The sequence below is a fragment of the Mytilus galloprovincialis genome, chromosome 6, assembly GCF_965363235.1.
Source record: "Mytilus galloprovincialis chromosome 6, xbMytGall1.hap1.1, whole genome shotgun sequence".
NCBI lineage: Eukaryota > Metazoa > Mollusca > Bivalvia > Mytilida > Mytilidae > Mytilus > Mytilus galloprovincialis.
This window is the reverse complement of record NC_134843.1, coordinates 48,070,689-48,192,584: the sequence shown is the minus strand read 5'-3', so window position 1 is coordinate 48,192,584 and position 121,896 is coordinate 48,070,689. Positions and strand designations below refer to the sequence as shown.

At 32.1% G+C, this 121,896-nt stretch overlaps 2 protein-coding genes across 6 annotated transcripts; one reads left to right on the top strand and one right to left on the bottom strand.

Annotated features, from left to right (window-relative positions):
• The first annotated feature begins 932 nt into the window (after window positions 1–932).
• LOC143079743 (M-phase phosphoprotein 6-like) lies at window positions 933–19,492 on the top strand. Its single transcript, XM_076255299.1, has 5 exons — window positions 933–1,067; window positions 11,726–11,838; window positions 12,775–12,865; window positions 16,663–16,757; window positions 17,318–19,492. The coding sequence occupies exons 1-5, from the start codon at window positions 1,011–1,013 to the stop codon at window positions 17,454–17,456; spliced, it is 495 nt and encodes a 164-aa protein (XP_076111414.1). The 5' UTR covers window positions 933–1,010; the 3' UTR covers window positions 17,457–19,492.
• Window positions 19,493–21,630: 2,138 nt separating this feature from the next.
• Window positions 21,631–91,297, bottom strand: LOC143079742 (adenylate cyclase type 2-like). 5 transcript variants are annotated; one of them, XM_076255293.1, is made up of 23 exons: window positions 90,830–91,297; window positions 68,537–68,677; window positions 64,336–64,686; window positions 54,731–54,880; window positions 50,709–50,839; window positions 46,924–47,038; window positions 44,058–44,185; window positions 38,526–38,684; window positions 37,556–37,697; window positions 35,857–35,988; window positions 34,980–35,023; window positions 34,592–34,681; window positions 34,057–34,221; window positions 33,550–33,631; window positions 32,530–32,661; window positions 31,138–31,191; window positions 30,196–30,347; window positions 27,932–28,001; window positions 27,057–27,215; window positions 26,346–26,480; window positions 25,614–25,824; window positions 23,584–23,708; window positions 21,631–22,196 (listed from the first exon to the last, which is right to left on the bottom strand). In XM_076255293.1, exons 1-23 carry the CDS (start codon window positions 91,088–91,090, stop codon window positions 22,080–22,082), a joined length of 3,246 nt encoding a protein of 1,081 aa, XP_076111408.1. In that variant the 5' UTR covers window positions 91,091–91,297; the 3' UTR covers window positions 21,631–22,079. The 5 variants fall into 5 exon arrangements, with proteins under 5 accessions (XP_076111408.1, XP_076111409.1, XP_076111412.1 ...); XM_076255294.1 differs by lacking the exon at window positions 90,830–91,297 and adding an exon at window positions 84,845–85,138; XM_076255297.1 differs by lacking the exon at window positions 90,830–91,297 and adding an exon at window positions 84,383–84,461.
• Window positions 91,298–121,896: the final 30,599 nt, after the last annotated feature.

Genomic DNA, 121,896 nt, shown 5'->3' with positions numbered 1-121,896 from the left:
AAGGCTACTAGATTTGTCACTAACTGACACAGAAACACATCAAGCGTTAGTGACCTGATAGATCACTTAAAATGGAGAAACTTCGCACACAGAAGACTCATACCAAATTCCATCCTGAAGAACACAAATACGCCAACAATCTTTTTTCCACATACAATCACAAACTGGAACAGCCTTTCTCTGAGTATTGTGATGAGATTTTAGTAGTAGTGGTTTTAGTAATATCAGAGGATAATTTGTTCCAGTCTTTAATGGTTTGACAGAATAAAGAAAATAGAATGATCATTAAAGATGGCATACTTCGATGTTAATTTTGATTCTCTCATAGGGTCTTTGCATCGGAAATAAACACTTAGAACTATGATAAGATTTAGTCTTGGATGCATGATTCTGTTTATTACTTGTTATTTACTTTGAACTAACTGTCAGTAACTCAATGCATGTACTCTCAGATCTGTTAATTCCTGTAGTGTCCTTTTGTTATTAGGATGAATAAGTACCCGGTCACGTCCACTATATATGTGTTTTTGTTAAGTGTATTTTTTTGGTATCCATCTGATGAGTTGTGCCTTTTCAATGATTTTTATAGTACTTTCTTATGATGTTCTGTTACACCAGTGTCACAGGTTAGGGGAGGAACACCGAAAATCCCGCTAACATACTTAACTCCGCCACATTTTGTATGTATGTGTATGTCCCAAGTCAACTCAAGCGCCTGTAACTCAGTGGCTGTCGTTTATTGCTGTGACACATATTTGTTTTTCGTTTATTTTTTTGTATATTAATTTATTATCCCACGCCTCATCTTGCAACCAATTTTAATCACAACCAACAAAATAGACACTGCCTACAAAAAGACTGATATTTGCGAAACTTCACGGTGAATGGACCGAAGATTTAAGGACCGAGATAACGTCCCAGTTTCGGCCACATGTCTTCTTCAACTTCCGGTTCAAAAAGACTTGCACATCGCCACATGTGAAGCCTGAACGGGAAAAGCATAAACAGCCATGGCAGGGGGGTCAGGACAAAAGGGTAATTTGTCTAAGAATGTCTTGCAAATGAAGGTAACACAATTGTCCTTATTTTAGTACTATACTAGCATAGCAAGCATTTGTGCCGTGACACAGTTTTAAACAGGTTGCCCCCCCCCCCCTAAAAGTAAAAAAAGAAGAAAGATCGAAAAAATTATACCTCTTAAAAGAGAGATTGTCCTTGAGACAAGGGCCTATATTGCTATTGTAGAAATGAATAAAGAAAGACATATCTCTGTTAACTTATAAAGTGGAAACTTCTTTATATTTGGGACAATTTTTAACAAATGGGAGTACCAGGTTTTATGAGTCTTAAGTGTTTGCAGTTCACAGTAATAATTATATTTCTCTTATTTATAGAGTTGCAGAGTTTACATTAGCCAAGTACTAGTACTATCAAATTCTTACTACTGACTTTAGTCTTTAGTAAGTGTCCCAAATGACACTGTAAACACTTGTGTACGTTTCCTCTTTTGTAGTTTCTTCACATATGTAATGTTCACTCATGTACTTAATTGAAATTGTGGCTGCTGCTTAAAAAATTTTGACTTAATTTTGATATAGATTTATAGTGTTTTTTGCTGTATAGTGTTTTTGAATCTACCAGACTCCGGTAAATAATTTTCTAGATGGCACAATATCTCATTTCGATTGTCTCTATTAATTTCTTCTTCATCGATTCCTAATAAGGTGTCTAAATCCATGTGTATATTTCCTGTAATAAAGTAAATAGATGTTCTCATCCTCTCTCTAGCCTCCTCATAGTTAGAACAATGTAAAAGGTAGTGTTCTACAGTTTCTGGCTCTCCACAGGAACAGTTTTTGTCTGATGATGGTATAATTTTGGATTTATAATCATTTAGATCACAATAACCTGTTCTCAAACTAGAAGTAATTGAAAACGACCATTTGGATGGTAAATCTTTTGGTATTTTCTGACAGACTTTTTGATGATAGTTGTAATAATTTCTGCCACGTTGACTTGATTCCCATTGGTTCTGCCATTTTCTTAAAACACTTTCTCTTGCTGCACGTTTTATATCCTGCCTGGTTACTTCTGATGGTTCTTCTATTTTTTCAGCTTCTTTAGCTCCTTTTTTGGCCAGTGAATCAGCAATGTCATTTCCTTGGATATCAGCATGACCAGGTGTCCATTCAAAATTTAATGGAATTCCATTCATCTTTAATACTTTCATGTTTTTCTTAATTTCTCTTATGACTTTGATGTAATTCTCTGATTTCCAGTTTAAAGTTAAAATTCCAATTGAGGTCTGACTATCTGAAAAAAGTGTAATTGAGTCTGTGTTTTGTCTGTTTTCTGATATTAAAAAGTGGTCAACAACAAGTTTAATGGCGATCAGTTCTCCGAGTAGTATTGATCCTTTCTTGGATACAGCTTTACTAATTTCAATTTGTGGTTGATTATTTGATGGAAAGATGACAGCACCTGCTCCTACAGGGCCAGGACTACCAAGACAGGACCCATCAGTAAATGCTATACATGAATTTGCTGGAAGATGACTTAGTTTTTCCATTATTATGTGTTTTCCAACATTTTTTTGGTCTGTTGATCTTGATTTGGAATTTCCAAGGTTTTTCCAATAATCTGGAGGAGATTTATATCTTTGTATCCCATTAAACTGAAATTCTGCTTCTATACCATTTACATCAACACCTGTACATACCTTCATGTCTTCTGCCTGAAGAATCATTTTTCCCACTGGAGATACATATTTTTCAGGGATGTCAATTGTTTTCCAATCATCCAGGATTTGTTTTATTGGAATGGAGATATCATACGAATTAATTTTTGCAAGTGTACGAGTTGCAATTTCTTCTCTACGCAGATGTATTGGTAGGATTCCAGAAACTACTTCCAAAGTCTCTACACTTGATGTTGGGGTAACATTAAGGCATATAGCTAATCCCTTTCGTTGAATTTTGTTCAGTTTGTCTGTTATATTGGTTTCACAGGTCTGCCAAACACTACTTGCATATTCTAAGGTGGAAAGGACAATACTTTGGTAAATTTGAAGTAGAATTTTTGTAGAAATTTTTGCAACTCCTTTGATCATTCTAAGTAGGCTAATTGCTTTATGTGCCTTTTGTTCTACATTTTCGATGTGTTTGAGAAATGATAGTTTTTCATCTAACGTTACTCCTAATATTTTTGGATTACAGTTATATTTTAACAATTTACCTTCTAGTTGTAAATTCATTTTCTTTATTGGACCATTCCTTGAAAAGATACAATATTCTGTTTTCTCAATACTCAAATTAATTCTCCATTTTTTGGTCCAATCCTGGATTATGTTAAGATCCTTTTGTACCTGTTTCTCCATGTCATTCAAGTTCTTTCCATTTATCCAAACAGTACCATCATCAGCAAATTTGCACTTTTTACATGATAGGTTAGCAAAAATGTCTTTGATAAAGATATTAAAAAGAAGTGGAGCTATAACTGATCCTTTGGGAGACCTATTTTGGTTTCAAACCAGCTTCCTTTATGGTTGTTAATCACACACCTTGCTTGTCTTTCCTTTAAAAAATTGTTAATCCAATTCCAGATGTTACCTTTAACACCGTTATCATAAAGTTTTGTGAGAAGTCCTTCCCTCCAAACACTGTCGTATGCTTTTTCAAGATCAATAAAGACTGCTAATATAAATTCGTTGTTATTGAAGGCATTAAAGATGTTTTGAGTTAAACTTAACAAGGCATTTTCAGTAGAGCGATAGTGGCGAAACCCTTCTTGTTCTGGATCCAATATGGAGTTGGTCTCTATATAACCTTCTAGTCTAGATGTTACTACTCTTTCCATAACTTTACCCAGTATACTTGTGAGACTAATTGGACGATATGAAGAAGGGTTATTATATGTTGACTTTCCCATTTTCCTTATAAATTTTACATTTGCTAGTTTCCAAGGTTTTGGAAGTTTTCCTTCTTCCCAAGATTTGTTAAACACATATGACAACACACTGTATAAGCTTTCATCTGCCTTCATTAATAATTCTGAAAAAATTTGATCAGGTCCAGGTGCTGTGTCATTTTTTAAACGTTGAATGGCACCTATTAGTTCATCTGGATCTATTGGTTCATTGTATTCTTTTTCTTCTATTTCCTGGTCAAACATTTCTTCACTGATGTTCTTATACTTCTTCATGATCTCTTCATAATGGGTTTGATCAAAGCTGCTTGTTTTCAGATGATTTCCTTTAAAGTATGTTTTCTCAAGTTCTTCACTTTTCAATTGTTCATTGAACAGCACCTTTCCATCACAATCTATAAAGGGTAAAACAATATTATTTGTTGTTTTCTTTGTCATTTTTTTGAAGGCATTCCATCTGTCTTTGGCTGTACGAGCATTTGTTAATTTTTCACCTAAATGTTCCCCCCATTCTTCTTGGGCCTTTTCTGTAATCTCTTGAAACTCTGATTCAGCATTTTTCAAAATTTGAAAATTTTCCGGGGTACTTCTAGACTTAAATCGTCTTTGGGCTTGATTAAGTTTTCTTTTAAAGTCCTTAACTTCCTCATTCCACCAAACTGGATGTCTATGGGGGATCAGTTTTCTTTTAGCAATCTTAGGTATTGTATCTTCCATACATTTTTCAAATTCAATTTCAAACCGTCTATATAAGTCGTCTGTTTTTTCACGATTGACATATTCAAATGATGAAAAAATTTGCTTTGTTGTATTTTTCCATTTATTCCAATCAATTTTCTTTAAATTCCAGATTTCTTCTGTTGTTTGATTGTCCTCAATCTTTTCCTTCGATTTTACATCTAAATATACAGCAATATGGTCAGATTTAACTGATTCATGTGTCAATGTTATACAATCTTTAACTTCATTATATATGTTTTCTGAAATAATTGCTAGGTCAATTACACTTTGACTGTTTCTTCTTGTATATTGTCCATCATTTACACAAATTAAATAATTTTCTGTCATGCATTCTTCTAGTATAAGCCCATGACTACTTTCTGTCAATTATTTCATCAAAACTATCAGACCACTGCTCATATTCATAGGAGGATCCAGGAGGGGGGACTTTGTGGGAAATATTTGGTTGACTACATGGGGAATCACTGAAGCATGACTCGAACAGACACCCCCCTTTAGGTCAGTCAGGGCCTTACAAAAGGTTCTGGATATCGACTGATACTGATAGGAGTATTGCCTTTCAACTGTTGAAGGAAAGGAACACTAAATGGGAATTGCATAATAGTTGTGTGTAAAACTTTCATACCTGTCAACCAAGTAATTTTAATGGGATTGACAAATTAATTCAAATTTATATTATAAACAAAAATGCATGACTGTATCTTAAAACTAAATATCTATTTCCAAAGTTTATGAATAAAAGAATTTATCTTGCAAACATTATCCAAAAGTAAATGTTAAAAATCTTTATATTTACTATTAAACTGTCTTTATTACAATAAGCCTGAAAAATAGGGAGATTTCGTTTTTGACATCTGACGTCAGACACGCGAAGCAATGAATGTGTTTTTAATTTGATGGATGCTTGTGTGCTTTTTGGAAAGTTTGCTATAGCTTGCTATAGCTACTTTCCATAGGCGTCGGCCTGAACTTCCAGTGAGACAGACTATCGCAATGTTCTGCTCCAAGATAATGTAGACTATAGTGTTCGAATTCTGATTCTTGGATATTTTGAGTTGCTACTCTTTTGAAAAGATTACAGTTGAATAAAACAGGAATGAGTGTTAACCGACAATTCAGATGAATTTAACTTCATTTTGAAAATAAATATCACAAACACTACTTTGCGGATCGGCCATTGGCTGAAGAGAAAATCAAAAGAAATCTACGCGAGACAGCGTTTCATTCATGAATATTTCATGAATGAACATTTTCCCGCACTATTTTTTACTATGTACGATATTTACAACTGTTCATTATAGAATAAGAAAAGCCTGAGTGTATCGAAAGAGGCTGGTATGCGAGAACAAGTTGTTATTTGACCAATTTGTCGGACAATTGACAAGTAATAATGGTTTGATTTATTTTAATAATACACAGGTGATAGAATATAAAATAATCGATAATTATATGGCTTATGTCTCACGCCAAGGACGAGTAAAGGTAACTACCGGCTTTTATAGAAAAGTGCATTGTTTTTGTCAAACTGGACATCGATCTGAAAGTTTTGATGCAAAAAAATATTTGGAAACTTATAATTGCATTATTTAAATACTAGCTGTTTCACATTCCAATGTGGATATAAGGACCTTCACTCGTTCAGCATGCTCAAGTGGATCAAACTGACAACAGAAAAACATTGTCTTAATCATTTTAATGACAATGAGAATCATAGCATCTGTATAATTTCAAAGCAACCGAGTCATCATCTACTTCTTATAATATTATAGTTCAGTGTATCAAGACCGAGATCAAGCTAAAGACAAGTGCTGTAGAAATTATTAAAAAATGATTTAATAACATTTGTCCATGTACTAGCAAAATGACTTTCTTAGTGCTTAACAATGCAGTGGTGAATCCAGAACTTTTTATCCTCACACTTTATTCCTGGGGCAGTATGATTATTTTAGATTGACCTATAATTAACAATGTGTCGTCCTAACACAGAGGCAATGATTACTAGTATATCAAATAAATGGCTTAAAACAAAAATCTGAAATGTCATTGCCTCAATGGTAATTACACAGCAGCAACTAAAATATGTTACAGGGTTATAAGCACCTCAGATCAACATTGTATGAATCAAGTGTATATAAACTTTGTATTCCTGAGGTCATACTACTATTTTTATGCCCCCACCATATTGAGTTTTATCCTCGTTTTTTTCTGCAAGTATGTACGTCCCTTACTTGTACGTACGTCCATACATCCCAAAATTGATTTCCGTTCTCTTATGTTAGTTTGTCTGAACCAAATTTTATGAAACTTATACGCAATTCTTATATTAACTACAAAACACAAGTCAAGTTTGACTTTTGTTGGCGTCACATTTACCATTCTAGATGTAAAGGGGTGAAATTTACAGTATACCCTATCAAGTATATATACCCTTATATATAAGTTGGACTTGTAGCTTTCTACGGTTATACATTTATTACATGTAGGTGAACATAAAACGGTCTTTAGATTAAGAAGTTATAATAGATATATAAACTAAGAATGTGTCCATAGTACACGCATGCCCCCTCTGCACTGTCATTTTCTATGTTCATTGGACGGGAATATGGAATAAAAACTCTAATTTGGCATTAAAATTAGAAAGATTATATCATAGGGAACATCTATAATACAGGGATCTCCATGGCCTGTTTCACGATGGCGCCCCGCCATCGTTCAAATGTCTTGCGCCATCGTCAAATGACTCGCGCCATCGTTAAATTGTCTTGCGCCATCGTTAAAATGTCTTCCGCCATCGTTCAAAACTTCATCGTGTTTTGTAGCCCGACGCCATTTTTTTTTTATCAATTATAATCAAATGCATGTAATTGCATACCCCTTAGGCTTTTTATGTTATAATCCAATACAGTTCTAACGCCTGAGGGATAACCTGATTAAGATCGCTAATCACTTGTACCTGAGCTTGTACAGGTAGATGATCAACAAACCAGACAGGAGAATACTATCTGAGGATAGACGATCCATTTGTCGAATTAATCAACTAAGTTTCACCAAATGATTATGATAATTTAGATTAAATAAATAAATTAATAATCCAGTTACAAAGAAAACAGTTTAACAAGTCGAACACGTTCTTTATTTTGACTTACGCAATCAGCATCCCTCTTTTTTAAGAAGTACAAAATAAGACGCAAAACAGTAAATATTATTTCATCGCAAATAACTCGAGTACTGCTGTAACGATAATTTAGAATTACTTTAAAAGTTTAAAAGTAAAAACTTAAATATTTCCTGTAAAGAAATATCGTATCGTAATTCCGAATTCATTTCGTAAATTACAATCAAATTGATACATCTGCGTTTCCGGTTTCTATTAAGACTCGAAAAATGCATGTTGCACAGCATCAATTTTCCAGATAAAGTCATTAAAAACCTTTTCATTTGTCAACGTTTGCTTTACAAATCTCTTTAACCTTTTACATAACCCGTACGAATCGTTTTGTTGTTGCTGCAAATCAGCCATACCGGTAATGGGTTCTAAATTTGACAGTGTCCATGAAAAATAAGCTCCACATCATATGATTTTTAACCCCCATAACAATTACCAAAAATACAAGAAATCTACATGGGGACCTTCATGACAGCTTTTGGTCATTCTCGACTAAGAGGGGACCATGAAGACTTGGCATTTGAATGGTTAAAAACGGAGATAAATGAAAATATTGATACTTCTGATTCTATAATGAATATTCAAATAAATATAATTTAAATAAGCAATGAATTAGCATGTTCACTATTCCTTGTATGGAGAGATAACATATTTCCGATCGCGCTACACTGTACAGCGTAGACACGGTTTGTAATGGTGAAAGTTCCTCCATTGTTCAATTTTCATTCATGGAGATCCCTGTAATACTAAAATAACACTACTAAATTCAATCATTGTCAAATTGTACCCTATTGTAGTATTTTAAGCAGTAAGACTTTCTAAGATGAAAATACGAATACCAAAAATCTGGACTTAAAATAAGGCCTATAGGAAAATAAGAAAGTCCAATTTGGCAGCCGTCATGGGGTAAAAACGACAAATCAAAGAATTCAATTTTATATATACCCAATATAGGACAATGGTGTTGATTAATAGTTATCAAAGTTACCTGGATTATAATTTAGTACGCCAGACGCGCGTTTCGTCTACAAAAGACTCATCAGTGACGCTCAAATCAAAATATTTATAAAACCAAACAAGCACAAAGTTGAAGAGCATTAAGATTCAAAATTCCAAAAAGTTGTGCCAAATACAGCTAAGGTAATCTATTCCTGGGATAAGAAAATCCTTAGTTTGTCGAAAAATTCAAAGTTTTGTAAACAGGAAATTTATAAAAATGACTACATTATTGATATTCATGTCAACACCGAAGTGTTGACTACTGGGCTGGTGATACCCTCGGGGACGAAACGTCCACCAGCAGTGGCATCGACCCAGTGGTGTTAATAGTTATCAAAGTTACCAGGATTATAATTTAGTACGCCGGACGCGCGTTTCGTCTACAAAAGACTCATCAGTGACGCTCAAATCAAAATATTTATAAAACCAAACAAGCACAGAGTTGAAGAGCATTAAGATTCAAAATTCCAAAAAGTTGTGCCAAATACAGCTAAGGTAATCTATTCCTGGGATAAGAAAATCCTTAGTTTGTCGAAAAATTCAAAGTTTTGTAAACAGGAAATTTATAAAAATGACCACATTATTGATATTCATGTCAACACCGAAGTGTTGACTACTGGGCTGGTGATACCCTCGGGGATGAAACGTCCACCAGCAGTGGCATCGACCCAGTGGTGTTAATAGTTATCAAAGTTACCAGGATTATAATTTAGTACGCCAGACGCGCGTTTCGTCTACAAAAGACTCATCAGTGACGCTCAAATCAAAATATTTATAAAACCAAACAAGCACAAAGTTGAAGAGCATTAAGATTCAAAATTCCAAAAAGTTGTGCCAAATACAGCTAAGGTGATCTATTCCTGGGATAAGAAAATCCTTAGTTTGTCGAAAAATTCAAAGTTTTGTAAACAGGAAATTTATAAAAATGACTACATTATTGATATTCATGTCAACACCAAAGTGTTGACTACTGGGCTGGTGATACCCTCGGGGACGAAACGTCCACCAGCAGTGGCATCGACCCAGTGGTGTTAATAGTTATCAAAGTTACCAGGATTATAATTTAGTACGCCAGACGCGCGTTTCGTCTACAAAAGACTCATCAGTGACGCTCAAATCAAAATATTTATAAAACCAAACAAGCATAAAGTTGAAGAGCATTAAGATTAAAAGTTACCCCACTCCAGACCCTTTTGTTTTCCACATAATTAATATTGCCAATAATTAACAAGTTCCAGGTCGTATCCGATACCGATACCAATAGTATATTCACCTGTTTCCTATTACCTTATCTGTACTTTTCTTATGACAGGTGCACCACCAAACAGTGTATTTCGGATTTTGCTATATACACGGGTCATAATCACAGGGTTGACAGTACTAAATTCAATCATTGTCAAATTGTTCCCTTTTGTAGTTTTTTAAGCAGTAAGACCTTCTAAGATGACAATACGAATACTAAAAATCTGGACTTAAAATAGGGCGTATAGGTACAGTTTTCAATTTGTTAGCGGGCATGACATAAAACAGTGAATCAAAGTATTCAACTTTATTTATAACTAAATTAATAAATATAGGACAATGCTGTTGATTAAAAAATACTCCATTCCAGGACCTTTTTTTTTCCGAATAATTAATATTACCAATAATTGATAAGTTCCAAGTTGACCGGTTCAAACAGAAAGATTTTAAAAGCAGAGAAAACTGTGCATCTTATAATCAGCATGACTTTATCAGATGACAATCCCAATAATAGAATAAGGCTTACGCATAGTTATTTAGTACTTTAATTCAGTCATGGTCCTGCGATATCATGTGTGTGTTTTAAGTTTTAAATTGATTGGACTTCAACTTCATCAGAAAGTACCTTGACCAAAAACTTTAACCTGAATGGGACAGACAGACGAACGGATGCACAGACCAGAAAACATAATGTCCATAAATGGGGCATAAAAAGTGATTTTTGGAAATTGCTGGCGAGACAATAGTTAAGTTTGAAAAATCAAAGCTGTGATTAAATACATATTTGAAATAATACACGTCTATAACCTATTTGAAATAATACACATATACAGTTGCAAACTTTCCAGAGGTGCTATCCAGCACTTTGATTTGTAAAATTGTTTGTTTTAAGATTGTAACACAGTGATGACTGCTGTACCCATATTTTGATATTTATTATGTGTTTTGTTCACACATTGTTTTGATGAGACTGTTTTAAAAGTGAGAGGTTTAGTGCTATAAAACCAAGTTCAATCCACCATTTTCTACATTTGAAAATGCCTGTACCAAGTAAGGAATATGACAGTTGTCGTCCATCCTTTTGATGTGTTTTGTCATTTGATTTTGCCATGTGATTAGGGACTTTCCGATTGAATTTTCCTCGAAGTTCAGTATTTTTGTGATTTTACTTTTCACATTATAGATCAATAGACCTAAAACAAATAGATCTAGCAATTCTTTTATCTAGATCATGAAATTTAAAGGTTAAAATTTTAATACAATGTACATTTATTAGTCTGTATCTCAACCATAAATAATAATTTCCAGATGAGGCAGGAAATGTTTATTATTGAACAATTGAAGTTATTCCTCTGAACTGATTTTTTCTAAAATCCATTTTGAAATATTCTTTTTATTTTTGGGTGTAGGGCAGAGGTCCTATGTTTTGACTTTATTCATTTTTTAAAAGCACAATCTTGGACAAATTATACATACTGGTTAGAAAAAAGGCTTTGAGAATTTGATCAATGTAAAAAATTTCAATTCCCTTAGACCACAAGACAAGGCTAAAACATTTTAACAGTTGTCCAGCAAAAAGTTCCTTAAAATAACAAGACAATATATAAAAGATGCTGGCAAAGTTAGTTCATCAATTTATTTTTTTTCTTCCAGTTTATGCAAAGAAGTGCATTAAGAATTGAAAAAGAGAAGTCTGAAGAAGAACAGAAGAGAGTTATTGATGATGAACATTGGGTTCTTGATCTTCCAGAAACTAAACAGAAAGAGTATGTATTTAAATCTATTACACCAGTGTACACAAATTGACCATGTCATTGGAAAAATATGAGAAAACTTAAGACAACCAACAGCCTACAAAAATACAACATAGAAATCTAAAGACTTGGAAAAAAATGCTTTTCTAGATTTGTCTTAATCAGGAACGCTCAAACTGAAATATAGATAAGCCATGGAAGTATAAATTCATTGTATGTAAGAAAGATAAGAGCTAAATGACTAATAACTGATGATCAAAAAGATACCAGGCTAATATTTTTCTAGGTGAGGTTTGACAGTTTGACAATATTTGTTAAGTACATGTACATGTAGATTGCTTGTGAAAGGTCTTTGACATAAATCATTTGATATAGACCTAATTTTTATGCTCCAGTAGTCAGGCTAAGTTTAAGGATGAGATATTTTTTTCTGTATTTAAACTATAAATATGTGTTTTGGTTTTATTTGTTGGATTGTCATATTATTGATGTATACCCATAACTTTTTGTTTTAAAATGAAAGCTATAGTTTTTGGCAATATTTTATATTTTGATTTGTTGTTATCAGTCTGACATGTATCCTTTTGCTTAGACTTAAGAACTCTCATTGCAGCAGCTCCAACCCAAGGTTAGCAATATAAAAGTATGATACTGATTTTAGAGAACACTTTATGTGCTTCTGAAGTAATATGTACTTGAGATGCAAGTAAAGACTCATAGTTTGAGATAAGAAGTGTGTATTTTTCAAAATTTCTTTCAGAAAATAACTAGAGTAGATATGATAATGCAACAACTGCCTAATTGGCTAATTTATAATGACAAAAGTTTTTTTGTTGACACTTAAGTTTCCTGTCATTACCACTCATAAAAAAAGAGAGAAAGAGAAAAAAAATTATAATGTAAATGATAACATAATTAAAAGTAATAATAATATTCTTTTGTTTTAAGGAGCAAGTTTATTACAGAACCAAGTATCCTGAGAATTGAAGACCTGAAATTTGGCAGATTTTCATTCAATGGTTGTAACCCTGAAATTGAGGTATATTTAATATTCAATGACTGAATTGTTGAGTTGAGTTGTCTCCTTTTATTCATATTTCATCATGTTGACACTGGATATTATTCAGCAGGAAATCTCCCATAGGTTGTCTATACATTGATTGGAATGGAATGAAATTTGTCATATTCCCCATTTTCATTCTCAATTTTATATAATCTATAAACTGATCATGGTATATAGTGTGTCAATTTTAATTCAATGCTTTTGCTGGAGGCTTTATGAATGGATTTACTACAGTAGCATTGTATTTGCAACTGTTTTTCTCCATTCTTCATCCCCTCAGTAGACTGTTGGTAGCATGATTGTCTTGTATGCAGAATGTTTTAGGTTTTATCCTGGGCTGGGTCAAAGCAGACTTGATGTAATGTGGTATCTATTGCTAACGGAGACATTGACTGGTTAGCTTTTTAGCTCACCTGGCCTAAACGGCCATGTGAGCTTTTCTCATCACTTGGCGTCCGTCGTCGTCGACGTCGTCGTCGTCGTCGTCTGTCGTCGTTAACAATTTTTCAAACATCTTCTCCTCTGAAACTACTGAATAGATTTGAATGAAACTTAAAATGATTGTTCCTTAGATTATCCTGCACAAAGTGTGTGCTTCGATTTTTGATCCGTCAAAAAACATGGCCGCCGTTACTTAAAATAGAACATAGGGGTCAAATGCAGTTTTTGGCTTATATCTCAAAAACGGAAGCATTTAGAGCAAATCTGACATGGGGTAAAAATGTTCATTAGGTCAAGATCTATCAGCCCTGAAATTTTCAGATGAATCAAACAAACCATTGTTGGGTTGCTGCCACTTAATTGGTAATTTTAAGGAAATTTTGCAGTTTTTGGTCATTATCTTGAATATTATTATAGATAAAGATAAACTGTAAACAGCAAAAATGATCAGCAAAGTAAGATCTACAAATAAGTTAATATGACCAAAATTGTCAATTGACCCCTTAAGGGGTTATTGTCCTTTAATGACAATTTTTCACAATTTGTTCATCACATTTGCTAACTTTAAAAAATCTTCTCCTCTGAAACTTCTGAATGGATTTGGATGAAACTTAGCATGATTGTTCCTTAGATTATCCTGCACAAAGTGTGTGCTTTGATTTTTGATCCGTCAAAAAACATGGCCGCCGTTACTTAAAATAGAACATAGGGGTCAAATGCAGTTTTTGGCTTATATCTCAAAAACGAAAGCATTTAGAGCAAATCTGACACGGGGGTAAAAATGTTCATTAGGTCAAGATCTATCAGCCCTGAAATTTTCAGATGAATCAAACAAACCATTGTTGGGTTGCTGCCACTTAATTGGTAATTTTAAGGAAATTTTGCAGTTTTTGGTCATTATCTTGAATATTATTATAGATAAAGATAAACTGTAAACAGCAAAAATGATCAGCAAAGTAAGATCTACAAATAAGTTAATATGACCAAAATTGTCAATTGACCCCTTAAGGGGTTATTGTCCTTTAATGACAATTTTTCACAATTTGTTCATCACATTTGCTAACTTTAAAAAATCTTCTCCTCTGAAACTTCTGAATGGATTTGGATGAAACTTAGCATGATTGTTCCTTAGATTATCCTGCACAAAGTGTGTGCTTTGATTTTTGATCCGTCAAAAAACATGGCCGCCGTTACTTAAAATAGAACATAGGGGTCAAATGCAGTTTTTGGCTTATATCTCAAAAACGAAAGCATTTAGAGCAAATCTGACACGGGGGTAAAAATGTTCATTAGGTCAAGATCTATCAGCCCTGAAATTTTCAGATGAATCAAACAAACCATTGTTGGGTTGCTGCCACTTAATTGGTAATTTTAAGGAAATTTTGCAGTTTTTGGTCATTATCTTGAATATTATTATAGATAAAGATAAACTGTAAACAGCAAAAATGATCAGCAAAGTAAGATCTACAAATAAGTTAATATGACCAAAATTGTCAATTGACCCCTTAAGGGGTTATTGTCCTTTAATGACAATTTTTCACAATTTGTTCATCACATTTGCTAACTTTAAAAAATCTTCTCCTCTGAAACTACTGAATGGATTTGGATGAAACTTAGCATGATTGTTCCTTAGATTATCCTGCACAAAGTGTGTGCTTCGATTTTTGATCCGTCAAAAAACATGGCCGCCGTAACTTAAAATAGAACATAGGGGTCAAATGCAGTTTTTGGCTTATATCTCAAAAACGAAAGCATTTAGAGCAAATCTGACACGGGGGTAAAAATGTTCATTAGGTCAAGATCTATCAGCCCTGAAATTTTCAGATGAATCAAACAAACCATTGTTGGGTTGCTGCCACTTAATTGGTAATTTTAAGGAAATTTCGCAGTTTTTGGTCATTATCTTGAATATTATTATAGATAAAGATAAACTGTAAACAGCAAAAATGATCAGCAAAGTAAGATCTACAAATAAGTTAATATGACCAAAATTGTCAATTGACCCCTTAAGGGGTTATTGTCCTTTAATGACAATTTTTCACAATTTGTTCATCATATTTGCTAACTTTAAAAAATCTTCTCCTCTAAAACTACTAAACCAAATTCAACCAAACTTCAACTGAATGATCAGTAGGGTGTATAAAATAAAGTTTGTGCTTTATTTTTTATTTCGTCAAAAAACATGGCCGTCATGGCTAAAAATAGAACACAGGGTAAAATGCAGTTTTTGGCTTATATCTCAAAAACTCCAGCATTTAGAGCAAATAAGACAAGAAGTTAAAGTATTTATTAGGTCAAGGTCTACCTGTCCTGAAATTTTCAGCCGAATTGGGTAACTGGTTTTTCAGGTATAATGCCCCTGAATTGATGATTTTTAAGAAATTTTGCAGTTTTTGGTTATTATCTTGAATATTATTATAGATACAGATAAACTGTTAATAGCAAAAATGTTAAGCAAAGTAAGATCTACAAATAAGTCAATTTGACCAAAATTGTCAATTGACCCCTTAAGGAGTTATTGCCCTTTAAAGACTTTTTTCACAATTTGTTCATCATGTTGACTTACTTTAAAAAATCTTCTCCTTTGAAACTGCTGTATCAATTTCAGCCAAACTTAGGCTAAATGAGTTTCAGAGTATCTAGTATAAATTTTATATTTCATTTCCTTGTATGTCAGAAACATAGCTCCTATGGCTAAAATAGAACATAGGAGAAAATGATTTTTTTTTTGCTTTTGAAGAAAATAGGACGATTCAAAGAACATTTAAATAAATTGAAAAGCCAAAATAATCATTGATGAGAGATTTAACCAAAAAAATTAAGGTGAGCGATTCAGGCTCTTGAGAGCCTCTTGTTTAAGTCCAAATAATGTGTCCTAGTAGGGTGACTTGTCCTGCTGCTGATGGTACTTATTGAATTCACAAGTTAAAAATCCAGCTTAGTATATGGGTATAATACAAAGCAGGGTCCATGATATCAAGTGTTGTTCTCATATGCATTTATTTATTACCAGTGGATATTCAACTTCAATCAATTCATTCCAGTTTCCTAATAAAGAATTTTTTATTGAAAATCCATTGAGCATGGCTGCATTCAAAATTAGAAATATGCATTCCTGTTTATTGCTAGTGTAGAATTTTTGAAAAGAGAACATACTTTTCTTGGCTTTTTGGGACACACAGTATCAAACTTTGTCTAGATGCATACTTTTTATACATCTTCCAATAACACTTTTTTGCACACATCTTCTAATCAAACTTTTTTCACACAAGTAGTTTTTTGATTTTTGAATAGTGGAATTCTTAATTATTTTCCCATATTTTGTATTTTAGAAAATGATGAAAGCAGCTGCAACAGAGAAGGAGAATGCACGTTCTGAGGCTGTAGAAAAAGAACTGAGGGTTGATGATGAAGAGATGGCAGGAAGGTAAATTTGTTTTGTAATATAATATTTCTTTATTGAAGTGATATCTTTACTTTTTAACAAGGTATCAACAAACAATTTTAAATGTTATTTGCTGCTTACATACAGATAAAACATAGATGGAATATTTATCAACTTCAATATACACTTAGTGACACTGAAATTGAAAAGTTGGAAGGCTTAAACAATTACAAAGTTGTAAAGCTTTGAAAACCCAATATGCCAAATCTGCTACAGTCTAGTTACTACAAATTTGGGTAGAAAAATATTTTAATTGTTTTAAATAGACAGTTCAATTGTTTTTGTAAAAACATGTGAAGGTTTCCAGGTTTAAAACATTAACTTCTGAATATATTCAATTCAGTAAATTTCACCCTAGTGGAGAAGTTTGCTCTCTATCATGTAATCAGCGTCTGTAAATTAACAAGAAAATCTGTTTATAACCATTGTCTCATAATTACAAAATACACTGTGTTTTCAAAAAAAGAAAAATATAACACAGTTTTTATTGTTAATCTTTAAAATCAGATTACATATTTATCAAATAAATTTGTATTTTATAGATATAAGACATTATTTGGAACAATTGCAAAGAAATTTGCCAAAAAACGACAAAGATCTGCTTTAACAGAAGAAGAGGAGGCAACGACCACAGAGGTCAAACAAAGGGTCAGAGCATTCTTAAAACCAAAAGATGATTGAAGCTGTTACATGTAACTGGAAAGTGCGATACTATCAGAACATATGACTTACTAAGACAGTAAGAAAACATGACATTGTTGACGCATTTGAAGAGTACAATGGCTCTCAGTTTATTCAATACTTAGTAAGCTGAAGAGAAAAGACTGTATCGGTAGTTGTTGTCGAGCCTGCAACTTTTGTTGCAGAAAGCTCGACATAGGGATAGTGATCCGGCGGCGGCGTTAGCTCACTTCTTAAAAGCTTTATATTTTAGAAGGTGGAAGACCTGGATGCTTCATACTTTGTATATAGATGCTTCATGTTACGAAGTTTCCGTCAGTCACATGTCCAATGTCCTTGACCTCATTTTCATGGTTCAGTGACCACTTGAAAAAAAAGTTCAAATTTTTTGTAATGTTGAATTCTCTCTTATTATAAGTAATAGGATAACTATATTTGATATGTGCGTACCTTGCAAGGTCCTCGTGTCTGTCAGACAGTTTTCACTTGACCTCGACCTCATTTCATGGATCAGTGAACAAGGTTAAGTTTTGGTGGTCAAGTCCATATCTCAGATACTATAAGCAATAGTGCTAGTATATTCGGTGTATGGAAGGACTGTAAGGTGTACATGTCCAACTGGCAGGTGTCATCTGACCTTGACCTCATTTTCATGGTTCAGTGGTTATAGTTAAATTTTTGTGTTTTGGTCTGTTTTTCTCATACCATATGCAATAGGTCTACTATATTTGTTGTATGGAATGCTTGTTAAGTGTACATGTCTAGCGGGCAGATGTCATGTGACCTTGACCTCATTTTCATGGTTCAGTGGTCAAAGTTAAGTTTTTGAGTTTTGGTCTTTTTATCTAATGCTATATGCCATAGGTCAACTATATTTGGTGTATGGAAATATTTTATGATCTTTATGTCAGTCGAGCAGGATTTATTTAACCGTGACCTCATTTTCACGGTTCATTGCACAGTGTTAAGTTTTTGTGTTTTGGTCTATTTTTCTTAAACTATAAGTAATGTGTCAACTATATATGTTGTATAGAAGCATTGTTAGCTGTACCTGTCTGCCTGGCATGGTTCATCTGACCTGGACCTCTTTTTCAAGGTTCATTGGTCTTTGTTTAGTTATCTTGGTTAATGTTAAGTTTATGTGACAGTTGTAATAAAGCTTAGCTTTATACTTAGGACTATCAACATAATATCAATGATTATTATAGAAGGCGAGACATTTCAGCGTGTGCACTCTTGTTATATTATTTTAAATGTTTTACACATTTATCATTGTAATATTCAAAGGTTAAAATCAGTTATGATGTTAGTAAAAGTAAATACCCTGGTATATATAGTAATGATGAGTCATAGTCAGACAAATCTAGGAATGCTGTAAAATATGTAAACTCCAGTATTTATGAAAGATGTGGCAGAGGGGACATCAAGTTTCACCCTTGCCTTTCTGTATGTCTTATCTATCTGCCATTATGTAGAGATGTATGTATCCTTTGAATCCTCTTATTTTTCTTTTACATCAAATTACTGATTGTATTTTAAAGTTGAAAAGTTATTTATCATTGAAAATAATTTTTAATAGGTGGTTATATTAAATGAATTTTGTTATATTGTTAAATTGAATACATTTTGAACATATATTTATTGCAAGATCTATTTTATGTCAATTGTGTATGAACATATATTTTAATAGATATTTATAACCGCTATAACAAGTATTTAAGAATCTTCTATTTACAATATTTATGGAAAGATGTATTTAATTTTTTTGTAATTAAGCCTAGAATAAATGAACATTAATTCAACATATGCACTTTGTGTGTTAGTTTGGTTAAAGCAAACTTCACAGTTATTTTGTTACAGTTTTACAGAATTTGAAAATTTTGTAACTTTTTGAATACTGCATGCTTGTGTACATAATATTTTACCATGTATAGTGGATTTGGTATTGTTTATAACAAGATTTATCATAGAAATATATTACAATAGTGTAATGAAGTTGCATAACTTGCATGTTGAATAAATTATTATTGTTGAAATTTGTTTTCTTCAAGGTGACCATAGATTTTCTTAAAAAGATGAAATACTGAATTCCTTCGGCAAAGTAATGTTTTGGGTAAATATTGCATAAAAACCCATATTTCACCAGCGGCATAAATATATTATCCTAGCCACACACAGTTTTGAGCGTTCATACATTGCAGTGCAATGAGGTGAACATAGCCCTGGCTTTTTAATCCATGCCCATGTCAAGCAATTGATTAAAAATATTTACTCAGATATTCAAGTTGTAAAATGATATATATGTGTATAAGTATACTTGACAAGACAAATATTATTTTTGAAATTATATAAGTTGTGCATTGCATATGCAGCACATGGAAAATCTAATGTTAAAAAAATACCTCCCCTGCAAATGCTAACTAGATTTGTTCCAATATTTGTCCCTTGCAGCAAGAACTCCACAAGAAAATGTTCTGTTTAATATTTACTATAAAAATATATTTAATGTTATCATTCCTCTGTTAAGATCCATGTAGCAAGCAATGAGAAGTGCAGATTATAGGAGCTATGTGTAAAATTTGATAAAATTGTTGCTATGCCAATAAAATCCTTAGATACTAACTTAAAAGTATTTATATACTGACTGAAACATGCCAGTTACTTGTAAATGTGTGCAGTTAGCAGAAAAGTTCTGTCAAATAAAAGCAATCTTCACCGTTCAGTGCTCACAAACAGTTTTGAGTTAGCTCTGATATCCTATTCTATAGTTGTCCATTGTACATTTACGATACTGAAATCTATTTTAATTTTGATTCTGTAGAATTGATATTTTTTTTGGAACACTACTCTTGGGAAAAGGACATATGTTCATTTTCTTGTTAGTTTTTATGCATGAGAGTGTACCAAGAACAGTAAAGTTGGGTAGCAAGCTTGACAATAAAATCAATAATACCTTTGTCGACAATAGATGTTTTTAGCCTATCATGATGGGATGAGTGCAAAATTTTTGCTGTCCTATAATGGTATGACATCGTCTTCCAAAGAAATTTGATTCTAGACATTAACTTCAGTATAAGTGTATGGATCTTTATGAAAGTGTACTACAAGGTCCATACCACAAAAGGAACTTGTTATTGATTTTAGTAATTGTCCTAACCGTTTGGGGATTAGGGGCCAAACAAGCATTTTTCTTGTTTCAGGTCAATAACTTATGTAATTGTGTATGGATCTCTTAGAAATTGTACCACAAATTTCCATGTCTTTACGGTATTGATAGATTTTTGGGGTTATGGCCCAAATTGTTGTGGAATAAAAAGATTAAAAGAGGAAACATAACCAAAGAATAAATCATTTTCTGGTTTCCTGACAATAACTTGAGGGTAAGTATGGATCTCTATGATATTGTACAAGGTTCTGTAGCAAAAAAGGAAAGTTTAAATTGATATCTGGGGTTATGCAGCTTATACAGTTATGGCTCTTAACTGTTTAGGAATAAGAGGCCAAAAGCAATTGTTTTCTAATATTTACCGTAGTATAAATTGCTTATTTCTTGACCAATTTTAATAGGGCTTTAGTCTTTAATTCTAGGGGTTTTCTAATATGCTGAATTCCATAGTGTCTTCTGATTTTGGACTTTGAGTTTAAAGTCTTTGATATTTTAATGGTATATTTAGATTTTATACGACTGCAAAATTTTTGCGGTTGTATATTGGTATTATGTCGTCGTCAGCGTCATCCGAAGACAGTTGGTTTCCTCCAATTGCCACTATATTTATTTTCACCTAATTTAACCTAGTTATGTTGCTCATTTCATTTTGCTATTATCTCTTTGTCTAACATTTACAATTTGTGTAACATTTACAAGAATATATATCTCTGGAATGATACCAAAAAATTATCAAAAGCAAAAGCCTGAGTTTACCAATCACACCAACAGGGTAAAGTTTGTAGTAATTTAATCCTGTCAATCTTAATGTTGTGTTTAAATTTTATGCATATTTGTTTAAGCATTTTGAAGTTCAGTGTTGCAATGACAAGACAGATGGTCGCATGAGACAGTGGTATATAAGAAATAAGAAGTTCCTCCAACTTTCACATATACATATGTTCTGATTTGAAATGGCACACTCTCAGGAGTCATTGTTGGAATCAATCAAAATAAAAAATAAACGGCATCATTTTTATATTTATCATAACCATTATAATTCATATAAATTTACCAAAAATGTAATTATAAATATATGTACATTGACAAAAGACATGGGCAGTGCTAATATTTAAATACTACAATGTTGACTAAGTATTGCTCTGAGTCTCTATTGACAAAATACATCACTAGAATTAAGGTCATGATCAACTCTTATAATCTCATGAATTTCCAAACTAACAACTTATATCAATCTTTTTGCACAAATCTTACAAAGCCATGTACTTAACACTGAATAAGAAGGAAAATTCCAGTGTATTGTCACAGTATTGATGTCTCTTAACTTTTGAAATAACATTTGACATATCAACATCCCAACATTTCTTTGTATCCATTGTTTTGACTAGACTGAAGACTGGATTTAGGTTTGCATTGCATAAGATGATTTTTAGATGTCAGACTCTGACGGTAATGCATCAGGATGGGGTAACCATGTATGTGACAATTTCTCCTTTTCCTTTCAAAAGTGTCATTCCTTTTAAATGGCAATTGAATCCTGCATCTATTAAAATTTTTGCATTCTTCTCTGTAACCTGTAAGAAGAGATATAACGCATGATTAACTTGAAATTTTAGACTATATATATATTTTTTATTTTTTTCTAGTAATGACTTATTTAATAAAGGGAAAATAAATACTGTCTAATTTTTTTTTTTAAGAAAGGCTTATTGGATAAAGTCATATAAAGGTTGTAAGCACCATGCTTGTAAGACATCTCCTTTTCTACTCTCCAAAAACTGATCACATAGATTTCCAAAATACGTTCCCGGTCACATAAACAGTGCTAGGTAGTCTTTAAATTCCCCAAATTTTTCCATTATCATATACATTTAAAATTATCTGCTTGTAAAATAAAGAAAGAATTAGTCCTTCTACATCCAGAAATTGTTCTTTATTCATTTTTGAACCCTTTGATATTGAATAAAAATATTAACTAATCAAGCTCACATAACATATGCCCCACACATAAAGGGGAAAAGCTTATAGTGACCGTCTTCCATTTAAATTTATTCTGATAAAGGAATTCATTAGAGATTTTGATGAGAGGAAACCTTTATACAAATATGATAAGGATCTGATAGAAAATGATGGCCCTTACCTGGCAACAAGAGCAACAGTTACAGGATACATTTGAAGACAATTTACAGATCATTCCCAGACCAAATATTAAATCATTCCCTTTAAAGAAGCCAAGAAAACTTTGATGAAAATTTCTATGTATAATGAGTGTTGAAAAATGTCAAGCTATCGGCAAACAGGAATTGGCTATATGGCAGTTGTAAAAATTTCTTACTCACTACCACTCAACATTATCAAGGTGCAGACCAAAAATCATTCCTTTTCATAGAATGAAAAAAAAAACATTGATGAAAGTTTTCTTTCACTCATACAGATGGACTAGTTACTAGTTCTGCTTCTGCCTTGGCGAAACAGGATAACAGTAGATTGGCACTGATTTTTGAACATGTCCAAGACATTGTTGATATCAAATCTGGTAAGGATCGCATACTTGAAAGAGCACAAAATCAGACCCTTATATATCTAAGTCCCCTTCAACACATCACAAAGGGGAGGTTGAAATGAGGAAACAACCTTGAATCAAAATGATATTTTCATCATTTGAAAGTAGCTAATTGCTATCAAAAATTATTTTTGTGTGGCTCTTGCATTCTTCTTAAATTAAGCCAAAAAGGTTTAGAAAATGTTATTTTTTTAGAAAAGGATCAGGCATTTCTTCAGTAGCATGTCACTTGAATGAAGGCGTTGTGCTAATGTAGCATTAGACCATGCTGATAATTACATTTCTTATAATGTTTGATTGAAAACATTATTAATTTTATTATTTAACACTTTATTTGTAAGTTTTCATTTTTGTTAAATTTACAAGGTCAGATTAGCCAAACAAACTATAATTTTTACCTGTATCTTATCTTCTTCACTTGTGGAATCCAGCCTGCTTGCTACATTAACAGCATCTCCCCATATGTCATACAATGGCCTTTTAGCACCGATAACACCTGCTGTTACAGGACCAGTGTTGATACCTTTAAAAGACGAATATCTCTTTTCATTGAATATAACTCCTATGAAAAACAAGAGTGCACACACTGAAATGTCTCACCTTCTTTACTAATCATTGATATGATGTTGATAGTCCTAAGTATAAAGCTTTATTACAACTGTCACATAAACTTAACATTAACCAAGATAGCTAAACAAAGACCAATGAACCATAAAAATGAGGTCAAGTTAAGATGAACCATGCCAGGCAGATATGTACAGCTAACAAAGCTTCCATACAACAAATATAGTTGACCTACTACTTATAGTTTAAGAAAAATAGACCAAAACACAAAAACTTAACACTGTGCAATGAACCGTGCAATTGAGGTCATGGTCAAATAAAACCTGCAGGACTGACATATAGATCATAATATATTTCCATACACCAAATATAGTTGACCTTTGGCATATAATATTAGATAAAAAGACCAAAACTTAAAAACTTAACTTTGACCACTGAACCATGAAAATGAGGTCAAGGTCAGATGACATCTGCCCGCTAGACATGTACACCTTACAATCATTCCATACAACAAATATAGTAGACCTATTGCATAAAGTATGAGAAAAACAGACCAAAACACAAAAACTTAACTATAACCACTGAACCATGAAAATGAGGTCAAGGTCAGATGACACCTGCCAGTTGGACATGTACACCTTCCAGTCCTTCCATACACCAAATATACTAGCCCTATTGCTCATAGTATCTGAGATATGGACTTGACCACCAAAACTTAACCTTGTTCACTGATCCATGAAATGAGGTCGAGGTCAAGTGAAAACTGTCTGATGGGCATGAGAACCTTGCAAGGTACGCACATACCAAATATAGTTATCCTATTACTTATAATAAGAGAGAATTCAACATTACAAAAATTCTGAACTTTTTTTTCAAGTGGTCACTGAACCATGAAAATGAGGTCAAGGACATTGGACATGTGACTGACGGAAACTTCGTAACATGAGGCATCTATATACAAAGTATGAAGCATCCAGGTCTTTCACCTTCTAAAATATAAACCTTTTAAGAAGTTAGCTAACACCGCCGCCGTAGCCGCCGGATCACTATCCCTATGTCGAGCTTTCTGCAACAAAAGTTGCAGGCTCGACAAAAACCTTTTAGACCTACTGCAAATATATTTTACGTACATCATAACATGTAATTAAAAAATTTAAGAGTCCTACATCCTGTTAATATTTACACAAGGTCATGCTTTTCAAAGACTGTTTTTGATGTCTTATATTTACATCATTTGAAACTTTTAGTTTTTGGAATACACAGGATCTACTTAGAAGTTGAATTTAAAATATAAACTAGCTTTTAGTAAATGTGTACTCTTATGTTGGTTCGGTTTGTTAGACACTTTTTGGGCTAAATACAAATCTGATGGTCTAGGCCCTAACTAACAGATTTGTAGATTTTTTTTCTTTTGTTGCACTCACTACTGTTACACCACTCATTTCTTTACAAATTTACATATTTGAACTTTTCTATAACATGTCAATACCTATTTAGCTTTTTTTCAATGCAGTAGAACTTGATCATTTTGAAATAAATGAAAAATACACAATTTTGCTATAAAGACTACAAAGAGGTGCTTCTCCAAAAAGACAGGTGTTGTAACTACTCACCAAACACAATGATAGATGTAACTTTTCATGCACATTACTGAAAGTCTGTTTATCTTTGTTTGACTGATCATTTACAAGTTTTATAGTCTGGATGATTTAGAACTTGACATATTGACCTAGTTATTCTGGAATAAAGTATTATTCCTTTGGTCTTAAGTGGTGTTGGGTTGCTGTCTAAGTCACATATACTCCATATATTATCTTCTGTTAATACTATTATGATTAATTGTTTTACAATATGTCTGCTTTACCTGCTCTTAATTTAAACTGATATGTATTTGTTGTAATAGTCTCCAGTTCTGACATCATTTTCAATGCAAACTGCGTCATGGTTACAACATTTGACCTGTGTGACGATTCTGCATTAGAACAGAGATCTGGTTTTAATCCTGTCACAGCCATGTATGTACTTCCAATCACTTTGATTTTTTCTACTTTGGAAAACTCTGGCAAAAGTAACATCTGAAATCAAATGTTTTTTTTTCTTATTATAAAAGACTTATTTTAAACATTCATACAATGTTCAAATGATGATGAAAATTAACTATATTATAAGAAGGAAAATTGTACAGTCCATTATACGTTAATTATAATATTAATGTAATGTAAATAAATTTTTATTTTTTGTGTGTGTATTAAACTAGTTGATGTGCTGGGAACAATTTTGCAAACTAGCCCACAAGGTAACAGGACAATATGTATCCAAAAACAAGTTAAATCTTTTTTTTTTAATCTTGGTTCGACATGAGATTAGCCAATGACTGCACATATTCAATGCAAGCAAGTTTTAAACATAGACCATAAAGTTGGAAATTTTGACAGAAGGATTTTTCTCATTAATTTGGCCATGAAGACAAATGCAGAAAACAACAAAAAACAACAAATTTCAGACCTCATTTGAATCTGTAATTTTGATAAACAGACACCTTTACATTGAATGATTGATCTTTACTGAGGAAAGATTAGGTGTATTTAAAGAATACCTGATCAAACTTTGCAATAATATTATTGAGTAGTTCTATACACTGTCTAGCTGCACTTTCTTGGTAGAACTCCTTAAAATTTGGTATGGAGGCAAACATAATACAGACATTTTCATGGCTTTCACTGTATAATTCCTGAAATAAAATATAATAGTTCATTAATTGTGTGCTTGAAAAATGTTGTGTCCATTCCATATTTCTAAACTATAACTTTTTAATTTTATTAACTTTTCATACAATTTGTTTACTAAATTTGACAGGAAGAAACAAACATATTCTTTTTTACTCAAAGACCCACCCTGTAAAGTTATGTTTTCAGTTGAAAACAGTCACAGTGTCAACATTTTGTAATTTCACTGTTCAAATACAGATGCATGTTTTCTTCCAATATCTTGTGAACATCTGAATGATATTATTTGATAAAGAAAGATAAATTTTATTTTTGAATTCAATGGACCATAAAAGTGGCATTATTATACTTTCTTCTAGTAAAGCCATGTTTTTGGGGAAATAACATCATGGTTATTTCAAAATATTTCATTTTGTCTAAAACAAGGTCTTAATGTATCAAATTCTGTATTGTATAAGTCATCAATATGATTGTGTGTTCTTTATTGCTGGATGATAAGCTACTTTCTAAATGATTTTTTTTTTCAAATGCTTTTGACTAAAGAAGACAGGAGGACATTTGAAGGTGTTAAATAAAATTACCTGATCCTTAGCTTGATCAGTAAGAAAATATTCAGCTACATGTGATGGTAGAATGTTCTCCAATAACTTCATATTAAGTGAAGCAGAATTCTCTGATAACCTAGCCTCTGTTCTACACTGGTCTTTCAATAGAAAGTTAAGTCTGTTCATAAACTCTACCTACAACAAAACACCACATTATAAAAAAACAATCAATCAATAAAACAAAATATAATATAATGGAGCTGTTGACAAGTTGTGTTTGCAATAAAGCTTAAACTTAAAGGCCATCTCAAATTGCAGTGAGGTGCCAGTTTTCTTTTTGCCTTGTGTTGAAGGCCTCACTTTGAGATGAAGAACAACCCTGAAAGTGCTGTTCATTTGCTTTTGGTTTAATTATTGCTGTGCATGCACTGATTTTGTTTAATGGACAGATACCCCATGTACATGCATATCCTTTGTTTTTCTATTGTACCCAGTATATCTTGACAGAAGATTTAATTTACTTGATTTGTTAATCAATTTTAAATTTTGGTTTTGCTTGAATTTCGGAGATCATTCTTGTAACTATAAATTATCACAAATGGCATTGATTCTGTATGTGCCTGTTCCAAGTTAGTAGCTGTAATTCAGTGGTTGTGGTTTGTTCTTGTTTATCAACATTTTTTTTTTTCGTTTATTGTTTTGTATATTTATAAGGCAGTCAGTTTTTTTGTTTAAATTCTTTAAAACATTTGTCATTATTTGGTCTCTGGTGGAGATTTTTCTCATTGGCATCTTCTTATCTTTATATTTTCTTAAGGAGCTTACTGTTCTGAATTTCATGTCTTCATGGAAATTTCAGTTATTTTGGCAAAAAATCCTTAACTTAAGGTCTTAAAAATAAATACACATACCTGTCTACAGAAATATACTAAAGCCACAAACATAACTCCTGTATATACTGAACCCAATACTGATAGAGACCTACAAATAAAAAAAATCATATACTTATCCTCCATTACAAGTGTATCCTGCATGATGACAAACAACCCTGAATGTGTTTGGGCAAATGCTCTCAGAGGAAATCCAAAACTCCTGCATGATTTTTCAAAATTTTCAAAATGGCTTAAGAAACAAAGAAGAGGAGGGGAAGGACCTTTATCAGGACTCCGGGATCAGTGTTTTTAAGCTGGGGATTTGGGGATTGATCCTTTCAGGATCCGGGAAATCTTTTTTTCAAATTTCGGGATGGCGGGATTTAAATTTCTTTAAATTTGGGACCTCAGGATTTCATGTTTTTAAGTCTGGGATTTCGGGATCAGGACCCCTCCTACCCCCTCAAATAATAGTGAGAAAATAAGATAGTGAATACCATTTGCCATAATTGGTGAGGTCTGTGTGAATTTTTACTTCTAAGTAAATGGAGGGATGTAGGATTATTGTCAATGTTATGACAACCCAACAAATAAAGTTATTTGAAAAAGACTTTGCTCAATAGAAAACCTTCAACAATGAACACTTCCTATGACAAAATCAAATAAAAGACAAATAAAATAAATAATGAATATATATATATATGAATCTTTCAACCAAATCTCAATAAACATAATGCACACAGAAACAATGACAACCACTGACTAGACTCATAAACATTTACAGGCACATCATTAATAGTTTGCATAAATAAAGGGAGATAATCATGTGGAAATACAGAACTAACACTTTTAGATGTCTCTCAGTGGTGGGTTTGATGGTTACATATTTATGTATATATCAAAGATAATAACTTGAATCATAATCCATGCTATGTTCTAGTATTAACATAAGACTAGTATCTCTGATTTTTATAACTTGAGAGTTTATTTATAAATGTATCCATACCTCTTATCACACAAAAAAAAAAAGTCAATAACAATACTTACAAAGTACACTCTGTCTGAAATACTGAGTCTGTATGGAACAGGATGTCAAATACTTTAACAGCAACAGTCATTAGCAATACTTACATAGTACCTTCTGTCTGGAATACTGAGTTTGTGTGAAACAGAATGTCAAATACTATCACAGCAACAGTCATTAGCAATAATTACATAGTACCTTCTGTCTGGAATACTGAGTCTGTATGGAACAGAATGTCAAATACAATCACAGCAACTTACATAGTACCTTCTGTCTGGAATACTGAGTTTGTATGGAACAGAATGTCAAATACTATCACAGCAACAGTCATTAGCAATACTTACATAGTACCTTCTGTCTGGAATGCTGAGTTTGTATGGAACAGAATGTCAAATACTATCACAGCAACAGTCATTAGCAATACTTACAAAGTACCCAGTCTGGAATACTGAGTCTGTATGGAACAGGATGTCAAATACTTTAACAGCAACAGTCATTAGCAATACTTACATAATACCCTCTGTCTGAAATACTGAGTCTGTGTGGATCAACAGTCATTAGCAATACTTACATAGTACCTTCTGTCTGGAATACTGAGTCTGTATATAACAGAATGTCAAATACAATCACAGCAACAGTCATTAGCAATACTTACATAGTACCTTCTGTCTGGAATACTGAGTCTGTATGGAACAGAATGTCAAATACAATCACAGCAACAGTCATTAGCAATACTTACATAGTACCTTCTGTCTGGAATACTGAGTTTGTATGGAACAGAATGTCAAATACTATCACAGCAACAGTCATTAGCAATACTTACATAGTACCTTCTGTCTGGAATGCTGAGTTTGTATGGAACAGAATGTCAAATACTATCACAGCAACAGTTATTAGCACTACTTACATAGTACCCAGTCTGGAATACTGAGTCTGTATGGGACAGGATGTCAAATACTTTAACAGCAACAGTCATTAGCAATACTGACATAATACTCTCTGTCTGAAATACTGAGTCTGTGTGGATCAACAGTCATTAACAATACTTACATAATACCCTCTGTCTAAAATACTGAGTCTGTGTGGATCAACAGTCATTAGCAATACTTACATAGTACCATCTGTCTAGAATACTGAGTCTGTATGGAACAGAATGTCAAATACTTTAACAGCAACAGTCATTAGCAATACTTACATAGAACCTTCTGTCTGGAACACTGAGTCTGTATGGAACAGAATGTCAAATACAATCACAGCAACAGTCATTAGCAATACTTACATAGTACCCTCTGTCTGGAACACTGAGTCTGTATGGAACAGAATGTCAAATACTATTACAGCAACAGTCATTAACAATACTTTTACTATGTACTTGATTTGTAGAAATAACACATTGGCTGATAAACTCAGAAAACTGCATAGTACAAAATACTGAAAAAGATAAAAATGAACAACAATATTTCAAAGGATTCAATTTCTAATCTAAGTATAATTCATTACTATTTTTTGGAAGATGTGAGAAGACATGTTACAATTTTGTCATACATGTTAGATGTTTAGCTAACTATAAAACCAGGTTTTACCCATCAATTTCTCAAATTCTGACCATGCAAGACGTACCCTATAACCGGTAGGCAATGTCATTAAACAAATAAAACTTATCAATTTCTTTTGAAAATGCCTGTACAAAGTTAGGAATATGACAGTTGTTTCCATATGTTCTATTGGATGGTTGATAAAGCCAATCATTTGATTTTATCACTTTTTATGGATTTCCCAGGGGGCTTTAGAATTTACATTGGAGTTTTGTTCATACTAATCATACAGACATGGTAAATTGTAAAATGGAGAGTTGTCTCATTGGAACTCATTATCACATCTTCCTATATCTATATGGTGTGTTATTTTTGCTACTGTTTTAATACAGCGATAACCACTTTTGAGCATGACCTTTGGCATGAAATATGAACAAAATGTGTTGTTGAATAAAGCAAGGTTATTCTGAATCACAAACTTGAAATCTGAAAAACGATGTCTTTGAAAAATCTGAAAACCAGAGGTAAAATATTTGCCTCAAACAGTATAAATTGTCTTTTTCAAATTAAAAAGAAAAGTAAAAAAATATTTTATGATTTCCTGAGATATAAATAACATTGCAAATATCAAATTAAAGACTAAAAATTTTTTAATAATTGACAAGATGTAAAATAATAAAACTTACAATAGGTTTATTACAACCATCAGGCATCTTGTCTTTAGTCCTGTTACAACTGACCTGTTAAACAAAATGTGTAATATAATCATATTCATAGGTCAAATATAAAAAAATGGCTCTGAGTCTCAAATTGACAGGTTGCAATGTTTGTGAATAATTAATATAAAATTATATCAATGTAGTAACAATTACAAAAAGGTTGTAAATTTTGCTGAAAATGAACTATTTTAGTTGCCTACTGCAGTAAAATATCAAAAAATTCTTTAAACAATTCCATAACAGTCAACTTAACATATCTTCAATCTTCCTGTGCAATTTCATGGAACTGGGTGAAAAAACATATTAGGAGTGGATTACAAAAATCTTTTGAAGACTTTTCTGAAAAATTACTAAGTTTCAAAGTCTGGAAAAGTGAGGGAAAAAATCCTCAAACAATTCAATATCTAAACAACTTATCATTTGAGCAATCTGCCTGTGAAGTTTTAGGGATCAGGGTTAAAAAAAAGTAGGAGGTTTATTAACTAGATACCCTCTGATCCATAAAATGAGGTTGAGGTCAGGTGAACTTTGTCTGAGGGACATGTAGACCTTGCATGAACCCTATTTAGCACATACAGTTATCATATTAACTCATAATTAAATGAGAACTTCATATGGCAAAATAATATGATCTTTTTAGGAGTCACTGAACAAAGAAAATGAGGTCAAGTACAATGGCAGAATGTAACTTTCTATGGCAGATCCAGAAATTTTCATACAAAGGGGGCCCACAGACTGCCTAAGAGGGGACCCACTCCAGTCATGCTTCAATGATTCCCTTTAGAGTCAACCAAATTTTCCCACAAGGTGGGGGATTCAATGGGTATTATGTCTGCAGAAAAGAACTCCATGGCTATTACCTTATCTAGTTTAAATATTCAAATTGTTATGGTTAAATATAGGACCATAAGAAAATAAAATTAACTGTATCAAAAAAGTTTCAAAAAAATAAATTGCAACCAAAAAAAAGTTATGAAATAAACAGACAAATTGATGGATGAAGCAGCAACAAAAATTATGCATTTGCCATCAATATTTTTGCAGTAAACTCTTAATTTTTACAAGATCACATCTGTCCAATATACACTCAGATTCATCTGTGAAAAAGGATTTGAAGTCTTTCAAATCAATAAAACACTCAATTAAGTATGTTTTATTTCATCAAATCCAAACTTTGTCTACTAAACATTATATTTAATCTTTGATTGATAAAAGGAAATATTTAATAAAACACAACCAGCTTTAAATTGTTAAAATATCATGTTATAATCCTGCACTCAATACAACAAAAACTGATTTAAAAAATCAAGCATATTAAATTTCTACATGCATACATATAAAATTCACAGCCACACTTACCAATGGTATCAGTGAACAAATTCCAGTCAAAACAGCACACAGGCATATTGTAAAAATGTGAATAGGTGAACTCAGGAGAAAGTTTTGAGAAATTCTAGAATACCAGGTTGAAAAACTAGATTCTTCAGTGTTCTGCAAAAACAAAATGTTCAAAAGAATATGTGTTATGAAAAAGGCAAGTGACCATGCATGCATACACATTTGTTGTAAATACAATCATATGATAGTGCAAACAAAATTATTTTTGTTATATATTTGATAAAGATCAAACACTTATTTCAACTATCTTTATAAATTTTTACAGTCAAAGTTTAAATATAGAGAGCAAGAATAAGTTCATTTATTGGTATCTATATATTGTTACAGGCAAGAAACTAGCTCACCTGCATCTTCAACAAGTTTGTATTTCAGCATACAAAATGTATATGCAAAAAATAAAAAAAAAATGTTAAAAATTATCTTACAGGGCAATTGCTCCATTAACCAGTTGACTGACTGGTATTGTTGATTATTTGTGCTTAAGTTTCATCTATCTATTACAGTTTTCAAAAAAAATAAAATGTGAATGTCATTAAAGGGCATAGCTTCAATAAGTTGAAAAACAATTTTGATAATTTTGTCTTATTTATCTTGCTGATCTTTTTTGCCCAGTCTTTTAGCCAGGTGAGCTTAAATATGTAGCTATCTAAATAGATTTTTGATTTTCTTTTTACAACATCTCATATATTTTAAAATTTCAACAAAATATGTCAGTTGTCAAGCATCTGATATATTATTTTTTATTATTTTTCTGCTATATTGGAATGAGCCAAAAGAGAATTTAATTTTTAGTTTATTCTGAATTCTAAATCTTAAAAAAGTAACTACAGAAAAAATGTGAGACATCCAGCTCAGTCAGAAATTGTAGATTTAACAAGTGCATTAATATTTGTGGAAAGATTAACATGCACAGAACTGTTGAAGTGATAAATGTACATTTTAGTGTGAAATTTACAGACAATTAAGTCATGCAGTACTTACAAAATTTTCACCAAGACTTATAACAATGAGTACTGTGAATACTGTTATACCAATACCAAACATTGCATAATACTCAAATCCTCTGGAAAAGAAAGGCTTTTCTTACATAAAAGTGTATTATGGTAATGTGTTATTGACAACAAATTAAATTTTAGTGATATAATTAGTACTCTGTCTGGATGTTCCAAATTTATTGAACATCTAGCTTTATTCTACTCTGTACTATTTTGAATCTTATACAGCTTAATTGGTGTTACTCTTTATAGAGGGATAAAGGGTAAGTGTATTTAAACAAAACAAGATACTGAACATTAAACATGGATTATATGAAAAGCAATTTTATTGCTATTCTTCATTCTAAAGAAAAATGCTGATACGCTTTCAATTAATATTATCTTGCATTGAAATTTTCTTTTCTGATTTTTCCAGGAGAGGGTTGGTATATAAATGAATACAAAATAATCTGTAACTCTCTTTAATTGAAAAAAGCTACAAATGTGCACTTACCTGACAGATACAACACCATGAACAATCTGAATACCAACAAAGACACCAAACAACAATATAAGACTGACTTTAAACCATAAATCTGGCTCTTTATTGTACTCTAACTCTAGTTCTTTACTGAACCTCATCCACCAAGGGTTGTAATCTTTATTTCCTTCCCAACTACTGCAATTAAAATCAAAACTGATTTCTGTGTATTTTGAACAACAAAATACAAACAAACCTAAAATTAATTCATAATATAATATATATCTTTTAAACTCAAATATTACCAATGTCTTGCCTTGACTTAGACTTGGGTTAATCAACATATCTTTCACTTGAAATTTACTTGCAAGTAAGTTTTTTTTTTTAAATAGTATGTTTAAAGAAATCTAGCAGGCTCAAATAGTTTTAAAAAGTTATAAAGTTTATGCCTGCGGCATACTAGTTTTTATAAATCAAAGCCCCATTGGAAATATTTAGTCATAACAGTGATTCCATTGCATGAAGAGTTTATCATCATGAACTTTTATAATAATTATGGCTGCCCTACCTTTTCCTTCCAAGAAGTTTTGATTTGTTTTCTAGCTCCATGTTCACTTCTGCATGAAATTTTTTGCCCATTTGAATGATATCTATTTCACTGAAAAATTGAAAATAAAATTCAGTTTAGAGAAAAAAATATCTTATTAATAAAATAAAAAAAACAACAAAAAAACATAACTGAATTTTTGAAAACATAATTTTACATCATAAAATATTTGGTTAACACAAACAAATTTGTATTACACCTAGTTGCATAAAAAATGTTGAAAATAATTGAACCTTAAATAATAAAAAAAAAAACACCAAGTAAGTTAACATTCAGATTTATAATCTGTGTTTAAAAAAAAAAAAATTGTTCCAAAAAAGTCATCGAAATACATTTTGTACAAGATTACCTAGTTATTTTTGATGAACTGCTCTGAGCCAACTGTCCAGGACTCTGTAAACACAAATAGGGAATTATTTAGCCATTAATACATCTTACAATTGTGAAAAATGATGAATTTACAAGTCAAGGAGAAATGATATTAAGTCAATGAGACATTAAACCAGCAATACAAGGTAAATCTCCAGTCACATCCACTATACAATCTAAGACGATGTAACTGATTAGGAAACACAATTAAACCCAGTCAACGAACACATCTTGTATATATCTCTGTCCCATTTTTATATTGGAGAACATTTTTAAAAGATTTATATCTTATGATCCAAAATTAAATACTGTTATAGGTAATGTTTAAATTCATGTCTGATAAAGGTTTCTATGTTGTTAATTCTGTACCATTGAACATGTTGTTAATTCTATACCATTGAACATGTTGTTAATTCTGTACCATTGAACATGTTGTTAATTCTGTACCATTGAACATGTTGTTAATACTATACTATTGAACATGTTGTAAAGTCTGTACCATTTACAATGATGTAAAGTTTGTACCATTGAACATGTTGTTAATTCTATACCATTGGACATGTTGTAAAGTCTGTACCATTTACAATGTTGTAAAGTCTACCATTTAGACAAATTTTAAATAACTAATTGATAGACAGGGAGCATACTCCATTAATGTAGAGTAACATAATTCTGCATAGTCTCCAAATTGTCCAAACTCAGACCTTTGGTCTTTCAAATCAAACCAATGAGACAACTATACATTACTTCAAAATGACATGGATGACATGTAGAACTTTTTATAAATTTAAAAAGGATTTCAGTTTCAATGACTTCAAACTTACCAGCTGTCGTAAATTCTTTCAATAAAGACTTACCATTCTGATTGCCTTTGACACAGCTTTCCATTTAGCAAAAGGTTTCTCTACTTTCCATTGTAATTTAGAGATGAACATTGCCATTTTAACATAACTTCTGAAACTAAACTTTGGTCTATTTTTTGGTATTTCCTGAAAAAGTAAAATATAATAAGTGATCATTATAAAAGTGTGTCTATTAATAAGATGCAACTTCAGTCTATATAAACGAATAAAGACGGTGAAATAACTGATTGACATTCTCCAAAACTTGTTTTTATTTTTTACTATTGACTTCAGATTAACCTGTTATCATTTTACAGTGGAAAGGAGTAAGTTCGGTAAGGGCCATATTTGACCCCAATTATAAAGTTCATAGTTACAAAACAATGAATGTTTTAAGTTGCCTTAAGGACATGTGAGAAAGTTAAACAGAACTGTTTTTGTCAAAGTTTAATTCTAACACGTTGATTATTGCATCCCAAAAAGGTCAATATAATGATTTTGGTGAAATTTGACAAAATCAGCTGGATTTCAACCAAATTAAGGACCAGGAAACATAGAGTGCAGGCATTGACAAACTTAATATTCAAATAAGACATGTGAAATGTCTTCACAGACATTATTTTAAAAGATCTTAGTTGTCAATGTATGCGCTCTATGTTTCCTATCCAATAATCTATTGAAATTTACCCAGTTTCATTGCTTTTTTCGTGAAAAATCAATATGAGTTCAGCTTGTGACGTAAAATTTTCAACAAAATGGCTTATGTCCTATCAAGTCACTGCATTAGCTATAATTTTATTGTGATATTGGTCAATAAATCCGAATTTGAAATTTACGCTAAAAAAGGGGGCCATTTTAGGACCTTACAGAACATACTCCTTTGACCTCGGGATAACTTGCTGTTATTTACTGTTGAAAATTGACTTTGGGATAACTTGCTGTTATTTTACTGTTAAAATTTGACTTCGGGATAATTGCTGTTATTTTACTGTTGAAAATTGACTTCGGGATACCTTGCTGTTATTTTCCTGTTAAAATTTGACTTCGGGATAATTGCTGTTATTTTCCTGTTGAAATTTGACTTGGGGATAACTTGCTGTTATTTTCTTGTTGAAATTTGACTTCAGGATAACTTGCTGTTATTTTGCTGTTGTCTTATCATTCACTTATCATTTTACATGGACTTATCTCCTGTTATTTTACTGTTGAAATTTGAATATAAATCAAATTGCTGTTATTTTGATGTTGTCTAGTCACCCTATTGTTATTTTACTTTGGACTTCAGTGGTGGATCTAGGAATTTTCATAAGTGGGGCCCACTGGCTGCCTAAGAGGGGGCCCGCTCCCATCACGCTTCAGTGATTCCCTATATAATCAAACCAAATTTTGTTTTCATAAGGGGAGGCCGGGGCTCCCTGCCCCCCCCCCCCCTCCCCAAATCCGCCTCTGAACTTGCCTGCTGTTATTTTACTAAATTGTTACTCACTTGCTCTCATTTTACTGTTGTTTACTGACTTCTGACTTATCTGCTGTTAATTTACTGTTATTTTATTACTGATATCTAACTTATCTGCTTTTACTGATTCTGAATTAGTAATGTTGTTTTACTGGGTTTTTTTTATTAGTGACTCGTGGCTTACATGTTGTGATTTCATTGGGATTTTTTTTAATGATTCTCATTTATCTGTTGTTATTTTACTGACTGCTAACATACCGGCTGTTTGACAGATAAGATGAAAGTTTCTATATTTTTCTCCCTCAGATATTCATTCCTTTCCTGACCATTACCATTCTCCACCATAAACTGATGATTATCTCCTAATTGAACTAATACGTTCTTTGTTATATGTACTTTTCTGTAAATACAATAAAATGAAAGAATTATTTATTTTCAAAATTGATATCTTACTTGGTCTTTTGTCATTTCATTGGCTAAATCATTTGACAAATACATGTGGATATGTCTCTTTTCTTAGGTAGGATGGAAGTATAAGGACCAATAAAAGTTGGGTTTGTCACTGTCCCAGGAAGAGATTGTGGCTGAGGGCATAAAAATAACAAGCTTGTTCAGAGACCAAAAAAAAGTTCTTCAGAGTTAAATTTGCTTCTCTGTTATTTATGTTTGGTTGTTAACAAATTTTCTTCAAAAAGACAACTATTTGGTTTTATTTGAATTAAATGCTGAGTTATACTTACTACTTTAAAGCCTCTTTTTATATATAATAAAAGGCCTTGAAATGACAAATGTAAAACAAATCAACAAGAACCCAAAATTTATATAAGATTTAAAATAAAATTGAAAATTGAAATGGGGAATGTGTCAAAGAGACAGCAACCCGGCCAAAGAGCAGAAAACAGCCAAAGGCCATAAATGGGTCTTCAACGCAGTGAGAACCTCCCACACCCTGAGGCATGCTTCAGCTGGCCCCTGAACAAAAAATTAAACTAGTTCAGTGATAATGGACGTCATACTAAGACTCTGAAATATACACAAAAAAACTGAAATTAAAAATCATACAAGACTAACAAAGGCCAGAATATGCACTGTCTGCCCCTGGAAATAAAACTAAAAGATTTTTATAAGAATAAATAAAATGCTGTATGTATAAGTTTATTTTCAAGAAGTTCTTTTTACATTTTTCACATGTAAAATAAAGTTAAATTTAAGACAATTATATGCTTACCCCGGAATTCCACTGGCCTCCATATTGTTAGCTAAAGTGACATCATCAGACCAAACATCATATTGCCATTTATTTAATCCTATGACCCCACTGAGGACCTTACCACTGTGTACACCTATTCTCATGTCAACATCAGTCTTTGATTCATCTCTCACTTCTCTAGATATAACATAAAGTTTTCAAAGGATTACTTTTACTGAATACATCCATTTATCAATTTATTCCAACTAACTTATGGTCTTTTAACCTCAAATGTTCAATTAATTTAAACGATTATATGAACATTGATACATATATGCTAAAAAAAAAATAATTACAGAAAAAATAACCTTTGTTTAAATAAAAGCCCATTTTGCACTGATTCTAAATATTAAGTCTGTAGATCTTTCCTTTGAAAAAAGGGAAATGATCAGTTACTTCCAGTTTCAAAAAGACACTTCTTATAGCTTACTTTTCACTTATTTCAAAAACAAATGATTTTCATTTTAAATAAGGGAGATAATTTGCTATTGCCAGTCTACAAAATGTGACTTCTAGTATCATAAGAAAGTGTACATTTCATTGATTAAAAGAAGTATGGTCTCTGTGTATAGTCTCTGATATAAAGGAAATAATTGGCTAATCTCAGACTACAAAATGCCATTTCAGGTGTCGATATGATAAGTTACATAACAAAGATTTGAAATATATAGTTTCAAATATATACTGTGCCTGAAAAAGGGAGATAATGTTATACTTCCAGTCTACAAAATGCCACCGATAGGTTTCTTCTAAATATTTAAGGTACTTAACATTAAATCAGTGGAAAAATTGGTACCCCATTTCATAATCACACTTCTGGTTGATTTTTTTTTCTAGGCCATATGCCAGCCAACTTAATACAATACACCTTATAGATTTATCATGTACCTTGATGTGGTTATAGCAATTTTCAAAATCGAGAACATATATCACAATTCACAAGAAGTTATTCTACCAAACAGCTAATTTTAAATATTTAAGAAGAGAAAACTATTCCACCCAAATTTAATGGTGTTTATCAAGTTGTTACTTATCATTTGACAAAAACATTTTGTCTATAATCTTTATGGTTTCTGAGGAGTTACAATAACAACAAAGTTCTTAATTCAAAGCATAGACATAACCTTTAACCTGGTGCTCAATTTTCTGCCTACAGCCCAAGAACCTCATATAAAAATACACTAGGTCGCAATGAGATGTGCCAATACAATTAAAATTGCATACCAAATATCATGGACCTACCACTAGTAGCCCCCCTTAAACTGACCTCACCACCTTCTTTTACATGTTAATTACGCAAAAGTTTCTAAGTCCTTATGTCAAGACTAAGGAGCAGGGCCAAATAATCTCCATGGAAATAAATTGTGCCAATGCTAATACCAAGTTCTGCATTCCAAATATCATTGATCATTGTCTCACTTTTCTACTTCAACAATGTGGGACAAAAACCCTGCAATCTAGGAATATTCTGGGTTCAATTTTACAAAACATGAAGAACATGTATAATATAAAGTACCCCAAATGTTTATTCAAGAGAAAACTAGAGGCTCTAAAGAGCCTGTATCGCTCACCTTGGTCTATGTGAATATTAAACAAAGGAAGCAGATGGATTCATGACAAAATTGTGTTTTGGTGATGGTGATGTGTTTGTACATCTTACTTTACTGAACATTCTTGCTGCTTACAATTATCTCTATTTATAATGAACTTGGCCCAGTAGTTTCAGTGGAAAATGTTAGTACAAATTTACAAATTTTATGAAAATTGTTAAAAATTGACTATAAAGGACAATAACTCCTTAGGGGGTCAATTGACCATTTCGGTCATGTTGACTTATTTGTAGATCTTACTTTGCTGAACATTATTGCTGTTTACAGTTTATCTCTATCTATAATAATATTCAAGATAATAACCAAAAACAGCAAAATTTCCTTAAAATTACCAGTTCAGGGGCAGCAACCCAACAACCAGTTGTCTGATTCATCTGAAAATTTCAGGGCAGATAGATCTTGACCTGATAAACACTTGTACTGATGTCAAATTTGCTCTAAATGCTTTGGTTTTTGAGTTATAAGCCAACAACTGCATTTTACCCCTATGTTCTATTTTTAGCCATGGCGGACATCTTGGTTGGTTGGCCAGGTCACGCCACACATTTTTTAAACTAGATACCCCAAAGATTGTGGCCAAGTTTGGATTAATTTGGCCCAGTAGTTTCAGAGGAGAAGATTTTTGTAAAAGATAACTAAGATTTACGAAAAGTTGTTAAAAATTGACTATAAAGGTCAATAACTCCTAAAGGGGGCAACTGACCATTTTGGTCATGTTGACTTATTTGTAAATCTTACTTTGCTGAACATTATTGCTGTTTACAGTTTATCTCTATCTATAATAATATTCAAGATAATAACCAAAAACAGCAAAAATTCCCTAAAATTACCAATTCAGGGGCAGCAACCCAACAACGGGTTGTCGGATTCATCTGAAAATTTCAGGGCAGATAGATCTTGACCTGATAAACAATTTTACCCCCATGTCAGATTTGCTCTAAATGCTTTGGTTTTTGAGTTATAAGCCAAAAACTGCATTTTACCCCTATGTTCTATTTTTAGCCATGGCGGCCATCTTGGTTGGTTGGCCAGGTCACGCCACACATTTTTTAAACTAGATACCCCAATGATGATTGTGGCCAAGTTTACTTTAATTTGGCCCAGTAGTTTCAGAGGAGAAGATTTTTGTAAAAGTTAACGACGACGACGACGACGACGACGGACGACGGACGACGGACGCCAAGTGATGAGAAAAGCTCACTTGGTCCTTCGGGCCAGGTGAGCTAAAAAAACTTTTCACGCATATGCTAATTGTGATGATTTTCTTGTTTTTTCCGGAATTCATTATTCATTTCTATTAAAATTCATAATTCATATTCATGAATACGTAAAGTTTATTGGCAAAGAAAATGTCATTATACTTACATTAAAAACCCTACATCAGACCCTGATTGTGATTGTACAAAATATCACTTTATAACTAAATTTAGGAAGTGTTCCAGCTGCACTTTAAATAGTCTGTAATTGTCTTCTGCTGAAAACAGGAGATTACATGCTTGCTAAAGCTAGCATTTAACCGATTCTAAGCCTTATACAAATACAGCTGTTATTTAAAGACATAATCACATATTCTCTTTACCATGAAAAATTAATTTGGTTAAAATTGTTGCTTAAACATATTGGTAAGTTTGTTTTTATGACAATAAATGTTTTCATTTCAAAATATTTCATTTTTGTATTGTTCCCCCATGGATCCCTGGCACATTATGCAATATTTACAAATTGAAATTGCACAATCAGCTGATGATCAGTAAGCAGAAAAGAATCACTCATGTTCAAATAAAAGTACATCACTTCAAGTAAAAATTCATTCATTGCAACCTAACAATTAGTTTTAATAGTAATTAACAATAATAAAACATTGTCTAACATCATGTTTTAATGCTTTTTTCTCCAGCTTCAGCACTATAGTGAATGATTTAATGTTGGCAGCGCTTTTAAAAAGCAATAAACATGTAGTGTACAATTATAGCAGAGCAATATCTGTTGGGTTGTAAATGTAATGTTGAGTACATTCAGTTGCAATTTAAATACTCATATACAGGCAGCAGTCATGACTAAATCAGGCTTCTTGATATTTGATATAAGATGTTTAGAGTTCACACCAAATCAGAAACCAGAAAGATTTTTTTACTTGCCTACAAGTATTATTTTAAGAAAGTATATAAAAAATGACCCTATTTTTTTTTCAAATATAATTATTACCACATGAAATGGTATGAAATAACTCAAGACTATTCAAAAGTATATTTTGACAATAGAATATTTATTAAACCAACTTCTTTCTGATTTCCTTGTTACCTGAGTGTTTTGGTTAGAAATTAAAATTCTGTTTAAAATTTACAATTTCTTTGAAAGTAAAGAGTATCAAATTAGTCCTATCATTATTTTCCTTTTCAGACAAAATTAATCAATGTTTGTCTGGCTGTCTAAATAATTCATAAATACAGAATTACTGAAAAACTTAAAACCTAAGGACTTTTTTCTTCAAAGACTTTTTCAATATACTTTGTTCAAATTTTAGATCAAAGGGTATCAAATTTATTAGCTATCAAAATAATGAGTTATATTTCTTTATTTTCTGACACTCATTGAGCAAACAAATTTACTGTTTTTGAAAGTATATCATCTGTTTCATAATAACTCATAAAATATTATTAAATTGAATTTTCTATGAAAATTATTACTGTTGAAATAAATAACATTTAATCTCCCAATACTACATAATTGATAAGTAATTAGTTTCAATCTATAAAAGACTATAAGTGCTGATCGAACTTTAACAGAAATAATTCTGAACAGATGTTCTTTTTTCTTCTTCAGTAGTTGGACAGCAAAGAAATTGGGAATGAAGTGACAATATCTCTTTTATTTTTATTTATATACAATTTTGTTTAATTTCCTTCCTTTTTATCTAAAGGGTTTTTCAATTTCAATGATGTTCAATCAGGTTTTCATGTTTCATTATTTTGCATCTGTCAATATCTAAATAAATGAACACTCTACAAAACCGAAGGAAATTAAAGGTAATTTTGACTTCTTCATTCCGATTAAATTATAAAACATAATATCTTAAGAGTTTATATGACATTAGACGTTTATTTTTGTTGAGAAGTAGTTCAAGGATGTCAAATTAATATTTGTGAATGATGAGTCGCGACTGACTAGTGATTTTAATAGGATCTCTGATACATACCATAACATACAATCAGGCTAATTAAGGATTGTCTGGACTAATAGTAGTTCTACATAACAGAGTGTAGGGTCAAAGCTCTAAGCTTTAGTTTTAGTGATTCAGGTCAAGACCTTTAGTTTTTGAGTCCATTAGCCTTTGGAAATTTTCAGATAATTGTTTGCCATCAATATTAACACTGAATCAAAAAGAAAACTTCTATGAAAATGATGCCATGACTTTAGAAGACAAAATTTGTAGAAATTCAGAGGGAAAGCTGTGAGTAGCCTTCATGCCAACAAACGATAACCCTGTTGAATCTAGTTGTTAGACTTATTGGGAAGCAGAAACTTTTTAATAAAACACATTTAAAAATTCTTGCCTGGCAATGATATTCATTCTTGTTATATTTTCTTTCAAAACTACGGATGACGACGAATGAAGACAGATGCAAAGAGATGAGAAAAGCTCACTTGGCCCTTTGGGGCAGGTGAGCTACAAAAGTTAAGATGTCCAAATTTATGACCCTCTATTTCAGTGGTAGTACATGTAGTTGGTTTTTCTCTGCCATAGCAAGTTGTTGAATTTGGATGCATTATCATCTGCCTTTGCTACCGTGTTCTATGCCCTTAAGAAGTATCTAAAGATATACATTATCATATATATGAAAATGCCAAAATCAACACATTTCAAGCAATTATTTGCTTTTTTGCCATTGTTTATTCTTACCTTATGGCATCTATCATATCTACACCCAAACTAACACAATTCAGTGCATGGTTTGGGTTTGGTTTTGGTACTCCACATACGCATACATAGCAGTCACCAAGAATCTTTATTCTTAAGCACTGGTGTTTCTAAAGAGAAAAAAAATACAAATTTATATAACCTAAATTATCACACATATATCAGTTTGTGTAAACAAATATAAGTAGGTACAAGTGATTTATATTCTGATTGTCTTAGGAAAATATAGCATAATTTTAACCGTAAGAAGGAATTAAATAATCTAAAATAATTTGACATTTACAAAACTGATGTTTTCCTTTCAATCCTTCTAATGCAGTTAATGTCTATGACTGTAGTAGTGTGCACACTTTGAGTACATGTTTGTAAATCTCATTCTTGATTTTTTTTTATAAACATGGAGATCAATCTATATTTAAATATTGCCCTTTCATCTCAAAGTAATTAATTTATCTGCAATAGAATGTTCAATAACTTATACAGATAATTTCTTTTTTATTTGCTTATATTTGAACCAGACAGAAATTAACCATATTGTACAAGAAAAATGCTGTTAGACAATTCCATCAATACTTCTAATATCCTTGTTTTTACATTCATTTTCGAAGTGTGAAATACAAGCCAGATTTTCTATCATTCATTATACATAAGGACAAATTGCTTTCATTTCAGCAACAATGGTTTCTTATTTTTTGGTCAAATGATTTGATTCACAAGCATACCAGAAATTTCACACTATTCAGACCTTTTGCCAGTCTTTCATATGGCTGGTTTCATTGTTAAACTAACCATGAATGATTGCTGTTATCTTTTATTACTATGGATCAGAATTGTCAATACTTTGTTTGCTGTGCATTGCATCAATACAGCAATGTTCAATACATGCTGTATGATTAATATAACTGACCATCTAAGGATCACCATTTCACAATAACAACATCAGCAGATTAATCACAATGTAATTGAAATATATCTCAGTATTGACTTACAGAAAACCCAATATTTTTATCAATGAATTTCTCTTGTAAACTGTAGACCTTGAAAATTGATATATGCTCACTGTACTTAGAAAGTAAAGATGGGGATATTAACATCATACTAGATGTCACATTATCAAATTTTTCTTGGAAATAATTTGAAAGTTAACAGCAAACTAGAGGCTCTTATGTCCCTCACCTTGGTCTTTGTGCATATTAAATGAAGGACACAGATGGATTAATGACAAAATTGTGTTTTGGTGATGCTGATGTGTTTGTAGATCTTATTTTACTGAACATTCTTGCTCCTTACAATTATCTCTATCTATAATGAACTTGGCTCAGTAGTTACAGTGGAAAATATTTTGTAAAAATTTACAAAAATTTACAAAATTTATGAAAATTGTTAAATATTGACTATAAAGAGCAAATTATTAACTCCTTAAGGGGTCAATTGACCATTTTGATCACGTTTAACTTATTTGTAGGTCTTACTTTGCTGTACATTATTGCTGTTTACAGTTTATCTCTATCTATAATAATATTCAAGATAATAACCAAAAGCTGCCAAATTTTTCTTAAAATTACCAATTCAGAGGCAGCAACCCAACAACGAGTTGCCTGATTGGTCTGAAAATTTTAGGGCAGATAGATCTTGACCTAATGAACAATTTTATTATGTAAGATTTGCTCTAATTGCTTTGGTTTCAGAAATATGAGCCAAAAACTGCATTTTACCCTATGTACTATTTTTAGCCATGTCGGCCATCTTGGTTTGTGGGCGGGGTCTTCGGACACATTTTTTAAACAAGATACCCTAATGATGATTGTGGACAAGTTTGGTTAAATTTGTCTATATGTTTCAGAGGAGAAGATTTTTGTAAAAGATTACAAAAATTTACGAAAAATTGTTAAATATTGACTATAAAGGGCAATAACTCCTTATGGGGTCAACTGACCATTTTGGTAATGTTGACTTATTTCTAGCCATGGCGGCCATCTTGGTTGGTTGGGCGAGTCACCAGACAATTTTTTTTAAACTAGATACCCTAATAATGATTGTGGCCAAGTTTGGTTAAATTTGGCCCAGTAGTTTCAGTTGCTCTTTTTTGAAGGCCGTACAGTGACCTATAGTTGTTAATTTCTGAGTCATTTTGGTCTCTTGTGCAAAGTTGTCCTAATGGCCACATCTTCTTGTTTTTATAATTCAAGTAAATAAGTATACTGTATCTGTCTATTTTCAAGCTACAGGTTAGGCAAAGATAATTTAAATTTTGGCCAAAATAAGTTCTGCTGAGCAGGAGAGAAGCCATTTATAGTAACGAAATTAAAAGTTATATCAGTTATCTCCCTTTCAAAAATCAAATATGTCTTTTTTTCTAATTTTTTCATAATCTAAAATGTGAAAATAATTTTTAGAGAAGACAGGAGTTTAGATATCTCTTGAGTAATGAAGTCAGAGAGTCCAATGACAAATACACTTCCCCAATGGTTGTTGAATGGTATTGCTTAAATGAGGAACAGAGTGCATGTAATACTAACTTCCATAGCAAAATTACAAACACAAAGAACATAATGAAATTTATATAAAAACTGTTGAATTTGTAAGCAATTATTTCTTAAACTGTAAAATCAAGTAGACCTGAAAAAAAAAATGATCTCGCAGCAAAACAAATTTGTTCAAAACTTAATTCAAATTTTGGAATGTTTGGTCATCAATGCTCTTAACCATGGGCCTTTTTAATTTTTTTATTTGAACTTCAGTAATGAGTTGTTTGAAGATGAAACATGCATCAGGCATATAAAATATTAATCCTGATTTCTATGAAGAGTTTGTTAGATGAATTGTAAAGTCAAAACATATATATTACCTCTGCCAACTGGTCGAATCGTCCAAACAGTCTATTTAGAAGATCGATGAGTTCATTTGGACTCTCACATTTTGCTGACAATGGTGTAAAATTAACTATATCAGCATACAGAATACTGCAAAATAGAAATCAGAATACATTTAAAATTTAAACTTCACAAAGTATCACACAATGTCCTTAATTGTTGAAGTGTTTTGGTTTTTTTATCCCCCTTTGCTTTTAGAGTCAATGATTTCTGAATAGAAAATAAAATTATATTGTAAAAATATTGAGTAAGACATGTTGCCTTCGATGTGTTTCTCATACATTGTAGGAAACAAAAAATCTAAACCAAAGGCAATGAAGCTTAAACTCTGGGTCAGAGTAATAAATCTTTTCAGATAGACAGTTAAAGACATTTTTAGATGCATTCTAATGTTAAGTTTAAATTGCAATGACTATAGTGCTATTTGTTTCAAATGTGCATGTATAATAAAGTAATATCATGTTAATTATGTTCAAATTGTTATTATCGACTCCTAGGAGTCGATATTAAGAATTGAACGATGGACAGTCAGTGCGTGAATTTTTCTAGCTACATGATTGGAAGATATTACAAAACGTGAATAATCAAAATTTATTGATTGGTTAGGACAATCCAAACCTAGTAAATGTCCTTCAATCCCGTAGAGTATCGGTTTGACCTCTCTTTTAGCAATTAGATTTTGCCTGGTCATTAATCATGCATATTCATGATATTGGTACACAGGTAACTTTTATCTATAAATAGTCGAATCTTCTGGAGTTTCGTAAACAACAACGTTAAACGATATATATACTACTTCATAGAGTGTGACCTCACGTGTGTGGTAATATTTGTTGATTGATGCACGTGGCTATTCTTAGAGTAGTAAATGAATAAATCTACAAAGCGAGAGCACTTCCCATTTTCATCAGCTAAGAGTCGACTAGCCCTTTTTGAAAGGCTAATGCTTAAGTAACAGTCACTTCAATACTTAATTGATAGGAATAGTCGCGGTGTTTCTGTTACCCCACCCTTTTCATATAATTTAGATTTAAAAAATGAACACCTTTTCATATATTATGTAGGTAAAAAATGTAACCTTTCCTATATTGTTTCCTTTGTTTTAGTGTGTAATGTATAACAGTGGAATACCAAAGTGCAAAAAGAGACACAATTGGTTGATATGGTTGATAAAACACAGCCGGGAACACCAAGAAAGATAATAGACAAAGTTTTGTCAACTTTATTGACCTTATCATATATTTCTGATAGTTTTCCAGACCTATTCACATATTTTTAAGCCAAAAAAAGGTGACTTATTCAAGCGGTATGTCCTTTATCACCTTGTATGGGAAGTGGACCCCTAGAGAAGAAAACAGTTATCTGTCTAAAACTAACCACGTCATAAAAAGAATAAAGTACATTTAGTTGTTTCAGGGTTATGTATACAGGTATTACTGAATCAAGAATAATTCAAATTATATAGCACCTTTAGTTTAATAATGATCAATGAATAAAGTAACAAAACATTGTCCAATGAGTGATGATAATTGTGTCTCAACAGTACTTAATGGCTATATTGCTATACTGATCAATCAAGTTGCAGCTTTGTGATTAAATTGCATCATGTATAATGACCCTAAAACTTATCCTGAACAATATCACTATCATCATTATAATCAACTTTTATTTGTGCAGTTAAGTGCAATAAACTTTTATTATCAAAATCATTAATCACACAAAATAGAGTACACCCTTTCATTTGTATAGGGACGACCTTGGTCAAAAATAATCAACATTCAGTAAAGATATTTAATTATTATATGTTATATTAATCTTAGAAAACTATCTGAGGAAAAGAATGAAAATCCTCACTTGGGAAATGTCTGATATATTAGAACTGACTTGGCAGAAAGTTGATTTACGGTGAAAACTAATGTAGCATAACAAACCCTGGATAATAAGAATATACTATAAATGATCTGATAAGAACGAATTCTCATCATTATTTCAAACATTTTGGCTCTTTGAAGTTTTAACAATATTCTTAAAACCTTTGACCAATTCTGCTTAAATTAATACAAGCATGTAATGCATACAAATGTTAAAGGAGAAACACTCAATATTTTATTATGTATTTTCTGGGGAAACACTCAAATCTTATATGTATTTTCTGGAGAAACACTCAAATCTTATATTTATCATCTGGAGAAACACTCAAATCTTATATGTATTTTCTGGAGAAACACTCAAATCTTATATGTATTTTCTGGAGAAACACTCAAATCTTATATTTATCATCTGGAGAAACACTCAAATCTTATATGTATTTTCTGGAGAAACACTCAAATCTTATATGTATTTTCTGGAGAAACACTCAAATCTTATATTTATCATCTGGAGAAACACTCAAATCTTATATGTATTTTCTGGAGAAACACTCAAATCTTATATGTATTTTCTGGAGAAACACTCAAATCTTATATGTATTTTCTGGAGAAACACTCAAATCTTATATTTATCATCTGGAGAAACACTCAAATCTTATATTTATCATCTGGAGAAACACTCAAATCTTATATGTTTTTTTCTGGAGAAACACTCAAGTCCTATATGTTTTTTCTAGAGAAACACTCTTGATGAAAATCTTATATGTTTTTTTTGAAAAACACTATTTTATTAGTGATAGATTCATTCATAAAGTGTTTCTCCAAAAAATACATATAAAGTTCAAGTGTTTCTTCAGAAAATACATATAAAGTTTGAGTGTTTCAAAAAAAAATTCAAATTCATCACTACCCCAATACACAATTAACAGTTACCAAACCAAAGTAATTTTTATAATATTGGAACATTTTTGTGAAGTTTGTTAAGTATCATGATCATGTGAAAGTTTTCTTACAAGTTATTAGTTTTGATGTAGTAGAAAGCAATAAATATCAATTTTTTTAGTAGGAATTATGCCAAGTCATAACTTCCTATCATTCATGATAAAAACTTAAGTAAACAAGCCAAAAATAAGATTTTACTTTCCTTTTTAACTTTACTTATCATACTTATAATGATGAGGCCACTTTTAATATCATACATAAACTGTTTACTCAAGAGATTTGTCTCGCCTGTGTTACATTATCACATTCTTAAAAATTTATTGACATCATTGCCAGAAACATGGTGCTTTTATATATAGACTTGTTTCCACATCTCTGTGACTAGTAGATTATCATACTGATCCGTATACAAGAGGCACAAAGGAGTCTTTTCTCAATCAATGAACATGAAAAGCCTCCACAAACTTTTTGGGGTTCAATTAAACAGCATAAATAAGGTCAAAAGTAGTTTAACTAAAAACAAGCTTATATATTCATACCAAATTTAATAATATTCACTTTGAGGGCTATATGTTATATGAAAAGTGTAGTTTTCATAAAATTGTACATACTTAATGGACATTAGTTTCATAGTATACGTCTTAAAGATGATTCGGCTAGCTTTTATTCAATTACAAACCAGTTATAGTGAAGTTTTCCTTTTAAACAGACCATTGAATGATGGATAAAATGTTTGATATATTTCTGAAGTTTTTTTTTCAATATTGAGTGTGTTGTTTTATTTGCTTCTTCTTTTGATAAACTTTTTATCACAAATGATTTTTTATTTTTGTATTCAGATTTTACTTTGAATAGTTAATCATCAATCATCTTTCTTTTTTTTTCTCACCATTTCTACATGTAGGTTTAACACAGATAATAACTTCACATTCTTATCCCCTCATACATACCTAACATCCTGGTAATGCGACTCTACATATAATTCAGGATTTTTATTTGAATGGTTTAACATTTTCTCTGTTATATCCCCCTTCATTTCTTCTACCATATCTCCCGGTATACAACAATTTAACAACTCGTCCTGAAAATATAACATACCGCAACTCCTATTAAATAATGCAATAATCTTCACCCTACTAAAAAAAATCAAAAATCAAAATGTTCAATAAATATAAATATGGTCTGATAACTGAAAACTGGATAGAAAAAGGTGAACTTTTAAACTAGAATATTTACAGAGCTAACATCCCTATCACTAGGGAGACATTATAATTATAGCCTGTAATAGGTCTATCATGAAGGGAATTGATGCAAGTAACTTCCTTTAGAATATCAGTGTAGGGATGAATAGCTAGGAAGATATCTAATCTGATTTACTTCTCTTTTTGTATAGCCAATTTCAATAACAAGAGTGCACACACTAAAATGTCTCGCCTTCTTTACTAATCATTGATATTATGTTGATACTCCTAAATATAAAGCTTTATTACGACTGTCACATAAACTTAACATGAACCATGAAAATGAGGTCAAGGTCAGTTGAACCATATGCCAGGCAGACATGTACAGCTAACAATGCTTCCATACAACAAATATAGTTGACCTATTGCTTATAGTTTAAGAAAATAGACCAAAACACAAAAACTTAACACAGAGCAATGAACCGTGAAAACCAGGTCAAGGTCAAATAAAACCTGCACGACTGACATATAGATCATAAAATATTTCCATACACCAAATATAGTTGACCTATGACATATAGTATAAGATAAAAAGACCAAAACTCAAAAACTTAACTTTGACAACTGAACCATGAAAATGAGGTCAAGGTCAGATGACATCTGCCCGCTAGACATGTACACCTTACAATCATTCCATACAACAAATATAGTAAACCTATTGCATAAAGTATGAGAAAAACAGACCAAAACACAAAAACTTAACTATAACCACTGAACCATGAAAATGAGGTCAAGGTCAGATGACATCTGCCCGCTAGACATGTACACCTTACAATCATTCCATACAACATATATAGTAAAACTATTGCATAAAGTATGAGAAAAACAGACCAAAACACAAAAACTTAACTATAACCACTGAACCATGAAAATGAGGTCAAGGTCAGATAACACCTGCCAGTTGGACATGTACACCTTACAGTCCTTCCATACACCAAATATACTAGACCTATTGCTTATAGTATCTGAGATATGGACTTGACCACCAAAACTTAACCTTGTTCACTGATCCATGAAATGAGGTCGAGGTCAAGTGAAAACTGTCTGACGGGCATGAGGACCTTGCAAGGTACGCACATACTAAATATAGTTATCCTATTACTTACAGTAAGAGAGAATTTAAAATTACAAAAAATCTGAACTTTTTTTTCAAGTGGTCACTGAACCATGAAAATGAGGTCAAGGACAATGGACATGTGACTGACGGAAACTTCGTAACATGAGGCATCTATATACAATATATGAAGCATCCACGTCTTCCACTATCTAAAATATATAGCTTTTAAGAAGTGAGCTAACACCGCCGCCGCCGCCGCCGCCGGATCACTATCCCTATGTCGAGCTTTCTGCAACAAAAGTTGCAGGCTCGACAAAAATTAATAAAATTGTAAGGGTTCCGCAGAATCCAGTGTCTCGCCCACTTTTGATGTAAATTGCAGGCTCAACAAAAATGAGGGAAAAAATCAATAAAAATATTCTGCTTGATACTATCTTTTGATTGTAAGAAGCTTCTGTCCAAGTTTGGAAAAAATCCAGGGTAGCTTATGAATCTAATAAGTGTTTTAAAAACTTTAACTATATGGATGTAATGTTAACTGGAAGAAAAACTAAGTCCATTTATAAGTAAAATACAGATACACAGGTACAAAATATTCACAAAAATTCCTTCTAGATACTAGCTTTTGATCATAAACAAGCTTCTGTCCAAGTTTGGTACAAATTAAAAATAGTATAAGAAAGTTATCAAAATTTTTAAGAATTTAACCACAGAGTGAATGTGTTGTTTCCTGGCAGAAAATCTAAGTCCATTTAAAGTAAAATACGGAAAAAATAGATTATTCGTTTTACAAAATTTACTTCTGGATACTATCTAATGATCATAAACAAGCTTCTGTCCAAGTTTGGTAGAAATCCAGGATAGTTTAAGAAAGTTATTAAAATTTAAAAAACTTTAACCACAGAGTGAATGTAATATTTTCCCGCAGAAAAACTAAGTCCATTTATAAGTAAAATACAGAAAAAATGGAATTGTATTTTCACAAAATTTACTTCTCAATACTATCTTATGATCATAAACAAGCTTCTGTCCATGTTTGGTAGAAATCCAGTATGGTTTAAGAAAGTTATTAAAATTTCAAAAACTTTAACTAATGTCAAAGGCTCGACAAAAAGAATGTGTCGGAGGTCAGGAATGCCCTGACTTAAGCTTTGCAATTTTGCAAGTTAAAAAGGGGCCTAAATGAGGGGTGGAAGATACGAGAGGGGCATTCAACTCTAAAACTGTAAGTAACTCTCCGTCCTAATTTGAATTCTGTAGATCTGCATGGTTTTGGTTCTTACCATTCTGTTTGAGGTTAAAAAAACATGAAATGAGAAAAACTTTATTTAGGTGTGGAAACAAAAAAATTGAAATTTTCTGAGTTAACAAACTAGCTCACCTTGGTCTATGTGGCTATCATAAACGAAGGACACAGATTTATTCATGACAATATTGTGTTTTGGTGATGGTGATGTGTTTGTAGATCTTATTTTACTGAACATTCTTGCTGCTTACAATTATCTCTATTTATAATGAACTTGGCCCAGAAGTTAAAATATTTTGTAAAAATTTACAAATTTACAAAATTTATGAAAATTGTTAAAAATTGACTATAAAGGGCAATTACTCCTTAAGGGGTCAATTGACCATTTTGATCATGTTGACTTATTTGTAGGTCTTACTTTGTAGTACATTATTGCTATTTACAGTTTATCTCTATCTATAATAATATTCAAGATAATAACCAAAAGCTGCAAAATTTTCTTAAAATTACCAATTTAGGGGCAGCAACCTAACAACGGGTTGCCTGATTGGTCTGAAAATTTCAGGGCAGATAGACCTTGACCTAACAAACAAATGATATTGTTAGATTTGCTCTAAATGCTTTGGTTTCTGAGATATGAGCCAACAAGAATGTGTCCTCAGTACACGAATGCCCCACTCGCACTATCATTTTCTGTGTTCAGTGGACCGTGAAATTGGGGTAAAATCTCTAATTTGGCATTAAAATTAGAAAGATCATATCATAGGGAACATGTGTACCAAGTTTGAAGTCGATTGGACTTCAACTTCATCAAAAACTACCTCGACCAAAAACTTTAACCTGAAGCGGGACAGACGGACGAACGAACGAACGAACGGACGGACGGACGAACGGACGCACAGACCAGAAAACATAATGCCCCTCTACTATCGTAGGTGGGGCATAAAAACTGCATTTTACCCCTATGTTCTTTTTTTAGCCATGGTGGCCATCTTGGTTGGTTGGCTTGGTCACCGGACACATTTTTTAAACTAGATACCAAAATGATGATTGTGGCAAAGTTTAGTTAAATTTGGCCCTGTAGTTTCAGAGGAGAAGATTTTTGTAAAAGTTAATGACATGGGACGACAGACTTTGGACACCAAGTGATGAGAAAAGTTCACTTGGCCCTCTAGGCCAGCTGAACTAAAAAAGGCACAACTGTAGAGAACAGAAACCAAAATAGGACAGACAGAAAGATGAAAGGATGGGCGGTCAAGGATAACACTTAATACATGTACTAATGCCTATGGCAGGGTAATAAAAAATTGTTTATATCAATGCATTTGTTCCTATTAAGCATGAGTGTTTGCTTTGTATGAAATTTTTTCATACCAAATTTCATTTACTCACAGAATTTAATATCGCGCAGGGAAACTAATTACATACCCTTTGATTATTTTCCCATTCAAGCTTCTTCTTAACTTGGATCATACTCCTTGCTTCCAAGAAAGTGTGTCTGTGATGTAGATCAGTAAGATATTTGTGACCAATTCCCATCATATTAGCACTCAGTAGAATTACAAAGTTTGAGACAAGCTGAAATCAGTTCAATAAAAGGATAAATATTCAATTTCAATATCAAATACCAATGCAAATATTACAAAGTAACATTAAAACAGTCTTCTGAAAACTTTTTGTCAGAAGGAAATTCCTTTAATGAAGATATCATTGGGATTGTTGGTTCCTATATGACAAGCCTTGTTGTTTTATTATTCTATCTGAAAACTAAAGGCTCGAAAGAGCCTGGGTCTCTCACCTGATATTTTCATTTCCAATAGATGCATGAAATAATGCAACCGTTATACTTTTGTTTAGTTTCAGAGATATAAGCCAAAAACAGCATTTTCCCCCTAAGTTCTATTTTTAGCCATGTGTGTCATGTTGGTTGCCAGACAGACACATTTTTAAAACTAGATACCCTAATGCAGATTGTGGCCAAGTTTGGTTAAATTTATAACAGTTGTTTCAAGAGAAGACTTTTGTAAAACAAAACAGAAACTTACAAAAATATGTTAATTTTGACTTTAAAGGGCAACAACTCCTTATTGGGTCAATGTTGACTTATTTTTAGATGTAATTTGCTGAACATTATTGCTGTTTACAGTTTATCTCTATCTATAATAATATTCAAGATAATTACCAAAAACTGCAAAATTTCCTTGAAATAACTAATTCAGGGGCAGCAACCCATCAACAGCTTGTCTGAACCGTCTGAAAATTTCAGGACAGATAGAACATAACCTGATGAACACTTTTACCACACGTCAGATTTGCTCTAAATGCTAGTTTCACAGATATAAGCCAAAAACTGCATTTTACACCTATGTACTATTTTTAACCATGTCAGCCATCTTAATTGGTGGGTGGGGTCATCAGACATATTTTTTAAACTAGATACGCTAGTGATGATTTTGGCCAAGTTTGGTTAAATTTGACCTAGAAGTTTCAGGAGACGATTTTTGTAAAAGTTAACGGATGACGGACAATAAGTGATTAGAAAAACTAACTTGAACCTTTGGGCCAGGTGAGCTAAATAGTGTATACATGTGGGTAACTCGGGGGGAAAGTTTTTAAGCATTAATGTCATGCAGCAGAATGTTGTGAGTTATTTTGATTTAAAATTTAGAATTCTATAATCATGATAATTAAAGTCAGAGTATTGAGTTTATTAATTTTATGCCACATCCTTTTTTGGTTGGAAACTCATTCATGTCAAATCCCCCAAAATGTAAATTTACTATGTGTGCAGCAGTGTAGGACCACAATTTATTTCATTAATAAATCCATGTGCAGTACATTCTGCTGTTAGACTTTCTTAATTTGCATTGCAGTCTCCAAAAGCATATCATATAATAGAATTTATCTAATCAGTCTAATACATTCATTAAAATCAAATACTTAAAGCATAGCTCTTTTTCTATGCAGAGGCAGTCATCTGAGCAGGGAAAATATAGAACATATGCAAAAGAAGATGTGGTATGGTTGACAATGAGAAAACTCTTCACAACAAGAGATTAAATGACACAGAAATTAACAACTATATGTCACAGTACAACCTTCAACAATGAGCAAAGCCCAGCTATAAAAGGCCACGAAACAGCACACTTACACTAATGGGTTATGCAAAGTTCAATACATTTTCCATGAACTGGATAAAAGGTGTAAATACAACAACAAAAAATTGCAGAGAGATATTAATAATTAGTTACTGAGTAACATGTCAAAATCAATAAGGTTATAGGGTCAACTTTTCATTCAATTGCAATAAAGGGGGACAAAATTAAAAGGAAGATATCAATTTTCTTCTTTTTCTTGTAGAACAAAGATGGAGAAAATATGTACATACAAAATTACATTGCAGTGAAATATCAGTTACAGAGTGACATGTCAAAAACAATAAGGTTATAGGGTCAACTTTTCATTCAAACACAATGAAGGGAGATACAATTAAAAGGAAGATATCAATTTTCTTCTTTTTCTTGAATTATCAATAAACCAATGTGGTGCAATGCTTGTTCCAAATTTTTAAAAACCAAATGACTGTTATTTTGAAATTGTTGTCTTCTTCTTCCACATAAGTTACAATTTTAACAGTATTAATATTTGGATAAAAATAAAGGAATGTTTTCTTTGGCTTAAAAAATTTACAAGAATCAAATACTTACCATAATTCTCTAGTCTAATTTAGAAAATTATGGTAAGTATTCCATTCTAATTAGCAGCCAGTTTGGTTAAATTTTGCCAAAATAAGATGAAAATAGCTGATATATTATTGTCTTGCCAGATGAGGTAATAAGCATTGTGTACAAGTTCATAACATTTGGTTTAAGGCAAACTAAAGTTAAATAAAGAACAGAAATTGAAATGAAAAATTGCTCAATATATATCTCCATACATAAATGGACAAAACTCAAGAATGGTAACATTTATATTATCAAAAGTTTGGGAATAAAAACTAATTTTTGGGGTACATATGTATGAATGGACAGACATACAGACAAAGGTAACATTTAATGCCCCCTCGACCACATCAAAATAATCTTAAGGTAAAATATCCTGTTAGATAGGGTCTATAAATATAGCTTGTTTTTTTTTGCAAATGATTCATGAATTCATAAGATATTCTTGCAAGCAAGTTTTAATTAGTTGAATGAGATATGAGACGAAAATTCAAAATCAAAAGAATCATTTATCATTACCAGTAGTCTTATGTTAAACAAATGATTGAAAAATAAATTTACCAAAAAAAAAACCTGATGCAAAGTTGATCAAAGATTAAAATAAATCAGTTCAATACATAAATCAAAGTTAAAATAATAATGTAAATATCAACCTTGTATTTGATCTAAACTATATAACATTATTTCTCATGAATGAATGCATATAACTTACAAAAATTAGTTTGCTAGGACACCAAACAGTTTAAGAAAGATAGCATAACAATTTTTAACAACATATATTATATAACTATGTATTGTAAATCAAAATCTCTACAATTTACTTAGTACAGCAATAAAAATTTCCATAATTTACTATGTAACATATTGAAATCTCCACAATGTTCATAGCTAGGTTACAGATAAATGCTATCTGAATAAAATGATTTGCAATTTTCCAACATGTAAATCAGAAAATTTTACAAGTTTAAATTCCTTCCACAATTATTATCAGTATTAAAATGTTATTACCAGTAATTCCTCTGCCAAATAATTGCCCAGTCAAATGTCAATTCACTTTCCATTCTAGCTTGTTTATCCTGGCATTTATATATGTAGTTGTCCTTAAGGTTAAAAAGGGTTAAAACAACAAACTAGAAGCCCTCAAGAGCCTGTGTAGCTCACCTGATTCTACTTTGGTTTTAGAAATCATGTAAAAATAGATTAAAATCATAACAGATACCCAAATAATAATTGAGGACAAATTTGGTTTAACATTGGACCCATAATTTAATAAACAAGAATTTGCCCATAACACACTAATACCCCACTCGCACTACCATTTTCTATGTTCAGTGGACAGAGAAATTTAGATAAAAAAACTTATTTGGCATTTAAAATTAGAAAGATCATATCATAGAGAACATACTAATGTACTAAGTTTCATGTTGATTGGACTTCAACTTCATCAAAAACTACCTTGACCAAAAACTTTAACCTGAAGCTGGACAGACCGACAGACAAACAAACAAACAGTCGAACAGACCAGAAATCCTTAAGCCCCTCTACTATTGTAGGTGAGGCATAAGAGACGTAGGGTACAGATTAATATAAGCACTTGTTGCTTGTTTCTGAATCCTATTTGTGTATGTGTTTATAATTATACTTGAATTATTCATAATAAAATATTGTTTACACCAAATCCTGGTTAGCATCTTGAACAGTAAATGGACAACAAAGTAAAAACACTTTATCATCACCTCATAAGGAACATTTGTGCCATGTTTGGTTTAATTCCTTTTATTGCACCTAAAAAAAGCTTTGCATGTATTTTCCATATGGTCTTTAAACTAAGTCCCCCTGCAGGAGGCCATCTTGGATGATGGTTCAGCTACAAAGTAATAACACATGATCAGCACCTCATTAGGCACATTCATGCCATGTTTGGTTTCATTCTATTCAGTGATTCTCTTGATGAAAAGATATAAATGAATTTCCCATAGTATCCTATGTTAAACTTACTCCCCCTTTCTGGCAGCCATCTTTGATGACAAATCAGCTATATAGTAACATCACTTGGTCGGCACCTCAAAAGAAAGATTCATACCATGTTTGGTTTCATTCCATTCGTTGCACCTAGAAAAAGCTTTTGAATGTATTTTCCGTAGGGTCTTGAATATGTTAAACTTACTCCCCCTTGCTGGCAGCTATCTTGGATGACAAATAAGCTAGATAGTAACAACACTTGGTCGACACCTCAAAAGAAACACTCATACCATGTTTTGTATCAATCCATTAAGCGGTTTTCTAGAAGAATACATTTGTATATAATTCCTATAGGATATCCTTTGGTAAACTAAGCCTCATAAGGAACATTCATGCCATGTTTGGTTTCATTCCATCCAGTATCTCAAATAGAAGACATTTGTATGCATTTCCCATAGGCTCCTATGTTAAAGTAAAACTAGGTCCCCCACTGGCGGCTATCTTGGATGATGGATCGAATGCAAAGAAACAACACTTGGTAATGTTAGCACCTCATAAGTAACATTCATGTCGTGTTTGGTTCCATTCCATTCAGAGATTCTCAAAATATAAAAAGTTAACAACAACAGATGACAACCATGGACAACGTACAACAGACATCGGATGCCAAGTGATGAGAATAACACTAAACAGTACAGAAAAACTAAGAACAGTTACAAAAGTTAGTTGAAGACACTATGATTTCTTTATCTGTTGCTTATAGGGGCATTAGGTACAATTCAGATAAAAAAATATAAAATATGATTTTCTTTTTGTTTTCTATTCATTTATAATATTTGAATAGTGAAATAACTTTTGGCTATTGAACAATCAGTTAAATCTAATTTTGTTAAAATATAAGCTCAAACTAAACTCTGATATATTTTTGGCTTCAAAGTCAACAATTCAACCTAAATCAATTTCTATATTCATGCGACCTTCAATTTCACCCTTAGAGTACATTTTTTGAAAAGAAAAGAATGTTCATTGTTAACATTGACAAGAGAAACAATGAAGCCATCAGGAAGAACCAGTTCTTTTGTTTGATTCAGGCCACAAAAAAATAATTTTCATTTACAGGTAAAAAGGATGATTTTTGAATAACACTGGGGTTGTACAGTAAGTCATGCTAAGTATATCCTGACTTATTCCTTATTCCTGCTCAATAGGAATTTAATATAAGAGACAGAAAAAAAAATTGCTCACAACATGTTTTAAATGTTTTTTTACCAAAAAGCTCAATAAATAAACTCATCATAGATACCAGGATTAAATTTTTATATTTACGCCAGATGCACGTTTCGTCTACAGAAGACTCATCAGTGACGCTCGAATCAAAAAATGTTTAAAAGGCCAAATAAAGTACAAAGTCGAAGAGCATTGAGGACCAAAAAATTACTAAAAATTTTGTCAAATACAGCTAAGGTAATCTATTCCTGAGGTAGAAAAGCCTTAGTATTTCAAAAATTCAAAGTTTTATTTACAGTTAATTTATAATTATGAACATATCAATGATAACTCAACTCAAAAAGTTTTAATCTTATTTTCACCAAAAAGTATACAGATCATTTGAGGATAAGAAACAACTATGTTTAGTTTGATGAAATTTAGATAAATTGTTCTCAATACAGTGCGACATGTTTACAGACGGACAGGTTACAGACGCCAGACATTTATATACCATAATATTGACAGGCGTATAAAATCTGTAAGAGATTTTGAAGTTTATGAAAATGCAATGGAGAGGCTTAATTCAACTAAGTTTTTGACCATGATCACATGAATCCAGATACAAAATTTCAAAAAGCTAAAAACAAAAAAAGAGCAACAAAAAATTCGGGGCAGAGGAATGAACAAACAGATGGACAGAGGTAATTGCACTATAAACCTGTTTTAGAGCATGAGTAATGTAATTAGTCATTTGTTTGGATGCAAAAATGATGAAACTCAACAGAATCTTTAAAACTGCTTTTTCTTTCAGACTGTTGATAATATTATTTTTATTTTCATAATAGAAAGTCACTTTTTCATCCCTTTAGTCTTTGGTTGCATACCATATCACCTTACTTTAACATATCATAACATTCAAACAAACTAAGGTCTATACCAAAGGAGTTTGTAGATGTGCAGTGGCATGTTATCACAAAAGTTAGATTTATTGGAACACAAATTCATCCTTTAGTAAGTCTTATATATCTGATAGTTTTGTGCTAATTTAAGTCTTTTAAAAATGTATAGATCCTTGACAAGATTATATTGCAATTAAAACTTTAAAAGCAAAATTTATATTGAAAGCAATTATAAGCTCTTTCTACTGTAAACTAAATTAAATTAGTTGAACAATCCATTTAAACCTGAATAAATATTTAAGTCATTGTAACCAATAGTTTTAATGGAAATTTTAGAAAAAGTAATGTTTTATTTTCCTGTGAACCAACATTTAGTATTCTATTTGTTTTTGGAAATTTTATCGCAATATTTTTAGCAAACATTTTTTTCCAGCTTTTTATCCTTATAAATCGATACAATAATCCTTATCCCACTTCTTAAGTACTTCCTGGGAATGTATGGCATTTCTTAGAGATTACATAAAAATCAATTAACATCAATCACAACAATTTGTCTTGTGCAAGCAACGATCTTTGCTCACGAACAGCACGTTTCCTCATTTTCATAAATCGTTTGTATTTTCCATAAAATTCAAAAATTAACTTTTGACTTAAAAGTGCTTTAATTTGTTAAAGGGGATTATGTATTTAAACATAATTAGTCATTAAAATTCCATCCTATCAGAAGTTGAAATAAGGAGAATTTTTTTATAGACCATTTAGACATTTTAAGAGTCGAAGGACCTATGTATTTTTCAACAGGAAATTTAATATTTAATCATAAACAATCTTTATTTCTATATTTCATGCAATAGGTAAATTGTTCATGCAATTGATTTAAAACAAACAACTTGACCAGGCAGTGATTGACTTTGGATTATCCTCTAAACTTTTTGATAATTTAAGCAAAGTCTTTGAAGAAAATCTTACTTATTTAACCCTTTCTTCAATAGATTTAAGTTTCATATATTAGTCAAATTTCCTTTAACATTAATGTATGAAATATATACCACTATAAATCATGCATACATATTTCATTCTGTTACCACTTTTGATTAGATTGTGTGACCGTCTGCTGTCAATTTGGTGTTTGACAGTTGGAGCCATTGCTCAATCGCAGTCAATTTTTCCTAAATTTTTCAAACGTTTTAAGTTGAACATTTAACAAGTATTATATTAGAAAAGATTTGGACTTGTGCATCTGTTGACAATCACACCCTGCTTGGTCTACCACTGATTTTACTCAAACTACCTTTCAATGGATGTTGTTGGTTAATGTCTGTCATACTAATTTTTTATTTAAATAATTGTACTGTTTAAAATCATGCTGTTTATCGTTCTCTCATTTGATTTCACGATGGGAACTTTTAATAGCTAACTTTTCTGTATAGGTTTTCCTTGTTGTTGAAGGCAGTAAGTGGACATAGGCAAATACTACGAAATATTCAAATAACTCCTAAAATAAAGGGGTAAAAAACCTGCAAGCCCTCCTCCCCTTTTTGCACCCGCAAATGGAAAATATACAACTTCTTCTTTAAAATAGTCTTTAAAAAGGCCCTGTAAAATGTAAGATATTAGAAATGACTAGTGGGGGTGAACATTAATAATACAGCAACCATCTCATTGCATTCTTTTAGATCAAGCAGTCAAATAGACTCAATCTTGTATTTTTGATACACTAGCTTCCCTTTTATCAGAATAAAATCAGTTCCGAAAGGACAGTCATAATTTTAAAATAACCATAGGCAGATAATGGGGACCCCTTGGGGCCATGCCTCCTTTTTTTTGGAAAAGATTTGGTTGATTTTATAGGCAATCACTGAAGTATGACTTATACCCCCCATATAAAAAGTTCTGGGTCCACCACTGACAACTGCATAACATTGATTGGTTGATTGATTGATTGGAGTTGAGCACACCTGCCATGTACAGGATCTTTTTTTACTTCATCAAGGGGAGACAAACCTGTCCTGTTTTTAGAATGACATTTTCTTTTAAGTCTCTGGTACTAAAATCTTAAATGTTATGACCTCAGAAGAAGTTGATATTTATTAAGTCATCTTTATAATATTCGAAAATTAGTCTTATCAAACAATTGTAAGCACATTGCATATATAAAAATAAGATATAAACATATACAATCCTTCATGCTTGTTTACATGCTTGCAAAAACAGCTGATGAAAGGAAATGTATCCTATGCAGCATACCCCAAAACGGATTAGGCCGTTAGTTTTCTCGTTTGAATTATTTTACATTGTCTTATCGGGGCCTTTTATAGCTGACTATGCGGTATGAGCTTTGCTCATTGTTGAAGGCCATACGGTGACCTATAGTTGTTAATGTCTGTGTCATTTTGGTCTTTTGTGGATAGTTGTCTCATTGGCAATCATACCACATCTTCTTTTTTATAGATTCAGTTACCAACACATTATTGACCATTCATCAGTCAACTTTGCCTGACCTAGCTAGACTAATTTCTTGAGGAGTGGATACCACAGAGATCATTATAACAATTATGTGAGGAGTCAACTTGTCAGGATACTTTAGACAATTTCATTATGGAATTATCCTTTTCAGGTAGAATTAGTCAATAAAAATCAATCATTCTATCTTCTTTATGGTAATTGACTGTACATATAAGTGGAAGCTTTTATCTAGTATGAACTCAGTTTCATTAATGGGTGAGAAAGAGGGGTCTAACTTCAAATACCACACAAATACTGTTAATCAGTAGATTTTTGGTTATTACTCATAATATTTCTGTACTTAAATTAACTCAGATTATTGAGAGAAATATTGCAATCATTAATATCAAGTTGAATGGTATTTCTTTATAACATTTGCATTCAGTATCATACTTATAGAAAAGGAGATGTGTGGTTTTATGTTTTTTTTTGTTTTTTTTTTCTAAATTAGGAGTCAGGGGCTTGAAGTCTTAAGCTTTTGATCATCCTTTAAATGCTACCTAGTCTAGCTATCAAGTTCTTATCTTTAGTGTTACTAAAGTTTCTAAAGACCATGTATTGCTTATATGATATTATAGGGTCAGATATCAAAACTTATATGCATGAACTGACAGTATATATGATCTATACCATTTGATCGATTGATTGATTGTTGGTTTCTATACCATTTGAAGGTCACTGCACAGTCCATTCTGGAGAGGAATGAAACAAATTCAATAAATAAATGACATATTACCTCAGCAACCATATTTTCTTTTGGTGATAAAATTCCTGATGTTGTTATCTGTAATACAACGGTCATTCCACCAAAACATAACGATAACATTTTAGACATTGGTAACATCACATGACACATAAAAATCAAGAAAAATGTAACAGCCACATCATCCGTAGTCTGCCTCCGACTTGGTATGTGAAAGTAAATATTGGAAATTGCTAATAATAAAATCCAAATTACTACAGATATCCATGTTGAGAATTTTAAGTATATGGAATTTTTTATCACACACAGCAAAATGATAGCAAGAGAAACTTGTCCAACAATTAGTACTGACTGTGAAATCCTATAGTCTTGATTACTGAAACTCTGAAATTAAAAAAAATAATAATATAATGGCTATTAACCTAATTTATGTATATCAAATAATATTCTGATTTCAAATTTTCTTTTACATCTGGAATTTGAAGACTTATAATAATCCTGAAAACACAAATAAGTTTCACATTATATAAACCAAGGATGTGGTGCCTAGTTGTTATATTATAAGGAAGAAAGTGATTTTATCATTTTTTTGGGACAGACATTCACATATCATTTAGGAACAGGAAATTGGTAGATTTTTCATTCAAATTCAAAAGTTTAGTTGTTACTCAATTGGGACTGTACATCTCTGGTAGTGGACTAAAAATCTAATCAAAAGAACTAGATTATAAACTGTTGACACAGAGATATGTCTGGGATGTCAGCATAAATGTTTTAAAAATCCTAACCTGATTCACAGCATTAATTTGCTGCATTATTGCTTAATAATTCAAAGATGCAAGACCATGATCTAGTGGGCAGGACCTCAAAATGGTTAACAACCTTAGATGTACAACAGTAAAGTAACTTTATAGAAAATACAGTTGTCTAGTGTAAGTATAGTTCCAGGGTATTGGAGGTCTATTGATCTAAGTATTATGTATCACTAAAATGTCAACACTCAGAGGTTGTGAGTTTTGAACCCCACAGCTGACAAGTTTTTTTCTCCACTATAAATTAACTAAGTATTTTCAGTTTTCATTCCAAAGGTTATGGTTCTCTGCTGGCACTCCGGCTTCCTCAACTAAAACAAAATGACACCAAGAGCCAAGAGTGATAAAAGTGGTGTTGTAACTACAATCAATCAATTATTACACAATATCCCTACTTTTCAGTAATAATATACAGAGCTTTGCCTCTCTCCTTTCCATATCTATGATTTGGTTTGATATTCTATGACAAAAACTAGTTTGACTTTATTAAGTTCATTTAACTTGTTTACCTCACACGACTACTTTATACACACATGTACTGTAAAACTACCGGTATGCCAACCTACTGTACTGGAAACCATTCATAAAAACAATAGTTTATATGATGTAGACTGGTAAAACATTTTTTTATCACTTTTTTTTATCTGTTGTGTCAAATTACAGTATAAATGTAGGGGATTGTTCCATTACTATTAATGGTTATATGACCTAATTATTGATAGCCTTTATTTCAAAACTTTCAGCTGATATTGATTTAGAATTCATTTCTATTTAACTAAAATAAGTTAAATTAGTAAGAAATTTAACACTCACTATTAGTTAAAGCATTGTATAAACACATTATAATTTGAACTGGAAAGTTTGTCTCTCTCTTGAAATTCAGCATAAAGTATGTCCAGTAAATTGTAATTTTAGAAGAACAAGTCAGCCACAAAAAGTTCATTTCAATGCATTGTTCAAACATGAATATGAATAAAAATAGATGTAGGGCATACAACAAAATGCAAGCAACCCCATAACCAAAATAACATCTAGAGGAAAACATATACTCTTCAAGAATAGACAGATGTATGATGTGCCTTCAAACTAGTTAATCCCTGCTACATTCTGTATGTGCCCATCCCAAGCCAGGAGTCTGTAATTAAGTGGTTGTGGTTTGTTGCTGTGTAACATATTTGATTTTTGTTCATTATTTTGAATATTAATTAGACCGTTAGTTTTCTGGTTTGAATTGCCATATGTCATTTGTGGCCTTTTATTACTTACTATACGGTGGCTTTGTTCACTGTTGACAAGTTAAAATGTGTGTTTTTTGGTTTCGTGTGGAGAGTTGTCTCATTGGCAATCATACCAAATCTTCTTTTTATATGTACACTACATGTATATAATATGTCAAGCTATAAATAATCTAGAGTTTTGCAAATACATCATTTGTTCATTGTTGACAGAAGTACTGTAATAAATCAAATATGTTATTTAAAAAAGTGTAAAAAACTAAAAATAATAAATAAATTGAAAGTTATTAAAAGCTGCCAGGTTGCAATGACAAAATAATCAATGCACCATCATTGTCTATGTTCAGAGAACTGTGAAATTGGGATAAAAACTCTTATTTCCATCAAAATTTGAAAGATCATATATAGGGAACAAGTGTACTAAATTGCAAGTTGATTAGACTTTAACTTCTTCAAACACTACCTTGACCCAAAACCTTAACCAAAAACTTTAAAATGAAGCGTCTCAGACAGACGGACTGACAAAGAATGAACAAACAAACAGACAGACAAAGGAATGGACCCACAGACTAAAAAAAAATAATGCCCCTAAGTGGGAAACAAAACTAAGTGATAAATGAATTAAAAATTCATTGGAAAACTATAAACTTAAGGAGAAAGTGAAAAAAAGTTGAGGAGTTTGATCTTTTTTTTTATCTTTAAAACAAGAAATGGAAATCAATTTTGAAGTTCACATATCCTGAATCCTTCATCCGTTTTATTTTTTTTTTCCCCCCCAATATCCTGCCTGGACTATTGACAAACCTTCTAAATTATAAATACTTTTAAGCACAGTTTGTTTATCATATATACTATAATAGCTACTAACTTTTTACAGTTTCTACTTCCTGCTTGTAACTTGTAAACAATCATATTCAGTTGAAAAGAAATATATATCTGTCATTGTTTTTGTTGCATGTTTAAAAAATTAACATATACATGTATCATAACCTAGTCAGCTGAAGGGAAGTATGAAATTATTTTTTTTTGTGTTTTGCTTTATAAATGTTTTAAATTGTTAGATGTAATGTGGTCGGAGTGACATCAAATGATTAGACAGAGTTGACAAGATTTAATCATTGAATGTTCAATGAAATTTTGTTCTGACCAGTAAATAATAATTATTTGCTGCACAAAATGTCCAATAAACCATTTAACTTAGTGCCTTTACAATTTCTGCAAGGTTTGACAACTAGTAGTCTAGTACCATACAAGAATTGTTAATGACTAGAAAATGAGACAAGAGTAAGAAATAAGAATTTTTTAGCACACAACAATCAGACTTTATGACATTTAGAAATTTTATTTATCTAGAACTTATTATTTCAAATAAAAGCTGCCATGTATCAAAAAAATGCATTGATAATAATGTTCCAATATATTAAAGATGCTGATGAACAAAAACACAGGAAGGCATATATAAAAGTTTTGAATTGTTTTCCATATAGGCTTCTTAAGTTCTAATCCGAGCAAACAACTTTTCCCTTCAAAGTGACACCAATATTATTAATATGAACTTCCTTTTTCCACAACTATTTGTGCTTAATACCATATACAACCATATTCATATCTAATGTCAAGGGAAAAACAAAGCTTTATGTCCTTCTAAATATTTGTTTTATAAAACTGGAATTAGACATACTTTAAATGAAAAGATAACAATGCAAATTTTTCAAGTACAACCAGGGTTCGTCTTTTATCATAAAATGAAAGGGACTTATATCAAACAAAATAAAATTAAACAATCAATATTTTAAATGAATAACTCAAATTTCTAATTCACTCTTCCGTTTCTGTTGAAACTTTACAATGAAGAATATCGTCATGCTCATAACACTTGATAATTCATGCACATTTTTTTTATCAAAACCCACAGGGTAAAAGACTACAGGGTACTATCTTCTTTCTTAAGGACCCAACCTTCCATAATATAAAAGAATAGAAAAATTTATCTGATACGTTTTTTTAAAGGATTTAACTTTTTCTATGATTTCATGTTATACTCACAATTTTTCACATATTTGACCATTCAAAATACAGAGAAGATACTTAGGTTTGTACTACCATGCTAAGTCTTTGTGGATTCAGTTTTAAATAGTTGAAACTCACATCACATTTTTCAGCACAACTAACCAGCCACAAACTCACCTGTACATTGGCTATGTGGTAGATCACAGTTCCAAGTAGTATGGCTACAACTAAACCAATATATCCAACCACTAAGGGCCTCTGGATCTGTATGATATAGCTCTGGTAAATTGGCTCAATCTGTAGCACCTCAAACTTTTTCTGTAAAATCAAAGATTAAATTATCTCTAAATTAGTTACCAATGAAAACAAAATTGTGTATTTCATATAATTACAAAATCAAACTATGGGAAAAAAGGTTTCTTTATAAATTGATAGTAAAGTTTATATAGTCTTTTCCAAAGTTTTTACTTTTTATTTTGATATCATGATTTATATCATTTATCTAATGCTTAACTATTTTATCATTAAAATTTTCTTTAAATAAAACATGTGAATAGACAATAACATCTATATTTAAAAACAATGGTTGCATTCACTGAGAAAAGTTCTAAAATGAAAAAAAAATATATTTACTATACTATATATAAAAATATTAATTTTCGCGAACCATTTAGGTCACGGAAATTCCAAAATATGGCATCAGTAAGGAGAGTTGTGCAAATAATGTAAATACACAGAACCCCGTCCAAACTTTCTTTAGCTAATAGTATTCATCATTTTCTATTTTATATGTACTAACAACATTCCATTTTTCTATAATTTCGATTAAAAAATTCCAAAATCTGAGTTAAAATAGGTCGAATGCCCCAAATAAACATTTTTACCATTATAAAATGTTTAAAAAATTTCCTTCATCGAAATCACTTGAATCACATCAATTTCAGACAGTTCTCTCCAATAATTTGATCTTATCCTTTTAATTTATAAATATGATACAACAAATGTTATGGAAAATAAGTACTTAAACCAACTGCTATAATCATTATTATTCTAAATCATTAATTCACACTGCAATAAATGTTTAATAGGAACTAAATTGATATTGAAGTAAAAAGAGTACTTTTAAAAGTATCAAAATAAACACCCTACTAGCCATTTTTATCTTTATTCAATTTCAAGATATCTTATAATGTACAACATATATCTTATAATATAAATAAGATATCTGTTTTAATTTGAGGTAAATAAGTTATTTATAAAAATGAAGATGTGGTAAGATTGCAAATGAGACAACTCTTCACAAGAGACAAAATGAATAAGAAATTAACAACTAAAGGTTACTGTACAGCCTTCAACAATGAGCAAAGCCCATACCACATAGTCAGCTATAAAAAGCCTTTAAATGACAAATGTCACAAGACAATTCAAACAAAATTTCAAAGACCCCTGATTTATGTACAAAATAAGGAAACGAAAAACAAATATGTAACATTATACTGTTACATAGTAACAAATAACATGTCTACCAAAACTTTCATCACAGGATGAGAAACACTGCAGGAGGCATGAGAAAAAGGTTACCATATTCAATATAGTCAAACATTAAATAATTGATTATTCAGTTCAGCTAACAATAATTTTGCAAATTTATAGCTAAAACATAAACATCAGGACAATATGGACATCAGCTGTAAGAGTAAAACATTTTATAGAATAAAAACCCTCTACTTTTAAGAAGCAGAGTAGACTTAACATGTTATTAAACCCTAAAGCAGGCAGACTGACAGAAAGAAAGAAAGACAGACAGAGACAGAAAGACACAAAGATTGCATGAGATGAAAGAACACGGATAAACAAATATTTTTATATTGGAAGCTTGCAAAATTTCAAAGGAGTAGGCCCAGGAGGGCCCTTTTTTGGCCCCAAAATATAGCGTTTTTAAAAATTTGTTGAAAAGTAAAGTTTAAGCTTTTTGTTGAAAAGTAGAATACTTTTGCTCCATAAGTAAGGGTTGTTTTTTTACTATGCAATACACATGCATCAGATACCCATTCATGCCATATTACTGAATCTTTATAATTTTAGCATTTGTGCCAACTTTAAGACAGGTTTTTGTCTACAAGGGAAGTGGACCCATTTGTTTTCAGTCTTAATATCAAAATAAATGTTGTATTTGATGATTATACATAACATATATAAGGTTGATATTGAACATGAAAGTGGCCACTTATATTTTAGACAAAAAACATCTAAATAATGATGTTTTATGGCATATTTGATTGATTTTTCATATTTAAGCTTGAATTTGAGTGTCTATAATGACCATATCAGTTCAAATATTTTATAGAAACTAATTGAATCAACTGAAGTAGACATGTAAGTGTTTAAAAAATGCCCCAAATCTTTCATCTGAAAAATGTACTTTGAATTTTAGCCCAAAACTAGTCCTTTACAGGACCTTCTCTTTTACAAAGTTTAATATGAAATTAAAACTTATGAATCTATTAAGTTTTGAAAATCAGAGTAACTGATTATATCTACTGTGCTTTTTCAATAGGATTCATACACTTAACAGGAAATAAAAGTTGTTAAATGGACTTCCAACTAAATTTTAAAATCTTTCACCCAAAACAATTTCTCATAATAGACAGGAAAATGTTTAAAATCTATAACTTGGATTTCTGACCAAGATGTTGATATATAAATAAATATACTTATTTATTCTAAATTACACACACAAAAAAAAAAACACTTTTTGCTGCATTCATAAAGGAAATATTTTGTGAAATTGTTGTATAAAAATCATAAATTAATTAAAGGGAAAAACAAGTCTTCAATAGAAAAAAAATTCATGTTACTCTCAAGTTTAACATGTATAACTAAACTTAAATATTTAAAATTATAATTTCAATTACATATACTATAAATTTAAAGAGAGCAAATAAATCTATATATGTAAACAAATATGTATAAAAGTTTGAACAACTTACATCCTCTTTTCCATCAAGTAAATTACGATACTGTTGTCTACATCCAACCATATTGGGTATTATTGACAAACTCCTAGGTTTCAATTAGTTATGAGGAAATCATTGGCCAATGCACTATATTTATGATAGTATTTCACATGAGAATACTCCACATCAGAAATGGCAACATCAAGTATTCAGTATTGCATAATTATGAACATGTATAATTAAAAGGTTGTACAAAAAAAAACATATAAATTATTTCTTCATAGATAGACAAGTTTTAAAGTTAAGACATGATGTGGCTGTAGGGGATACATAAAACTTGTCAGATAAAAGTGGAAAGATTGGCTATGTAAGAGTAAGCACGAAAAGCCAGTAACCAAATTAATTTTTATTGCTACGAACTTGGTGTAGGTGAAAGGAGAAGCCATCTGTCATTTCAATTTTCTTTAACTCCATTCACTTAATTAATTTACTATACTTTACCCAATGTTCAGTTTAACACCATGTAGCAATAGTTGGTAATTAAAAACCAATTCCTTTATTTTTAATCAAGTCTTAAGAAAGGCGAAGATAGACTTTCTTATTTGGAAGCCAGACTATTTTTAGCTCACCTGGCCCAAAGGACCAAGTGAGCTTTTCCCATCACTTTGCGTCCGTCGTCCGTCGTCGTCCGTCGTCGTTGTTAACTTTTACAAAAATCTTCTCCTCTGAAACTACTCGGACAAATTAAACCAAACTTTGCCACAATCATCATTGGGGTATCTAGTTTAAAAAATGTGTCCGGTGACCCGGCCAACCAACCAAGATGGCCGCCATGGCTAAAAATAGAACATACGGGTAAAATGCAGTTTTTGGCTTACAACTCAAAAACCAAAGCATTTAGAGCAAATCTGACATGGGGTAAAACTGTTTATCAGGTCAAGATCTATCTGCCCTGAAATTTTCAGATGAATCGGAATTTCCATTGTTGGGTTGCTGCCCCTGAATTGGTAATTTAAAGGAAATTTTGCTGTTTTTGGTTATTATCTTGAATATTAATATAGATAGAGATAAACTGTAAACAGCAATTATGTTCAGCAAAGTAAGATTTACAAATAAGTCAACATGACCGAAATTAATCCAAACTTGGCCACAATCATCTTTGGGGTATTTAGTTTAAAAAATGTGTCCGGTGACCCGGCCATCAAATCAAGATGGCCGCCACGGCTAAAAATGGAACATAGGGGTAAAATGCAGTTTTTGGCTTATGACTCAAAAACCAAAGCATTTAGCGCAAATCTGACTGAGTAAAATTGTTCATCAGGTAAAGATCTATCTGCCCTGAAATTTTCAGTTGAATCGGACAATCCGTTGTTGGGTTGATGCCCCTGAATTGGTAATTGTAAGGAAATTTTGCTGTTTTTGGTTATTATCTTGAATGTTATTATAGATAGAGATAAACTGTAAACAGCAATAATGTTCAGCAAAGTAAGATTTACAAATAAGTCAATGTGACCGAAATGGTCAGTTGACCCATTTAGGAGTTATTGCCCTTTACTGTCAATTTTTAACCATTTTTCGTAAATCTTGGTTATCATTTACAAAAATCTTCTCCTCTGAAACTACTGGGACAAATTAATCCAAACTTGGCCACAATCATCTTTGGGGTATCTAGTTTAAAAAATGTGTCCGGTGACCTGGCTATCAAATCAAGATGGCCACCACAGCTAAAAATAGAACATAGGGGTAAAATGCAGTTGTTGGCTTATAACTCAAAAACCAAAGCATTTAGAGCAAATCTAACACGCGGTAAAATTGTTTATCAGGTCAAGATCTATCTACCCTGAAATTTTCAGATGAATCAGACAACCTGTTGTTGGGTTGCTGCCCCTGAATCGGTAATTTTAAGGAAATTTTGCTTATTTTGGTTATTATCTTGAATATTATTATAGATAGAGATAAACTGTAAACAGCAATAATGTTCAGCAAAGTAAGATTTACAAATAAGTCAAAATGACCGAAATGGTCAATTGACCCCCTAAGGAGTTATTGTCCTTTATAGTCAATTTTTAACAATTTTCATAAAATTCATAAATTTTTATTAACATTTTCCACTGAAACTACTGGGCCAAGTTCATTATAGATAGAGATAATTGTAAGCCGCAAGACTGTTCAGTAAAGTAAGATGTACAAACACATCACCATCACCAAAACACAATTTTGTCATGAATCCATCTGCTTCCTTTGTTTAATATTCACATAGACCAAGGTGAGCGACACAGGCTCTTTAGAGCCTCTAGTTTTTATTATTTTTACTTTTTATTTTTGTTTTTTTATTCTTCATTCATGCATTAACATTAGGTTGATTTCTATCTGACGCAGCCCATATTATGAAATATGAGTGTGAGTATTAAGCTCATGCAAGAACCACTTATAGAATTTACCATGGTATATTTCCATTTATCCAATTTTTTTTGTCCTTTTAAGCTCACCTGGCCCAAAGGGCCAAGTGAGCTTTTGTCATCACTTTGCGTCCGGCGCCTGTCGTCTGGCGTCGTCGTTAGCTTTTACAAAAATCTTCTCCTCTGAAACTACTGGGCCAAATTAATCCAAACTTGGCCACAATCATCATTGGGGTATCTAGTTTAAAAAATGTGTGGCGTGACCCAGTCAACAACCAATATGGCGGCCATGGCTAAAAATAGAACATAGGGGTGAAATGTAGATTTTGGCTTATATCTCTGAAACCAAAGCATTTACAGCAAATCTGACAGAGGGTAAAATTGTCTATTAGGTAAAGATCTATCTGCTCTGAAATTTTCAGACAAATCAGACAACCTGTTGTTGGGTTGCTGCCACCAAATTAGTAATTTTAAGAAAAATTTTGCAGTTTTTGGTTATTATCTTGAATATTATTATGGATGGAGATACCCTGTAAACAGCAATAATGTTCAGCAAAGTAAGATCTACAAATAAGTCAACATGACAAAAATTGTCAGTTGACCCCTTTAGGAGTTATTGCCCTTTATAGTCAATTTTTAACCATTTTTCAAAAAATTTAGTATTCTTATAAAAAAATCTTCTCCTCTGAAACTACTGGGCCAAATTTAACCAAACTTGGCCACAATCATCATTGGGGTATCAAGTTTAAAAAGTGTGTGGCTTGACCTGGCTAACCAACCAAGATGGCCGCCATGGCTAAAAATAGTACATAGGGGTGACTTGTAGATTTTGGCTTATATCTCTGAAACCAAAGCATTTAGAGCAAATCTGACAAGGGATTACATTGTTTATCAGATCGAGATCTATCTGCCCTGAAATTTTCAGACAAATAAGACAACCCCTTGTTGGTTTTCAGGTTTCTGCCCCCAAATTAGTAATTTTAAATAAAATTTTGCAGTTTTTGGTTATTATCTTGAATATTATTATAGATAAAGATAAACTGTAAACTGCAAAAATGTTCAGCAAAGAAAGATCCACAATTAAGTCAAACATGACCAAAATTTTCAAATGACCTCTTTAGGAGTTATTGCCCTTTATAGTCAATTTTTAACAATTTTCATAAATTTTTGTAATGTAGAAAATTATTTTCCATTGTAATTACTGGGCCAAGTTCATTATAGATAGAGACAATTGTAGCAACAAGAATGTTCAGTAAAGTAAGATCTACAAACACATCACCATCACCAAAACACAATTTGTCATGAATTTATTTGTCCATTGTTTAATATGCACATAGACCAAGGTGAGCGACACAGGCTCTTGAGAGCCTCTAGTTTTTTAAAGTGAAAAATTATTTGAAAATGCACCATTCTCTATGGATGAATCAAAGTCCTAAAACTTTTATTTAACTGATGTTAAAATTTCATTGTGATTTAGAATTTTTTATTTAGTATCTTAATCTTAAATGCAAAATTGGATAGTTTTATTACCGGTACATGTATTAAATAAATATATATAGCTGATATTAAACATGTCATTATATTTTGTAATTGGTCTTTTTAAGGTTGTGCTTTTTGACATTTTTTTTCTGTGACAATAAGAGCAATCAAATATGACATTAATAATGATGTGTTACATTTAACAATTATATCCAAGAGCTATATATGCCATCTCAACTATCTTTATATTTTGATTAAATATATTTGAAATGGCAGCCATCAGGCAAAATGACTGATTGACAATGTATGTATATGCCATAATAATAGTAATAGGAGACTAATTAAAAATTTGGGACAAATTAATTGATCAGAATTGGGACATATAATAACTATTGGCTATGAAAATGATTTTTGTTTGCCAGTTTTTAAAAATGTGGTTATCATAGTTGCTTCTAAAGAATAAACTGTTGACATACAGATACGCCTCACTAGTCTGCATAAAATTCAGAAAAAGACAATCTGATGGACAGCAACATTTCTAATTAATTCAAAGTAGCTGGATCAATTAATGGGTAGGGCCTCTAAATGGTTGACATACTGAGATGTCACGTAACAGACAATAATGTAACTTTATAGAAAATATTGTCTACTGTAGCAGAAAACTTAAAACATTGAAATTTGTTTATTAATTGAAAGACCCTGGAACATGGCTTAGGTGGCAGGGCCTCAAAATTGTTGTCAAACTGATATGTTTTGATAGTAAGGCCAAATAAAAATATATGTGTGGTTCCAGTAACCCTACCGTCCCTACTTTTTCGGCTTAAAATAGCCTACCCTAAAGATTTTATTGTCATTTTTCATTAAGCACTGTTAAAGTCAGAATGTTGCTCCCATAGACTCAATGTAAAAAAAAGATATAAAATAAAAAAAAAATCCCTACCTACCTACCCTAACTTTTTTTCAGATGTAACTGGAACCACACATACTTTTTTATTTGGCCTAATGCAACCTCAAACAAAACACAATGATCTATCACAAGTAGTTCCTATCAAACTAACTAAAAGCAGAAAACTTAACAGTTGTTCATGCAGTCCTTGGAGACATTGCTGGAAAAGCAATATACACGGGCAAGAAGTTACTGTCTACAAAGTAGTACTGTCAGTTTTGAGTTGTTCTCTTACTCTTTTCTGCATACTTAGATAAAGGTGTCAAAACATAATCTATTCTGCCAACTTTATACATAGGTCTCAACACTTAATTTATCTGCCAATTTTTGTAATGGCCCTAAAACTTGTTCTATTCTGGCAACTTGTATAAAGGTCCCAAATCTTTAAACTACTCTGCCAACATATATGAAATTGTTGTCTGTGAACCTGGATTCTTTCCAACAGAGAATTGCAATTCTTAGCAAACTCTGTCGATATAACAATTAATTAGACTCCCCAATGTAGTCTCAGTTTCTATTTTTTAGAAATAATAATTATAATGATACTCACGAAGGTCTATGGGCATTTTCAAAAACATTGTAGAATAGAAAAAAAATTGTAACAAAAGTCTCTTTTTTTTGTTTCAGTTTCTCCCCATAATTTTTAGCTTTTGTCAAAACCACAAAAAAGAGTGGAAAAATATAGTTGTTTAATGGTAAAAAAGAATGTCTAATTTAAGTTTCAGAATAATTTTACTTTGTTGTAAAAATTGTCTAACTGATCATTTCTGTTATTTTTTAAAATGCCCATCTATCTTTAAGGGTTTTCAAGATATTAGACAAAATTGTAAAAATATTATAAAAATTACCATTATTGAGTAAAAAGTCTGATAAGTAGTCAAATAACAATATTACTTTTAAACAGGTATGCAAAAGGGATTGTTTTTTCAATGAAATGATAAGGAAAATAGTGGTGTTGACATATTTCTATCAGCATATTAAACTAGACTAGGCAGTTTAAAAAATAAAAGAAATGATCAGTTAGACATTTTTTACAACGAAGTAAAATTATGCTGAAACTTAAATTAGACATTCATCATTTTTACTATATTACCACTAGAAACTTCCATGTGGTTTTGACAAAATAGCAGCTAACCACATTGTTTTATTGAATAACTTTCACTTTTAACTATACTATATTCTTATTTTACTTTCACTTTCATTTTCTATTTATATCTATAACGTCGTCATAACAACCTCTATTGTTCAGCGAACCACACAACCGCAAAATTTGTACTTCACTGTTTGATTTCATGTGTAAAATTGTCCTGAAGACGCCACCCTTGTTGGCGAAACATGTTGACCAGAATAAACTCATACCATGGGGCAATTGATGGGTGTTGTTGTCTTTATTGTTTTATTTTACTTATATAGTGAAAGACAACTGTGAATACCTTTTGGTATCCACCCACTATTACCCAACCGCACGATAACCACTTCAGGTGTTGATTCACCTTGTTCAAATTCAAGTTTGTAAATGAATGAAAGTTACCCCAGAATTTTGATTTATTGACCTAAAAAGAGTAAACTTTGAGAAAATGAGAGGTATAAATGGACCAAAAGGGAACTAAAACTAGAGGCTCTAAAAGCCTGTGTTGCTCACCTGTATTAACTGATGCTTTGGAAATCATGTAAAATAAGGTTAAAATCATAATTTATAGTAAAAGATCTCATAAGATACTATAATAATATCTAAGAATCTAAGATAATGGTAAAAAACTGCAAAATTTCCATAAAATTACTAACTCAGGGGCAGCAACTCAACAAGTGGTTGTCTGATTTGTCTGAAAATTTCAGGGCAGATATATCTAAATCTGATGCCACCAGTCAGATTTGCTCTAAATGCTTCAGTTTTAGAGATATTAACCAAAAACTTTTAGCCATGTCTGCCATCTTGGTTCGCGGGCATGATCATCAGACACATTTTTTAAAACTAGATACTCTTATGATGATTGTGGACAAGTTTGGGTACATTTTGTCTTAGTACTTTAAGAGGAGAAATTTTTGTAAAAGATTACAAAAATTTACGAAAAATTGGTCAAAATTGACTATAAAGGGCAATAACTCCTTAAGGGGTCAACTGACCATTTCAGTCATATTAACTTATTTGTAGATCTTACTTTGCTGAACATTATTGCTGATTACATTTTATCTCTTTCTATAATAATATTCAAGATAATAACCAAAATCTGCAAAATTTCCTTCAAATTACTTATTTCAGGGGCAGCAACCCAACAACCCGTTGTCCGACTCATTTGAAAGTTTCAGGGCAGATAGATTTTCATTAGATGAACAATTTTACTCCATGTCAGATTTGCTCTAAATGCTTTTGTTTCAGAGATATAAGACAAAATCTACATTTCACCCCTATGTTCTATTTTTAGCCATGGCGGCCATCTTGGTTGGTTGGCTGGGTCATGCCACACTTTTTTTAAACAAGATACCCCAAAGATGATTGTGGCCAAGTTTGGATTAATTTGGCTTAGTAGTTTCAGAGGAGAAGATTTTTGTAATAGATTACTAAGATTTACGAAAAATGGTTAAAAATTGACTATAAAGGGCAATAACTCCTAAGGGGTCAACTGACCATTTCGGTCATGTTGACTTATTTGTAGATCTTCCTTTGCTGAACATTATTGCTGTTTACAGTTTATCTCTATCTGTAATAATATTCAAGATAATAACCAAAAACAGCAAAGTTTCCTTAAAATTACCAATTCAGGGGCAGCAACCCAACAACTGGTTGTCCGATTCAACTGAAAATTTCAGGGCAGATAGATCTTGACCTAAAAACAATTTTACCCCGCATCAAATTTGCTCTAAATGCTTTGGTTTTTGAGTTATAAGCCAAAAACTGCATTTTACCCCTATGTTCTATTTTTAGCCATGGCAGCCATCTTGATTGGCTGGCAGGGTCAACGGACACATTTTTTAAACAACATACCCCAATAATGATTGTGGTAAAGGTTGGTTAAATCTGCCTTCTGTAGTTTCAGGAGAAGATTTTTGTAAAAGATTACAAAAATTTACGAAAAATTGTTAAAAATTGACTATAAAGGGCAATAACTCTGTAATTGACCATTTTGATTATGTTTGACTTGTTTGTAGATCTTACTTTGCTGATCATAATTGCTGTTCACAGTTTACCTCTATCTATAATAATATTCAAGATAATAAACAAAAACGGCAAAATTTCCTTAAAATTACCAATTTAGGGACAGCAACCCAACAACGAGTTCTCCGATTCATCTGAAAATTTCAGAGCAGAAAGATCTTGACCTGATTAACAATTTTACCCCTTTGGGCCAGGCAAGCTAAAAAAAATGGAAAAATTTGTCAATAATGGGCAATAACTCCTATAAGAATTTGTATAACAGTGTTGATGTATAAGGACAATTGGTATTGTTCATTATTCTAAACATTTTTGCTCCTTTCATATAATAGGCCAAATAATAATAGACAAAAACTTGAATTTTATCCCTACTATCTATTTTTAGCCATGTTGGCCATGTTTGTTGGAAGGCGGGGTTATTAGACACCATTTTTTAAACAAGATACCCCAATGATGATTGTGGCTACGTCTGGTTTTATTTGTCTCAATAGTTTCAGAGGAGAAAATTTTGTATTTAAGATTACAAAAATTTACCAAAATTGTTTAAAATTGACTATAAAGGGCAATAACTCCTTCAGGGGTCAATTGATCACTTTGACTATGCGGTCTTAATTGTTGACCATTCTTTATTGAACATTATTGCTGTTTACAGTTTATCTCTATCTTTAAATATATTCAAAAACTGTAAAAATTTCCTTAAAATTACTAGTTAAGGGGCAGCAACCCAACTACAGGTCAGGGATGGGGTCAAAATAATTTAATAGATTGAAATGTAATCGATTAAATTACAATTACTTTGCTTATAAAATGTAATCGATTACATTACAATTACACCTTATTTTAAATATAATTGATTACATTATATTATTTTTCTTTAAAGTAATCATGATTACTTGTGATTACTTATGATTACTTGTATATTGCAAAATAAAAGAATTTCTAATCACTTTTTACATTCACGAAAAAGCTAATTTTGGTGATTTTTTTTGAAGCCATAATTTATTAATCTTATTTAAAAGAATTTAGACTTGTAAGTACAGTGTAACATGTGTAATTTGATAACATAGCTATAGACAAGTGTCCTTTCTCTATGTAAAAGATATAACTTTGCTTTTTTACAAATTTTAACCAACTGCCCAATTCAACAAAAACCTGTACAAATAATGAAAAATCAATTAAGTATAGTTTTATTGTCTGTGGGGACATAATTGACGACATCCATAAATGTTTTTACAGGTGTTAATCACTACTTCCATTTTTTTAACAAACAATAGGTGAGCTTGGGTAATAAAATTTTATTGTCTTAATTGCAATATCAATAAAGTTATAAGTGATTAATTGTTATAATTTGTTTGAAAATTTTGAATACATATGTCATAATATTTATGGAAAACAAAATTTATTAAAATAATCAACTAGAGGCTCTAAAGAGCCTGTGTCGCTCACCTTGGTCTATGTGAATATTAAACAAAGGAAGAAGATGGATTCATGACAAAATTGTGTTTTGGTGATGGTGATGTGTTTGTACATCTTACTTTACTGAACATTCTTGCTGATTACAATTATCTCTATCTATAATGAACTTGGCCCAGTAGTTTCAGTGGAAAATGTTAGTTAAAATGGCCTTCTTTTACTTTAAGGGTCCCAACCCTCATAAAGCTGTACTAAACTACACATAACCCTTAACCTAACCCTAACCCATACTTAACCCTAACACTAACCCAAACCTTAAAACCTAATCCTAACATAGAACATTCCCTAGCCTAACTATAAAAATAAATGAACCCTATTCTAAAGTATATAGGGACCTTTAAAGTAAAAGAAGGCCGTTAAATTTAAAAATTTTATGAAAATTGTTAAAAATTGACTATAAAGGACAATAACTCCTTAGGGGTCAATTGACCATTTCCGTCATGTTGACTTATTTGTAAATCTTACTTTGCTTAACATTATTGATGTTTACAGTTTATCTCTATCTATAATAATATTCAAGATAATAACCAAAAACAGCAAAATTTCCTTAAAATTGCCAATTCAGGGGCAGCAACCCGTCAATGGGTTGTCAGATTCATCTGAAAATTTCAGGGCAGATAGATCTTGACCTGATAAACAATTTTACCCCAGTCAGATTTGCTCTAAAGGCTGCGGTTTCAGAGTTATAAGCCAAAATCTACATTTCACTCCTGTGTTCTATTTTTAGCCATAGTGGCCATCTTGGTTGGTTGGCCGGGTCATCGGACACAATTTTTAAACTAGATACCCCAATGATTATTGTGGCCAAGTTTGGTTTAATTTGGCTCAGTAGTTTCAGAGGAGAAGATTTTTGTAAAAGATAACTAAGATTTACGAAAAATGGTTAAAAATTGACTATAAAGGACAATAACTCCTAAAGGGATCAACAGACCATTTTGGTCTTGTTGACTTATTTGTAGATCTTACTTTGCTGAACATTTTTGCTGTTTACAGTTTATCTCTATCTATAATAATATCAAGATAATAACCAAAAACAGCAAAATTTCCTTAAAATTACCAATTCAGGGGCAGCAACCTATCAACGGGTTGTCCAATTCATCTCAAAATTTCAGGGCAGATAGATCTTGACCTGATAAACAATTTTACTTGGTCAGATTTGCGCTAAATGCTTTGGTTTTTGAGTGATAAGCCAAAAACTGCATTTTACCCCTATGTTCTATTTTTAGCCATGGCGGCCATTTTGGTTGGTTGGCCGGGTCACTAGACACAATTTTTAAACTAAATACCCCAATGATGATTGTGACCAAGTTTGGTTTAATTTGGCCAAGTAGTTTCAGAGGAGAAGATTTTTGTAAAAGATGACCAAGATTTACGAAAAATGGTTAAAAATTGACTATAAAGGGCAATAACTCCTAAAGGGGTCAACAGACCATTTTGATCCTGTTGACTTATTTGTAGATCTTACTTTACTGAACATTTTTGCTGATTCCAGTTTATCTCTATCTATGATAATATTCAAGATAATAACCAAAAACAGCAAAATTTCCTTAAAATTACCAATTCAGGGGCAGCAACCTATCAACAGGTTGTCCGATTTATCTCAAAATTTGAAGCCAGATAGATCTTGACCTGATAAACAATTTTACACCTGTCAGATTTGCTCTAAATGCTTTGGTTTTTGAGTTATAAGCCAAATACTGCATTTTACCCCTATGTTCTATTTTTAGCCATGGCGGCCATCTTGGTTGGTTGGCCGGGTCACCGGACACAATTTTTAAACTAGATACCCTAATAATGATTTTGGCCATGTTTGGTAAAATTTGCTAAAAATGAAATATGATTTTAAATTCCATTTTGAATTAAAAGGGCTCACACAGTTATGTATGTCGACCCTCAAAGTCAAATTGGAACTAAATGTTTTCTGCTTTTGGATTTCATTGTAGTTTTATAAAAATATTGGGCATACTTATATGAAATTGGAGTTAATATCAGAAGTGTTCAATCAATGAACAAAAATGCTTTCAAGACATACTCTTATATCATAAGAGCTCAATCTCACAAACACTGGAAAGAAAATTCCTTTAGTAAACTGTTAACAAAATAAAACACTTTGTTATACAAAACTAGTTATATAGATGATGCTATTTATCAAATTAAACAAAGTCCCATCATAGTGAATACTAGTTTCATGATTTTTTTTATTCATGCTCTACATTTTCATATTGTCTATCAAAAACTATTTTCCTATATACCAGTATACAAGTTTTGTAATCAGCAAGTAATCATATGAATGTTATATTAAAGTAATATAAAAGTAATCATGATTACACCTGTTTTTGGCAATGTAATCAATTAAATTATGATTACTTGTAATCAGAAATGGCATGATTACTGATAACATAGGATTACACTGCAAAATGTAATCGATTACAGCTGATTACGATTACCCCATGCCTGCTACAGGTTGCCTGATTCGTCATGATAAACATTTGAACCTATTCAGATTTGCTCTAAATGCGTTAGTTTCAAAAATGTAAACCAAAATCTGCATTTCCCCTATGTTCTATCCTTGTTGGATGGTAGGCTAGGTCATCAGACACATTTATTATCCTAGATACTAGATACCCTAATTATGATTGTGGCCAAGTGTGGTTTAATTTGTCTCAATAGTTTTAGAGAAGATATTTGTAAAAGATAACAAAAAATTACCAAAATGTTTTGCTCCATCTAGTATAATAATGAAGATAATAACCAAAAACCGCAAAGTTTTTTTTAAATTAGCAATTCCGTGGAAGCAACCCAACAACGTTAACAGGTTGATTTTGTCTGAAAATTTCAGGGCAGATGAAAAATTTTACGCCATGTCAGATTTCCTCCTAAATTCTCTGGTTTCAGAGATATAAGCCAAAATCCACATTTTACCTCTGTTCTTTTCTATAAACATGGCAGCCATTTTGGTAGGTAGCCGGGGTCATTGGATGCATTTTTAAAACTAGATATCCCAATGACAATTGTGTAGTTTCAAGAGATTTTTATAAAAGACAACAGACAACTCCAAACGCCAAGTGATGAGAAAAGCTCACTTTGCCAGTAAGGCCAGGTGAGCTAAACATGGATTCTAAAAAATCATGACAAGTTATTTCCCTGTGAGCATTGATCGTCTCCAATGATCTTTTTGGGGCATGCCTTTATAGAATTATGTTAATATGGTTCTGGTGTGTACTTCTACTTTATAATATTTTTACATGCTGCACGATTTAAATTTCACACACAGTGTTGTCATCCCATGTGATATGTACAAAGACTGACTTACTGTCAGTAGTGATGGAATCAAGTAGACCCTTATGGTTTTCTGGTTGAATCAAGATGAAAGCTATGTAAATGTATACAGATAGTTATAAACAAAATCCAAAATATAAATGCAGTAGAGGATAACCTGTTTATGCAATGATAACCTTCTATATATGCAATGTCCGATCATATAATAATATAGCACTATAGCAGGCTAATTTGCACAACAATTGTTCTAGAGAAGCTAGGTTCAATTAAATGTGTTTTGATCATGTATTGTACACTACTGACCTCCTAATTATATAAGTTACAAGGCATAGGACCTACCACGGGATAACTTAATTGAGACGTTTTCTTCTTTCCGTAAATAATTATTTGTTTGGAAAGCATCGCAAACAAAAACCGGAAAGTTTTATTATAAGACACGAGACCGCCGCAGGGACTTAATTTCCGTAAACCATTCCAACGCAGAGATCCGATATTAGGACATATTAGCTGGTACATAATATATTGATATACTATATTCCAAGATGTAACGATTTTTTTTTTGTAGACAATGACGAAAAATTAGGAAAAGTTTCATGCAGTTGGTCAACTAAGTCTTGGGGACGTTATCTATGAATCTAGTTATCGATAATATGGACAGATATCATGAGTCTCCTGCCCAGCTCAAGTTCTAATATACATGTACATGCCATTCTACACATAATCATTCATTTTCATATTTCAGCATGCAACCAAGTCACAATATTAACTATTGCGTGGTGTTTCATGTTAAAAAATATTAACCTTAGTATGATATGGATAATACTTCCTCCATGCAAAAGGTCGAGTTTCAATTTTAAATAAATCATCACTGAATCCAGTTTCAGTTCCGTAATTTATTTCACTTTCCTCGTTGATCTTCCCTGTTTTATTGCTTGCTCCTAATTTTGAATTTTCCACACATATTTCTGGTGCAACTTTATTGATGTCACCGGACCAATGAACAGTTTTTTTGGTCTGTTTTGCAGAGTTCATATTCCAGATTCAAGGCTTTAACATTAAGCATATCCGCCATTTTCTTTTACAACTTTCATTATTCCCTTTTTCGCTCGTGGTCACAGAATGATAGCAACGCAACAAACAACATTCACACCTTTAGGGTGAACTTTATAAATCAAATACTTTAAACTAGCGACTAAAAAGTTTAATTTTGATGGTCTGTATTATGTGCTATTTTATATGGTTTTATTCGATTGTCAATAAAAATGTTTAATCTTCTCCCATTTAACTGTATTATACTCCTTGATATTTAATGTCGATTTTTATTTGTTCGGATGTTTTAACACTATCATCCGTTGTCACCAGGAATTTGCAAGTTTTTACATCACAAACTGAGAATCATCCGATATCGTTCCTAAAATATGAAATCTGATGTGGGATGGAGATTTCTGTATAAGCAACACTTCAATATTTCTCTCGTTATTTTTTAGTTATTTTTTTTGGGGGGGGGGGCACTAATACATTCTCTGAACTTTCTCGAAGATTTGCGTTTACTTTACTTACTCTTGATCCTTGCTCAGAAGATATGGATTAAAGGAGATCGTGCCTTGTTGCAAATTTTTGTTAATGACGTTGTATGATGAAATCTCCCAAGAAGTACATTAGAGTGTAGGGGACGGAATGATTCTGGTCTCGTCTATATATAGTATGTAAGACATAGGATTGCTAAATGAAAATTACATTTCTGAAGGTAGAAAACATGGATACTATCCGTTAAAATATACAGTTTGTCCCCTGTTTTTTTTTAATGATAGGTCAACTATATATATTTGCTGTATGGAATGATTGTAAGGTGTGCATGTCTGTCTAGCAGTTTTTGGCTGAGCTTGACTTTTTTTGTGGTTCATTGGTCAGCGTTTAGGTTTGTTAAGGTTCTCAGATGTACTGACAGTAGGCAAAACTTAATTATATTTGTTCATTGTCATGGATTATTGATAATGTCAAGTGTAGCAAAACCTGGACTTTCACTGTTTCGACAATATATCATTTCTCGTTCAATTAATAGTAAATTTGATCAAATTGGGCTGTTTATAGCTTGCACAATGTTCATTGAAGCCCACACGGTGACATATATGATATAGTTACTCACATCTGCATCATTTGGTCTCTTATGGAACAGTGTTTCATTGGCAATATTCCCACACACATACCTTATCAATTTCTGTCGAGCCTGCGATCAACATTTATGTCGCGGCAGCAAGACAACTTGCGATCATAGGGCGTCGTCTACATTTAGTTTCAGTCTGTTATTAATTTGTTTTTAATCAATAACTTTATCAAACCTTTTTTCTTTTTAAATTAAATTTAGACTGAATCATTTTTTAAGACCAAAAGATTGTTTTCAGATCAATATTCAATACACAATGAATGATTAAGATGCATGATCATTTCTTTTTTTATTCTTATTTGTTTGAGCTGCTTAGATGTTGCATTTAAAATATAATTTGAAGTTTTAAAAAGTACATAATTCAGGTGCATCTGTCAAATATGATCTTCATCAACAAAAGACTTTTTACATCGACACTAAAAGTAAACCATCGAGGGACGTTAACCACCTAGGGTCGGTTTTCAGACACGCCTAGTGCACATATGCACCTATGCACGCCTACTTTTGGAGCTCTTGATCACATCAAAGAGAGAACTTCACAATTCAAAATTCATTTTGGTTGCAAATTTATTGACACATTCCTAAATTCCAAGTGTGAATTTAAAAACTTATCCTTTCAAGAGGACTATTATCTACAAAGTTTATCCAAGTTGGATTTTACGATGTGTACACATCCATTTGCGGTCAAATTGCGAAATTACGGTAAACGTTTAATCGTCTTATCGGGCATTTATTAGTTGGAAGAACATTTATTTCAGCACTTCGTATTATTCTGTATAGATCAAAAGACATATATTACCAAAAACATAAAATTATAGATTTAAAAAGAAACATTTCTCTTTATAAGCACACAAAAACAATTCACATCCCATAATTGATTGGGTCACGGGATAGGGGACCCACTTCTCACCACAAATTAGTTCTGAACAGGAGCATTTCTTGAAACTTATGTGGCGTAATCAATTCCATCTAAGATTTGATGGTCAGTTCTTAATCAGTTTAATGATCTTTCATCTTGTTTAATGTGAAGAAAGCCCCGTTATACTTAACACAAGAAAGACAACCCTATATTTCAAGTTGAAAAATAATATGCTGTATACTTGGTCTCGTTCATGATATCGGACAGTTCGGAATGATAAAATAGAGAAACGTATCTTAAAACCTAAAAAAACAATCTAACATTTGTATATTTATGTGTGAAATTCAAGTCCAGAATCTCATCAAGTGGTTGTCTAGCGTCATAGCTGTAGAAATGTTGTTTCTAAATGTTACTTAAAGAATTTGGTAATGGTGACAGATACTCTGTTTTTGAAATAAACTATGATCTTGTCGATTGAGTAGTTCCCAGAAACCAATTAATTTCTTACGTTTTAAAAAAATAGAACACAGATATACTTGCAGGAACTTAGAAAAAAGATTCCAAGTTAATTAGAGATATAAAATAGAAAAATAGATTTAAAAATATGGACAAGATATAATCTTCGCAATCCTTCATGTTTTAAAAGTATAAAGTATTCACATTAGTAACTTTTAAAAATAAATGACCACCTATGACAAAAAGCAGTAACCTCCAAGCCATGAGACTCTGTTTGTAACAACTTTGAGGTAACTCGTATAGACCATGGCTAAAAAAACGCAGATAGATACTTTATATAGATATAGGAAGTTGTGGTATGAGTGCCAATAAGACAACTCTCCATCCAAATAACAATTTATAAAGGTAAACCATTATAGGTCAAGGTACGGCCTTCAACACGGAGCCTTGGCGCACACCGAACAGCAAGCTATAAAGGGCCCCAAAAATAAGTAATGTAAACGGGAAAACCAACGGTCTTTATGACTGGGAAATTGACACAAAAAGTTTGATACATAAAACTCCAAATATAGCTCTCTGATTTCGTTATACTGCATATGCATATTGTAAAATAACATTTGACATGTTTATAGAACCAGAATGAATACATCAAATAAGCAAATAAAATTGAGAACAAGCGCTTCCATTGTCACATCCTAAGATCAGAACACAATTTATATCATATTTAGAAAGTTTCGACATTAACATTTAACCAACTTTTACAATTTTCTACTCAGAAACATGCACTTGGTTTACATATTAATATGTTCTATCTTCAGGAGAATGATAGAAAAAACCATTTTAAAAACTAAATTTTGAACATCTTCAAGTTATGAAAGATTAGACTATACTTAACGCGGGGGCGGGAGATGAGAATGGTATTTTTTTTTATATAGAAGGCTTCAACAAACAAACTAATAAATAATAAAGTTATTAAACTTTATTAAAGTATGGTCAGTTCGTTTTTTTTTTTTCCGTACGTCATATGAATTCGTACTTTTTATGCTTTAAATTAGCTAATCAATGGAAATTTGTGATGCCACCATGCATTCTTAATAAATTAAACCACATTACAAGGATACACCAGACTTTATTTGTTTGAAACACATCACATTGTTCAAGGTTTACTCAACACAAATTAGAAATAGAAAAAAGACATATGTTAACATTAAGACTATGACACAGTTGTAATTCATAAGAAAATGGATTTTTTAAAATCATATTGGCTTATATAATATCATAACACTATTATTACTTTTAACGTTTGTGTCATTCGAACAAAAGCAGTCACACGTGCATCACATGCAAAAAATGAACGCCAAACGTATAGAACTGCGTGTAATGTTCATGCTATAAAGCGTTTTTATATCCCTGTGTAACCAAAGCTCTCACGATAAATCTAACGGCCTGACTCTGCTAACTGTCTTTGGCACATTAAAAGGGGTACCGCTTATGCTATTACTAATGGACTTACAATTGAAAAAATAAGGATAATATTTAGTTAAGTAATTGAAACAAACGGACGTTATTTTGCATCGTATTAACACTACTCTTTACACTAAATGGATTCAGTTACTGCTGCAACGGAAAATGTATTGTTAAGATTTTATGGTATCCACAAAATTTCGAAGAGTTTACGGAAACCACTTAAACAACCATTGGAAAAACATGGTTTGGAGATATGATGCGTTAGTTCACCATGTTGAAAAATTTATTTCTATTGTTCTGATACCTAAATTTTGATGACATGGTTTAGCTATGAGCCACTGTCACCTCAAAGTCTTTGCAGTTGTTTGGTACATTTGTTTGAATAAGTATTGATCAAACTGTAGGCAGATATATTTAATATTCTGAATAATATAATTAAAGTTCATCATAACAAATGGACAAAAATGGCTGTAATTTCACCTCAAAAACTATCATCCGAGTACAGACTAACCTGTCCAGCTGGAAAAGTTTTAAGGCCTGTCATCTACTAGATATATAAAAGTAAAATGCTATTTTTTAAGCCGAAATATTTGCCAACACGTTTTTATAACATCATCCTCGTATATTACAATCTTATAGTAGTACCGTTGTGCAAACCTTTAGACTTATATTAAATAACGACAATGTATTTCTAAAGGTTACTCGGACACACTCAAAGAACGTGTGCTTACATCAAAACATGCTTATGGTGTATCAGTAAGCACCTGTTCAGGTAATATTATTCATGATGAGTTCATGTTAGCTGAATTATAGTATAGGAAGTCTAGAATTGTCATTCTGGATTCACCTTCCGACAGTACGATATCGTTTCCCACCAACCAACCCTTTACTTCAGAAGAAAGTACACAATATGGAGTAAATGATCTGTATTACTGCACATATTTTGTTCTTCAATTTATAGAATACTTTTCTATTGTAGATTATGTAAATATGTGATGGCAGGGATCGATGACAGGAAATTGGACATTAGTGTTTTATTTGTGATATAACAAACTTTCTGTGCTGTCGTGGCGAACAGTATTGAGTCTGTCTTTATAAATTATTTATGTTCGTTTGAAGTATAATTGAATAAGAACATAAATATCCGAATCGACATTACAGATGCGCGCATATGAAACCAACAAAGATATATGCACTAGATACATAAACATAAAAAAAGGAGCAAACGGAAGAAAGGATGAATGATTGCACTGGAAAACTTTAAAAAGATTAATGAAAAAGTCACAAAAAACGTTGGTCAGGTTGTGTTTGTAGAAAAAAAAAGCAAACTTGTCTGATTTGTAATTCAACGCACAGTAGTTTGATAGCCCGGAAGCTAAAGGTGAAAATAGTATAACCAAAAAGATCATCTTAATTTAACATTTGTGTTCCATGAACATATGTAAACCAAGTTTGTTGTATTGAATAAAGTAACAATTACAACCGTGAAATTCTGCACACTTGCTTTGTATTATCCGAAAAAAAACCCAAATAGAATTAGAATATCAAAATACCAGATTTATTAGAATATTACACCACTGGAATAATTAATATCTTGATCATTTATTTTTATTAAAAGAGTTCTTGGTATTAAAAAACATTTTTGAAGAGACGAAGGCGTCTGAAGAACCTTGTATTCATTGAACCTGTAATCGAATCCGAGTAAAAACAACTTCCTGCGGCTGAAATAGTTGTTTTATTTCGAATTCCTTTGCTACCACTAGAATATTTTATATGTTTTCCACTGTGGTAGTGAGATGACATTTTTTGTAATCGTTTTGATTTGACCTTTTTGGCTTACCTTAAGTGTCCATACTGAATGGTCTTCAAGTTTTAACGTTTCCTTTTTAATATCTCTTGTCTTGCCTGTTTCCACAGCATGTCCATTTTGCCCTTTGTTGTTTCTTGCATAAACTGCCTTGTTGTGTTTTTTCGGAATCGGATTATGGTTCAATAAATTGCTCCTGGTAACTTTTGGAGAAACTTTATTGCGTGGTTGATTAAATGTAGAACTCTTATTATCGTTGTCAGTCTTTGGTAGACATAGTTTTGTTGGATTCATAACTTATATGGCGATCGGATTATCCAAAAGCTCGTATTTTGCTTAACTGCACCAAGTCTTTAAAGTTTGAAATGTACTTAAGAAATATGCTTTTAAAAAGATTAAGATCAGTTAAATTTTAGAATCTAATATCACATACTAGACGTATTTGAATCAAACACCGAGTTCAATCTGTCAGTATTTTCAATATTCAGTAGATGCTTCCACTTTGCGAAGGCGATCATTGCCACCCTGAAATATAGATGCCACATTTAATGTCGTGGTTTACTTTAGTCTAGCAACATTGAATATGTATTTACAAAAACTGAAACACAACAAAATATTTCAACATGAAATGAATTTTCAGTGAAATAAATAAATTATATCAACAAATAAACATTTTGTATAAACATTTTATTATATATGTAATAAAATGTTTATGTTTATCTTTATTTCTTGTAGTTATATTAAGTTTAAATTAATTATTGAATACAATTTAAACTCTTGAGCATTCATTTTGACTTAAAAACTAAATGCCGGTGTCAAGTTTTAAACCATACTTAGATTTAAAAACAATATACTTTATCTATTATTTACAACATAAAGTCAATATATAAATTATCCTCGATTTAAATCTGGATTTCAATAAAATATACGAAAGCTAGGTTATGTTATATGAAAATACGAAGATAGTATATGATTTTCAGTGAAACAACTCTCCACTATAGACCAAATGACATAGACGTTGACAACTGTAGGTCACCTTACAGCCTTAAACAATGAGCAAAACCCATACCGCACAGTCCGCGATAAATGGTCCCGAAATGACAAATGTAAAACAGTGTAAATAGCTGTCGTTGATTTAAAGATATACATACAATTTTACAAAGTGTCACCTAACTTCAAAACAAATGTACTGTCAAATTGCAAGCTGAGCAGGTGCTCAAAGGTCAAATTTAGCTTCAACACAAACAATCCTGATAACGTTTACAATTATAGAAAACAAACACTTGAAGAAACAACTTGATGAAACCTGGCAACATTTCCAAAAGATATGAAATAAATCATTGTGCACAGATATGAAAGTCAAAATATTATGTAATGACAGTGTAGCTATAAAATGATCCTTCTTTGTTTATGAATTTCAGTACAGATATACAAATTCTCCTAACGAGAGTCTTTTCCTCTTTTTTTTTTAAAACTGTAACAATTAAATACCCTGTTAAACCAGATGGAGAGAATATTTTATATATTGGCATTGTTTAGAATAAAGTGCACAATTTTTAAGTATACTTCTTTGAAGATATTTGTTTTACTTTCCGTTTTCAAACTTGTTTGTTATTTGTGCAATTAAGAGGTGTTGAAAGCATAGTATATAGAACACTCAACATTGACATTGTCTACACTTATTCTTGGAATAGCAATTTGCCAAACTAACTTCTAAGTATTAATGTGAAAATAGGTTCTTTCCTATTTACGAAGAAAAAAATATACCAGGAAACTGTGCTTAACCTTAACCACATATTCAAATAATGAGAAAAGGCTCCACAAACTTTTTTTGTCCATTCATGCATCTATGGAAAAGGACGAGTCAGTGCATGTTTGATAAATAAACTCATCATAGATACCAGGATTTAAATTTTGTATTTGCACCAGACGCGCGTTTTGTCTAATTTCTAAGTTCAAATAAAGTGGATGTAAACATACTGAAAATCATTTACTTTCGAAAGCTACAGTATCATTTAAATTAAGACACCATCAATATGTAAAAACTTATAAGATTTACACGTAAAGATTAACTAAGATCTGCAAAGTTTTGTATTTATATAAAAGGATGTATAAAAGGACGAATCTAAAAGCATCTGTGGACACATTACACACCAAATAGACTTGTACCAAAGGACATTTTTTTATTAGATTTTCAATGCAATTGTAACATGTATAAAACAGATGTGAATAGATTTAGAGTCACACGATACACAGATGAATAATAAATTATTACTAGAATAACCTCAATATCATTCATCAACAACAAAAAAATACTGCATTTTGATTTTGGAGTCATTTTTATTCTTTTTGAGGTTAAAATATTAATAACAAAAAAATAAAAAATAAACCACGTCCAGTTATTCTTTTTAACATTTTATTTATCACCCAAAGCTGAACTTACCACTGGTTTCAATTAATAACAGATTAATATTTCCTATGCTTACATACCTGTATTTTCACCTGTATTCATAACCAGCCTTTTCCATGTCTAATCTATCAGTTCTCTGACAAAAAGTTAATTATGCATGATATTGAAAACAGATCCTATTAATTGTGGAACGTCGATACAGAGTATAACATTTCATTGCTGAACAAAATAAACGTCATAGCTTATCCAGCATCCTTTGATAATGGCATTTGACATGCTTACGTCAGGATTTCTCAGTTCAAACTTATTTAAGGAACTACTTACAGATTCTACGAGAAATCATTGATTTGCACGTATCTGTTGGCGTCAAAATACATCGACTAGTATATCGAAATTTGTAGACAGGACTAAATGAACCACTCTCACTGAAATCCCTATTTTTAAGCTTTTGATTACGGCGTATACATATTTGGAGATAAGATAAATGTTTTAATTCCAAAAACGGATTCTTTTATGTTTGTGTTACCATCAATATTCTTAGTATATATTGCAACATTTTCATTTTTTTACGCCAATATAAAACATTTTACCATATATCTTTTAAACTTGTTCAACAATTGTCTACACCAACAGTTGAGAACGACTCCGAGGTGAGATGTGAACGGTCGTCTAAAAAAATAGAAATTGAAAATAATGATATTGATCACTATTGATTCTAATGTTTGAATTTATGTGATTGCCAATGATACAACTTTCCAACAGAGTCGAAATGACATGGATTTTTGTAATTTAGTGTTTAGACACGGATTGGCTTTAAATCACATTTCACTGATCTTTTTAGATGTTGAGCTTCTAGCTGTCTTGTTGTAATTTGGAGAATGAACAAAAAATAGTTGGTGAATGTACTAGAGTGCATAAATAATATTATTTCTAACATTTGAGCAAAACTCGAACCACACAAAAAGGGATGTGAATAGCAAATCGCGAAAATGATAAGATGCAAAATTTTCGAAGAGTAAATTATTCACAGTCAATACCTATTGGTCAGTCCTAGTTTTATAATTTATGTAGCTGTATTGAACTCACAGAACATTAGGATACAGTATCGCCTATTCAGAAATAATTACATATTTCATATTAAATTCTTGATACATCGTTATATTATATATCAATAATCAGGTTCTTAAAGAAATGCAAAAATCCAATATATCTACTGTTGCAGAAAAAACACACAGTTTCGTCTTCAAAATAATTTGCATTCACGTCGGGTCGATTATTGGCTTTTTTAATGATAATTTTGGAAAAGAATTATTTGCTCATTCGTATAAACATGAAGAAGTGTCAATGTCAGTGTACATGAAATACAAGATAAATAAAGCTTTCCTTCCATGCAAATCAAACATACTGTATAACTATCTGCAAATGCCAATGTGTATAATTAAAATATGGCGATTTTTTTCATTTTAAAATAGACTTTGTCGTTGAAAATGTGGATGCGTATATATGTGTGTGTGTGTTTCATTATTCTGTTATAAATTCTGTCAGTACTGAAACAATGAAACTGAGCGAATGATACACCCGAGGACTTACAGTTTACCAACAGAGATATCGACCCAGTGCTTATAAATGAAAATAAGACATTTTGTGAGTCCGAAAAACTAATTTATTTTCATCAGGAACGTTCGAACATAAAACCATTTCAAAGCTCCGCACAATAGACGAAACCAACACAGAAAAGTAAATCGTAATTTGCGAGAACAGAGAACAGTCACAACTAATAACAAATCTTAAAAGACAGATACATACAGTAGTATTTTATACATGGGGACATGGGATGGTCATAACTAATCTGAAATCATTTATTTTCTTTGCATGCATTGCCCAGTAAACAATTGTAAATTTTAATCTCACATGGAGATTCTTCATTCATATCAATGCCTTTAGGCTTAAGCTTGCTTCAACAGAAACGAAACGATATTATTTAACAATGAAAATGAGGTCAGTTGAAATCTTACAGACGGACATGCAGATAATGTAGTCATTCTAAACACCCAGTACAGTTAACCTATAACTTATAGCATGGATGCACTATATATTGTAAATATAGTATGTTTATGCTTGTGGTATCTTGAGAACTAAATTGCAAATTGAGACCAAGGTCAGATGAAACATGTCTGACAGACATATGTATTTCTTCTTTCAAATATATATATATCACAAATAGTGTCATAAAAAAAAACTGAAAAACTGAAGAAATGTATAATGAATGTAATGTAAAAGCATCAGTCTTTTTGATATATATTAAAGCAAGGCTCTACAAAAAATAAAGCTATCGATGGCCGGGTGTTACCTTTCCTTTTCAGTTTTTATCTAGCGTTGTAACACAGTACATGATATAAGGCATGAGGATGGAATATTTACAGATCAGCTTAATTATCTATCGTAAAGGATCTTACAATATAATGCAGGATGCAGTCACAGAAATAATTATAATCCAAGTACGTCCAAACCAGTGACAACTCTGCGACAGATTTTAATGAGGTCACCAGCACCGAGGAAAAGTTACACCCGGCCAACGAAAGCTTTTTGTAGAGCCTAGGTGGTCATTGAAAAAGACGCCTATAGTATTTGATATATCTTTATACAGACAAACAACTATTTAGTCTGATGTTTTGGTAAAAGTCATATTTTCTATGAACACAGAGACTAGAGAAACGTATAGTAAAATTCTTACCAGTTAAAAAAATGCCCTCTTTAAAATGTTAGTTCAATGACCCGGTAAATTCAAATTTTATACCAAAAATTGCATTTAGGCTTTAACTTTTGCCTGGTCGTAGGAAAATAAATTAGCATTTATATGAAATCGGACATATTTTTTTTTAATTTGAGATTAAACTAAAATGTCCCAAAAAAAAATAACTCTGCTTTAATATCTAATTTCGTTACATGGAGTAAAGTTACAATGAAAATCATTTCCTCGTCACAAAGTAAAACTCTTGATTTTGTCAAACTTTCGAACCAGTAAAAATCCCGAGACACTTCAGTCTTGATTATAATTTTTATTTTATTTTGCAAAGCAGTATTTACACAACGATGAAGATGTACAGGTACCAACTTCTGGAGTAGACAAGTATCTGCCAAGATAAACATGTCATCGACTGGTACATGTTTTATAGATGTGAAATGAAAGGATAACAATACTGAGGACAAAACACTTCAGTGTTATAACACATTCCATTCTCTAAGATAACATTTGTTGCGTCAAAGTATACATTGTTTAACATGTATGTGTTACTGTACAAATTTGAATATATAGTTCCAGAATCCCTCTATTCCATAGGCAAAATTCATCTAGTAGAAATTGCAAATATCGATCAGTTTTAGAAAAAAATACCCATTAACTTATGAACATTCTGTATATCTTACTATCAATTTTAGTCGTATGATTACTAGTATTTTGTCACTTGAAAGATTTGCTGATGTATCTTAGTGAAAATCATGTACAAATTAAATATATTATAGAAATTGAAATTGATATGAATAAAACCACTTAAGTAAAGAGATCCAATCGTAGGCCTGTAAAAAAAATCCGTCGTTCAGAACAAATCTTTACTTTACTAGTTTTTTACATACATGCATGGATTTTACTTAATATTACAATAAAATATATCATTAAGGTTTCGCGGAATCGTCTTGCGACTCGCCTGCTATTGCTGCTGTAAGAATAAAAGTTTATGCTGAAAAATATGAAAAAAAAAAAAATGAAAAATAAGAATACTAAAAATAAGAATACTAAAAAATAAGAATAAATAAAAAAAATGTTCACTGCAAAAACAAATTAGTCAATGTATCTGTAAAATACGGGTAAATAATTAAAACCCCAAAAAATGAATTAGCCAATATCTTTTGATCATTTAAAAGTTTCTTTCGTAGTTTCGAAAAAATATACATGAAGGTTTGCCTAAGCCATATTACTGTCTGGAAAACTTTAGCCTATAAGACTGAGTTGTAATTGAATTTAAAAAAAATGTCTACTTACCAGTAAACTACGGACCAGTAATTTTCTGAATACTATCTATCTTCTGATCATACAAACCCCCTGTACAAGTTTCATACAAAACCAAGAAGGTGCCGACTAAGTTATTGGTGTTTAAAAAACTTGAAACATAGACTGAATATATAAATATTAATCGAATATTTTATATTGAAAACAAATATATGAGAAGAACACTGCAGTTTAGAATTGAATTAATTTAACCAATGATTCAAAAATATAAATCAGAAGATTAATATGATAGGTTGATTTACGTACACTCTGTTTTTCTGGACCCAGTTCCATTGACCCTGTATCCCTCCCAGAAGGTTGACATATTTAAGAACTTGAAGAACAGAAAATTCGGATATTGTGGTCAGTTAGTTCCTATCAGTATTACTGTTCAATGTTTTTTTTTTTCTTTCTTATTAAACTGTAAACACTATTAGGGATTCCCTACCTCATCAGGAATAGATACCTTAGATGAAGATTTGGCAAAATCTTTGGGAATTGTACTTTCTCAATGCTTTTCAGTATTTCATATGGCCTTTCTATCTTAATTTGTTTGGGCGAACAAAAAGTTTTCCTTGTACCTAAAATGAGTTTATTTAAAAAACAACAAGTGAAATGCATTCGGTCTTATGAAGTTTTGCCATAAACTGAAGTATTATTGGTAGTTCTATAAATGATCTTAGTATGCACTGGTAATACAAAATTCTCCTAACATTTCGGTTAACATTGAAGAAAAGCCAATTGCTTTGTCTTGCTTTACGAAGAAGTAAATGCAGTTTGAATCCTGTGAATATCACGGTCAAAATAGAAAACCTATGTAAAAAATATGTATTTCATCATGCAAGGTATACCCAGTTTGGTTATGTGTGTCATCCACCCGTATTATTGTATACTCTGGAAATCAAAGGATTTATTTTATCAAATCAAACGTGTTATATCGGACTAAAAATGTAGAAAGCAGCATGTTTGGACCAGATACTACCGCAAAGTAATAAAGATCGACGTGTTTATTTCAAAAGAGACTGACTCAAGAGGTGATATGGGATAGTTGTGTGACATTATGTTGCAAATGAAGGCGATAAGTTGTAACTTGTTCATTGGACAATATTAAAATAGATAATTTCAGTTTTTGTTAAAGGAACCGTTGGGATCAGCTGTCATTTCTTTTAAATGTCTAAAAAAATTATAAGATTGAAATAAATTCTAAAACTATAATATTGTATACTTACAGCATCACCGAAAAAAATATATGACACGAAAAGTACAGATCCTAGTGCATCGGCTTTATTTCGAAAATAAATATCCTTCAGCGCAGTTTTGATTATAACTCATAGACAATATGTATATAAAATCCATTGAGACTTCTGATTAAATATATTGCTCTTAATGACTATAGCTACTTATAACGATACTCACTTTCCTTGTTATAATAACCAAGTTGATTGAAAGATGCATAGCTTTCTAATAATTAGTGATGAGCGAAATATTCGGAGTATCTTATCAATTTTGCATGTTTTACTTTCATTAGAACACGAAAATCAAAGATAAAGTAAAACCATATGTTTTAAGTGGCCTACATGCATTTATTAATAGTTATAGATAGGTGTTTCATAGCTCAATAAAGCTGGATGTATCTTGATTATTCGTAGATTTATTGTGTTCGTATACTCTGATCTGTATCAGCTATATCTCCCGTAACTCAACCCGAAAGAGTATCTACGTCTTCTTTTTCATGTTTTGTCAATCTTTTGGCGTAATCCTGGACTGAATCCACTAGTTTTCTATAGTTTTAAATGGATTAAGACTCGCAATATTTCGGGTTTTGGTTACCATATGTTGTAGAGTAACGGGATTATATATATATTGCCTGATTTTCTCTTCTTTATATTCAAAATACAAAATAGCTTCTCCTGAAGTCATACTGATTGACTGTCTTCGTATTTCCTTTCTATGAATATTACGCAGGATTGTTCATTTGTTTTGAGTACTGAGTGGCCATTGATAATTTACGGCAAAACATATAATATATATAAGAAGATGTGTTATGAGTGGCAATGAGACAACTCACCATCCAAGTAACAATTTGCAAAAGTAAACAGTTATAGGTCAAAGTACGGTCTTTAATACCGAGCCTTTGCTCACACCACACAGTAATCCGGCTTTGACTGGGCCCCAAAACATGACTAGTGTAAATCAATTCAAACAGGAAAACCGTTACCAACTATATAAAAAAAAAAAAAACGATTAGCGAGAAAAACTTATGAACAACATCAGTAAACGACAATCATCCTGACCCTGACTTAGGACAGGTGCAAACAAATTCAGCAAGTTGAAACGTTTTAATATGCGACAGTCTTCACCCTAACCTGAAACAATAGTGTATCATCACAACATAGAAAGAAACACCATAAAATATCAATTGAAATGGCTTAACTCAAACAAAAGACGTTTTAAGAAAAAAAAACAAGTTAACATACACTGAATAAATTTGATATATGTAACAATGTAAATACAAAATTAATCAAAGTACTAAAGTACTGAACATCGGATGACCGAAAGTTCTTGTGGATGGTCACAGGCACTTTTCTCAGAAAAAAATCATATCTCGATACCTGAAAGTGAAGTTAATGTACAGATATGTGTTTTTTTCTGAGAGAAGTTCGAGTGTAGATGATTGCTAAATGACTGAGAATTCAACCTCACCGAAATAACTTTTAGTCTATTATAAGTTTTACATTAGATGTATGTTTCATTACAATACGTTATTCTGATTGGCTACACTGCAATCTCACGTTATTTCTTAAGCCATTGCATTACACAATAAAAATTTATCATTCATGATGACTCGAGGTCCCACAATAAAGTGCACAGGTAAATTAAATAAAAACTTGATAAAAATCGTGTTTTCATGATGCTACCTGAAAAATGTAATTATAAGTATTGGATGCTTCTTTCTGTAACTTCATAGGGTTGTAAAAGCGTTGACCGTGCGCACATTTTTAGAATGAAGCGCTTCATACAAAATGTACTTCTGTCAACGCTTTTACACCCTAATGAAGTTACAAATAGAAGCATTCAATTCTTAATAAAATTGAGAATGGAAATGGGGAATGTGACAAAGAGACAACAACCCGACCATAGAGCAGACAACAGCAGAAGGTCACCAACAGGTCTTCAATGCAACGAGAAATTCTCGCAACCGGAGGTGTCCTTCAGCTGGCCCCTAAACAAATATATACTGGTTCAGTGATCATGAACCCCATACTAAACTCCAAATTGTACACAAGAAACTAAAAGTTAAAATAATACAAGACTAACAAAGGCCAGAGGCTCCTGACTTGGGACAGGTGCAAAAATGCGGCGGGGTTAAACATGTTTGTGATATCTCAACCCTCCCCCTATACCTCAAGCCAATGCAGAAAAGTAAACGTTAGTTTGTTGTTATATATCATATCAATATTTGTATATAACAGGCAGTAAGATGTATATATAATTTTTATCTGATTATAGTGCAATGCCAGTTCATGATGGACACGCTTCTGTAATAATTCGATTTTTGTTCGTTAGAAACATTTTCATATTATTATTTTTTTATTTTTTTTTATTTTTTATGTTCTAAAAATTTCTTTTATGAGTATTTATTGGAAGAAATGAATTTATAACAAGCGATAAGGAATGTTACTTTGCACTCGATAATTTCCGCGTATTTATACGATCTATTACCAGTCAAAAACGAAAGTCAAATGTCTGTGGCAACAATACATCGCCGGGAATGCACTCCATTGAGACTTCTGATCAAATATATTTATTTTTATGACTATTGCTACTTATAACGATGTTAATCGCGATGTAATAAATGAGGGGTGAGATGTAAATAATCATGATCAGAAAGACAACCATGGCCGCCAAATGAAAAACATACCTGGTAAATGAAAATATAAACATGAATGTGGATAAAAAAAAAGGATTTTTTTATTTATTTTTTATAATTAAAACCAGGCTGTTTTGGTTGAAAAATAGAATACATAGGATAGGTTTATAACGTAGTAATTTAAAATAATGACCATGCATGGAATGCAATCCAGATACAAATAAAGAGTACAAAGAAAGCTAACTCTATTTATTTTAGAAAGTCCTCGAATATTTCCAAACGGAAAACTGTGACTTATAAAACTATATAAAATAATGTTAACCATGAGAAATGTTGTTCTCATAATAATATTTATTAATAAATTCTAACAAATATTCGTCTCATAGTCAACAGGTACAACAACATTCTCCTGGGCGCTGTTTTTTCTTTCCCGGGCGCTTTTTCTTTTTCTCGGGTACTTAAACTACTAAACTATTGTAAAATTTTAGCGATTTCTGTAATTTTGTTCTTTTTTTTTCGATATTACCGCTTTTTCTCCTATCAGTTCAACAGAAAAAAGTACTTTTACAAAAATGTATGCTTCTTTCGAAGGCAGTTTGTGAGCGTAAATGGACGGTGACCCCATCAAGTATAAGATAAAGTTCATTCATAGAAAAATACAGCGAAATCCTATATTAAGAAAAAAAATGATTTAGACCCGCGAGCCCCAAACTGCTAAGGGCAATAGAACAATGAGCTGATCTTCATACCGAGGGAAATATATTTTGATCTATTTCAATTCTTTATTAACCAAATGTTTTACAACATATAGGTACATGTATAATCAATATATACTAAATATAGATAAAAAAAAATATACGTTCATGACAAAACAGACAGAAGTATTAAATACACAAAAAATAAATACATAGAAATATAATTCCAAATAGCAAATACTTGTAACAAATGAATTACAAATCATTTTACTGAAAACAGTCATTTCTGAGCTTCAGTGCTCTAGATAGTTGCACAAGTCTTTTATATAAATAGGGCTTAATAATTGTAAATGTTTATAAACAGATGGCTTACGCCAATAATATGGTTTTATCAAACATTCACGCAAATTTGAATATAATGGACATGATAAAAATAAAATGCATTTCATCCTCAATATCATCAATACACAATGTACAGGTTCTAAGGTTTCTATTCACATTAGAATACCTTCCCTTCTCTATAGCTAGATTATGTGATGACAATCTAAATTTAACAATACACTTTTTATAAATTTCGGGTATGAGTTTACACAAATATGACTGCAAAGAAAAATTGGATATCATATATTTATACAAAAACATTTTGATGAACTTTCTAAAGTAGCATTAAACTCTTGTTTGACAATATCACAAAGTCTCTGTTTAATAACTATAATATGATCTTTACATAAAGAATTTTGTGAATACCGCAAATCATTTAAACCAAGATGGAACAATTTCTTTCGTATATTACAAACCCAGCACTGTTACAAATTCAATAACTGTTTTATTACCTTATACCTACTGAGTCAGTTCTAACAAATTCTTAGAATAAAACACATGAAAGTAACAACTGTATTAATTATAATGTGTAAGGAGCATACATTTACAACCAATACTTTAGAAAATTCATTAAAACGGACATGAAATCAGAGTTATTTAAAGGGAAATTCCGCGATTTTTTACTTATCATCTAATTATGTTCATCTTAACATAAAAAACACATTTGCAAAGTTTTAAATTTATATTCCTTCTAATAACGGAGAAAATCAAGTATTTGTAACTTTTTTGGTTGAATTCTCGAGTGGGTCGTGACGTTTTAGCCCGATTTGTTGAATTCTGGGAAAAAATAAAATCTGTTTAACTCTTATAGCTTATCGACAATATACGTAATTAAAAGCGCACAGCTGACGAATGGTCGTAGTTATTAACCACAATATAAGAATGAACGAAAATGAATATGCATATACCGTTTTGTATTGATTGAATTAAACTCCTATAAAATTATCTCTTGTAAATGTTTTCGAATAAATTTCATTAATTATTGTTGAGATTTTTTTCATAAAATATTTATTGAACATTTTTACTGATATTGAACTGAAAATATTTCAGTTCTATTTACCATTATTGTTTTGATAATCATTTCAATGCAACTAATATGTGAGCAGAGTGTGTATATTATTTTGTAAAGGTCACTGTATATTTCTCGGCTTGAGGTCAATTCGTTTACCTTGAAGCTATTTAGCCGCAGGTGTGAGTTCAAGCGTACACAGGTATGAATGTTGTTATTTGGAAAGGATAAACAGAAAGGATTAGAAAGAGTATGCTGTATTTAATACACTAAGATTTAATACACGATGAGAATAAAGATACAATAATTAAATTGTGTAAATTAATTGAAAATAAAATTCAGATTCATAATTCCGAAAGTGTATAAAAATAAAAGGAAACAATTTTGGATTACTTTCTAAGCGGCAATTGGCGTAAAGATTCAAATATGAAGTAAAAAATAGTAGTTTTAATCTTTAATAAAAACTAAATGCAATATTTCCCAATTTGATATACCATTGCACATCTGTTTGATATCATTGACTTTACCGGAATTTCTTAACTTGTATTCAAATCTGGCTGTTTAATGCTCATAAAACTATCGCAATTTTAAAGTTTTTAATTGAAAAAAATACAACATACAACATGCATGATTTTTTTTTTAGTTTCTTTTTAACATTTCATTCTTACATAATTAAATTCATTTGACAATCATTTACACGAACTTTTTGTGAAAAGAATACCAATGAACTAAGCTAAGGCATTATTTTTTTTGAGGATTTTTGTACTTTTTTTTTTAAAATTCTATGATAATATTTGTGCAATGTTGAACATGATAGCCGTCATTAATCCAAATAAGTAATACAGTAGTTGTAATAAAACTTATATTTTAGTCATGCATAACTGATATTGACGAATTTAGAATAGTTCGTCCATACATCGTTGTTCTTGAAACAATCATTATTAGTATACATGTAAGTTTCCTGACGTATAAGCGCCATTGAGGATGAGCTCTATAGAGAAAGCAGACAAGTAGCGTTTCGTTAGTTTGTTTGTTGGGAAAGGAGAGGAAATACAACCACTTGTACAGATAAACGACAGAATTACCATACAAGCATTTATAGTCAACACAACCAGAAAGAGTTCCCATCGTTGGACGGGGAATATGAAGGCTTCCAAGAATGAACAAGTGACATGTCTAACTCTGAACAGTTAGAAAACGGACTATCGACATCGACCGCTTGTTCTTGATATTTGAAACTGCATGCATATATACGTATATGTTTATGATAGTGATGAGTTCTTGCGTCTGACAAAAACTAAATTCCTTCATGGTTATATCTTGCCATACGTTTATATTGGTTTGTAAGGTGATTACTCAAAATCGTTATTTGAAGATGTAGATTCATTTCAATACAGAAATTTCGTCTATATATTTAGTTTCACAAGTGTATACCAAGGAGAAGCTCTGAAGGTACATTACTCCCATTTTGTTTGGGTGTGAACCATCGATGTTTACAGCAATATCAAAGAATAAGATGATGATGGTAGAAAGAACTATGGGCGTCATGTGGCAAATATTACATGCATATCGGACCATGAGTTGTCAATATGTATGAAAAGATTTCCAATACAACCATATTATTGAGAAGGAATGTTTACATGCTATACTCTCGTACTAGTATTACAGGGTTATTGTGGCGTCCACCTTAGACACACATCTTTTTAACGATGTTTAAAAAAAAGACAGAACCAATTTAATGTCATATTTCCCTCGAATACCAAGAAAGAAAATAAATTCCGAAATTAATTTGAAACTTTGATACTCAATAGTTTCCCAGTAGTTTCCCAGCAAAATATTCACATCCCTTGGGGATAATTAGTGTTCGTCCAGTGGCATATATAACAATTGTGATGACGAATTCCTTCCTTTGTTCGAGAACAATCTTATTGAAATATAAATCTGTGATTTTACTATGTCCACAACTTCGATGACCCAAAGCAAATTATACATCGACCTGTATTTAAATCAAATTGGTTCTCTTCTTTTTCTTCTTCTTCTTGTATACAATAGTCTATCGAGATTCGATGATTACATACTGTTGGCATACGTGGACTAGTCTTTTTACAAAACTTTTACCCCAATTTATTCAAAATATATGTTTTTTTTCTTATGTTCAATGTATACATGTATATATTTTAAATTGAGCTATATAATAGTTCCGTATCTTTCTACCCAGTCGTATAAACGAATCGTCGACAAGTGCGTACATTTTTTTAAATCAATATTTCTGGTATGTTCCAATCTGTCCTTCACTATTGACAATGAGTATATATTACATTTTCCCAAATTCACCCTTGGAAAAAATATTTAAATAGATTTTAATTTCATCAAATCTTATTTTTTGGGTATTATTTATATTTTTATGAATAATATTCTTTACACCAGAAATATTATTTATAAACAAGCGTATGAGTTTAGTACTGACTAGTAAGACAGAGTTGTATATTATACATCTGATAGTTCAAAATGGAAAGTTATAAGTTATCCGCCGTGTACACTGATCAATACCTGCAGAGGTGAAACGATGCATGAACTTGCAAGCCCGACAGGAAATCGCTTGAATACCTGGACGTGTCACCTCACACCCCTCACAATACCTTTGGAAGTAATACCTTTAGCCATGCTGGTGATCAGATGAGGGAAGATCAGAATTTATTTGAAAAAAGATTATTACTTTAAATAATTATGAACAAATTAGATTTTCGAAAACAATTTTCACGGAACACTTATTTATGATTTCAACTTTGACTTTTTACCTAATTCCAATATCAACAGTTTAAAAACAACAGACCATGGTAATTTAAAAAAATAAGAATATTTTCCGTATCAAGTCAGTTAGTCGGATAAAACAACCGTACGATTGACAAGATATCGACACGCAATTACGACTACATCGGTTACTGTAGTTTTGTTCCTTTGTGGTTTATAGACATATCGTTGTTATTAATCGGGAAAGAAGACAAAATGGCCGAACGCAGAGAATTGATACTCTAAATTTAAAATCGATGGTGATCGCTTATCTAGCGGAATAAAACTTTAATAACTATGAATTTGAGCATTTTTATACTGAATGAACATGATATCATTTTTTGATTTTTTTGCGAAGTTTCCCTTTAATAAACTGCACATAGTTGCAATAGAACGATAATTTCCAGTGCAATAGACCATGGAACAAAAAAATGGCAGAAAAATAACAAATAATATAGAAATATCAATAAAACAGTAAGATACTCTTTATTAGGTAAAAAACAATAATAGTGCATTGACTTGAGATATCAACGATATAAGGATGAGGCTTAGTTCTAAACGGGGAAATGCGAGGCTCTACCGAGCTTTTTCCCCGTTTCGACCCGAATTCTTATATCATTGACATGTCTAGTCAATGCACTATTATTGTCTTTATATTGCAATCTAGAAGAAAAACCCATTTTAAATTGTCTAATGTGTAAATTGTGTAAATGTTATTTATTTGAATTAAATATTGGGAAAAAAATCCCCCTTTAGAAAGGCATTATTACAGGCGGAGAAATATACAACACAATGAAATGTACATTACTTGTTGAAACCTGCAATCGATGGTGAACGATTTCGTTTGAGTATGGACTAAAATATCAACAATAAGCATAAAATATAATGATTTATAGGTTTCAAACAAAAATTATGCTTTTCAAAAAATTGTAAATTGAGAAAAAAAGTTTGAGTCATTCCGCACTTCGTTGTATACACTGAAAACAAGAACAAGTTGAAGAGGTTATATGCATCATTAAATATAGTTTCGGCAAATTCTATTTTTAAAAATATTCATGAGCAACAGTGATATCGGGTCAGTGACTGTATATGACATAGAAATATACAGTCAACGCATTTTGACTGCTCATATAGAACGAGTATAACTTATAAATGTGTATAAAATGGGCCCATCTCGTTTGAAGGAATTGGTGGTATGTGTGTAAATTTAAAGTTAGGTTCACACTGCCGATCAGATCAACTCGATGATCCCGATTGTCCAAATTTCCACGACCAAGCTCAACCAAATCCTTGATCGGGCCTGTTTACGACTTCCACCCCACCGCCATCCGATTTTGCACGACCTTAACTCGACAATTCACGACTTCTTAATGACTCCATCACGAATTCCATCCCGACAACAAAATGAATGCTTATTCGATAACTCCGATCAATTCACGATCTTTAGTCGACTAGCTAGACCAAATCACCTATTTACGATCTCAGCCTGATCTCGACCAAACCAGATCGACATGATCGTATATGGGTCGGAGCGAAAATCGGTAATTGGTCGGGCATGCACAATTTTAGTATAAAAACGTCCGAAACTTGCGGATTCCCCGCCGCTTCGGAGTGGACATTACGTGTTACCCTTGTCCGTCCATCCGTACGTATGTGCGCACTTCCCAACAATATTAGTTTCCGTTCTCTAATTTTATTTTGCCTCAACCAAATTTTATGAAAAGCCGTATACAGATTGCTTATTACTATAGTTCAGATGCGAATTTGGATGGCCGTTCTTGAGTAATGACCCTTTATAATGTCAGTATATATGGTAGCTGGGGTATTATCAGTATCTCATGCATGGACACATTCTACGTTTCTTTGGTTATATTCAGTAGAAGTCCGAGTGAAATCATAATATTAGTTACATAGTGTGCTAGTGACATAATACGGTATATATGGGGTCAGTAAATTCCATATGGGATGAGAGCGAAGCTCGAATCCCCATATGGAATATGGAATTTACTGACCCCATATATACCGTATTACGTCACTAGCACACTATATAACGAATTTATCTTACCGACTATCTTAACGTGTAAAATTTAGACTAGTGACCTATCAAAATGAGCAAGTCTTCAATACAGTAAGGAATAACATGATCAAGAAACTACTAGTACTTCCATTGATCCTACAAAAACAGATGCCAACAATGACAACTTGTTGGATTTAAATGTGTTTTATGAATTTATTTCAATCTTAATCATCAATTTCTTTGTCTGTTGAAACCTTATATTTTTTCTCAGTACTGTTTTGTTTTTCTAAAGAGACGTAACACCACTACTAACCGTGTATGAAATAAGCCCCGCCTCCCTACTACCTTATATGGAATATAAAGGGACGTAACACCACTACTAACCGTGTATTGAATAAGCCACGCCTCCCTACTAACCTAATATTAAATATACACGGTTTCCACGAGGACGGTTTTAACCAATCACATTCCTAGAAATGTATAGGAGGTGAGATAATATTGAAAATATCTACATAAAAATAAAGCAATTGGGTTTGTCAGCAAGATGGTAAGGGCTCAGGGAGACAGGTTAATAGCTGTGACGAAAAAGAAGGCGTAGACAGTAATGGGCGCCGAGAAATCTAGGTGAGGCAGTGGCTGACACGACGACCACTGTGTGGGCAGTATGAGAGACTTGCAGTTACGCATCAAAGAGGAACCCAATGCTTATAAAAACTTCCTCATAGTGGATACTCTATGTAATGATAGTTTTATTGCTCTTTTTGGGAAATGGCACCACAAAATGAGATATTTGTCACTGGATTAATACTTATGTTAGATAGCAATATACATAAACTTTATCACCCCCTTTTCCTTGCTTTCTTGTAAATAAAGCGTACTGTTTGTGTCATATACCGGTATGTGCATAAGTATGTAATCAGTATTTTTCATAGATTTGATACCCAGTAGCTGATGGTTAAAGATATTCATTTTCTTTTTGCTGTATAGCAACAACCTGCATGTATTTGCTTAAAAAATATTGCAAAATGAGGGCAAAGATATAAATATTTCCCCAAAATTTGACACAAAGTAAAATTCAATCCCCTTGAGTGATATCTTTTCTGAAACTGTTTACAACTTTACATATATCTATCAAGAGATCAACAGTGCATTTCTTTCTAACTAAAGTTTGGTAAACGCTGTGTGCCATTTGTAATAGCTTGTTCAGTAAACGTTACAGAAGTGGAAATAAATACATCGTTTAATCAGAATTTGCTGACCCTGTTTGAACTGTCAAAAACGCAAGCACATTTTGTTGTTATTTGAACTTATTACGCGGGGAAATAGGCTCTGTAGAAAATGTTATAGACACAGAGGACATCGCTCCTCTATTAATTTTATTGTCAGTTCTTCATCTTAATCAGATGAATGTGTGAAGATAGTGATGATAAAGCCTTTTTTTTTAAAAGAGGTATGTTCTTGCTTGTCATAACTCAAAATATTGTCTAAAATTACTCATGTGCTCGCTGAACTGTTTGTATTGTTTAATAGTGTTGGAAAGAAATTTGCTCCAAATGAAATATATTTGTCTTTCGTCTCCTTTTTGTGTGAAATTACGTCAAAAAGTTTGAATGAAAAAAATTGATAGTATGGTCAGCTATAGTTGTTATCAATGATTTCTGTGTCATTTTGGTGTTCTGTGTAAGGCTGTCTCATTGGCAACTGTATCACATCTTTATTTTTTATACTACAAACATTTCTGGACAAACGGAAAATACGGAAAGACAAAACAGAAAATAGCCCATAAAAAGGTAAAAAATAATCTTGATGTTCTTAAACTGGTAAACCAACTTTGAAAAATAACTTAATCATTAGCAGTCTGATAATGAATGTTATTGCACAGTTACTGAAAAATCCGCTGGTGCCAATTGCAAAATAGAAGGATTTTCTTCCCATCGGAACACACGAGTTCATCCCAGGTTTTGTTGGGTTATGAGTTGCTAAGTTTTTAGTTTTCTATGTTATGTGGACTGCTGTTTGTCTTCTCGTCGGTTTTCGTTTGTCGCTATGGTTGTGTCGGTTTGTTTTCGACCTTTGAGTTTGATTGTTCATTTGGTGTCTTTTGCCTCTCTTTTCAACTGTTACCTCTCCTTGCAAAAGTAAAGACACGTGCTGGACATGGAGGAATATTTGTACAGTTAAAATAATGTTGCCAATATATTTTTGCGGAGGCAGAGTTATGAGAGTTAATCAGATCTGCACACACTTTTAGAGAATCGTTTAGCAGTCATGTGTTCTCGTGTATGGCCGAGTAGAGACCGAAGAGTGGTCGAATGTGGTCGCCAAGCGATCGGGTATTGGTCGAGTTGGTCTGGGATGAAATAAATATAAGAAGTCGGAGTGATCTGGAAGCGATCGGGCATTGGTCGAGTTAATCTGGAAATGATCGGACATTAGTCGAGCAAAGGTCGAAATAATCGAGTACTGATCTGTAAAATTTGTATATTCCGACCAAACTCGATCTCTACACGATCCTTTCCCGATCAATTCGACCGCTACTCGACGAATTATCGATCTCTTCTCGAGTGACTTGCCTCTCGATCCTTACTCGAATGTTTTTGACATGTCAAAAACTCTCGGGTAGAAAGTCATATCGATTTTGAGCTAGGTAGACTATCCCGAACATTCTTGTCGATTGAGTTAGACCAGTCTCCCGAAAAAATAAAAACTTGCAATACTATTACTAAAAACAAGCAGGCTGTTGCCATGGATACACCATTCAACTACTGGGTATCAGATATATGAAAAATACTGATTACATACATATGCACATATATGACGCATACAGTAGGCTTAATTAGTAAGAAAGCAAAAAAATGGGATAGTAAAATTTATGTATATTGCTATCTAACATCAGTACTTATCGAGTGACAGATCTCATTTTGTTGTGCCTTTTTCAAGAATAGTGCAGTAATACTCCCATAACAAATCAGCATCCTACTTTACTTTCAAGGAAGTGTTTATAACCCTTGGGGTCCTCTGTGTTGAGCTCCTGCAAATCTCTAATACTTTTTATGGCATCCTCAACGGAGTTGGGGTGACATATTGTTATTGTTCGTTTCTTTTTGTCTTATTATGGCACCCTCAACGGAGTTGGGGTGACGTATTGTTATTCTACGTTTCTTTTTTTTCCCTTATTATTATGTCACCCGATCGACAATGTCGGGTGACATATTGCTTTTCCTCTGTTTCTTTTTCTGTATTATTATGGCACCCTCAACGAAGTTGGGGTGACGTATTGTTATTCTACGTTTCTTTTTTTTTTATGGCACCCTCAACGGAGTTGGGGTGACGTATTGTTATTCTACGTTTCTTTTTTTTCTTATTATTATTATTATGGCACCCTCAACGGAGTTGGGGTGACATATTGTTATTCTACGTTTCTTTTTTTTCTTATTTTTCTTGCAACACATTTTGTCCGCGCGATTTCTCGAAATCCAATGGACCAAAGTTGATGGAACTTTACTATATTAAGGACCCCCATGTGCAGTGTTGCAGGAAGCATGGAATGGTTCAAGATGGCTACCGTTACCATGGAAACAGAACAAATGTGAAAAATATTTTTTTTGTTTTTGGTGAATAATTTAAGTATGCCTGAACTTAAAATCATTAAATTTTTATATATTGTTGGTGTCCACTATATACAGGTTTTAGATGATTTTGAGAATCATTGGAAGTACTGTATTGCCATAGAAACTGGATATGTTTAGCATTGCAGCCTATGGGAAAATCCTAAAGTAGCACTTATTCGCTTAACATGGTATGTCAAACCCAATGAAAATTTTATTATAATGTCCCTGTCATGTGCCAATGTTGCAGGTATCATTGGAATTTCGGGAATGATCACTGTTACCATGGAAACACCAGAAATATTCCAAATTTTCAAAATGCTTTAAACTTTATGAAACTTCACAGAAATGATACCCGACATGTGGAGACTTGTTATTTGACATTGGAATTTTCAAAATGGCCGCCGTTACCATGGAAACAGCAAAATTTAAAAAATTTCAAAATGCTCCAAAATTGATGAAACTTTACAACAATGTTAATAGACATCTGTTAATGTGCTCTTTGACTTTGAAATTTTCAAAATGGCTGCTGCTCACCTGGCAATGGGGGAAGGGTGCCATCCGTTATTGCTAGCAATTACAAATCTAGTTATTATTATGTCACCCGATCGACAATGTCGGGTGACATATTGCTTTTCCTCCGTTTCTTTTTTTTATTATTATGGCACCCTCAACGGAGTTGGGGTGACATATTGTTATTGTTCGTTTCTTTTTGTCTTATTATTTTTATATTTATTCTTCCACACTTTTTTGTCCATACTATTTCTCAGAATTGGCTTTAACAATATTGATGGAACTATACCATAATGTTGACCACCACATTCTATAGTGCAGTGAGGTATGGCATCATCAAGATGGCTGCCGTTGCCATGGAAACGAAACAAATGTGAACAATTTCTGTTTTTTGTTTTGGTGAACTGTTTGAATATGCTTACACTCAGAATCATCATATTTTAATACAATATAGGTGCCCACTATATACAGGTGTTGGATGATTTTTTGCACACATTGGACCTACTATGTTGCCATGGAAACTACACCAAAAATTTCCAAAATATCAAAATGCTCAAAACTTAATGAAACTTCACAGTAACGATGAGCAACATTGGAAGATGTGGGATTTGGCGTTGGAATTTCCAAAATATCTGTTGTTACCATGAAAACAATGCAAAAAAGGTCAAAACTTTGAATTTTCACAGAACATTCCAGAACATCAATGTTAGATTTATTCTAGAGACATTAAATGGTATATGATGATATATATGATTATGGAGGGAAAAAATTGCAGCGGGGGTTTGACTTTGGAATATTCAAAATGGCCGCCGTTACCATGGGAACAGCAAAATTATGAAAAACTTCAAAATGCTTTAAATTTAATGAAACTTATAACAAATTTTGCTTAGCTTATGTAGACTTAACTTTTGAGTTTCGAATTTTCAAAATGGCCGCCGTTGCAATGGAAACAGCAAAACATTTCTGAATGGCTGCCGCTGGCCTGGCAATGGGGAAAGGGTGCCATCCGCTATTGCTTGCAATGGCAAATCTAGTTATTATTATTATTCTTCCACCTAATTTTGTCCAGCAGTTTTTTTGGAGCCAATGGAACCAAAATTAATGATAGTTCACTATAAGGTGGAACACAAAATTTCGGGTTGCAGTAGGGTCTAAGACCATAAAAAATGGCTGCCGTTACCATGGAAACGGAACAATTGTGAAAAATTCCACTTTTTGGTTTTGGTGAATATTTTGGACATGCTTAAATTCAGAATCATTATATTTTGATACAATGTAGGTGCCGGCCATAGACTGGTTTTGGATGATTTTGGCAATCATTGGAACTACTATGTTGCCATGGAAACTACACCAAAAATTTCAAAAATATGAAAATGCACCAATTCTTTTGAAACTATAGCATAACGATGAGCAACTTTGGTTGATATGGAATTTGGTGTTGGAATTTCCAAAATGTCTGCCGTTTCCATGGAAACAATGCAAAAAGGTCAAAATACTCCAAAAACGTCCGGGTTTTGTGAATAACTTTGGTATGCTTGAACTTAAAATCATCAAATTTTCATGCAATATAGTTGTCCACTACATACAGGTTTTGAATGATTTTGACAATCATTGGAACTACTATGTTACCATGGATACAGGATCAAAAATTTCAAAATGCTCCAAAATGCATCAAAATTGATGAAACTTAATATGATTGTTGACTGGCAAGTTTGGATAAGACTTTTGAAGTTGGAATTTACAAAATGGCCACCGTTGCCATGGAAACTGCAAAAAAGTCAAAAATTCTCTAAATGCTTTGAACTTAATGAAACTTGATATTATTGATAACTGCAAAGATAAGATGAGACTTTTGACTTTCAAATTTTCAAAATGGCTGCCGTTGCCATGGAAACAGTAGAAATGTGAAATTTTTTTAAATGCTCTAAATGTACTGAAAATTTTCAGAAATATGTATTGACAAGCATATATGTGCATTCACTGTTCAACAATTTTGAAATGGCTGCCGCTTAGTGGCAATAGGGGGAAGGGTGACATCCGCTATTGCTTGCAATGGCAAATCTAGTTATTATTATACTTCCACCTGTTTTGTCCGGCAGGTTTTTTGGAGTGAAATGGAACCAATCTTAATGATAGTTCACTATAAGGTGGAACAAAAAATTTCGGGGTGCAGGTGGGTCTAAGACCATAAAAAATGGCTGCCGTTTCCATGGAAACAGAATAATTGTGAAAAATTCCAGTTTTTGGTTTTGGTGAATAATTTGGAGATTCTTAAACTCAGAATCATCATATTTTGATACAATGTAGGTGCCAGCCATATACTGGTTTTGGATGATTTTGGCATTCATCGGAACTACTATGTTGCCATGGAAACTGCACCAAAAATTTCAAAAATATCAAAATGCTCCAAATTTTTTGAAACTTCATGGTAACGATGAGCAACATTGGTAGATGTGGAATTTGGCGTTGGAATTTCCAAAATGTCTACCGTTACCATGGAAACAGAGCATAAGTGTCAAAATGCTCTAAAAACTTCAGGGTTTGGTGAATAACTTTGATATGCTTGAACTTGAAATCAACAAATTTTTACATAATATAGTTATCCACTATATACAGGTTTTGATTGATTTTGACAATCATTGGAACTACTCTGTTACCATGGATACAGGATCAAATATCTCAAAAATTTCAAAATGCTCCAAAATTGATGAAACTTAATATGATAGTTGACTGGCAAGTCTGGATGAGACTTTTGACTTTGGAATTTCCAAAATGGCCACCGTTGCCATGGAAACTGCAAAAAAGTCAAAATTTCTCAAAATGCTTTGAACTTAATGAAACTTGATATTATTGTTAACTGGCAAGTACAGATGAGACTTTTGACTTTGAAATTTTCAAAATGGCTGCCGTTGCCATGGAAACAGCAGAAATGTGAATTTTTTTAAAATGCTCTGAATGTACTGAAAATTTACAGAAAGATGTATTGCCATGAATATATGTGCATTCACTGTTAAACCATTTTGAAATGGCTGCCGGTTAGTGGCAATAGGGGAAGGGTGACATCCGCTATTGCTTACAATGGCAATTCTAGTTATGGCACCCTCAACGGAGTTGGGGTGACATATTGTTATTGTTCGTTTCTTTTTTTCTTATTATTCTTATTATTATATTTATTCTTCCACACTTTTTTGTCCATTCTATTTCTAAGAATTGGCTTGAACAATATTGATGGAACTATACCATAATGTTGACCACCATATTCTCTAGTGCAGTGGGGTATGGCACCATCAAGATGGCTGCCGTTGCCATGGAAACGAAACAAATGTGAAAAAATCTAGTGTTTTGTTTTGGTGAACTGTTCGCATATGCTTGAACGTAGAATCATTATATTTTGATACTATGTAGGTGCCCACTATATACAGGTGTTGGATGATTTTGGCACTCATTGGAACTACAATGTTGCCATGGAAACTACTCCAAAAATTTCAAAAATCTCAAAATGTTCCAAACTTAATGAAACTTCACAGTAACGATGAGCAACATTGGAAGATGTGGAATTTGGCGTTGGAATTTTCAAAATATCTGTTGTTACCATGGAAACAATGCAAAAAGGTCAAAACTTTTAATTTTCACAGAACATTCCAGAACATCAATGTTAAATTTATTCTAGAGACATTAAATGGTATATGATGGTATATATGATTATGGAGGGAAAAAATTGCAGTGGGGGTTTGACTTTGGAATATTCAAAATGGCCGCCGTTACCATGGGAACAGCAAAATAATGAAAAACTTCAAAATGCTTTAAATTTAATGAAACTTATAACAAATGTTGCCTAGCTTATGTAGACTTAACTTTTGAGTTTCGAATTTTCAAAATGGCCGACGTAACCATGGAAACAGCAAAAATTTTCTAAATGGCTGCCGCTGGCCTGGCAATAGGGAAAGGGTGCCATCCGCTATTGCTTGCAATGGCAAATCTAGTTATGGCACCCTCAACGGAGTTGGGGTGACATCTTGTTATTGTTCGTTTCTTTTTTTTATGGCACCCTCAACGGAGTTGGGGTGACATATTGTTATTGTTCGTTTCTTTTTTTTCTTATTATTTTTTTTCTTATTTTTATTCTTCCACACTTTTTGTCCAAGGCAGTTCTCGGAATTGGATGGACCAATCTTGATGGAACTATGCTATAATGTTGTCCACCATGTGAAGTTGTGCACCTGACTTTGGAACGTGCAAGATGGCCGTGGTTACCATGGAAACTAAAAAAATGTAAAAGAAAATCAAAATTCCAACTCTTTCGTTATAAGAGCCACACTAATGAAACTTTGTGCAAATGTTGGCGGTGGGCCCCCGAGGTACCAACAATACTTAGAAATTCCAAAATGTCTGTCATTGCCATGGAAACAGGAGAAATGTTTAACATTGACCCTATGGGAAAACACATCAAAGTTGTATTTTCTTTTAGAAATTTAAATGGAACCTACTGAAAATTTATGGATATGAACCATGGCATATGTCAATGCCTCATCTGTCTTTGGAATTTTGGAAATGCTTCTCGTAACCATGGAAATAGTAAAAATTTCAAAAATTTCAAAATGCTCCAAAATTGATAAAACTTTACGACAATGTGAATATACATCTGTAGATGCGGTTTTTGACTTTGGAATTTTCAAAATGGCTGCCGCTGAGCTGGCAATAGGGGAAGGGTGCCATCCGCTATTGCTTGCAATCGCAAATCTAGTTATGGCACCCTCAACGGAGTTGGGGTGACATATTGTTATTCTACGTTTCTTTTTTTTCTTATTTTTCTTCTTGCAACAAATTTTGTCCAGGTGATTTCTCGAAATCCAATGGACCAATGTTGATGGAACTCTACTATAGTAAGGACCCCCAAATGCAGAGTTGCAGTAAGCATGGAATGGTTCAAGATGGCTACCGTTTCCATGGAAACAGAACAAATGTGAAAAAATCCAGTTTTTTCTTTTGGTGAACTGTTTGGAAATGCTTTCACTCAGAAACATTATATTTTGATACAATGTAGGTGCCGGCCATATACAGGTGTTGGATGATTTTGGCACTCATTGGAACTACTATGTTGCCATGGAAACTACACCAAAAATTTCAAAAATATCAAAATGCTCCAAACTTCATGAAACTTCACAGTAACGATGAGCAACATTGGAAGATGTTGAATTTGGCGTTGGAATTTCCAAAATATCTGTTGTTACCATGGAAACAATGCAAAAAGGTCAAAACTTTGAATTTTCACAGAACATTCCAGAACATCAATGTTAAATTTATTCTAGAGACATGAAACTTTATGAAAATGTTCTCCAGTATGCCAAGATGTCAAGACAATATTTTGATAGTTCAAAATGGCCGCCGTTGTCACGGAAACTAGGGCCAAGTTTTGCATTGACCCTATGGAAAAATGCATAAAATCTGCATTTTCTCAGAGAGTAGTGCACCAAAGTTAATGAAACTGTATTGATATATAACATGACATGTGGCAATGAGATGTCTGCTTTTAGAATTTTGGAATTATCTACTGTAACTATGGTTGCAGCACAAATGTTCAAAATTTCCAAAAAAAATTATGTGCTGCAAACTGGATGAAACTTTACAGGAATAGTGACTGTCATGTGCGGAGTTGCATTTTGAAGTTGGAATTTCCAAAATGGCCGCCGTAACCATGGAAACAGCAAAATTGTCCAAAATTTCAAAATGCTCAAAACTTAATGAAATTTTGCAAAAATGATAACCGGCAGGTGTAGACGCACTCTTTGACTTTGGAATTTCCAAAATGGCTGTCGCTCGCCTGGCAATGGAGGTACGAGGGTGCCATCCGTTATTGCTAGCAATTACAAATCTAGTTATGTCACCCTGACGGAGGTCGGGTGACATATTGTTATTGTACGATTCTTTTTTTTATTCTTATTATTATTCCACACATTTTGTCCATACTATTTCTTGGAATCGTATGGACCAATTGTAATGGAACTATACCAGAATGTTAATGACCATTGTCAGAAGTGCAGTCGAGGTTGGCACTTCCAGGATGTCTACTGTTACCATGGAAACAGAAAAAGAGTGAAAAAATGAAGTTTTAGTTTTTGGTGAATAATTTAACTATAACAAAACATGTAATCATCATATTTTTATACAATGTAGCTGTCCTCTATATACATGCTGTGGATGATTTTGAGATTCATTGGAACTACCATGTTGCCATAGGAACTGATCAAAAATATCAAAAATTTGGAAATTCTTTAAAAATATATAAAACTTTTACAGAAATGTTGCCTGGCAAATCTAGATGTTGCATTCAACTTTGGAATTTCCAAAATGGCTGCCGTTACCATGGAAACAAGGCAAAAACATCAAAATGAGAAAATGTGATGGAACATTCCAGAACATTATTGTTGTACAGCTATTAAATGTTATGTGATTGTAAAATATTATGGGGAGTACAATATGAAGCAGAAGTATGACTTTGGAATTTTCAAAATGGCCGCCGTTGCCATAGAAACAGTAAAAACATCAAAATTTTAAAATGCTTTAAACTTTCTAAAAATTTGCAAACTAATGCATTGTAAAGTAAATTAGTTAATTTAATGTTAAAATTTCGAAATGGCTGCCGCTTAGTGGCAATTGGTGGACCAGGGTGACATCCGCTATTGCTTGCAATGGCAAATCTAGTTCTTTTTATTATTATGGCACCCTCAACGGAGTTGGGGTGACATATTGTTATTGTTCGTTTCTTTTTTTCTTATTATATTTATTCTTCCACACTTTTTTGTCCATGCTATTTCTCGGAATTGGCTTGTAAAATATTGATGAAACTATGCAATAATGTAGTCCACTATATGAAATTGTGCAAACGGGGTATGGCATCATCAAGATGGCTGACGTTGCCATGGAAACGAAACAAATGTGAAAAAATCCAGTTTTTAGTTTTGGTGAACTATTTGGATACTATTTAACTCAGAATCATTATATTTTAAAACAATGTAGGTGCCCACTATATACAGGTGTTGGATGATTTTGGCACTCATTGGAACTGCTATGTTGCCATGGAAACTACTCCAAAAAATTCAAAAATCTCAAAATGTTCCAAACTTAATGAAACTTCACAGTAACGATGAGCAACATTGGAAGATGTGGAATTTGGCGTTGGAATTTCCAAAATCGCTGTTGTTACCATGGAAACAATGCAAAAAGGTCAAAACTTTGAATTTTCAAAGAACATTCTAGAACATCAATGTTTAATTTATTCTAGAGACATTAAATGGTATATGGTTGTGGAGGGAAAAAATTGCAGCGGGGGTTTGACTTTGGAATACTCAAAATGGCCGCCGTTACCATGGAAACAGCAAAAATACAAAAAAACTTCAAAATGCTTCAAATTTATTGAAACTTATAACAAATGTTGCTCAGCTAATGTAGACTTGACTTTTGAGTTTGGAATTTCCAAAATGGCCGCCGTAACCATGGCTAACGCTCACCTGGCAATAGGGGAAGGGTGCCATCCGCTATTGCTTGCAATCGCAAATCTAGTTATTATTTTTATTCTTCCACACATTTTGTCCATACTATTTCTCAGAATTGGTCAGACCAATGTTGATGGAACTATACCATAATATGAACCGCCATGTCAAGTTGTGCAAGAGACATTGGAATGGTAAAAAATGGCCGCCGTTGCCATGGAAACTGATCAAATGTGAAAAAAAATGCAAATTTTAAATCTTTCATTATAAGACCTACCTGGATGAAACTTAGTGGTAATGTTCCTTGGTATGCCTAGATGTTGTGACAATATAAGAAAATTCCAAAATGGCCGCCATTGTCATGGAAACAGGGCGAAAGTTTAACATTGGCCCTATGGGAAAATACATTAAAGATGCATTTTCTTGAAGAATATAGCATCAATCCCAATGAAACTTTATAGATATGTAACATGGCATGTCCCGAAGTGGCACCTGTCTTTGGAATTTTAGAAATGGTAACCGTTACCATGGAAATAGCAAAAATTTCAAAAATTTCAAAATGCTCCAAAATTAATGAAACGTTACAACAATGTTAATACACATCTGTAGATGCAATCTTTGACTTTGGAATTTTCAAAATGGCTGCCGCTCACCTGGCAATAGGGGAAGGGTGCCATCCGCTATTGCTTGCAATGGCAAATCTAGTTTTTATTATTTTTCTTCCACACATTTTGTCCAAGAGATTTCTGGAAATCCAATGGACCAAAGTTGATGGAACTCTATCATATAGAGGACACTTAGGTCAAGAGTTGCAGGCACCATGGAATGGTTCAAGATGGCTGCCGTTTCCATGGAAACTGCAAAAATGTGAAAAATTTTCAAAATTCTAAATTCTTCATTATAAGACCCAAGTGGATGAAACTTTGTGGAAGTGTTACCTGATATGCCTAGATGTGCATGCAATATCAAGAGGTTCCAAAATGGCCGCCATTGTCATGGAAACAGGGCGAAAGTTTAACATTGACCGTATGGTAAAACACAAAAAAGCTACATTTTCTTGAAGAATATAGCATCAATCCCAATAAAACGTTATAGATATGTAACATGGCATGTACCAATGAGGCACCTGTCTTTGGAATTTTGGAAATGGTAACTGTTACCATGGAAACAGCAAAAATTTCAAAAATTTCAAAATGCTCCAAACGAGATGAAATTTTACAACAATGTTAAAAAACATGTGTAAAAGCGCTCTTTGACTTTGAAATTTTCAAAATGGCTGCCACTCGCCTGGCAATAGGGGAAGGGTGCCATCCGCTATTGCTTGCAATGGCAAATCTAGTTTTTATTATTTTTCTTCCACACATTTTGTCCAGGAGTTTTATGGAAATCCATTGCACCAAAGTTGATGGAACTCTTTTATATTAAGGACCCTTAGGTGAAAAGTTGCAAGCTCCATGGAATGGTTCAAGATGGCTGCCGTTTCCATGGAAACTGCAAAAATGTGAAAAATTTTCAAAATTCAAAATTCTTCATTATAAGACCCAAGTGGATGAAACTTTGTGGAAGTGTTACCTGATATGCCTAGATGTGCATGCAATATCAAGAGGTTCCAAAATGGCCGCCATTGTCATGGAAACAGGGCGAAAGTTTAACATTGACCATATGGGAAAACACATAAAAGCTACATTTTCTTGAAGAATATAGCATCAATCCCAATGAAACTTTATAGATATGTAACATGGCATGTACCAATGTTGGACCTGTCTTTGGAATTTTGGAAATGGTAACTGTTACCATGGAAACGGCAAAAATTTCAAAAATTTCAAAATGCTCCAAACGAGATGAAATTTTACAACAATGTTAATAAACATGTGTAAAAGCGCTCTTTGACTTTGGATTCTTCAAAATGGCTGCCGCTCACCTGGCAATGGGGGAAGGGTGCCATCCGTTATTGCTAGCAATTACAAATCTAGTTATGGCACCCTCAACGGAGTTGGGGTGACGTATTGTTATTCTACGTTTCTTTTTTTTTTCTTATTATTTTTCTTCCACCGATTTTGTCCAGCTTATTTCTCGGAATCCAATGGACCAATGTTGGTTAAACTCTACTAGAATATGGACCACCATAATAAGTTGTGCAGTGGACTTTGGCATGTGCATGATGGCTACCGTTACCATGGAAACTAAAAAAATGTAAAAAAAAATCAAAATTCCAATCTTTCATTGTAAGACCCAACTGGATGAAACTTTATGGAAATGTTCCTTGGTATG

Coding starts and splice junctions, on each gene's coding strand:
- LOC143079742 (XM_076255293.1), bottom strand. CDS start 91,090: ATGAATCCAACAAAACTATGTCTACCAAAGACTGACAACGATAATAAG. Junction 64,687..68,536: donor ACCACATAGCCAATGTACAG/GTGAGTTTGTGG, acceptor TTTTAATTTCAG/AGTTTCAGTAATCAAGACTA. Junction 37,698..38,525: donor GAGGCCAGTGGAATTCCGGG/GTAAGCATATAA, acceptor TTGTATTTACAG/AAAAGTACATATAACAAAGA.
- LOC143079743 (XM_076255299.1), top strand. CDS start 1,011: ATGGCAGGGGGGTCAGGACAAAAGGGTAATTTGTCTAAGAATGTCTTG. Junction 1,068..11,725: donor AGAATGTCTTGCAAATGAAG/GTAACACAATTG, acceptor TTTTTCTTCCAG/TTTATGCAAAGAAGTGCATT. Junction 11,839..12,774: donor CCAGAAACTAAACAGAAAGA/GTATGTATTTAA, acceptor TTTTGTTTTAAG/GAGCAAGTTTATTACAGAAC.